Source organism: Strongylocentrotus purpuratus, unplaced genomic scaffold, assembly GCF_000002235.5.
Source record: "Strongylocentrotus purpuratus isolate Spur 01 unplaced genomic scaffold, Spur_5.0 spur5_scaffold_14, whole genome shotgun sequence".
Classification (NCBI taxonomy): domain Eukaryota; kingdom Metazoa; phylum Echinodermata; class Echinoidea; order Camarodonta; family Strongylocentrotidae; genus Strongylocentrotus; species Strongylocentrotus purpuratus.
Genome location: NW_022145599.1, coordinates 24964938 through 25080106, shown reverse-complemented (window position 1 = coordinate 25080106; position 115169 = coordinate 24964938). Strand labels below are relative to the sequence as shown.

At 36.3% G+C, this 115169-nt stretch overlaps 4 protein-coding genes and 1 long non-coding RNA gene across 5 annotated transcripts; 4 read left to right on the top strand and 1 right to left on the bottom strand.

Moving 5' to 3' along the window:
* The first annotated feature begins 452 nt into the window (after window positions 1-452).
* Window positions 453-7043, top strand: LOC582814. Its single transcript, XM_782752.5, has 5 exons — window positions 453-650; window positions 1548-1661; window positions 2322-2391; window positions 3077-3318; window positions 4602-7043. The coding sequence occupies exons 1-5, from the start codon at window positions 528-530 to the stop codon at window positions 4695-4697; spliced, it is 645 nt and encodes a 214-aa protein (XP_787845.1). The 5' UTR covers window positions 453-527; the 3' UTR covers window positions 4698-7043.
* Window positions 7044-21181: 14138 nt separating this feature from the next.
* LOC582748 (cilia- and flagella-associated protein 52) lies at window positions 21182-32842 on the top strand. Its single transcript, XM_782690.5, has 13 exons — window positions 21182-21394; window positions 22217-22416; window positions 23278-23543; window positions 24464-24563; window positions 25173-25396; window positions 26223-26286; window positions 27079-27191; window positions 28534-28682; window positions 29278-29423; window positions 29981-30132; window positions 30574-30676; window positions 31303-31437; window positions 31936-32842. The coding sequence occupies exons 1-13, from the start codon at window positions 21298-21300 to the stop codon at window positions 32092-32094; spliced, it is 1908 nt and encodes a 635-aa protein (XP_787783.1). The 5' UTR covers window positions 21182-21297; the 3' UTR covers window positions 32095-32842.
* A 2836-nt stretch (window positions 32843-35678) lies between these two features.
* On the bottom strand, window positions 35679-43769 carry LOC115918595 (autophagy protein 12-like). The gene is made up of 4 exons (XM_030984555.1): window positions 43649-43769; window positions 42632-42768; window positions 37012-37074; window positions 35679-36534 (listed from the first exon to the last, which is right to left on the bottom strand). Exons 1-4 carry the CDS (start codon window positions 43767-43769, stop codon window positions 36475-36477), a joined length of 381 nt encoding a protein of 126 aa, XP_030840415.1. The 3' UTR covers window positions 35679-36474.
* LOC115923579 lies at window positions 37445-39409 on the top strand. The gene is made up of 2 exons (XR_004063971.1): window positions 37445-38339; window positions 39225-39409. It is a non-coding gene; the product is annotated as an uncharacterized LOC115923579 (long non-coding RNA).
* Window positions 43770-43841: 72 nt separating the features above from the next.
* Window positions 43842-111666, top strand: LOC115923578 (cytoplasmic phosphatidylinositol transfer protein 1-like). Its single transcript, XM_030984553.1, has 10 exons — window positions 43842-44009; window positions 64672-64820; window positions 65420-65517; window positions 78921-78928; window positions 86788-86859; window positions 103807-103905; window positions 104193-104252; window positions 105105-105200; window positions 109205-109268; window positions 110135-111666. Exons 1-10 carry the CDS (start codon window positions 43962-43964, stop codon window positions 110308-110310), a joined length of 870 nt encoding a protein of 289 aa, XP_030840413.1. The 5' UTR covers window positions 43842-43961; the 3' UTR covers window positions 110311-111666.
* Window positions 111667-115169: the final 3503 nt, after the last annotated feature.

The window sequence follows — 115169 nt, the reverse complement described above, 5'->3', positions numbered from 1 at the left end:
TATATACGAGTACTCAATCCTCTATAAAAAGCAGCGGAAACAAACTCTCTCCATGCACATCAGTACAAAGTTTACAAACCATTATATACAAAACAATGCCAATTAAAAACAATACAAAAATGGGGGGGGGGGGGGGGGACATAATCCCAGCCATATTCATCTTCCAAGAAGAAAACATCCCTTTCATCTGATTCATGCATTAATGGTGCACGTGACCACATTACAATTCTTCATATATTCCCTCATCTATTTTTCCAACATTTCACTTTTGACCTAGCCCCGTATATATTCAGAACTGCCTTTTAAAATTCCCTTTAATGAGATATCAACGCGCTCAAATAGAATTATAGAATTAACACGCGTTTGAATGGGATATAGTCAAGAAATTAGACTTAATTAGGAACGGGCCCCAGATTTTACTTGTTTGTAAACTTAGTAATAGTGTTTGCGCGCATGCGCAAGTTGTAAAGCGGAATATTGGAAATCGAAGCAGAACCCTGTAAACTTCTATCAAGTTTCTTTTAAAAATGGATGACTTATCAAACAGCAAATCGAACAGAAGTATTAACTCTTGGGCTTCAGATGTACATTCGACATCAGCCGCTTCTAGTATTATTCGTTTTGCAGAGAAAACGGGACATCTCCGAATGGTATGTAGACTATGTGTTCTGTATTGGTCACATTCAGTCCCACATGCTTACTCTTTCGTATGCTAACCATTTTCTATTTTTCAACACTCGGCATTTTTGCAGTTGTCAGAATTTTTACTTTGTTAGTTTGTTTAGACCTTTGGCGAAAGTTTTGTGAATGTCACATTAAAGGTCAACAATGTCGAACTTGTTTTAACTTAATAAAAAAAATGTTGATAGACTATCTATTAAAGGTAAAGACCAGTCTAGATCTAGACTCTAGACTATTGGAAACGCCCCAATTTCAAAAAATGAAATGGAAGCTCTCATTACCAATCATGTGAAAGAATATGTTTTGACTAATACATGATGATAAACAATTTGCCGGGAAACCGCCTACTAATTCATATATCTGGTAAATTTGTTTCTCTCATGGTCTGTGAGAGATATAGGGTAGGGTCTAGTCCCATATACATCTTTCTGTGTATAGTGCTTGTAACTTTACGAAGAATGGGCCAAATTTCTTATCATTTTGATGATTCCAGAACCTTGCAGATGCTAGATGCTAGATGATCAACCTTTTCTGATCGATTCCACAACGTTTCTTTCACAATGCAATCGCATGACCATAACTGGTCTTTACCTTTAATGCGGTATCTGCTTTCATTTGTTTGTTGTTCACTGCCAAAGATTTTCTTGTTTTTAAAAATTAAGATTTTTAATTTTTTTAAATATCATTGTTGAACATTATACTTGTACTTTTCTATTGTAGTTCTTCCATGCCCCAGGAGGAGTCATTAAAGAAATGAAAATCATTGTCATTAAATACGAGTAGGCTATAGACTCTAGACTCTACCTAGCTAGAATAGTAGAGTCTAGATCTAATGACCTTCTTTTCTTTCTTTTTTTTGAATGCAGAGGAGAGATGAAGAGGTGAAAGAAATAGCTGAACAACTTCAAAGGCAGTCTGCATCCCTGAGACTCATTCAGCAGCTAAGGGAGATATCGGAAAAGAAAAGACACCTTGATCAGGTTTGTGCTGTCTAATCTTAGTTATATTTCCAAACAGTGAGTTTGATTGGTCACACAAGTGACCAGTCAATACCGTTTGTGGTTAATTACCTTTATATGGTTATCCTCGTTCATTGTAGGCGTGAGTTAAAGCTAGTTGTCAAAATGCATGACGGGTTTAATTTTTATTGTAGGGTATATATGGAATAAATGGGGGAAATTTTTAAAACATTTAAAATACTTACTCATGTCATGAATTTAACTCTCAAAAAATCACAATCCAACCTTTAGTGGACAAAAGGGAGAACTTCTGATAGATCTATATCCAGTTATAATTTATGGTCAAAATCATGTCCAAAAACGAAGATATTGCACTGATATTTTTCGCTGTTGCATGTTGTTTTTCCAAGCAATAGTCTCAATATCATCCCCGTAACGGGGCCAAAAAAAGCTTGAGTCTACTTAACACACTTATTCTTCGCACACACAAAATAAAGGTGAGACGAAGAGACTTTTTTTAAATGCCTTAATCTCTTGAAACTTACATTTTAAAAATTGTGTATTCTAGCACAGCCAATAATTACGATAAAATGTTTCATTGAAACAGAATAAGTCTATGTGCAGTACATGCACACAATGATTTCTGCAGGTTGTTTACTTTCTTTGTATTTTATTCCCTAGGTGAATGTTGAAATCCAATGTAGACTGATGGATAAAGAGACAAGGGATCTTACTCACCTTGACATACTTGGTAAGTTTCACATCACTCTTGGATGTTACAGCCTCACGATATATAAAATCGGCGTAAAATAAAAACAAGTGGCCAGATATAATAATGATGATAATAATAATGGCTTCTTATATAGCACACATGTCTGCCCCATCATGACGCTCTTGGCACTGCCCGATTATTACCCTGGCTTTAGCATGACAGCCATTATGGCGCTCCAGCATTTCAAGGAATTAATTCCTGATATGTTTTACTTTGGTTTTACTTAACCATTCTTTTCCCCTTTTTTTGGTCACAATTATTGTTACTTGTATACCTTTAACAATAATTTTGTAATTGATTCAAATATTGCAATGCATTTGTGCCTTATTAAATAAATACAATAATAGTATACCATATATATCATTTTGTGATTGATGAATACTGTGCAACTGTTTTCGTAAAGGAACACCAGTTCCTCTAAGGCTTAAAAAATGTATGTAGTTATTCCTGCAGTCACAATCACAATCACTATATTTACTACAAATTTGAAGGACTGATGACAATGCAATATAAAAAATAAGGGGAAAGTAAAAAGAAAGTAATACATCACCAACAATCTTGAAACTGCATATATAGCAGTGCAGTGTTTCAACTTTTTCATGCAAATTGATGAATAGAATTTATTTTGTGGGGTCATATTTGTTTTGGTCTTTTTTTTCTTCAGAGTCAAAGATCTCGAGTCTGAACACCTTGAGCAGCCATCTCCAGCGGATCCTGCAGGGAAAGAAGGAGCTCATCAACCGGCTCCAACAGCCCCTGGTCGGAGACTTCCTGCGGGTAGAGGCGACCTTTCACCCCCAGGTCAAAGATCTCTTTCCGCTGGTCGTGGGCTGCCTGGCCGAGCTCAGTGCAAACCTGGATAATATTCAGTGGGGCAGCGAGTTTGATCTCAGAGATGGGAGAGTGGTGAGTTGATGAAGGGAGATAGTTTTATTGATACTCTGTGAACCCTCCCACCCGTTATCTCTGTCTCTCACCCTCTCTCTCTCCTTCTATCCCTCCCTCCCCGTCCCTCCCCCTCCCTCCTCTCTCTCTCTCTCTCTCTCTCTCTTTCTCTCTCTTGCTCTCCCTCTCCCTCTCTCTCCTTCCATCTTCCCTCTCTCTCTCTCTCTCTCTCTCCCTTCCAAACGACACTCTTTCTATCCTTCCATCCTTCCTTCTCTCTCTCTCTCTCTTTCCATCCCTCCCTCTCTCTAATTTCCATCCCTCCCTCCCTCTCTCTCTCTCTTTCCATCCCTCCCTTCTCTCTCTCTTTCCATTCCTCCTCTCTCTCTCTCTCTCTCTCTCTCTCTCTTGAGAGAACAGTTGAGAAGAGACAGGTGCTATATACATATCACTATTGTGCTTGTTTCTCACTAGATTTGTTCAATCATCTTCTCACTCTCTCTCTCCTCCTTTCACTCTCCATGCAGTTTTACCAGAGAATACAGTTGTATCAGACAGATGCTACATACACTCTCATGCATGCTTCTCAATACATTTGTTTGATCATCCTATCTCTCTCTCTCTCTCTCTCTCTCTCTCTCTCTCTCTCTCCCTCCCTCTACCTCCTCTCTTCCTTCCCTATCTTTCCATGCTTTTTTTCTTGATAGAGCCTCAGTTATAAATAACGAGACATGTGTAGTATATGCATATATTTCCATCCAAATTCTAAACAGATTTGTTAAAGATCATGTGGTTTATTGTCTCTTTTGACCCACAAGTTAAGTGGACCAGTATTTTTTAATTCCATAAATACAATTTGTATTGATTGTGGCTTTTGGAGCTATGGGGTAATGATTGTTTTAAATACTTTTTATGCGCAAAAGGAAATTTATTTCTATGTGATAATTTTTTTTTAATTGGTGTTATTGTCCAAGGTATTTGATGAGTGTGCGTTCCATACACTACCAAGTATTATAAAATTAAGAATGTAATAAACAATTGAACCATATTTTGGAATTGGAATCGGACAACATTCAGTTGTTTAACCAAATAACAGTTGTTGTCAGTTACCAAGAGTGGACTTCACTTTTACGACTGACAGGTCTTGTGTCTTGGGTTCGCTGCCCGAGAGACCTGAGCACACATTAATTGGTAATTCAACCTAATCTGATGTCAGCAAATTGTGATGGAATACACATGGACACTGACTACTATGTGGCTTTAATAAATATATGTACCTTTCATATCTTCCATTCTGCTTGCAGGCATCAGTTCTTGATGACATTGCATCTTCACTGGCTCAACTTCAGACAGGGCTACATACAGTCATGCAAGTCAGGTCATTGGTTACAGAGTTATGATGGGATAACAGTTATAGACTCTTCTACAGCTGTTTCATCAGGGATGCCAGTTTTCAGACAATAGCCTGAATTCAGGCCCTGGCAAGTTATTTTCAGACCATAGTTTAGGCTTTTTTGTGTACAAAATAGCTCATTCTAGGTGATTTTCAGGCCCTCTGATCAATTTAAACTGGCATCCTTGTCTCATGCTTCAGCAACTTTAGAATGAAGTGTTGCTTCTTATCAGGTCATAGGTTAGTACCGAGTTATGTTGGGATGATAGACTTTTCATACAACTGTTTCATGCCTAAAGAACTCTAAAATCAAGCATTGCTTCATTGCTAGTTGCAGGCACTCACTCTGGAGTATTACCACAGGGTTTGAACTACCCCAGTGGATTCATATAAAATCTTCAGTGACTGGTAAAAGTGACTAGGTTGAAGTCTCTGTGTTCAAGTGCCTAGGACCCAGTCTATGCCTACAAACTTTGTTGCATGGCTTTCAATTCGATGCCTGGAGACTGTCCTGTTCATTACCATCTGAAAGATTGACTGAATCCAATCAATCCTGCATATGCGCAGACCAGTGAATCAACCTCAAGACCAACTCACAATGGCCCAAATGGAGATGTGATGGTATTTTAAAGTCCCTGTTGACAGTCAAAAATGAAATAGATGAATTGTATATCAATGGAAAGCTTATAAGCCATGAATTACATTTTGCTATTTTGGTGTCTGTCAGAGGAGTAACAGCTCTCTGAAAACTCAAAATCAATATATTTTCGAAATTAGTAAGTTGTTTACCTAAAAACTAGCTGTCAACTTGATGACATCATCTTATGTGGAGCATGCATATTCACAATGACTTTGCATAAAGCACGGCTCATCGCCTCAGCTACATGTATATAGGCGAGCCAATCGTGTGAACATGTCATGTTGTCACCTTAAGTTGACCCTGTTGACCCATAAGTTGGAGGGGCTGTGTGTAAAATTAGGCTTTAATTTGCTTTTGTGAAATACTGACAGGTAGAATATATTTATTCCTTTATATTAGTATTCCACCTTCATTCAGCTGACCATTGATATAAAGTTGTATTTTCATTGAATAGGGTCTATAAAGTCCCCAAAACATATGATGCACTTTCATAAATCATGACATTGCTTTGTTGCTGAGCTGTTATCAAAAGAAATGATTTACTTATATTGAATAGACCCCTCGTATGATGTTCATGACAGCTGCAGAATCACTGCAGATTCCAACATGCTGTTTGGTAACTATTTTTATTTAAAGGCCGTCTGTACTAGTTCGGCCAGAAGGGAGTAGACCACCCAGCAACGTCACTGACCGGTGGCTATCTCATCAACTCAGGTCTCAATTAACTTAAGTAAAAGAGGATCATGGGGGACCAACAGGCACCGATTGGGGAAGTTTTCTATATAGAGGGAGCAATTTGCTACAAGTAGTACAGTGGGGATTTAAAGGCAGGGTATTTTACCGACATCGCTACCACCGCTGTAATGTATTTTCAACTGCATAGAGCAATTTCCAGTTTCAGTACTTAGCATCATCATGCGCACATCTTCAGTTGTTGACGCGTTGTTGGACAGTCACATGGCTGTCTCTGAGACATTGTGGTCAGCAGATTGTACTAAACATATGTATCTGAAGTAGTGTCAGTATAATACTATGCCTTTATATGTGTCTTGGATATTTTGAGACCAAGTTTGCAAAAATATGGCATTTGCCACAAAGTTATATGATAATCAACTTTTTGAATTTGTTTGTGTACAAAATATTGCTCTTCCTTAAATGCTGTAAAACTCTAACACTGCAGATTGTGTCTTCTATTAAACCTTTTGCTTTATTTTGCATGTCTTGAAGTACTTGAAATATATTTTGCATTTTGAACAGAGACTATATGAGAAAAAACCAATAGAATATATTAGAAAGTAATACAAAATAAAATACAAAAGATATGATTTGAAATTTCATTTTTTTGCTATGCTTCTCAAAAACTGTTTAAAACAGGCCAACTGTCGTTCCCCATTCATTAATGAAATATCAATAAACCTTAAAAATTGCATCTAAATTGACATGAATAACAATAAAATAATAACAGACAACAATAAATTTGTGTTAAAAATATTATTCAGCAGCAATCTCAGTCTCTGCATGCATGTTGTCTGTGGGAGTTCTTGTGTATATATTTGGATCTTACTTGTCTAAAGATAGCGACATACTTCAAGACATTTTCCCCACAAGATTACTTTCAATATATTTAAAGTACCAACCAGTACTCTATAGTTCTCAGTTGTCTCTCCCCTTCTTGTCAAACCTTTGCGTATTTGGCTTGCATATTGCTGCGTATTTATGGCAAGCCGTTTTAACATTTATTCCTATTTCTTGATATCAAGAATTCCCATTGCTTTACAACAGAAAATCTTTTTTTGATATCAAGAAATAGGAATAAATGTTCAAACGGCTTGCCATATATACGCAGCAATACGCAAAGGTGTGACTGAGGCATTAGAGGCCAATTAATCTTGTTTAAAGTACTGTAACCTGTATTTCAGTATAATGTCATCAATGAAATGTAAGCTCTACTTAAAGGTAAAGACCAGTTATGGTCATGCGATTGCATTGTGAAAGAAAAGTTGTGGAATCGATCAGAAAAGGTTGATCATCTAGCATCTAGCATCTGCAAGGTTCTGGAATCATCAAAATGATAAGAAATTTGGCCCATTCTTCGTAAAGTTACAAGCACTATACACAGAAAGATGTATATGGGACTACCCTATATCTCTCACAGACCATGAGAGAAACAAATTTACCAAATATATGAATTAGTAGGCGGTTTCCCGGCAAATTTGTTATCATCATGTATTAGTCAAAACATATTCTTTCACATGATTGGTAATGAGAGCTTCCATTTCATTTTTTGAAATTGGGGCGTTTCCAATACTGGTCTTTACCTTTAAAAAAGAAAGAAAGGATGGCACTTGATTTCTTTTCCATGCAGTTTATAGAAAGTTGGCATTTATTAGAAATGTATAGAAATGTATGAGTGTAGTATCTGTTGTATTAGTGGTTCAACATGCATGTATGATTTATTTAGCATATTTGTAAATAATAAAATTATTATTAAAGATAATTATTGTCACATAATTATATTGTCATGATGATGATAAAGAAATGTATGGAGAGGAGAAGAAGATGGACAGAACAAAAGCAGAAAGCAAATGGAGAGAAAAAGAGAGAAAGATGAGAGAAAGAGCGAGGGGGGAGAGATGAGGGGGAAAGAGAGAGAGAGAGAGAGATGAGAAGAAGAGAGAGGGGAGAGAGCGAAAGAAGAGACGGAGGAGGGATGAAGAGGAAGAGCGAGAGGGAGGAGCACATTAAGGTCAGTTTTTTTTCTATACCACAATTTTTTAATTTTTTAAAATTTTATACTATAACCAAAAAAGGGAGGGGGGTTTCCTCCAAAACACACACATTACAAAATCTAAGGGGGGGGTTTACCCCCCCCCCCCCCCCTCTTACATACGCGCCTGAGTAGGAAGAGCGAGGGGGGGAGATGAGAGATGGAGGTGGATGAAGAGGAAGAGGGAGGCGGTAAGAGAGATATAGTACAGAAGTATTTTTTTGTTTACTTTAAAAAAATTCAGTCTTCCATACAAACCCTCAAGAAGAAATAAACCAAAATCAATGAGACATTAAAGTTGTTAGTCAATATTTGATTTTCTTCTTTATGTTTTTTTTTTTATAATATCATTGAAATGTAGCATATTCTACTTATGGGACTTAACCAGAACATAACAATTCATATGAAGTCTTTTATTACCCATTTTCTTACTAATGACATTTCCTGAATAAGATATTGTGGAAAGACAGGTGTGAATGTGATGTAGAATGATTGATTGATGATGTTCTGAATGAATTACTGCAACATACACTGTTTGTGCCCTTTTAGGCTTGTCGTGTAAAAAATGAAATTTGATTGGTGTTGAATGTCATCTTAAAGACCATATCCGAACTGAAAAATGAAATGGATGAATCATATATCAACGGAAAGCTTATAAACCATAAATTACAATAATATCAATTATATGCCATGTTAGTGTTTGTCAGAGGAGTATCAGCTCTCTGAAAACTCAAAATCTAAAGCTTTGAAAATTAGAAGTTGTCGGAAAACGCTTTTGAGCAAAAATGCAAGGGTAAATACTTATTTCTTTGTATTTGTATTCAACATTCATTCAGTTTTCCATTTATATCAAGTTGTATTTTCATCGGATAAGGTCTATAAGCATCGTAATTCGTGGTGGAAGAAACGTCCATAACCTTCCTCCGGAAACTTGACACTCTTCAACTGCGCAATGTGCAGACTTTTTATCAGTGCGAGATGTAGTCTTTAAATTATAAACCACAATATTCAACAAGATTATCAAATGATTTCAATTTTTGTTCACCAATCAAATGGTACAGGCACTTTGCAGTAATAGAGGGAGAAGAGAAAATGATGACAAATGATACTAAAGTTTAATGTATTTTATGAAATACCTCAATTCAATTCAATTTATTTCTCCACAAATGCCAAACACAGGAAAATACACAAAATAAAATACATACATACATTACAATAATAGAACATGTACATCATATATAAAGCGACTCCATATGGAACAGAGTATGTTTTAAAAAGAAAAAAATCAGCAAATGTAGAAGGGGCAGTCAAAATTCAAAAATGATTTGTCGAGGACTACCCCCAATAATAAAATTAAAAATATACAATTAAAAGTAAATATAAGTTCAAATGATGAGGTGGTACCAATAACGAGAAAGAGAAGGGAGAAAATATCAAAGACAGAGAAAGCAAAAAAGTGCATTTACCTATATGTGAATGATGTAAATGATGGATTACTTATTAGGAATAATCTTAACTTAAATCTATATACCGGTACATTTTATTATGAGACATGTAAACATTTATTTGCATTGATCTAGTGTATGAGATAAATCAACTCCAGTACATACTGTAGTTCTTGTCAAAATGAAATAGAGATACTATAAAAAAAAAAAATTAAAAAATTAAAAAAAAGGAAGCGACACTAGATTCATAACAATATCGAGAACAAAATTATAGAGTGTATTTAGAGGAGATGGTCAATGCATTGACTTGAAATTTGCACAAATCCACAACATTACAGGACACACATGCAGCTTTAATCAATATACTTCTTTAAGAAATAATAAAGCTCCTAAATGCCCTTCACTTCTGATAAACAAATTACATATGCTGTATGCCTCTCCCTCTTCCCATACACAACCTGATGCTCGATGACTTTTTTCATATTTAATGCGTTATCAAACCCACATCAATTATTCATGTATTTGATGGAATCGCGTGCATCTTAGTGCTCTGTAGCAAAGCATTTTGTTATGAGAACGACACGCCAAGGCCTCGCAGATGGTTGCCATGACATCGGGAGACCGTTTCCGCCACTAGAGAATGATTGAAGCAGGGAGGTGAGACTTTAACTCCTGGACAATGGCAAGTGACGTGTACAGCACTTCAGAAATGTCTCTCTTTCTCTCTCTCTCTCTCTCTCTCTCTCTCTCTCTCTCTCTCTCTCTCTCTCCCTCTCCCCCTCTCTCGTTCTCTCTCTCTTCTCTCTCTCTCTCTCTCTCTCTCTCTCTCTCTCTCTCTCTCTCTCTCTCTCCATCAGGCTCTCTTTATGTTTTGTTTTTTTAAGTAGAGAGAAGAGAGAGTTTGATAGAAGGAGGGAGCAGACAGAGAACAGAGAGAAAAGGGAGAGAAGAGAGAGAGAAGAGAGAGAGAGAGAGAGAGAGAGAAGAAAGAGAGAGAGAGAGAGGGGGGGAGGGGAGAAGGAGAGAGAAAGAGAGAGAGAGAGAGAGTTAAAAAGAGAAAATCCATCGGGAAAGAATCTAAAGTATTGTGCCTGAATTTCTTTGCCACGCAATTATTTATAGAAAAAAAGCCTTTGTTGGAAATGTATGAGCTCATTATTTATATCTGTAGAAAGAGGTACAACATTTATACATCAATAACTTGTCATTTTCATCTGATTACATAAATGAATGATTTACAGTCAATTTGCTCAAAAATAGGCGTCGATATTTTATCGCTTCATCTTTCATATGGAATGTTTTTGGGATTGCATTTATATCAGATATTCACAGGGTTGTCGCTAGGCCATTTTGAATGGGGGGGGGGGGTAGTCGTTGTTACAATTTCCTGACAAGTAACCTACGTTGGTTTTTTTTTTTTCAAATCAAGAAAGAAAAAAATTAGTCTTCAATTGCCAGCTCCGTACAAAAAAAAAAAGATAATCTCAAGGGGGGCCTAACCCCTTAGTGACACCCCTGACTACGAAGCCAGTACAGGGGGGGGGGGGGGGGACATATGAAACGTTGGCCTTAGGAAAGTAATTAGTAGCCTATATACTACAATTGCTTTAAAACCATACAAATTGATCAATTAGTTGATTACTATCCATGCTATGAATTAGTTGGGCCTTGCTTTTCTGACTTCTGCTTGTCAATTAAGATATGGTCATAGTGTATTGTCAACCCGTCCAATTTTCGATATGCATTGAAACATGGTTTCATATCGAATTTGTTTACAGGGGTCCAATATTATGGTTAAACTTCGTTTTTTTTGACGGTTCATCAATCCCAAAGGTTTGTATTTTGAAGGATCATAACTCCGAAGTGTTGCTATAACAAAGGTTTATTCGTTTAATCAAATGATGGAAATGTAAGCATTACTTTAAACAAAACAGAACTTTGTTATTCCTGGCTCATTTTTCCTGATTGAGGTGTCATTTATGAAAGGGCAGAAAATGAAATTTCTGAAAATCTGATTTTATCTTTGAAATTCAGATATACCGCCCTAAAAATGACTTTTTGGTACCCTCTCTTCAAATTGTTTTTAATTACTCATGCATGAAATATGCATCATATGAGTTGCATCAAATGAAAGACGAGGATCTAAGCTTTACAAATATGTGTCATTTATCAATTATAGTTGTGATTAACTTAATTATGAAAGAAACATCGACATTTCTCGGTTTCGTTTTTTCGGGGACGCACTGTATTATTAGAATTTAATTACATTTTAGGTGAATGGAAATCGTCACAAAGCAATAAAATGGCTCTACATTCCATTCCAGACATTTAAGTGTTGACAGATATTTCATAGCCTGTTTTATGTCTTTATTTCATGGAAAGACGGTTGGGAAAATTCCAAAATGATTGGGAGAATTTACTGTTAAGCACTGTTAGAGGGTGTCATACAATGACTCCTTCAAAGAAAACCATAGATATCTTCTTGGTTTGAGAATTTTGTTCAGGATTTTTTGTATGTCAGAGGGTTAGTACAGTAGAAGGAATATAGTAAGTAACATTTTGTACAACTTAAAATTAAGCAATTTTTTCATTAACCTTCAACAATGTTTGCAATAGACCGGTTAGTTCATGTTAATCTGGACTAAACGGGGCATTTTACCAATGTTTTTTTTATAAAAAAAGATCTTGCTATATAGCAGCAATTACACAAGTTTGTTTCCTTATATCATGCCCTTTCCACGTCTCTAATGCGGCAGAGGTCAGTCTCTATTCCGAGTTATATCGCCACCAATACATGTATACAACATGTCAGCGTCTTTTCACCGGTAACGGGTGACCTTTTCATCATAACAAAAATAATGAGCGATGACGATATTTAGAGATGAATTTGGGGCATTTTGCATTAATCTAGCCAAACATTAAAAATACACCAATACCGACCAATGAACAGTTAAAAAATAATTTCGTTTTTCAATATTCTGTATATAATATGTATCATCTTTATTCAGCGTAATAAACAAAGAAGTAAAAACATTTAAACCCAGGTCCATGACACAACGTTAGATACAAACACAATTGTGTCACTGGCAGGGTATACGACATGTACAATATAGGAAAAATATAAAGCATATACAGCATATAAAGCATATATAGAAAACATACAAACATTTAGGGAAAATATCAAGCATATACAGCATAAAGCATGAATCATAAAGCATATACAGAAAGTAGCTAACGAAATAATAGAAAGAAAACACGAAATTGAGATTCCTCAACGATAATAAGCAATCCGATTCTAATATGTATCTTTGGCGAACTTAAATACCAATATAAATAATAGAAATGTAACCAGGAATAAGTGCATTATACTAAATTTTGCGTTATTTTAATAGTTTCTCTGGCATATATTTTATAGCATGATTGTGATACTAATAGTTTGTTTTAAGTATGTGGGTTATGATTATTACATCACAATTTTGTGGCTAAATTGTCTTTCTACTCTGATAAATATTACTTACAACAAACGTAGAATGATAATTATACTTGTAATAGTAGGTTCTAGGACACCTACCCCCTGGACATCCACCCCCGGACAACCACCCCCAGTCAACTACCCCCTAGGACAACTACCCCCTAAGATAACTACCCCCTAGGACAACTACCCCCGGTACAACTAACCCCAGACAACTACCCCCGGACAACTACCCCCAGACAAATACACCCGGACAACTACCCCGGACAACTACCCCCAGACAATTACACCCGGACAACTACCCCCGGACAACTTCCCCCGGACAACTACCCCCAAAACAACTACCCCTACGACAACCATCCTCTATAGGACACCTACCCCCGGACAACTATCCTAGGGGGTAGATGTCTGGAGGGTGGTTGCCCTAGGGGGTAGTTGTCCAAGGGGTACGTAGTTGACTTGGGGTGGTTATCCGGGGGTGGATGTCCAGGGGTAGGTGTCCGGATGCGGTAGTAGTTAAATACTAAATGTGTTTTTTAATATACACATTTTAGATTGTTCATAATGATATTGCATAATAAATAAGTTCATAACAGGTATTGCATCATTGTATACATCATTCGAGCATTGTCATAGTAAAATTTGGCTCTCGAAAATTTGAAAATCACACACCCCCCCCCCCCCCCCCCCCCCCCCCCCCCCCCCCCCCCCCCTCGCAAACACACAGAACAAAACCAAAAAAAGAGGAAAAGAACAGAAAGGATAGCAGCCTGTAGCGGCTGGAAAAAATAAGGTCAAACATGGATAAATTATCAGTCTTTGCCGTCTTTGATCCCATGATGGTGTATTCTTACATTGTCTCAATTTAAGAATTTTCCAATTTGTTATAATGAAGTTTCAATGTATTTCGTTAAATAGCTATTTTTCTTTCCTCTAGTCTTGTTTGCTGTTAAAGGCATCGTTAAAAAATGTTTTTAAACAAATGTTAAAATGCACGGTCCTACGTGTTATCAGTGTCTGTGATATGGTGTAATACAAAAATTGCGCTTCAACATGATCAAGAAGTGCCTCAAAAAAGTAAAAAAATCTTTGAGTGACCGATTCTACCATACTCGTTTTCCCCAAAAGACTGTAGTGTTATGAAAACCCTTCAGGAAAACGCAAAATTTGATTTCGATTTCCAATCATAAATATCTTGATAATCAGACAGGCGATCGGTTGTAGGTTCCTGCATGACTGACATAAAGGTTTATGATTATCATAGCAGCAAGGGCTAAATCCAGGATTTTGTTTCAGAATCTAAGACAAAGTTACCCAATCCCTTTAAGTAATTTCTCCCTTATTTCTTCAATACTTAGGGGCTGCTTTTGTTTCCCTACTCAGAAATAACATATTGAATTAATAAGAAAACCTGATTAATTATCTGCCACTATCCAGTTATTTCATCTTGTGCACAATCTCTTTAAGAATAGAAGATCCAAGATGTTGCCACACTGTTCCCATAAATCCTTTGCCATTGAAACCACACTAAAAAAATATGTTTCGTTATCTTTTCCAGAAAAGAAGCATTTATCACATGATATGAATTGAAACCATTGACGGTTAACACAAGCGATATTATAGAGCAGTTCGAATTGAAATTATCTTATCTATCTTATGAAAAGTACCAGGAGTATCTGCCATATTTTGTATACAGGCTCTTTTTAGATCAAAATACGTAATCTGCTTCACGCTATATAGTTGCATACCCAGAAATCGATATTCATAGAAGGGCCGGGTTCTCGGGCTTTAGCTCATGTTGGATGCGCCACTATCTGTATAGTTCTCCATCCCCTTTCTCTTGGGCCCTACTGTTGCCAATTTTGTTTTTCTATACAAAATAAATATGTATCAAATGAATTCTGCATTGGAATAAACAATAATAATCACTTTTACTTCGTTAAAAAAATCCCTTTGGTGCACAACATATTTGTTTATACCATCATTTTTAGTCGGGTGATTCCGGGCATTGCGTCAGCACAACTCATCATTTTCTGGCTTCCTTACTATATCAAACATATTGATTAAAATTGTGTTTTTGTGCTTCATCATTATAAGTGATGCTTGGAAGAAAGAGTAGGCAATGGTCACATTGATTCCAATAAATGGGCAATCGCTTATGTCGTTCGCAAAATCGCTTAGGCAATGAGAAACACATTTCACTTTCTTCATAATATCAAAATATAAAACAGACACAATCCTATCTGATGTTTGGTTAAATTATGGAACGAAACTGCACAATAAATGTCATATACCAGGTCTTGACGTTAGTAAACTGTTGCAATTTTAGCATTAATTTAAACGAAACAGAAATGGTTTGGGAATGCTAAGAATCACACAATGACGAAACGTTAGCAACGTAAGCGTTCATTAACAAGCCCTTCTGCGCCGATATGACCATTTTCAGATACACTCTCTCGAGCCGAGTCCACTGCATTTTCGAGTGCATATTCGAGTGCGTTTTCAATATCAAAACGATCTTCGTGATCATTATGGCAATGGGCATGGTCTTCATCAACGTTTTCATTGAGCTCATCGTCTCCATCGGGCCGGTCATCGCAATGGTCATCAGTTCTCGCAGCTCCTTCGTTGTTGACGCTCCCATCGTCGTCGTCGCGGAAGCCATCATTTTGATACTGAATGTGGATGTCATCTGTGCCTCGTGGTGCAGCTTCGGATGATCCCTGCCCCGAATCATTGTCGTCTCCGTCCTCCGTTCTTTTTCCTGGGCTATCACCATCAACGTCGTCCGGCTTGACATGATACGATACAGTCACAACGGTGTCCTGATTTCGACGTTCGTCGATGGGATGAAGGCCGATTTCGACGTTGTATGTTGTGCGATCTCGCGTCGCTAGTCTATTGGGCATGCTAGACTCTCGAACTTGACATCCATTCCGCCATTCGTCAATGCACCCCATGAAAACAAGAAGACTTATCGAAGACGGGATGTATATCAAAGTCGTGATTGCGAGCTCTGGTGCGCTTGAACCACCAGGAATAGGAGTTCCTAGTATGACCTCGTACATCGGGCGACCCGTCGTTCGCAAGAAGTGCCATATCCAGAACGGAAACCAACAGAGGGAGTGCGTGACACACAGTATGACGATGGCGCGGTGTTTCCGCATATCGCGTCGCCGGCTGAAGAATTGGTGAACGCCCGAATTCTTCTTGGCAAACCTCCAGGCGTGATACCACATATAGACCAAGGTACCGAACACGAATAAGAATTGGAGAAAGAACTGGACGCTGAAGAACATCTGGTAAAAGTTCTGGTTACTCTGAGGCCAGATATAACCGCAGAAGACGCGGCCATCGAGCCCGGTGTACGACGTTGATACTGCAATTACAGGAGACGCTAAGATGACACAGTAAACCCAGATAGCGGCGACGTGGAGGTATGATCTCCGCAGTCGCTTCAGACGATGCGAAACCGACATCGACGCTCGGACGACCGACGTATACCTCTCGATCCCCAGCGAGAAGAGCGCGTTCCCTGAAAGCAAGATGGCTAACATGTCAACAGACGCAATAAAGCGACATCCCACGGGGCCAAACAACCAACCCTTGGGATGAAACAAGGCAGCGATGTGGAAGGGACAACTAAGGAGGAACATGAAGTCGGCGATTGACTTGTGAACGACGTAGACGCTGAGTGCTCGCTGTCCAAACAAACCCTGGCATCGCGGCGAACATGCCCGTATCCATATCACGACGTTCGACGTCATGCCGATTATCCATATCATCAAGATAATCGTTGACACGACGATTTTCGAAGACTCTGACACTTCGTTGCTAGTGGCATTACTGGCTCCTAATAGCTCCAGTATTTCCAAATGTTTTCTTGCTGCCGTGTGAACAACAGTACGCAAATTGGACCCACTAGCCATTATGGATGAGGGGAGATGTATCAGTCACAAAAAAAAATGTCGACTCGAATTTAGTGTTTGTGACATTTCATTCCTTTCTTTTTATATCGGGTTCCCATCTTGGTGAGACTTCCAAACTCGAGGATACGAAAGTCAACTAACAGTGATATTGATTTTGTAGACATCACCATCTAAACATTATATCCAATCCTGTTTTCTGGCACACCAATTACAAGTCATGTCTCCACATCGCACTCACTCGCTGGAGATAAATTTATAGCACGATAGCACTGGCGTACAGATTTCACACCAAATCTTTACAAATTACGAACCTTCTCCTCATTATTATTTCCAATGTATTCTGTTAGGGAATTACACCGTGGCACGTTTGAATGACAGTTCAAATCATTACGCTATTTAATTTATGAAGATCTATGTTGAAGTCGTCATGGTAGTGAGTAGCTCAATATCCTTGTGCATGCACCGATGAAAAACACCTTGAAAAAATAATTGGCTGCCTTTTGGTATACTACTATACTTTCTTATAAACCTCGATGATATAAATTTGCTCGTACCACGCTGATACGGCCTCGAGTTTAATTACGAGCGAGTATATTACATTAATAAAACAGTCAGCGGCGAGCGTAAAAAGCCTTTTGGATTTTTACGATAAGAAAGAATTACTCATTACGAAATGTCGTTAGTATAAACTTGAAATATCCTCAGTAGTCAAGCACAGAAATGTTTCACTTCAGTGTAAGGACGAAAATCAGCTCAGGAAAGATGAGTTGTCTGTGTATTTAACTGCAATCCTGTCGTCTTCTAATAGCGATTTATAAATGGCACCGTTATGCGTCGCCGTGTATCTAAGCAAAAAATATAAGCAAAAACAAAATCCATGGTGGAATCATTCAAGAAATCAGATGGAAAATAAACTTTGTTCCAGCCTTGAATGAATCAATATCAACATTCAAAGTATCCTTTGACGAATGAAGATAGAATCGTTGTTTAACATCTAGACGGTATGATTACAATCCCCGATAAAGCCAGAACTGAAGTAAAAGTCAAACATGAAACCATGCACGAGCTGATCAAGGAAACCTTTGCGTGCGGTGTGGATTATATGCCTCGTTAGGTCGCACTGCTATATTGCCCCCGCATGTCGAGTACGCAACTCTATCTCTACTGACGATAACCATGGTTTATTACCATGCCATTATGTGGCGCCTCTAATAGAAATGCAGTGCTTATTAAAAAAAAAAATTCTTATTATAGCAACGTAACTGAATATTGCTCATTCAAAGTCACAACGTGGCCTCGATCTTTTATACGATATAGTATCTAATTTCCCCCCGATAGTGCCAATTGTCAATGATCCGAACAGAGAGAGAGAGAGAGGGTGTACATGTGCGTGTGTGTGTGTGTGTGTGTGTGTGTGAGAGAGAGACTGAGAGAGAGAGAGAGAGAGAGAGAGAAAGATGAGAGAAAGAGAGAAAGATAGGGGAGAGTTGGATTGTGTACGTGTGTGTGTGTGTGTGTGTGTGTGAGAGAGAGAGAGAGAGAGAGAGAGGGACAGACAGAAAGAGAGAGCGGAAGAGAGAGAGAGAGAGGGGCCTTTTATCTAGGCCTATACTTGAATACCAGTTTTCTTTTAATTATGTTTTTTTACTTCCGGATTCCGGAAAAAAAGAGAGGAAGAAGGAAGACAAGAAGAAGAAAAAAAATAAGAAGAAGAAATAGAAGAAGAAGAGGAAGAAAAGAAAAAAGAAGGGGAAGAAGAAGAAGATAGAGAAGAAGGAGGAGGAGAAGAAGAAGGATTTGAAGAATAATAAGAAGAAAATGGTGAAGAAGAAGCAAGAGTAAGGGAAGGAGACAAAAAAAGAAGAGGATGAAAAAGAAATGCATTACGGGAAACAATTTTGTTCGATTTATTGGTTGCAATCGACTCGTTGGTCCCCGGACCACACCCCTAGGTCCAGAGACTGATTAACCCCGTATGGGTCAGCTTCTGTCGTTCCTTTCAAACCAACCTTGGTTAACTCCATGGATATAAGCAAAATTGGATAATAATATAGATAACAAAGAAGAGAAAACAAAATGAATAAATAGTATTAGAATTTGTAAGTTGGGCGAAATAATCTTATAACATAGACTTATGCAAATACATTACTTCTTCAAATGAAATTAAGAACAGACAAATATGAAGCACAATAGTAATTCCCAAAAGAACATAACTGACAGGAGCGTACGTAGGATTTTTTTCGAGGGGGGGGTTAAAATTTGAACTCACGTCGAAAATTTCACAACGACTCGGCCAGCCGCTGAATAAGCGGGGGGGGGGGGGGGGGGGTTTCACCCGAAAATTTGGCCGACCGACATTTCGTTCAGTCGGGGGGGGGGGGGTAAGGTCACCTTTTTTGGTCACCCTTTATTTTATTTTTTTATTTTTATTTTTTTTTAATTGAGGGGGGGGGGTTCCTCCAAAACACACACATAAACAAAAATTAGGGATGGGGGGGGGGGTTTAGACCCACCCCCCCCCCCCCCCCCCCCCCCCCCCCCCCCCCTTGCGTACGCGCCTGATAACTGATAAACACCTATATGGGGAACATAAATTATTTTTGTAAGGCATTGAATTATCACTACTTGTAGCAACCGAGTGAAAATTGTATTTTAAAACAACTTGACATTTTAATAATTAGCAATCGAGAATTTCTTCATTCTTCATCTTCTCAGAAATTCACTGATTAATAATTTGTATGACTCTTCAGATCGAGCAGTAATTCATTGAAGTATCTCTACTTGTAGCAACCGAGTGATAATTGCATTTTAAAACTTGACATTTTAATAATTAGCAATCGAGAATTTCTTCATTCTTCTTGTTCTCAGAAATTTACTGATTAATAATTCATGTGACTCTACAGATCGATCAGTGCCAATGGGAGCGTAGTGACCGAGCGAGCGAGGAGAGTTTCCATTTTAAATTAGTGATGGCACTTGAGAGCTGAAATAATAGTATAGGCCTAGTGTGTTTTCGTTTTCCCATATAATTATGTTATTGTTTGTTTGTTTCTGTGTGTTTTTTCTTCTAATAATCCTTTGGATTTCCGCCCATGCTGGCAGTCAAGTATTGTACGTGTCTAACTCAGTTTTGAAAATACTTTTTCTTTCATGATATTGCTTAAGCTTAATTATGGTTGGCTTATGAGACGAAGGTCTACTGGAGGGGAGAAACTCAGCCATTTAGATTTTTTAAAGACGTTAGATCTCCTGTAAACATAGATATGAAACTGAAGTTTTCTGTAACACATGTAGTTTTATTTGGGCTGCCTTGTTGCTCGTTATTTTTCTTTATTTCTCTTTTTTCCCCCCTTTATCTCCCTCTTTAATTGTTCTTCGTCCATCCTATATCGCTATGCCTTTTCTCGAGTTTTTTTTTCTTCTTCCTTTTTCGATATCGTTCTAATTCTTTCCTTTATCTTTTATCTTTCTTTTTTTATATGCCTTTTTCTATTTCCATTCCATTTTCTTTCCTCTTCCTCTCTTTTCTTTTTCTTTCTTTGCTTCTTTTATGTCCTTTCCTTACTTTATTTTCCCCTTCATTTACTTTTCAGTTTAGTTCCCCTCTTTCTCTTTTTCTCTCCTATTCAATTCGTTTCTGACATTTCTTTATTTACTTTCTTTTCTCTTTCATTCATTTTCATCCCTTTCCTTCCATTTTTTTTTTCTTTCCTTTTCCATTACTTTTCATTTCTCTTTTCTTCCTTTGCTCTCCAAAGGTCCCAAATCAACTGACATTATTATAGGCTTTTTTGTTATCACTTTGTGATATTTCAGTAACAATACAAGCTATGGTCTTGGCCCAGTTGCATAACTAAGCATTGATGGTAATTAACTTCAATGGAAACTGTGGTTTGATTGGCTGTTGAGTGATGTTGCCATGGTAGAGTTACCATCATATCAATGTTTTACCACCCTAAATTAAGGAAGAGGGGTAATCGAGACGTAGTTCCATTTTGTCTTGTGTAAAGTGAGTGACAGGTAGTCAATGTACAAGTATATGCATAATAATCACTAAAGGATCTATATTATTTCTAGACAAAGGTGCATCAACTTTTATGTTGCTAAATTTTGTGGGGAGAAAGTGTGATGAATAATATTTTTTTCACGTAAAGTTCAGCGCTGGAAGAATGCAGAACATGATGCAGAAGACGAGAGCCCCTGCTGCAAATTAAAGAGCGCCATCTGCGCCAAATATGCGGAAGAGGCTGTCATAGCAACTGCCGTCAATCAGTTCGACTTGATTTGAATGACCAGACGAAAAACAGTGAAAAACGTTTAATTTTGAATTATTGAGGGGAAATAACCATAAACCATGGGTGACCAACAGCGGAAAGCAGTGAATGGTGGAGAGGAGAATAATTCAGATGATATTGATCGCCTTGAATTGATGTCCACAATCGGTTTCAATGGTAAGTCGTTGCCCGTGGTTTCAGCACCCCGACGTGACCCGGCCCTCGCCGCATAACAGCAGGGCAATGTCAGGGCTCGGGTGTTGGTGCGCAGCGTTCATGCGCTGCCTGGTATGGCGTGGCATGGCCTAGGACATTTGGCAATGTAAATGAAAGAAAATGAAAATGTAGAACCGTTATCTGATTATGAGAAGTAATAGTCGGCCACCTTGTAGTTGTATGATTGAATTTGAAATAATGGCGTCTGTGAATGTGTGTGGCATGCATGACTGAGAAGTGAGATTGAGAGCAGTCGGTGAGTCACTGAGTGGGCGCTGGTCGAGTCTGACTGAGAGAGAATAATAATAATAATAATGGTGGCTTTTTATATAGGGCACATGTCCATCACGTTGTTTATCCGCATAAACAAGGATATCCCTGTTAACGCAGACGAAATGCCTCCCAAAAAATAAAGATCTTCTCAAACGTTTTTTTTCTTTGTTCAGTACACTCCGAAAACCCCCATGGTAGTTTGGTACATTGCTGGTAATTTGTAGTGATTTACGTGTACCTTTACTTTACTTAACTTTACTTTAATACACGATGTTGTAGGTCTAAGCCTGTTCATCGATCCAGGATTCTTCCAGGGAACTGCGATTTGTGTCTGCAACATATGTGAATATTTTAAGCCTTAACTAAGCCTAAAGCCAAAGGTAGAATTCAGAAAATAAGCATGTTATTGTTACACATCACTGTTATAAAAGCTTAGAAATTCATTATGGATGTGATTAAATGGTTTCTTTGATTACAAGCCATCTTCTCCCTTTGTTTTTCCATCTTCAGGATCAAGCCAGGGCAGCTTATCAGTGCACCCTGATAGGAATCATATTGTCTATCCCCTTGGCAACACCGTCATCGTTGAGAATTTAAACTCTAAGAAGCAAGACTTCCTACAGGGTCACACAAACACTGTGACCTGTGTCACCATCTCACGCAGTGGACGCTTCATAGCATCCGGCCAGCAGACTCACATGGGTTTCAAGGTATGGCAAGGGATTTGTTCATCATCAGATTTTACAATAAATGATCTGGGGGATATGTTTCACAAAGATTTTAAGTTGAACTTATCTCTTAGTTGGACTTAAAAATTATGGAAAGCCATTAGCATCTATGAAAATCTATGAAAATATTTTGTAAAAGTTATTTTTAAAGGCAAGAAATGTTGATTCAAATCATTCATATTTTCTATTATCAAGGAGATTTAATTTTCTTGATGTGGAATTTATAAAAAGTCTAAAATACTTGAATTTTCGCCTTTGAATATATTTCATTTTAAGGCTAACAATGGCTTTTCATAAAGTTAAGTTCGACTTGGGGTCTTTGTGAAACACCCCCCTGGTGACGATTGGTTGGACCCAACACTACTCCTAAGACTCCATCAAACATGTAAACATTACATTCACATAAATTTTGATTCACAACGTAGGCCCAATCATTTATCTTTGACGAAATGCAACCTGAAGCAAATCAACAGCAACAAAATACCTCAGAGTTGTACTTGTAGGGCAGATTTAATGGCTGACAACTGAAATATGCCTGCAAATGGCCCCCGAATGTTCTTCCAGAAGACAAATCTGACAAAGAGTCATATCGTCTATCCCCTGTCAATCGCTGTCAATCCTGTCCTCATTGAGGAAATCAACTCTAAGATACAAGACTTCCTACAGGGTCACTCAAACACTGTGACTTAATTGTATCTCCATCTCATGCAGAAGACTTCCAGAAGACGAATTTGACAAGGAGTTTTGGGATATTTAGTACCTAAAGTACACCCATACTTTTAAGGGACGTTGAAATTAAAAATTAAAAATACTTCAGCATTTTTTGTCTTCAATCGTTTGCAGGCCATGATCATTGTCTGGGACTACGAGAAACGTTCCGTCCACTGCAAGCTGGACCTGCATAAGGTCAAAGTTCAAGACCTGGCCTTCTCACCAAATGACCTCTACCTTGTGTCTCTGGGAGGTCAAGACGATGGCGCTATCGTGATCTGGGATGTGATGAAGAAGGAAGCAGTGTGCGGATCAGAGGCCGCTGTCAAGAGTGCAGGGACTACGTACTGCGTTGCTGCAGCCAACCAGAGCGATTTCTTATTCTTCTCAGGCGGAGAGTGAGTATTTGTACATGCATGGTTGTTCACCACCAATCAGGGCCCCGTTGCATGAAACTTACCATTAATGGCAACTTCCATGGTAACAGGGCTCATACAGCCAATCAAAATCAAGGTTTCCATGGTAGTTACCAATGATTACAAAGTTACTATCAATGGTAAGTTTTGTGCAACGGGGGCCCAGAGTACTAATTTTAAACGTGGGACGTACTCACTGAGTGAAGCTATTTGAGTGTCATATTGATCTAAGCCACAAATTTGCATAGCTTTTTACTTTCAGAGACATGATAATAGCACTAAACATCACCAAACATGGATAAAAAATAACTTCATATGAGATACCCCGATATTAAACAAGGTATGCTTGTATATTTAAATGTATTTGGCTGCTCTAAATTGTCAAATTTAAGCATGTTTATAGGAACATTTAGATCTAAAAATAATAGTAGATCTAGCAGATGTTTTCTGTTGTATCAATTGTGGGTACCAGGGTACCCTCCTGAAATGTTGGCGGTTACCTGAATACACCATTTTACGGTTAAGGCCGCAATTTTAATATGCGCTTTAACATTGCGTCATCCATGTTTTCAGATGCGCATGTATTGTAGCGTCACTGCCTGCCCTTTTTATTTGGTACCTAATATCTAGCATGCTAATTAGATAGTTGAGCATCGGTATCACAGATATCTAATGTTATTACACATTCCATTTGACATTGTAATTTAGTTTTAGATGCCTGTCTGGAATCTAGCCATTGGGAATTGCAAGATCAACCCTTCCAATCTATCTAAAAAAAAGAAGAATACAGCTCTTGTTTAACTGTTTATTCTGTATCTAGCCTTGCAAATGAGACAAATGAGGGTCAGATTTACAGATCTATATCTGATGCTCATTCCATCTCTTTGAACATGATATTTCAGGCGAACATTGCGTGTTTGGGATCTAGACGTGGAGAATCGAAAGATCAGGCCTACTGATGTATCATTGGGACAGCTCAAACGAATTGTCAAGAGCATTGTGGTAAGTTTGAAATTCATACGAAGGCAGTTATATGAAAAATATTAAGCAGAAATGAATAGGCCTTGGACTGACATATCAGTGTTATCGATATAATGTAAGATATTCTTTCATATGACTTGGCTGATTTTTAAGTGTTGTAATATTTTGCAGCAATGAAACAAAATATTTTAAGAATTCATTTGGTCACATATGAGCTGATCTGTAAAATTTATGCAAGATTCCTAAAGCATAACTTTTTTTTTTGATGAATGCATGAATGAATGTGAATATAAAATGAATAGTTATTTGGAATAGCTGAAAGAAGAAAAGGCTGATAACTGGAACTTTTTTTTTTTGGGGGGGGGGGGGGGGTTGCTAGATGCACTGTTTATATCTAAAACAAATTTCTGCCAGGTCACACCTTGGTCAAGAGTGGCAAATTGATAAAATGCATTGTTTATTAAAGAGCATATGCAATGGGCAGAGATACAATCCCTCTACCGTTGATCGAGAGTCTCTTGAAAGAACTACTGTACCATGACTTGGTACTCCACTCAATTTGAAATGCAAAAAATTATCATTATTGAAATACTGATTTATAATGATCATCCTAATTGATGGCTTGTGTAGGTTGCACCCGAGGACGACTACTTCTACTGCGCCACCACCACAGGCGACATCCTGAGGATCATTGCCAGCACTAAGATGCTCAGCTGCTACGGTCCCAAGAAGGACCTCTTTGGGATGGGCGTGACTTCGCTGGTCCTCGTCAAAGACGGTACCTTCCTCCTTGGCACTGGGGACGGCACTGTGGCCCACGCAAAGTTCATCGATGACAAATTCAAGGTCATCAAGTGAGTAGCGTTGCCAATTTGAAGAATCCGCCTTCAAGATACAATTTTGACCTGGGCCCCGTCTTACAATGAGTTACGATTGATCCAAATCAATGGCAAGTTTGCAGTCGCCTATCTCTTATGTACATAGTTGCGATTGATCAACTCTTTGTAAGATGGGGCCCTGTTGACTACTGAATTTTTTCATTTCCGTTGGTTCGTTAATGACCACTAACAAAATCAAAAAGTACTTCATACTCGATGGAGTAATCCCCTTAGCAGAGCTCAGAAAGCTATTAAGGGATGGTATAGGTGGGGCGAGTAGTTGCATGGAATATTCCATGAAGTGCAGATATGGTGTGTGGACAAAGCACTTATCAATCAATGTACAGTAAATGAATTGTATTTACTTTGATAAAGCATATATACGATTGGATAGTAGAATAGTTCTTTCATTTTTATGTTCCAAACCCATTGGCCCGAATTCACAAAGCAAGGTTTGAGCTCAAACCTCATTTTGTTTCGCCAAACCTCCCTTTGTTCTTTACAAACCAGGTTTGTAAAAAACGCGTAAAACGCGTCATATGATTTACGAAAACCAAGGTTTGTCGACAAACCTCCTTTGCGAATTCGGGCCATTGTGTATAGGAGCATGTGGTCAGTAGGTTTCAGTGGATTAAATAATATACAGTATGTAGATAAATTATATCTTATAACATTTGCGGATTAAAAGGATTATTTATCTAGATATGGTTGCCAGCATGCACTTCATAAATGCTAATCCTTGGTTTAAGAATTGAATTATTCCTTTTAACCAAGTCTCTTTTTGTCTTCATTATCATTGTAGGAAGAAGAAGATTGACAAGGCTGGGCACATTACTTCCCTTACACTAAGAGGACAAGGTCATCAGGTAAGATGTCCTTTTTATTAACCAACAGCACTACAGTGTCTCATTTTAGTGACATTATTGCATTATCTTTTGATTCATAATGCTAGGAATACACATATAAATGAGCAGAAAGAGCAAAAGTGACAGAAAATTTGATTGTATTTCCATTGTAGTACGTTATGCTATTCTCAAATTGGAGCAATTCAATTGTAATTAGTGATTAAAGTCTCTAAATTGGCAATGTGTGCTGAAAAAACGTTTAATTTATTAAAATTAACTAGCCAAGTTTTTGAGTTCATTTTGTAATTTTCTTTCAAACTGGTCAGATCAGATTAATTGTTGCCAATTTCAGGAGGGAAACTGATTAATGTAGACATAAGTAAACTTTGTATCACTTTGGGGTAATCCTTGAATGGAATGTCCACTCTGAAAATGAGTCGCTTTCATTAAAAGTAGAAATATGAGACAAAGAGATTAGTGAAAGTTTCAGAAAAATCAGATAATTTCAAGCACCTCTCCCGTTTGCTGGCACTGAAAATATCATAAATTACAATTATATTGGTTGTTGATGAAGAAGTAGATCTCTTTTTTTGTACAGCTGGTGCAATAAGTGGTTGCATATTAAATTACATTTTTTTAGAGAGAATAATTGACACAGTTCATTATGGAATAGTTTTTTTTCTAGGATCAGTGAAGAGAATCGACATGCAAAAAACACTTTAAAGGTGGTTGAATAGATATGTTTCTGAGAGTCAGCTCCTTGTGTTGCACTTTAAACTAATATGCCTGTTTTGTATTTCCTTTTCTTCACAGTTCTTTGTCGGGACGTCCAATTCACATATCTATCGATTCAACTTCTCAGAATTCACCTATGAAATGATCAGAACATGTCATTATGAAGAGGTCAATGATATCGCATTCCCAAAGTAAGTGTACTATCACCCTCAAAACAGAAACTCAAGATTTCTGGAGAAGTCCTGGGGGGGGGGGGTGTTTCACAAAGACTAAGATCGACTTTAAGTTAAACTTGCCATTCATGCCATGTCTCTCAAGGGACGTACAAATCATGGTCACAAATCTACAGATTTAACATTTTTTTGATAGTTCATTATTGAAGGAAAAACAAAATAAATCTAAAGATCAAAATTGAGAGACCAATGGTGAGAGCGACCAGTAGCATGAATGGCCTGCCATTGTTAAGTCCAACTTAAAGTTGATCTTAGTCTTTGTGAAGTACCTCTCTGGGCCGGTATTCAATTCAATACTTACGTTTGAAATATGAGTGTTTTGCTTAGTCTTCTGCTTAGATAAAATACTTAGCCAATTTTGGTATTCAATTCAAACTTTTGGCTAAGTATTTTACCCTAAATTTAAGATGCAGCTCTCTACCAGACTTAGGCCAATTATTTGGAGGCCTTGCTTGGCAGGCATATGGTTTTCTAACGCAATATCATAACCTGCGCACAATTACATAAGCGCGCATTTGTTGCGACGTATTAATTGCGCATTACTTTTGATTGACCGTGTGATGTCACAATGTTTATCGGTAAGTATTTTAGTTAGACTTTGTCTTACCTATGTAAAAGTCTAAAAATGCGTTTTGAATAGGAGATAAGTAAAGTACCTAGCTTAGTAATTTACTTAGTAAATTTCTTACTTATTCTAAGCATTGAATTGAATACCGACCCAGGGTCTCATCTAATATCTGAGTTGCAATTGATTCAAATCGATTTGCCATCTTCCGATCAGCTGCAAACAAAACCCTATCTCCGTAGTACAGAGTTGTGATAAGTTGCAACAATATGAATCAATCGTAACTCTTTTTAAATGGGACCGAGATTTGCTATGATTCCTCTGCTGTGGGATGAGAGAATTACTCACTACTGCTAGAATGAAAACACGATTCTTGTCACTGAATAAAAACATTGTTGTTAATAATAAGCATGGGGCACTTCAGGGAAGAAAAAAATGGCGAGTATTACAAGAATGATAAAATGTGTAGATACGTATTTTTGACCTCCACAATTTCTTTGGTCCTCATATCCGAAACCGGAGCGTGAGGAGAACTTCAGTCTGTTTCGCGAATGCTGACCATGTAGAGATTGAGTCGCTGACTACCGTTAATCAAGTCCATTCGTTTACAATGCAGTTGTCCAAAAGAAAACGTAGATGGCCAATCTACACTCCCTTTAATGTAAATTGGTTATTATTATTGTCATTATTATAATTATAACCTAATTGCATTGTTTCATTCTGTGTACCTACCAGAGGTTGCTCTGAGCTCTTTGTGACAAGTTCAAAGAATGACATCAGGGTTTGGGAGACAGCTTCCTGTAAAGAGCTCATGCGTATCAACGTTCCTAACATGGAGTGCCATGCTGTCTGCATCATGCCTGATGGCAAGAGCATCGTTTCTGGTAAGACGCCTGCACCATTTTGAAAATCAAAAGGCTTTGGTAAAAAAAAAAAAAATTGCTATCAAAAGCCCACTGTACTACTTGTAGCTACTTGCTCCCTCTATATAGAAAACAATGCATAATTGGTGGCCATTGGTCCCCCATGATCCTCTTTTTCTTACGTTAATTGAGAACTGAGTTGCTAAGATAGCCACCTGTCAGTGACCTTCCTGGGTGGTCTAATACCTCCTAGCCAAACTAGTACAGCCTTACATGTAGTCATCAATTTCAATCATATACTTTCATTAAAACAAATTCACATTCACTCAGGTAGTGAATCAGAATTTTATGACCTCGCTGTTGATCCTAATAATAATAGTAGTGATGATGGTCATAGTATTTATGATGATTATTATGATGAAGATGATGATTATGGCATTATTGATTGGGATGACGTTACTGGTGGTAGTCATAGTGATGTCACTGGAGGTAGTGATGTTGATGATGATCGATGATGCCGATGATGATTGAGAATGATAAACCTGATTAAGATGCTAATCTAGAAAATATCTCTCTTCAAGTCATCTTCATCCCTCCTTTCTTCTCTCTACCCTAGCATGGAACGATAACAAGATTCGTAGTTTCCTGCCCCAGTCTGGGAAGCTGTTGTATGAGATTGCCGACGCCCATAATAAAGCAGTGACGGCACTGGCAGTCACCAGTAATAACAAGCGCATCATCAGTGGAGGAGGAGAGGGTCAAGTAAGAAGACTGGGTTTTTATCACAATATATTTTTGATACTTCAATCTATATTTGCTTTCTCAAATGGGTTAGGTATGCTATTCTAATAATCATATCAAGGCCCGTCCATAAAGCCTTTTTTCAATGACAAATGACAAAAATCAGTGACAAATCTGCTGATAGCCAATCAGAAGCAAGGATTTCAGTAGCTTATAACAAATCTGTCATTTGTCACTTATGACAAGTTTTGTGAAAGACCCCCTGATGGTTATTCTTTTTTTCGCAGAATATCAAAGGTAATCTGAAAATCATGTGAGAATTCATACCATCATTGCTTTCTACGATACAATCAGGGCTGGTTTTCTGAAAATTTGAGGTAGAAAAATTTATAACTGACTAATGTTGTTTTATTTAAGTTGTTTTATCGTAAAGATCCAGGTTGTATTCTTCTGTTCTTGTTCCCTTTCCTCTCATTTTCTCTCTCTCTCTCTCTATCTCCCCCCCCCCCCAACCTTGTGGGGATGCTGTCCAAGCTTCGCGACTGCTTTACAGATTCCCAATTCTTTTCTCTTGATAGGTGCGTGTTTGGGATATCTTCCCTAGAGAGCAGAAGCTCCGGCAGACCTTGAAAGAGCACAAGGGTGTGGTAGCCTTTGTCCGAGTCAACCATTCCGACACGGAGTGTGTCAGCGCCAGCACCGATGGAACCTGCATCATCTGGGATCTCCAGTAAGTCCAAAGACAACTGCGCACCGCACAACTTGATCATGACTAGATTTTGGAAGGAATACCATGATAATACTATTCCATATAATGCATATTACTTGATATTGGAATTGGAATTTATCATCCCAATGGGCATCGATTCACAGATCTTTGGAATTTTTTATTGCAGCTTTAGCTCCGGCAAAAATTTTATGCACATACCATATTTCAATTCTAAGGAATAATCCTAGCATACTTTACCAAGTATTATTGATTTTCATTATGGAGTTATGAACATGAATTGACCTAAAAATATCATTTTAGTTGAAATTTTGTCTAATCTAAGCTCTAGTAGATCTATCTGCTTGATACAGTCATCAGATATAAGGTTGATAATGTATGGAACAAAAAAAGATTGCACTTTAATACCCAAATAACTTTTCTGCTTCTTTTTCCCCCCTGCAGTAAATTTGTACGGAGCCAGGTTGTGTTTGCCAACACCCTGTTCAGGTGTGTGTGCTACAGTGCTGAGCAGAGCCAGATCATTACATGCGGAACAGACAGGAAGGTAAGAATGAGGAGTTTACCAACCTGGGTAGAGAGAAGAAAAGACGATTAAAATGCCATGCAAAGTCTAACATACAAACACTGTATATTTCATTTGCTGATCCCTAAATTATCAATTCAAGACAGTTGCCCTTGTTTTGTGTTGCCAGTTTGAAGTAGTGCTGATTAGTTTCAACCTTTAACAATGCCTGTCCTAAATGGTACAATTAAACCTTAAAGGCATCGTTTAACAACTTAAATCTGAGATGCACGGCCCTATGTGATATCAGTGTCTGTGATGGTGTATTTTTGAAGCCCTAAAAAAATTCAAAATGATCACGAAGTGCCTCAAAAAAGTAAAAATCTTTGAGTGACCGGTTTTACTATACCGGTACAATAGCCTGTAGTGTTATAAAAACTGTTAAACAAATTTTGAAAATTTGATTTCCAATCATAAATATCTTGATAGTTAGACAGGCGATCAAGTTGACTGGCCTCAAGATTTATAATTATCATCGCAGCATGAGGTAAATCCAGGATTTTGTATCAGAATCTGAGATACCCAAGATACCCAATCCCTGTAAACAATGCCTGTTCTGAATGCGATAAATCATTCACCCATCTTCCTTTACCTTGTCTTGATTTCAGATTGCATACTGGCAGGCCGGGGATTCCAGCCAGATCCGTGAGGTGGAAGGGTCTAAGGGAGGCGCCATCAATGCCATGGACATGTCCAGTGATGGCAGTAACTTTGTGACCGGTGGTGATGATGCTCTTATCAAGGTACAGTCGCGTCAAAACATTTTGATCATCTTTAGGATTAAGTTCTATCTGTGGAATGATTCTCTTGTTTTTCTTTTGTATTTGTTTTACCCCTCTAAAACAATTTACCTGATATGATAAGGTATTTTTCAAGGTCTCGATGTGCTTGGAATAACACCTTTCTACTGTACCTATCACAGTATTAATGTCAGATACCTTTGCAAGACATCTGGAGGGTGTTTAAAAAAAATGTTTTCATCAAATATAAAATGTGAGACTTGCTCATCTCCCTTCTGAGCTCAAGTTCCCCATCACAATGGGCAATTTCTCAACTATTCATTATAATTTGTTCTGTTTCACCAAGAAGTGTCTGATCTTCGTTCAATTAATGTTCCTATACAAAAAAAAATATAAATATTGCAATTTTTCAGGGAAACATGTTTCTTTTTAGTGATTTAAACAGTGGGAATCACTGTGATACACAATAATACATGCTTATTTTCTTCTCTGTTTCTGCAGGTATGGGATTATGTAAATGGTGTTGTAACCAGCATTGGTGTTGGACACTGCAGTGAAATCAAGCGCCTGCGCATCTGCCCTCATCAAAAGTACATCATCAGTGTCAGCAAAGATGGTGCTATCTTTCGCTGGAAGTACCCCTCCAACTGCAGTCTTTGAAGATTGAAGATAGCAGCACAAATTTGATCCTTTTGTAGGTAGTGCTGAAGATATGCTACTGTGAAAAGGGATTCAGGTATAATAGATCTATAAGGGAGAAAGTAAAGAGTTTAAGAGACATCTTTTCCCCGTTTGTGACAATTTACCCCTGCCAGCTTTTTGAGAGTTGTGTTTATATATTTTTCTGTCATTGCCAGACAAAAAATTACATACAAATTATATAGATAAACGGTTTCAGAAACATTAAAATCGGATCAATTTGTTGGAAACTGTCAAAGGGCAATGATTATGAAATACTGAAAGTTTTGAGATAAAAGACTCTAGGAAAGGAAGCTGTTATCACCTCTTGTTATGTAAACTTCTGTGTAAAAATATAAAAAATAGACTGTATTCCTAATTTGATTTCTGATATTCAAACTTTTTGTTGGAAAAGGTTGGCAGATATGATATCATAATGGGAAAAATATTTTGGTTTGAATAAAAAGAAAAAAGGTAGCATTTGACGTTAATTTATTCTGTATTTTCATGTGCAGATTTGTCTGTGTTGTTGATTGTATATGGCTTTAAGTCAAATAAGACTTTGGCTTTTTTGTGTAACTCAATGGATAAGACATGCATATTATTATTGTGTAGTGAAACCTAGAGGAAGAAATTGAGAAAAATGACTACAGACTATGCTACGAAGACTGGAAGTCAATTCAATGGCCCAATATTTTGTAATAATAAACTTTAAAAGTCTCGACGAAAATCAAATCTTTCTCTGTCAACATTTTTCGTCCGTTTCCTTTTTCCATTTATCTATGCTTTGGATAGGATCATTTGCATGTGCTCCCCCCCCCCTCGACTCACAAACTAGTATAATAATTAATTGCATACTGAGCCCCCCCCCCCCCCAAGAGATTTTAATGAAATGTTTCTTTTGGATATTTAAATAATACGTTTTGTCCTGACTCACAAATCTTGAAACCTTGATCAAAATGAAATTATATAACTGATTTGTACCGAACCTTGGAAAGAGATATATTTGACGGGGCAATATGAATGATCCGTCCAGCCATAAATTTATTTATGTCGCCCTCATGATATTTCTGCTTGATTTGCACCTTGATTTGGTCCCGTCGTGTTGACCAAGTGACACATAGTTGTTTCTTTGATTTAGATATAGAAGTGGACATGATTTGTATTTCATTCCAGACTTGAATTTGGTGTTAAGAATACGAACCATGTAATTTTCTTTTTAATAAAGATATGCTGAAAGAGAGATAATATTGAAAATTATATCTTATGTTTTATTCATTAAAGAAATTTTGAAATTTTGAGGTTTGTCACCAAAAAGCAAAATGTGGCGTTTTCCTATTGTTAATGACATTTTATTTACATATTTCGGAATATTGGTATATAAGTACTCTAGTACGTATAACACATTGTAAACTTATGGACTTCAATGGAGGTGTGAATAGTTTATTTATCTGAAGCAAAATCAAGAAAATAACTAGGTGGTTATTCTTCTATGTAACCCAATATAAACCATAAAAACATTCCTAGCTGTATAATTTGAAGTTACTGTTGTATATATTTCTAAGGCATTCTAAATGTATCAGTCATAGATTAGAATATTTGTATGAATTCAATTGTCTATTTACATGAACGCATTCTACAAATTGTATGAACACATGCTATATATACATTACACTGACATTTACTGAACTCTTAAGTTTTGTGTGAACTTCTGTAAGAAAGTATACCTATGAAATGTTTGTAAGATACATGAATTGCACATATTATGACAGATTTAATAAATAAAAACTTTTGTTTCATGGACCTGAATGCATTTGTTAGTTGTCTTTATATCAATTTTGCTGTTGAAATCTATGGAAAGGTACTGTCTATAGCATTTTTGGGCTATCATTGAAACTTGTCCCAATTTGTTTTCTAACAAGGAAATGAAAGAGACATCAAACAAACAAAAGGAAGGGAACTATTCTTTCTCTCTCTCTCTGTGTGAAAAAGCGTAATATTTGATTTATTTTTTCATGTTTCTCATAGGTGATAATCCTTTTGTTTTAATACGCAATACAGTTTTAATCCATGCGTAAGCCAAGAACAATGATTAGAAAATTAATGAAACTGTATATGAACACATGCTCTGGTGACAATCTTGCAACATCCCTTTATCCTGTTGTAACCCTGTATCCAAATTTAACCTGCACATTACACCCAACCCCAACAACAACGGCAACAACAACAACAACAACAATGACCCAAGCTGCAACTCGATCCCTAATCCTACATCATTCACAATATCAAGCCAGGAGAAATGTCAACCCTACTGTTGGACCACTGCTACATGTTTACACTAAACTATTTATAACTAACAGTGACACACAAATATTTACAATAAGTGCTTTATTATCATTTCAAATATACATAAATGCTTCCACAAAACGAAGCAAAGAAATATGACAAAAAAGGTATCCATGATCAAATGATAAATCATTATCTAATCAAATTTGAATTATCACTTAAATTTTGCTCATTTTAAAAGTGAGTTGCAATGGTACAAGTGCACATGGCTGTAAAATATTACATGATTTAACAATAAGGGAAATATGAAAATAAACATACTACATGTATCATTTTTAGACACCTAAACATCCATAAAAAAAGGTGTCCAAAAAATCAGTAGCAGATAGATTTACGAATCATGAATTTCATATCTTCTGTCAAGAGCAAGAAGGACATTGACTTATAGCACTTTACAAAGAGACAACACCCTTCTGGCTCTCATCAAATCCAGACTTGTCTTATAAAGAGTTGCGATTGATCCAAATCAATCGCAAGTTTGCAGTCCCCTATCCCTTATGTATATACATGTAGTTGTGATTCATATCAATCGCAAACAGCTCTTATAAGACGAGGCCCAAGTGTACAATTATACATTCAAGGAAAAGAGGGATAAAATATACTGAAGTTTGAAATAAGAGACATGAATCATTCAGCATCTAGTGGGTGAAAAATTCAATCATGAATTATACAATACTGTTCTCGATGTCTTTAATCTGCCAAGTGTCAAAATATTTATTCTGAACAAGTCACTGCAAGGCCTAAAAAAAAAGATGTTGTATTGCCCTTTTTTTTAACCGTTTTTATAGAAGAAAAAAACCTGAGAAATATCAGCCAAAAGAGGGAGTGAAAAAAAAGAAGGATTTTAAACCGAATTTTTGGCATCTAAAGGGCAATACAACATCTTTTTTAAGGCTTAATTCTGTAACAAAATATATTGACAAAATAAATCCAGTCATGGAATGAGAATGAGAAGTTGTTTGCATCATTTCCATGAAACGATTTGAGCTTGTCCATTTAGTTACAGAACTATGGTAGCTTTTACAGGAATAAGGAACTTTACATTGGAGGACTAAATCTACCCGCTTGAACCTAGACTCAAGTTGGTACACGTTTATAAAAAACGGCCAATATCTTTATAGCTTATCTCATTTGCAATCTGCAAACGTGTTTACATCCCATGTCTGCATTATAATATCAGCACGCATGAAGCATAATCAAACAAGCAGTTGACAAAAATAAAGGTCTATGTTGTGTTCCATAACCAGGATTTACCTTTAATGTTCAAGATGATGTTCTGATATCCCTTAGTTCAACACTGTATAAAAGCTCAATATATGAGGCATTTTATATGGACCGCTTTGTAACACAGTTTAGCCTGTTGTTGCCCATGTTACAACAAAAGGATGTCAGAACATAGTGATGGCATTGCAATACCAATGAGAAATGATCCATTAAATACAAATTATTTGGTCCAATCGAATGTCAATATAACAGGAGAACTTCTCCTCTTGTACAAACCTTAAAAACAGAGAAGAGACAAAGAGACAGAGAAAGATCAGCACAAGTTAAAAGTCTACTTTTCTGGACGTAACATGTGTCTAGTGAATACCAGCAATGTTGCTGTCAACATTACATACCATTTTATCTTGATGCTAGAATACCACATATGGCACTCACCTGTCCACCAAGACGTAGGCCCAAATTCAAACAATACATATTCTCAAATAGTTGAAATGATAACAAATTCATCCATTTACTGTAAAGTCAGAAACTTGTGCAACATGCTATTTTTCAAGATTCTTTAACAATGGCCATTTTCAAAGCAAAAAAATTAATCGCACAATAAAACAATACAGTGATGTATCAGTGGGATTTAATGGTTATGTGGCATGAGATTTCACAAGTCTGAATCATTCGCAAAATTTGCGAACATTTCATGCAAGTGAAAGCTTCCGAGTTGACAGTAAATGCAGTATTGAATAGTTATTTTATGTATCATTGCAATATCTCAGTCTGCGTTGTGTGTGGAGAGTATCAACCCCATGCCTCACTGGTGCAGTAGTGGAGTATAAGCCTGCCATCGCTACCATAACACTGCAAGAAATAAAGAAATAACTTTGTAAGATCAAAAGAGAAAAATGGATGGAGTGAAATTCAGAAGGAGAGAGTCGTGTTGATCAATTTGGGGTCAGAATCTACAGATAAATGAAACCTGGAAATTTGTTTTACATTATGAACCCAAGCAGAGTCTAAATCCTTAGCAACTTGAATTTGACTCAAGTCTGCAGCTGACTTTTGAAAAGGAACATGCAGACTTTCAGCCTTTCTTCATGCTCTACGTTCCAAGACTCACAAGATCTCAGACTCAGCACATATCCACATACAAAATCTACTCTATCAATTCAACTTTAAATATTTCATAAATTTTTACTTCTGTTGGACGATATCATAAAGAACAAATATTCATGATGGTTAGTGCTTTTTGCCGAATATTTTCATTAAATCCACAGGCAAAAGAGAAGGCATTTATGATCGTTTAATGTGTGGACACCCGACCCCCATCATACTTACCTCAAAGAGATTTCTTATTTCTTGGTCTGGTGCTGGTGCAAAAGCTTGATTCACATACAAGAACTAAAAGATAGGGAAAGAAGAGATGAATGATATCTTTAAATAAACATTATAACAGAAAAGATATTCATTCATAGTGTGATCCTACTCCAATTGTTTTTCTTCCAAATATTAAAACGCATACACAAAAACATTAGATTTAAAGAAATATGCAATGGCAATGCCTTCCTTTGTAAGTTGAATTCAAGTGAAAGACACGCCTTAATTGCTTTGTCCAAAACTACAATATGCACTTTCAGGCAGTTTTAATTGCTTATTAAGGGTTGATGAAGATGTAAGTACATATAGTAAGCCGCTTTACCATACAAATATTTTTCTGTGATTTAATGCAAAACCAACATTAAGGTCTTGGAACTTTAGAAGCACATGACTTAGGGAAGGCAACTTTATTATCACTCGCGTTCGTCCGGGTTCAGGACGATCGCGTCCCCTCCTTTGTTAGCAGAACGCGACTGTCCTTAACGCGTAAGGTATGGGGGATTAAAACCTTCTCCATTCATCGCGTACCCTCCTTTGTTTAGAGAACGCGAGCGTCCCAAACGGGTCCCCAATGAAAGGGGCAAGAATGGGGGGATTATCTTACATAATATTACATAATTCTTGAGAGGAATAGGGTTTCTATTTGTCGCGCTAAGAGGGGCAAGAACTCGTTTAATCACCTTGCCAGTAAAATTCCTTCCTTCCAGCGATCGGAAGGCTTTCCCCATTTTAAATGAAATGTAAATGAAATGAAAACTGTGTGAATCGCAATCAATGCAGAGGTCCGTAGTTTGAGGTTGAGAGAGAGAGAGGGAGAGAGAGGTAGAGGGACGTAGACATGCATGTTTTGTTCTTTGAAATATTTACTCTACGAGACTGTTATGTATTTTTTTATATGTCATCTATTTTGGAGGTTTGGTCTTATGAAAACTGATTTTGAATGAGTGATACGTAGGCCGTGGCCGCCTTGTAGTTGTAGCGACCAGCAGCGCTAGAACAATTTATAATTTGCATACCCTGTGCCGCCCATTGAACCCTGGGAAGGGTAATAGACATTCTGACATTTCTATCGATCTTTTCGTGGGTACAATGAATAGGCACAAATGAAGTACTAGAAAGTTGGATTGATAACCGTATCTTGGAAATGTTGTAATCAACACCCAAGTTCAGACAGACCGCGATATTTACGATTGTCAGCCTACGCCTTTGTTCTGAGAGCGCCGACTTGTGGCGGGAATGTCATAATAAATCTGTCATTATTTGTATGTCGTTGTTGCGACTGGACAATGGTGAGGAGAATTTTTGTTATGATAACAAAAACAGATCCAACAATACTCCTTTTTAATTCGGGTAATACATCTGTATCTCAAATCAACACAATTTCCTTTCTTATCTGTTATCTTTCTCTCCAGGCCCTCTCTACGCCCCCCCCTTTTTTTGTTAGCCCTCTCTCTCTCTTCCAGTCACCTTTCTAATCTCTCTCTACCACTATCTCTCTACCACGTACTATCTCTCTTTCTTTAATCAACACTTTCTTTAGCTAGTGCGTCCCATGAGAAAACGAAACGGAGAATTATCAATGTTTTATGATAACTTGATCAAAATTATAATGAATAAATGACACATATTTGTACAGGAATAACAAAGTTCCGTTTGTTTAAATAAATGCTTGCATTTCCATTATTTCCATAACTCTGTTTGTTGCTACGGCAGGCAGCCAGTGAAAACGAATTCGTTTAATCAAATTATGGAAGTGCTAGCATTACTTTAAACAAACAGAAATTTGTTATTCCTGGCTCATTTTTTCTGATTGAGCCGAGGTTTAATTTATGAAAGGGCAGAAAGTGAATTTTCTAGAAATTCAGATACCGTTCGCCAAATGACTTTTTGATACCCTGTGGTGGTGGTTATTTTACCTGACTGCTAAGAAAGCAACCAGACGGCCGACGGCTTTAGGTTCTCTCCGAGGGACCTGGTAATGAGGATTAATGCCTTACCATAGGACCCTGCATGTCTTCAAATTGTTTTTTAATCGCTCATTCGTGAAATATGCATAAGAGTTGCATCACTGAAGAGGATCTAAGCTTTACCAATATGTGTCATTTATTAATTATAACTATGATTGAGTTATGATAAAACATCGACAATTCTCGGCTTCGTGTTTTCTGAGCTAGGCGCACTGTATAGGTCGATTGCTTATCTGAAATGAGGCGAGTCATGTCAATCAACACCAAAGTTCCAAAACATCGCGTATATTAAACATCGTTACGCGCCTTCGTAATGCACACCCTCCCCAATTTAAATGCAATTCCGAGAAAAAAATATATGATAAAATTAAGTTTGTATTTTAATAATTGAAGAAAAAAAAAAGAAAAAAAAAATATTTTAAAGAGGTGGAATTACAAAATTAGAGGGGGCAGATAAAGTAGGTGAAGAAAAAAAAAATTAAGTTTCAAGATAAAGAAATTGGGAGATGTATTGAAGAATGAATTCGCAGTTTTGAACACAATTCAAATTTCTAATTTCAATGAAAGTCTGAAAAAACGATATAATAACGTTATCATATTAATCATTGAAAAAAAAATCTAAGAGATGGAATTGCAAAATTAGATGAAGTAAGTGATGAACAGGGTCGTACGCAGGATTTTTTTCGCAGGGGGGGGGGGGTAAATTGCGCCGAAAAGTTAGCAATGACAGGCGGGGGGGGGGGGGGGGGGGTAAGAGCACATTTTTTTTTGTGTGTCCAGGATTTGATGTTTTTTTGGTCACCCATAAGCACACACAAAAAACAAATGAGGGGGGGGGGGTTCCCCCTCCCCTCACTGCGTACGCGCCTGGTGATGAAGATATAAATAAAGAAATATTAGAGTTCAAGAAGAAAGAAAGGATCGGGAGACGGAAAGATGGCAGCCGCAGGTAAAAAGGGCGACTAAATAAATACGAAAATGCATTGAAAAGGGAAAAGTAAAACCAACGTGAAGGCAAAGATAGATCCACAACTTCACTTCACTCATTCTGGACATTTCATTACTATCTGTTATTTATTTGAGAAACCAACTACAACTACCAACTACGAGTGAGCCATCACTCATCACGTGGCCTTGGTCGATGATACATAATGCGGACATAATCCAATCTTATCAAAATGCTAATTTCTCCCCCTTGTTCAGCTCCGATCCCTTCTTGGCGGCCAAGCCCTTTCATGTTTGCGCGCTCTCCATCAGACATTCCCCTCTCTTTCTCTCTCTCTCTATTGCGCTGTCTGTTTCGTGAAGTTATCCCCCACCCCCCCCCTGAAAAGATAAGCGTGGGAAAACCTCTCTCTCGCTCTCTTCTCTGTCACATTCACTTGAGGTCATTCACTCGGCCCATAAATGGCTTTGTTTTTGTTTACATTAGCTCAGAGGCGGCTTCATAAGTCATGAATGAACTGACTAGTATGTCTGGTTACTAAGCAACTATGCAGTCAATCAAAATTTTCAAATTCATTTGTGGCTGCATTTTCATATCGGGCAATAAAAAAAACTCAAAATTATGATATTTAACAATCATTTTTAACATAAGTATGAAATAGTGAGATCCTACTCAAACTCGTGAATTTCTCATTTTTAAAGAACAATTTCCAGCAAATTACAAATATGAACTGGCCATGTTAATGACGCGGGCGTACAAACACGTCGACAGCTCTTCAGACTTTCTATCAATTGCTTTGGTGTCTCGAAGTCGACGGGTGTATATGTCATTTTGAGACAGAGAATTTATTTTACTCCAATATAAAGTAAAAGACGAAGAAATTTGAGTACTGCAATTTTTGTAAAAATAAGAAAATGCAATATTGTTTTTAATATAAGGAAAATAATTACAGCTTTAAATACATGACTTGGTCTAGCTCGATAAAAATCCAAACAACTATGATCATATACATTTTTTTTTCCTTCGTAACATTGGATAACAAATTTCACAAATTCCAACATACTATAAATATTGATTATTTAGTGCAAGGGTAAATATGACAATGACTCGGAACATAATACAGGGATAACAGTTAATCAAATTACTCTTAATACTTGTAAACGTTTTTTTAATTATTTTTTATAAATTTTTTTTCTTCAGGGGGGTGGGGTTAAATTTTCCCTCGTGTCGCGCCACGCCTTTTTAATTTCTTGGCGAGAGGCCTGATTATGCATAGAATAAAAAAAAATCAGCAAAAGGGAAAAGTAAAACAGGGGGGCAAAGTTACATATCTACATCTTCACTTGTAAGGTAGACTACATGCATGCAATGTAAATCCTTATTTTTATTTCTATATTTATTTTGTAAAAACACTGAATTTTCTGCTGTGACTTTAGATAAAACTCAGACTTCACAGAGCTGCCAAGCAGAACGTTTTTAACGTATTTATACGTGTTTTTTTAAGGGAAAATACGTATTTGTTTTGCTGTGCTAAAATTGTAAGTTCTGAGTATGGCTATGCGAACGCGGCTACAGGTTGGCTGTGAGAACGAGCGTATGCATAGTATGCATACACACAACACAGGGGATGTACACCACTCAAAGACGTGCGCATTACCCCAGGCCATGCATACACACATGCATCCGATCGTGATATCAAACCAGCATCCACAACACACGCAAATTACATATCAGTGCACTGCACTACACACAGCGTCACTCACTAGTACAAGGAAATCCCGATGTCACTTCCAAAAATCCACCCCAAAAGCCAAATTTTGCTGTCACAAGTGCGGAATCGGAGCCATATTTCCAAAGCACGCGGTGGCTTAGCCAAGTTTTAAAAAACGGCTTCGCCAAAAAAAGCGCTTAAAATAAAAAAAATCAGAGATTTTGTAACGAGTTTTTTCGCTTATCGCAAGCGCCCTTCGAGTGTGGTGGTATCTTTACCAGCGCTGTAGGGTTTAGATCACGTGACCGCATTTTAGGTCACGTGACCGCTATCCACATGTTTTGATTTGCGCGAATTGCTGATACACGCAATGCAGTACTGATTAATAGGTTGGGGGAATACAGACACTACTAAATATGATTTATATATTTGCAGTGTCGCACAAGAAGCTTTTATTCATATGCGGCTGTATGTAGAAAGACTTGAGGCGTTGCTGGTTAGGTTTATTATTTTAGCGCGCGACACATTTTTTAGACAAATTATTATCAATCAACACGGGAGGATTGCAGCTCTAGCTCTGCTTTCAAGACTGAAAATTCATCTATGAAAATTTACTATCTTGTATTTTAAACACGAGCTAGACGGGTGCAACTTTATTGTCAGGGAACACCAGATTAACGCGTTCTAGACGGGTCAGCTATTGTCAGGGGACGCCAGATTAGTAAGGATTAGAGAGGGGCTGGATAGCAGTGAGGTTCATTGACAGCGGTCCTAGCGGACGGGATGGCTTCTTTTCTGGCTGCCTGCTCTATTGTCCAACAGACAACAATAGACGCGAGCAAGGGACGCCAAGGGACCGCCAGCGTACAATACGCGTCCGGGAACGGGGGATTAAGAGATAAGTAGGCGTCCCGAACCCGGACGAACGCGAGTGATAATAAAGTTGCCTTCCCTTACTAATGACTGTGAAGGATCACATTTCAGGTATTTATGGATAAAGTCAATGACCCATGCGACCTTCTTGTTGGCGTCAACAGCCCATTTCTTCTTCTTCATGATCGGTGCACTGCCTGTCGCCTTAAGTAGAATATCAACTGTAAGGATGAAGAAGTAGATTTAAGACAATTAAACTTTTGAGCACAACTTAAGTGCATGAAAAAAAATGATGAAACTTTCATTATTATATATGTGTGTTGACACACTTTTGTGATGTGATAAAATTGACGCTAGACCCCTAGGTCTATTGAGAATGAATAAAAATTAAAAAGATTACCACCTTCTATCATCATCATAACCATCATCATCATCATTTATCGAGTCAGCATTTTCCTCTTACTTTAAGTCTCTAGTAGTCTATTGAGAATGAATAAGAATTAAAAAGATTACCACCTTCTATCATCATCATAACCATCATCATCATCATTTATCAGAGTCAGCATTTTCCTCTTACTTTAAGTCTCTAGTAGGCCTAGTCCGACAACTTTTTACGAGGGCTTACAGTACGCGTACAGTGGTGTTTGAGAATTAATGTTTTTCCAACACACAAAGTATGCTTATGATGACTCTATGAATGAGTGCCCTCTTGTCTTTAGAGTCTTTAGACACTTAGTTTAGGTCATAAATTTGAAGAAAAATCAAGTTTGAACGCAATAAAATATAATGAAAAAATAGTTAAAAACAAAACTCAGTCATGTTCATGACTCACTGGCTTGATAGAGTCACGATTGCTATTGTTTTTGGTCCCTGCAAAATGCTTTCTGTGTTCGTCTTCAGAGATAAGCATAAAGTTTGTGTAATACATAATAAAATGAATAAAAAACGCGACGAAATAGGTTTATTAACGCAGAATTGCAGTTAAACCTTCATAGGCTTCATTGCAGATTGTCTGGACTAGCCTGGACTATTTCTAACTAACATGAACGAAAACACACGGGACTACAATATCCGGAAGAGAGTGAGAGTATGATTATTTACCCTTATCTGATTTCTTTTTGACCACATCCCCTTCCTTCGTTTGTTTACTAATCTGGTCATTCTGTGTTCCAGGATCAGCTGTTTCATCTCCAGCTCCAGTTGTACTCTGTGCTTCTGCCATTTCTAGTATTTTATAGTATTTTAGCCCAAAGACAAGTGTTGACTTCGAAGCTAGCTAGATTCGTCGATATCGATAACAAAACAAATCGTTTAATCGGTTGTTGAAACGTCGTCGGTTTTGAGCAGAAAACTTTAACTTCCGTTCAGGAAAACACAATTCTTGGACTTCTTGGCTTCATGTGGAGTAACAAATATGCTTATCAAGGAATACCGTATATGCATGCCTCTGAGTGTGGAAGAGGTGAGTATTATAATTTCATACATCAGTTAAATTAGTTTTTGAAATAGTTTTTGAAAATGTTATTCTCGTCGTTATCAAGAAGAACGACACGGTCTGCTGACCAAGGCCCGCAGTTCGGGCGCAGGTGAATGCGAAGTTTCGCAGCTCTCGCGTCTCCTAGTTATTGGACAATTAGCGCGTTTTAGGGAGTACGAGTGTCAATTAAAAACGACCTTGATGACTGTTTGATCGGGGCTTCAGCTCAGGTTTGATATAGTTTAGCAGGAGACTAGTAAATAAGTTCTACATTTGTACAACTACTCTTTAATATGTGTATGGACTAAGATCATGTTGATTGCTGCGAAAGTGCATTATTCCAGACTCAGCTGCAAGAGCAGAGGTCCACATAACAACATATTTACATGAAGATATAAACAATGAATAAACAATAAACAAAAATAAGAGGGGAAGACATACTAGACCTAGACTTTCTACAGATATAAAGAGAAACAAAACTAAAACTTCAATCAACCTCTGCCTTACTGCAACTTATCATGGTCAAGGCCAAGGGCAGGGCAAGGCTAGCCTGAGTAGAGGGGTGCACTTTTTTTTGCCATCTATTCCAGAGCAGAGAGTGAGAGGCAGAGTCCTGAAACCAACAGCGAGACAGTAATAACTTTATCCCCTAACTACGGAGGTGTCTCTGGTTTTCCAAAACCATTTCATGAAAAAGCTTTTAATCTTGACTGTCTAGACATTTCATTACAACAATACTAATATTTCTAACAATTACTACTACATGTAGGACTAGGAACTGAGACAAATTAAGGCTTACATGTAGTTGAATTTCAGGTTCTAGGACAATTACCCCCTGGAAAATTAACCCACCGAGGACAATTACCTCCTCATCAAAACCAAATTTCCCCCTAGGACAATTACCCCCCCCCCCCCCGAAAATTACCCCACCCCCCAAAAAAATTACCTTTTTATCAGGGTAGACAAGCTTCTCCTTTAATGAATAGGTGGAGGGGTAATTGTCTTCAGGATTGTTGTCCTTAGTTGTCCTGGGGGGGGGGGGGGGGGTTAATATCCTCAGAGGGTGGTTGTTGTCCTTGAGGGGTAGTTTTCGGGGGGGGGGGGCGGTTAAAATTTTGCCTCATTTAAAAAAGGGGAATTTTAGGAAAACTGCAATTATTTAATAATCTAAGAAATGAACAGATCGAAAATAGTAGCAGGGGACAAGAGATACAAAATAATTCAGTAAGTATGTACATGTACAAAAGAATTGCTTATAAAATACAATCGCGATTATTTCATTAAAGTCATTTTATGACAGTTTTGTGTTTGTGACCCCCTGATAAATTCATTTGATAGTTGATAAAATACACCTTCATTATATTTGTATAGTAAAATACGATGGTAGTAATAACTGTGTCTAATGTTTTAGGCTTCAACAAAATATCAAAATGACAAAATCTACCGGTATGCCTGCAATACCTTACAACACATGTTTTAAACTACTGGAGTATTCAGTTTACACATTTGGGGATAGAGTTTATCTTGAAATTGATATTGGTCGTTAACTAGAGAATATATAACTGGCTATGGCTTGCCCACTGTGGTAGATTTAGTACCCATAGTTTGTATGCCTCCGCTACAAAGCTGCCGGAGGCATGATGTTTTCAGGTTGTCCGTCTGTCCATCCACTGACCGAAGTACCAATTTGAGATTCACATAGACTAGTGATCTCATATTTCAAACAGTCATAAAATTACTATTAGTCCGATTCATTTCAAACTTTTGCCATTCTGTTTCTGTTATTTTTTCTGCTTTCATACAAATCAACTTGTTACAAGGGTTGGATTGCCCTTTAATTAATGAACCAGAATTCTATACTAGCAGTCTCTATATTAGCATTTGGGGGAGGGGGCACTTTAGTTTTTATGTAGGACTTTCAAAAGATGAACAAGGGTCACAAGGGTGCCTCATATTCCTGGCTAAATATTGTTTGTGTCTGATCACTTTGATATAGCAGTTTGTGTATTTAAGAGTTTATAGACATAAATACATGTATTAAATTGTAATTGTACAGTGTATGGTACATGTATATAATTTTAGTATAGTAGATACTGTACAAACATGTAGACATAATTTTTAGAGTTAGTAGATCAAATGGAAACAGTTAATACTCCACATACTGTAGAAACCAACTTAATCAAAATAGTAATCTCAAACACTAGTAGATACAGGACATGCGTACATTCTACATTGTACATTAAAATGTACATGTACAGTGTACATGTATTTTGCAAAACTTGTCAAATCTTGAAGAAAGTGCATGTACATGTCATACATTGTAGACCTTATTTGTCTGTGAGCTTTCAAGAAACAGGACCTCGTTTTTGGAAGTAACATTTAACAATTTAAGCATTTCACCTGCATGCCCGACTATGTACTTGTATACAAATTTGCTGTCAACATGAACCCCCTTTCCTGGCTTTCCACTCTCTGGCCATTTCACTGTCAATTATTTCCCTCCTTGTCTGGGAGTAGGTTCCTATCTTAGAATTAGTCATTTCCCACTCAGCCACAAGGCCAGAATCCTTCAATTATCTGACAACTTGAGACTTCCGCATACAAGCTAGACCCTTTGAAAGCATTATGTCAAATTTCCCTGGGTGAAACGGGTTTCATTTTCATTGTAAATTGTAATTCCACAGTATCATTTATGACTTTATATGTGCCCATTTTATTAATGTATGATATACATGTATATGACAGTGTTTGGGAAACAGGAAGTGTTAATTGGTATACTGTACATACATGTACATGTATGTAAAAAAGGGATACCTAGTACTAGATCGTTAATCAAATCTAACCATTTCCTTTGTCATGCGACAGAGTTTCGATCGATGTTTAATAGTTCATGTACTGTATGTAGAGGTGTTATGGTCTGGCAAACATGTCATCAGACTGTGGATCACATGTGCAGGTGTTCTGTATGTACATTTAATGTACTTTGTGGTGCGTCCTTTTGCAATAAATTTACATACTGTACATGTGCTCTATACCGAGGTGTAGTAAATGGGTGCCTGGTCAGAATTTATTCCTTGAATGCTTTGAGTGTCTTATTATTAGGGCAGGTGGGCTAAATGTACACTGTACTTTGTAGCTACATTTATGTTTATTATTGTTGATAGTGATATGAATTATGAAATATTTCTTTTCTTTATTGGGGCATCTACATTTACTTGTATGCATTTACAATGTATGTTTGTAGATCTATACTCGCCTGTTACTCGCCTGTTAGTAAAAAATTACTTTAATTAGAGCGTTGTGGCCAAAATTTTGATTGTTTAATTACCCTTATTAACCTTTCAAAAGTAAAAATTATCACACAAAAGTGTTAATGTCCTACACATAACATGTAACATTTACATGTCATCACAATCATGTTTCTAACCTACAAGATATACAAAATTAAGATTTTCATGTTTTTTATTGATTTCAATGGTTCGTTCCGCTTCAGTGACTTCTTTAATTTACTCCTTGAAAAATGTCCTTCCGTTACCTAAAAAGGGTCTTTTTTCAATATTGTACTGAAAAGAGTAGTCGAAGAACACTAAAAATTACAATGCAAAGCAAGTTTAGGTAGGCCTACAATTTAGTGTTCATGTAGTCTTAAAACCCTCCTTTGTTAATTAATTAAAATGAATTAAAAGTTGTCCTTCCGTTACCAAAGCTGGTAACGGAAGGACAAATAGTGGTAATGGAAGGACAGGTAGTCATAGGCTGCTTTGAGCATAAAATAGGAAGAAGAAATGAATGTTTCTGTAGAGCTCTGCACTCATCCTTGGGACAAATCCACATAAATCTGTGGTATGTTCATGAGGTGATTTCTGTAATAAATCAAAAACCAACTATTGGATCCAGAAAGCAAGTGAGCTGTACACTGTACATAATGTCAACTTTTTAGTGAAAATCAGTTGTCTTCAATTATGAATGATACCAGAGCAGAGTCTGGTTGTAACTTGTTCCACCATACTTCTTAAAAGTGTATCATTTACATGTACTGGTCAATTCATGTAGGCTGTAAAACTACTGTATCTGCCATGCCATTGACTTTGTGCACACACTGAACTTGTGAACTCCATTAATTTGTTTGATAACTATTAAAGGGATAGTTGAGTTCTGTTTTCAGACCACAAATGCCTTCAAAGTGCATGATTATTGCTCTTATTCTCATCTATGACATTTCTAGTGCCCTTTTAGAACCTAAAATTGCTATGAAGATAATTTTAGACCCCAAAATGTGTGAAATTTAGCCAATACGATCATACCAATTCAGCTCCACTTTCAAAAAAACATGGTGACCATTAATTAATTATTAAATTAAAAATAACAATACATGAGCCGGCTAATTGTGAGTAATATAAGCAACAGGAAAATGCCAACAAAAAAGCCAACATTGGCATTGGCTGAAATACGACGTAAAAGGCGTTATTTCGTTTTTTCAAAACGTTTTTTTCAAATTTTTCAAAATATCTAATATTTGTGGTGGTACACAAGTATTAGAAATCGTTATATTTCAGCCGTCTCTGAACCGATTTTGATCAAACAAAGATGATTTTGTCATTTAAATATTATGTTCTTTCAAATTTGACACTCAGTTTTTCATTATCTCACAAAAAATTATTTTGTGTAGCGCCCTCTGCAACAGAACTCAAGTATCCCTTTAATGAACAATAATCAAACATTAGAGTTTGCACTTTAATAGCAAGTGCACACAAATGATCTATACACTGCATAGCAGGAAAGGGATTAGGATGTAGGACTCTGGGGTTGCCGACAACACTAATTTTTAAAAAGTTTTTTTTAGCAATGAATGTTAAAAATAACAAAATTATGACTTTAAAAGGTCGTTTTCCTTGCTATTTGGTCTTATCCAAGCTGCAGAATAGTATTGATGTGGACTAATAATAATAACATCAAAGATATATGTGCAGATATACATGTATGTACAGGTATAATAAAAAATCTTTTACACTTTATGACTCTGTTATGAAACAAAACATGGACTTGTCTATTTTACTATATCATCCAGATTTTAGAAACATGACGACTTGCTTCAAAGTTCCAGTGGTTTACATGTGTTGTAAATGACTTTAGAGTGTAAACCCACTCATGGCGCCTGTAATTTGATCAGGCAAAGAACGGCCAGAGAAGGTGCTAATGTTATTTTCCCAAGATACGCTAAAGCAATAAACACTCATCATTAACTCCAAGTATTGCTCCCACGCAAATCTTGAGGGCTTTCAAAGGACTTGTTAAAACATGAATTGGGGTAAGAGGAAAGCTTGAGCTCGTTTATGTTTCAAGGCAAAATAAGTTGAATATGAGGGTGTTATCCTTATCTCTCTAGTCTCTACAGAGAATGAGAATGACATTTACAATGTAATATTAATTTTGATGTTGTCCGAATCAAGAAGACAATTTCCCCAATCAAGAAGTATTTGAAAAACAGTAAAAATTTAAAAGTACATAATGTCCAAATGCCATTTTTAATGATATCTCACACTGTGACAAGTTATCTACCGGTATGAGGCCCGATCAGGTCTTTAAAGACAAACTATAATTGTGATTTTACCTGAAATTCTGTATGCATTAACAATTAACAGGGGCAAACTTTTTATCCAAAACTCAATGACCCTTTTAGGCAGTTTATCAAAATTCTTACCTTGCACCCAAGTAAAATATTGCTCCCAATTCAAGGCTCTACTGCCCTATTTCAAATTCTATTGATATATATTAGAAATTGTATACAAAGGTCATAGTACAGCAATTGTTGAATTGCAAAGGGGCTACATACCCTTGTTTTTCATCACTAGTCGATCGGGTTTCACTAGTTCTGCACACATGGCATATTTTAACATGAGGCCCATTTACAATGCTAAAAAATAATTTGATATAAAACCATCATTTCATTAAACTTCCATGTACACTATTGAAAAAACCCATAAGAAAGGTTTGTGTTTGCTAATACTACACATACCATAGTTGTTGTTGTTGTTGTTGTTGTTGTTGTTTTTTTTTTGGGGGGGGGGGAGTAATGAATAGGCGTGTCTTGTTGCTGCTCTGCGTATGATAATATGGAAGTTAATAGGAGAGTCATATTATGAGCAAAAACTAGATTAATTCACCAGCGTTTTGAGTATGAGCATTGACACTGAAAGTACCTTGGAAGTTTTGGCTGGAGGTGGGCTTCTTTATTCTACGTTTTCATTATGTTTATTACTGTTTATGGGTACATTGTAGTTACATGTACATGTACCTATGAACTTCTGACAAAACTCTTGAACGCAAGAAAAACCCATGGTTTTTGCTGTTGCGTGTAAATGGGCCTTTGAAGAGGAGCAACCTGAGCTATTACTAGAGTGGGTCAAGTTTTTAAGTGCACTCGCTGAAAAACTTGTCCTCGTTAGGTTGCGCAAGACACTGTTTCAATTAGAGATACTTTCAGGTGTCCATTTGCATGCAAGAAAGCGGGTGAAAGCTATCTTATTTCTGTGCTTAGTGGCCAAATGATCTAATTTTCATGTTAATTGGGAGAGTTTGATGATTCAGTTATGATGTAATGCTGGACAGGTGTTGGGCATCTGACAAATGCTCCATCAACAATCGCTCTAGAGTCTGGAAAGGTTTTATTTCATCGATGGTAGAGGTTTACATGTACATGTACAGTAGCTATTGGGTTTTTATTACTTATAGCAAATGTAAGTTAGGTTTGGGGGTAAGGATTAGGGCTAGGTATAGTAATGGGTCAAGGGTCGAAGTTAGGAATTTGGTAATTAGTAAATTTACCATGGAGCAATTATGTGACTTATAACCTTGTAATGATGATACATGCCACTAAATATAATTAACAAGCACATGTACAGTATTAAATGAAACTGTGAAAATTACATTTCAGAAAGAATTGGCTTCTTTGAAGAAAAGAAAAGCATGATTCTTACATGGTGTTTTAACTTTTAGTCTCTCCTGATATTAATCTGGTTTTTTAACATTACCAAAATATAACCTGAAACCAAAACCTTTGTGAATTGTTTACCATGCACATTTTGGGGCAAGAACTGCAGCATTGTGATTTATTTTGCATCGTAATCTTTTTTCTTCAAATCTGGACCTCATTTGGAAAAAAGGGAACATAGAAATGTATGTGAACGTATTTGGTTCACAGATTTTAAAGAGGGGTGAATAGTATGAAAGATGGAAAAGATTTGTTGGCTTTAAAAATATTCATTGTGGATGAAAACACGAACAGTTTCTGCATTGTTCCTTTCAAATGAAATTCCATTATATGCTTTTTTTCTGATTTTTGTTTCTGGTTCTCAAAGTTCAAAGCACCTAACATAAAATGTAGAGAATAGAACAGTGTAAACAAAACAAAACTCTTCCGTTTGCAGGTGCTCGTGTAGGATTTGATGTAAGTGTGATTTTCTCCCAGTGATATTTAATTATTTTCTTGTTATTACCAGAGCTCTTATGGGGCTTTCCAGGGCTAAATCGCTCTCTGCTCCCTTGTATTTCCCCGCTAGACTAAGAGCAGGATTGACAGGATTGTGGACTACTATACGTGTAGTCATTACATGTACCAGACGCAGAGTGCATCGCATTTGATTTGAACTTGAATCTGTCATTACAGCACTCCTTGATCAAACTGACAATCAATTAGTAGACTTTACACAGCACCCCTAAATGAACAGGGGATGAGAGACACTAGTCTTGGCAGAGAACGTCCTCTAGTGAGGAGTAAAGCTGGTCTTAACCCGTCCAGGAAAAAGAATTTCGAGTATTCAAATCAGCGTTTCATCTTCAAATTGGCAACAAATGATATTTGTTATTTTGTTGTGACATTCTTTCATTCTAAAATGAGAAGCTTTCTTCTTTTGTATGATGTCTGCAGCTAGCGAAATGAGAAGTGAAAGTGATCTTTTAAGTGATGCACAAAAGATAAGAATAAAAAAGCAGAATCACCAACATTAAGATCAGAAACCCCCCAAAAAGAATACTTTAGAGAAATCAAATGTGCTTTCACTCTTGCGTGGATTTGATTTATCATATCAGATTTTAAACTTTCCGCGATTAATATAATTGTCACTGGTGCATAACATGTACAGGTTTTTTGAAAGTGTACTCTGATCTTCAGGCACACAAATACACCCCAGGAAATTTTACTATTGGCCCATTATTATATAAATGTTAAAAAGGTTACCAGAAATACTTTCTTGGGGTAGAGGAAGAGAGAGAGAGAGAGAGAGAGAGAGAGGGAGAGAGCGAGCGAGAGAGAGCGAGAGAGAGAGGGAGAGAGAGGGAGAGAGAGAGAGAGAGAGAGAAAAATTGTGCTTGTGTGTGTTGGGTTGAATAAGAGTTCATGAATTAAACATCCAATACTCAACATGTGACTTTTATTACAAGAATTCATACATATTCTAGTATTATTTTCAACATTTTGTATGCAGAGGCACGATCAGAGTCTTTAGAAGTCAGAACGACAGCCAGAGGCGCCTGCTCAACTTGGCAAAGCCAAATCAAAGAATATGTCAGAAAAATTTCAGTGTGACCAGAATTAATCATTTTGGGGGGTAAATTTTTTTTTTAACAACTAACAAAAGATTTTCTTTTTCTTTTCTAATCTCAAGTGTGATTATTCACATTTTATAGGTAATAAAAGAGATACAAATAACATGCTTTTGTTTGGCCAAAGTACATTGTCTATTAATAGAGGTGTGTAGATACTGTACTGCAATACTGCATTTCAATTTCTAGTAAATGCATGTAACAATGTCCTGAAAAGATCCTCTATTGTATGCAAATTATCAGAAGGCTATAATTCTGGTCATCCAGTTGATATCACGATAGACAGTCAACCTGACCAATATGAAGATCATCCAAGCTCATTTGGTACAGTTCCTCAAGAAAAAGAAAAGAAAACTTCTTCAGATATACATGTAAAGATCCTGAACAAGGTCAATTAAATGAGAGTCAGTCGGCCTGTCGTCATCAGCTCGAGATTGCCAAATATCCTGCTATTTGAACTATCCCGATCGCAAATTATCCAGTTAATTTCCGTCTTCATCAGCCCGAAGTTGCAATTAGCGGGATATTTGGTCAAGATAATCATCCCAAGATATCTTGGGCTAGATTGCAAAATATCTCGCTATTTGGCAAAATATCCGCTACTTGTCCGGTTCGTCTTCGCAAGCCCGAAGACTCGCACTATGCGCAAACGCTGAGCAAAATATCTCAACCTAATTTCTCAAGCTCGAGTTTCAAGATTCAAGGTCAAATCTTGAGCTGATGAAGACGTGATTTGTAACTTCGGGATTATTTCCCAAATCAGAAATAGCGGGCTATTTGGCAATCTTGAGCTGATGAGGACAGGCCTATTCTGGTTGATAACTTGCTATCTCTAAGTCTGTCATCGCCAAGCCTCGGAGGCGGGGCATCACCCCTCCTGGAGCAGCCAAAATCCAAAGTCGGTCAAGTGACGTAAACGGAATGAAACACTTTTCCACCCTAGAGCTGTACGTACATGTAGAGATATACAGTCTTGTTATGCATACAGTGTCATGAAGATGATGGCCCAAACAGCATGCAGCATAAAAGCTGCTTGCATTATTAAATAGAAGGGGGGGGGGGGACAAGAAAAACAAAATATTCTTTATTTACATTTTATTGAACAATCATAATATGATCATCCAATTTCTTTACTGATAAACACAAGGTCAAATTGTAATGTAATCTGTAAACTGATGATGATGCTTATGGGATGGATGATAATAACATTAATGCTGGTAGTGGCATCAAACATACATTATGGTATGAAAAAGTGTAGAAAAGCATTCCCCAGACTCTTCTTTCCAAGATTATACAACTTAACACAGTTATCAGTATCTGCTATAAATGATTTGAATTGCACATGTATAGTAGGCCTTGCTTTAGTTGTTCTTTTGAAGGCTCTTGAAAACTAAAACTTTCTTAATATACATGTACTTGTAGTATTGATCTGTCCATTTAGGACAGTGATTGCATGTCTGGGTAGGGAAGACTGGTCGTGATGCAGTGACTGTTAAGTATACGCATGTAGAATCAAGGAGGAGATACCGGTCCAATTTGATTAAGAATGTATTTTTAGACCTCCATCTCACGCCTATCTCTCGTATCATTGATACCCCATACGCACACTTGCAGAAATATGTGAGCCGCGTGTGGATCCCTAGAAGTCTGGGGATCAGTGACGGTCAGAAGAAGAAAAAATTAACGTTTAAATGAAGAACTTGTGAGGATTGGAAGATATTTTGGGAATGAAATAGATATCTTCGAGATACCCATTTGGTATTGATAATGGAAGATGTGGTGTTTATATTTAGACCAAGCTTCAGGCCTGAGCTGAAAGATAGGGATTTGGTATGGGAAAACATGGTATGAAAGAAAAAAAGTCTGGAAGACCAGGGTACAGATTTGTGGTATCTCTTTGATTTGGCTAGAGAGGAGGAGTTCAGAATGCCTTTGGTTGTAAAATTTTGAAAACAGGATTTTATGTGTACATGTAGTTTTTAAAGGGTACCTGAGATTTAAAGAGAGACCATGTGCGATGCAAGTGTGGGTGTATGGTTTGTGTGCTGAGGAAGGTAGAAGAAAGATGGAGAGAAAAAAAAAAATATGATAAAGGAAATGGAAGAGAGGGAAAGGAGGAAGAGAGAGAAAAAAGTTGAGAGAGAGAGAGAGAGAGAGAGACAGAGAGAGAGACAGACAGAGACAGAGACAGACAGACAAAAAAGGGAGAGAGGGGGATTTTTGAGCATACAATGTACATGAGCTATAATCTTTCTCATGCACAATGTATACAATTTAATCTCCTTTTGAATTAGAAGCACTACAAGTGTACATTTACATTTGGTCATCAACTACGAAACAATTTAGCTTCCGTAGTACAGGGCACTATGATTAAATCTTTGTAATTTGCTTGTGGATTTGATTTATGTTATTAGTACCACTATTCAACTGGAATTCTTTTTGGAATCAATTGATACTTCATTGTATTGTTTAAAGTTCGATAATGTTCATTTTTACTTCAATGTTACTTGAATAAATTGTCTATAAGTTTCAGGCATATAATGAATGTGTCAAATACATCAAGTTATACCTTTAAAAGTATTGACAACAAAGGCTTCTAACAAGATTACATTTTAAAGAATGTGCAGTTACTTAACCGTTGAATTGATACCTTACAGTGACATACAATGTACATGAGCTATAATCTTTCTCATGCACAATGTATACAATTTAATCTCCTTTTGAATTAAAAGCACTACATGCATTAGGGATTTATTTGGGGGTCTGATAAGATTTTTTATTTTTTATTTCTCTTGCAGCATATTACGTTTTCATTTAGAAAGAGTTTGAAGTATATGTTTATTGTTGAGGGGTTGCTCATTTGAGTTAGAGTCAAAATAAATTAAAAGCTCACTTTTCTTCCAAACTTTATGGCAACTGTTTATATATATTATAGATTTAACCATTTCAAAGATCTATTATAGAGATTTTGTAGATGAGATTTCAAACCTGTATGTAGGTATATTGTATATTCTCTTGAATACTGTGCATATTTAAAAAAAAAAATTACTAAAAAATATCACTCTTCATCATATCTGCTTCCCCTCAATATTCTCTCTCACACTCTCCCAATGGCTCCTTCGCCCATGTCAAAGGTCACGCACAGTGTATCTCTATATCTACTGAAGATTCTAAGACAGTTCAGCAAATTGATGAAAGGCTGTAGTAGTATTTTGTGCCACCATTTTGAATTACACTGTAGCTTTGGAGTTGAAATCAGTGATAACTTCAGGCAGCCATGTCATTTAAAGCAACTCTATGCCAAGGTCAAAGGTCAATCACAGTGTATCTCTATATCTACTGAAGATGCTAAGACAGTTCAGGAGATTGATGAAAAGCTGTATTAATAATTATTTTGTGCCACCATTTTTAATTAGCTCTGGTGTTGTAATCAGTGAGAACTTCAGGCAGCCATGTCATTTAAAGCAAATCTATGCCAATGTCAAAGGTCACTTACAGTGTACATGTAACTCATATCTACTGAAGATGCTAAGACAGTTCAGCAGATTGATGAAAAGCTGGAGTAATAAGTATTTTGTGCCACCATTTTGAATTAGCTCTGGTGTTGTAATCAGTGAGAACTTCAGGCAGCCATGTTATTTAAAGCAACTCTTTGCCATGGTCAAGGTCACCCACGGTGCATATCTAGATCTACTGAAGATGCTAAGGAAGTTCAGCAGATTGATGAAAAGCCACATACTAATAACTACATGTATTTTGTGCCACCATTTTGAATTAGCTCTGGAGTTGAAATCAGTGAGAACTTCAGGCAGCCATGTTATTAAAGCAACTCTGACCAATGTCAAAGGTCACTCACAGTGTTACCATCTACTGAAGATGTTAAGACAGTTAATTCAATGGCAAGGTGCAATACATGTACATTCATTAACCCTCATTTCAGTGGGCCCTGATGCTGCTATCAAAGAGCTATTGACGCAACCAAGTTCTAATGTCAAAGGTTGCATACCTTTAGACAATCATATATCCAACCGTGTGTAGATCTCCTGAAGATATTTCAATTTCACAAGGCTAATTTTGGGTGTGAAAGATGCCCACACAATACATGATACCCAAGCATAATAAATAAACGAATATGAGGCTACGCATGGTTACCAATTGCCAGTGTGGTTCCACTATGAATCTGATATGAATATGAACGCTTTGTATTACATGATTGTTGGGTCCCTTCCACGAACAACCCATGTCAACAGGATGCGCTGACGGCAAATATTTGTTGAAATAGATATTGAGCCGCAGGAAATGAAAGCAGATTGGTGTATGAGTTCTGCAACAATAACAACGCATCGCACATCCTGAGTTTAGTGGCAAAAGGAAGCTACATACATGTAAACCCTGTGTGCTTTGTATGGCATCTGTCCTTCTAGTTCTCATGTGTGACCCATTAATATCATGATATCAAGCAAGTTGCCAGAAAAAAAAGAGATTGTCTGAATTACTTGGAATATCAAAATTTCCATGGATATTGAGAATCTAAATTCAAGGTTTTTATTACATTGCATGGATAGCTTCTACAGATGCAATTATTTGATGAATTTTTGATCAAGGTTTGGTAATCAAATTTAGAACCAAGAACCCATGATTACAGTGTGACTCCTGTAACTGCTGGTCATGTGACTGCAGGTCGATGATCTAGAGCAGAGGTTCTCAAACTTTTTCTTTCATCGTCCAGATGTGATTTCCATGAGAAACAAGGGCAAATTTAGTTTACTTAATCAATCATTTCTATACATACATTTCAAGTTTGTGATATTAATTATTATACTAAGTGTCTCTACATGCACTTTGTCCAGCAAGAGATTAATTGTACTGAGCGAGGCGGGAAGATTCGCCGGCAATTCGCTCGAAGATGTCGTTGACGAAGCTGTTCATGATGACCATGGCCCGACTGGAGATGCCGGTATCTGGATGAACCTGCTTGAGAACTTTGTAAAGCCTTCTATTCCCTTTTCAACTGATACTCCTTTCCTTACAAGCAATATTTTCTTTATCACTTTCAGCTTGTGCATGCTCTCAAGCATCAGCTGCTACTTATTTGGAATATTGAAAGTGATTAAAAACTCTCTCCACTGGCCTGTAGGTGTATTGTGGGTGTTGAAAAGATGTACAAGTTCTATTCAATGAGATATTATTAGCCTCCAGCTATTCTACAAGAAAGTGTCAAGGGTATTCATTATATCAGAGAAAATCTGACATGATGCTTGACAAGGGAGGAAATTAAAAAATTATTCTATCATCACCGAATACATGAAGAGTGTAAGAATAGAAAATATGATACTAGAAGGCTTTTTGAACATGCATGGCATAAATATTTATTGGATATCCCTTGCATAATTGTGTTTGTGGATGTGGTATAAAAGTGATAAAACATACTGTTGCGATACAGCCTAAAATCAGTTCAAAATGTTATGAAAGAGATGATAAAAAAGAAAGCTACCGTAAATACCAAGTTCAGTTTTTTGTAAAAATAATTTGCAAAATTAACTACACCTCCATTTTGTATCATTGAATTTTTAAACACACTTTGGAGAAGAAAAAATAGATAAAGAAGCTGTTTCTCTTTTATCACATGCGTTAACTGAAAAATGAGTTTGGTTGACATACACTGTATTGTCTCTTTTACTCTTTTAATGTAACTCTTGGAGCATTTTGTGAAAGAACTTGCATATTTTATGTGTTTTATATTTTGCAGTTAGATCCTGATTCTTGAAGAAAAAAAATAATGTATACATGTATCTACATTCAGGTGAATGAATACAATCTCCTTTAAAAAAAAATGTGTTTCATGTAAGCAATTTGATCAGTGTATGTACTGTATAACTGTTCCACAGTCCTGCTCCACTGAATGCAGTAATGCACCCTAAGAAATGTTATGATCTTAACACAAAGCATATACAGTACATGTATATCATTCTTTAAACATATGTTTTGGGGAAGACATACACAAATCCTACCCCGATCTTGATTTGAGAGCCCATTGCAAATAATACGAAGAGAAGATGAGATAAGGAGTGGAAGGATAGGATAACTTTCAGCTTTCTTTCAGCTTTGCGTCGTCTTGAATGTCCTCTTGGATTTATAAATCATCCCACTCTTCGATCCAAGAGTGATCCTTATCGGCCTTACGGCGTCATGGCGGAGAGGTGAAGGCTGGAAGATTTCAAGCTTGATATGGAGAGAAACCGGGTAGCATTTGTCCAGAAACTGTATGACTTCAGCTATCTTTCTTTCTTACTTGGAGAGGTTTGATACTGTTTACTTTACAGAATATTGATGAAAGTAATATTTGGAGATTGTGTATTGAGAGTTATTCCGATAGTTTTTCAGAGAAATAAAGTCTTTGAACATCTAAAAACCTAACTGAATGTCGAGGAAAAAGATGATTGTACCCTGGGGAAAAGATTTCACTTATTCAACTGAATACATTCACTTCTTACTTTAATACTCAGAGTCATTTCCATGCAGTGGCTATATTCCTAAAAGTATTTACATGTATGTGTATGTATGTACATGTATGGAGAAACTTTCTGCATGAGGAAGATCCATTGAAAATACATCTATTTTACTGAAAGTCAGAATCTACTCTTTGCTTGAAACAAAATACATTTATTCAATCTTGCGTAAATGAAGGACTGTGGAACCTTGTTATAAAGGACAAGTATTAATTATATAACACTATGATTTTGCTGGTCTCACTTTTTTGCATTGTATTGTTTTTTGCCCCTATATAACAGCTAGGTTTACATGGAAGAAAGTGATTTCCTCTGTTCCAAAAAGTTTTTATGCCTCCGCCACCGAAGGTGGTGCCGGAGGCATCATGTTTTCGGGTTGTCCGTCCGTACGTCCGTCCGTCCGTACGTCCGTCCGTCCGTCCGTACGTCCGTCCGTACGTCCGTCCCGTTTGACCGTTATCACAATATCTCAAGAACCATTTAAGATTTAAACTTAAGACTCGGGAATAGTATTTATCACCATAGGAAGACGATCTGATTAGATTTTGGAGTACGTAGGTCAAAGGTCACAGGTCACAGAGGTCAACTTATGAAATTCCTTGTATTGAGTTTGTTAGCGCGATATCTCAAGAACCATTTGAGATTTAAACTTCAAACTTAAGGATAGTATGTATCACCATAGGAAGACGATCTGATTAGATTTTGGAGCACGTATGTCAAAGGTCAAGGGTCACAGAGGTCAACTTATGAAATTCCATACATTGAGATTGTTATCATGATATCTCAAGAACCACTGGAGATTTAAACTTCAAACTTGGTGATAGTGTGTATCACTATAGGAAAACAATCTGATTACATTTTGGAGCACATAGGTCAAAGGTCAAGGGTCATAGAGGTCAACTTATGAAATTCCATACATTGAGATTGTTATCATATCTCAAGAACCACTGGAGATGTAAAAACTTCAAACTTAAGGATAGTATGTATCACCATAGGAAGACGATCTGATTAGATTTTAGAGCACGTAGGTCAAAGGTCAAGGGTCACAGAGGTCAACTTATGAAATTCCATACATTGAGATTGTTATCATAATATCTCAAGAACCACTGGAGATTTAAACTTCAAACTTAATGATAGTGTGTATCACCATAAGAAGACAATCTGATTAGATTTTGGAGCACGTAGGTCAAAGGTCAAAGGCCACAGCGCACATTATGAATGCAAAAACAGCTTGTGATCGCGTTATCTCAAGAACCGATTGATGGATTCATGCCAAAATTAGGTCATGTTTGTTACTTGCAGAGCCATGAACTGAGTAGATTCTTGGTTCATAAGGTCAAAGGTCAAAGGTCATGGGCCCATTATGTATGCAAAAATAGCTTGTGAACGCATTCTCATTAGAACTGACAGATGGATTACTATTTAACTCAGAACATCTTGCAGAGCCAATGAACTGAGTAGATTTTATGGTCATGAGGTCAAAGATCAAAGGGTCATATATGTATATGAGAAATTGCTTGTAATCACAATATTCTGAGAACCTGTCAATGGATTACCATTGAATGTGAATTCAATTTTTTTTTCTGTTTTGGTTTGTAAAATTGCTCTATAACGGAGGCATCATTTTCGACTGCGCGCAGTCGAATTCCATCTAGTTTTCTCATATCAAGGTTCTTCTGTAAGTGCAACTTACAGGACTTGTACTTTACATGCATGCAAGCAAGATGATTTAACAAGACAAGAAATCTTCTCCCCTCACAGTGCAGTAGTAGATAATATAGTGGCGCCTGTATAAACAGGGTGAAATGAACTATGAAATGTACCCTCATTGCTATGACCAGCATGTGATAGTAGGTATCTATTGACTGGTCATTGGTATGTCTCCCACTATCCATTGACATGCTGCCCCTGATGACTTGCCCAGCTGGCAGTCTGGATAGCCTTACTACCAGCAGCTACATGGTGTGATGAAGAAGTTTGCATGACTCACGTATTTAAACCTGCAAAACTTTATCTTGGGTAGAAGTAAGATGTACATGTACATGTACGTTGGTGGATTAATTCTGCACACAAAGTCAGGGTTTCACCTTGACCTCAAGTTAGAAATATGGCCATAGTGTTTTATTAATTTTTACCTGTAGGCTAAGTGTCAAAGTTTCCCTTTAAACAATCTACTATGTTTTAAAGCCTCACTGCACTAGTTTAGCCAGGAGGGATTAGACCTCCCTGCAAGGTCACTGACAGGTGGTTATTTTATCAAATCGGCTCTCAACGTAAGAAAAAGGGGATCATGAGGGACCAATGGTCACCGATTAGGCATTGTTTGCTATAGTGGGCACAAATAGCTAGAAGTAGTGCAGTGGGGCTTTAAATGATACAGGATTCCATGTTTGAAGAAAAAAATGTCTAACTTGCTGCTGTTTTACTTCAAATCAATATTACTACCTCAAGAGAGAGTTAAAAGCAGGTGTCTTGTTGATATTTTAATAAAACATATTGGCAGTGGCATGGATATGCTCAGCCCATCTGTATATCGGTGTATAATTTGACATTTGTCAGATCTACATGTATGCGCCAATGGGCGTGTTCTACCAAGGGGAAACGTATCGTGACATCAGCTTTATGCTAGAGAATTACCTTTAGTAAATGATTGAAAGTGAGAGGAAGGATTTGTGAAGTGTAAAGGAATATCTGATAAAGGGTACATAAGTTACAGTATGAAGTTTAAAGTTTTGAATGACCAAACACAAATTGACAACTCTGTGATTCATCTTGCAAGCAGCTTCTTATTACCTTTATATGAAGAATATTGCAAATATCCCACTTTCCTTTCTTGTACATGTATGTAGTTTTCAGAAATACTTTTATGTAATGGGAAATGTTAAAAACTTAAACTTGTGTCAGATTATACAGTATACCTTTATATGTACATGTTTGATGACAATTTTCTTTGGATAAGAAAAATAAATTAACTTTTACCTTTTTTGGGGCTTTGTCATTCATTTTACATGAAAATGTATATGTTACAAAATACGCTTTAGTGTAGTAGTGTACATATCTAGGCAAAATACTTTCTTTAAGTGACCATGCCAAAACTTCTTGGATATTAGAATTAGAGAATTTATTTCCTGGTGGAGCCGTACAGTGGATGGTCTTTCGACAGCTTTTATTACATTGGAAAGGTTTTGATAAAAGCCCTAGATTTGAAGATGGCTAACTTGCCTTCAACTTTGTACCTGCTTTACTTTAGCACGGTAGAAATGTATAAATGTATAAATTGGGGTCTTGACTCTTGGTCGTCTCTGCTTGATCTGTGAGATTGGCTTCTAAATCAGCAGGATTCTCAACCAGGTGATTTGGTCTGATTGGCATTGATGAGTAGGTAGACGTGGGGGGGGGGGGGGGGGCACATGAGAGAGGGACAGTGTCAGACAAAGACAGCTTGAAAGATAGAAAGAGGTTACGTTTATCGACCAGATTTTTGGCTAGAATCAGGTTTCTCAAACGTCTTTTAGGCAAATTTAGAAGGTGATAAACGCAAAGCCTTTTTTAAAGGGCTTTAGATATGGGCATATCTAAAGACGCAAAAAGGTGTGTTTTGTATGTGACATACAGCCAGAATCACGTTTCTGAGAGATCGATAAACGCAAAGCTGTTTTGAACCTCACATACAAATAGGACCACCCAGGTGTTGTGTACAAGCATGTGTGTGAAGTTGACCTCCGAGAAACTGTCTGCTTCCCGGGTCAAAATAGCCGGGCAGACATAAGGCCTTTATTTTGAATCGTGAAGGGACGATAAACTCGACATCCCGCAAATCACGATCGTATAGTGGGGTTCGATAGTGGGGTTCAATAGTGGGGTACGATATGTACATATCTAGTGGCAAGCCCCGATAAATGCACCCAGAGAGAAAAAGAGAGAGAGGGAGAGAGAGGAAGTGGGAGGGGGAGTGGGAGGACAGAGACAGATAGACACAGCTTGAGAGATATTGATAAGAAGAGAGAGAGAGAGAGAGAGGGGGGGGGGGGGGGGGGAGACATAAACCAACATATATCAATTCAGTGAATTAAAGTTATGTGTACTTTGGTATTCATTTTATTAAATGTGTAGTTACCCTGAAGAATTTGAGGTACATCTAGAGCCTTTGCTTGCTCATACATGTACATGCACACACACAATCTTTGAAGAAATATGTTTTTCCTACAATCCTTTATTATACCCTTGTTTTTGTTATGTACATGTACTCCACTACACACATGTCCGTGTAATCGTGTAAATATATCTTTGGTGATAAATGAAATGGAAATTAATCTACTTCGATTTCATGCTGGTGTTGTTCTTCTGACGTCAATGGAAATTGTTTGCAGTGAGGTAGAATGTATTTAAGTGAAAACACTTTGTGTTAACTTTAATGTGATATCCATATGGTTGGATAGAGACAGAAGAGAGAGTAGGGAGGGAAATGGACTCAAGATAGAGAAGAGAATGGAAAAGGAACAACGAGAACAAAATAAAGGAGATAGAGAGGAGAGAGAGAGAGAGAGAGTGAGAGAGAGAGAGATAGAGAGAGAGAGAGGGAGAAGGGGAGGGGGGGGGGGGAGTTATAGAATAAGATTATAAATAGAGACTGTTCCAAAAGAGAAAGAGAGGAGAAAACCAAATACATGCCTATTGTGTGAAATACTAGTAGAGAGATAAAGAGAGGGAGAGCGAGAGGAGAAAGGCATAGAGAGAGTGAAGCACCAGAGCTGAGTACAAAATCAGATATTCATTGTAGGAAATCAAATCGAAGAAAAGTACAGTAACTACTCATCTCAGAGGGGTTATAAACTGCTCGTTTCTGTTTCTCTTTGTTTCTCATTGTTTCTCATTGTTTTTCCTGTCTCTTGTATCTTTCAATACCACATAGGACAGCTGTACATGATAGCAAAACACAGCGATGAACAGTGTCTGATTGTCTCATTGTTTCTCACTGTCTTCTCCTGTCTGTTGTTCTTTCATTACCACATAGGACAGCTGTACATGATAGCAAAACACAGCTATGCTTAATGTCTGATTGTCTGATTGTCTTCTCTTGTATCTTTCAGTACCACATAGGATAGCAAAACACAGCAATGAACAGTGTCTGATTGTCCATTGTTTCTCCTGTATCTTGTATCTTTCAGTACCACATAGGACAGCTGTACATGATAGCGAAACACAGCTATGCTCATTGTCTGATTGTCTTCTCTTGTATCTTTCAGTACCACATAGGACAGCTGTACATGATAGCAAAACACAGCAATGAACAGTGTCTGATTGTCTGATTGTTCTCATTGTCTGATTGTTCTCATTGTCTTCTTCTGTCTCTTGTATCTTTCAGTACCACATAGGGCAGCTGTACATGATAGCGAAACACAGCTATGCTCATTGTCTGATTGTCTTCTCTTGTATCTTTCAGTACCACATAGGACAGCTGTACATGATAGCAAAACACAGCGATTAACAGTGTCTGATTGTTTCTCATTGTTTCTCCTGTATCTTGTATCTTTCAGTACCACATAGGACAGCTGTACATGATAGCAAAACACAGTGATGAACAGTCTCAGAAGGGAGAAGGCGTAGAAGTTATCCAGAATGTAGAGTGCGATGACCCTGTCCATGGCAAGGGCAGGTTCACAGAGAAACGGGTCTATCTATCAAAGTAAGTCAGTCAAACCATGGACCTACTGAGTGGTCAAACAAAATGGTCCTTAATCAAACCTACCTACAGTATAAATACCTTTGTTTGTTTTATCTGGATTATGTCAGATTTATTCAAGAGATTATATAAAATGTTATCTTAAAGGCACTCCATAGATTTTTTAAAAACTTTTAGAAGGCTTGTTGAAAAATTAGAACAAGTGGTGTTTTGAAGGAAGAATTATGTGGTGACAAAGTTTAGTAGAAATAACTTCTTTATTAAGATATATGATTGAAGGACCATTTGAAATGCAATGTGAATAAGACTTTATAATGCTTTTCAAATGAACATAATATATATATTTCTCTTACATAATATTTGTCATTTAAATGTGAGTTTTAGCATGTATGCTGTAATGTAAGTTTGTTCTACTGTGGTATTGAAGAAAACAAGGTTTTGTGGCTAAATTCCCTGATTGATTTGAAGAATGAGAAACTTATATTTCCTCACCACATTTATTCATGTTATATCATTCATTTAAACCGGGTCTTGGAATTAGTGTCTTGATGTAGTACCCGTAATGCTCATTTAACGAAAACCTTTTCTTGTCTTTGTTACAGTCGATTACCAGTCTGGATACAGAAGTTAGTTTCCAGGTTGTGCAGCTACTTCTATATAACAGAGAAGGCATGGAATCACTATCCTCATACAATGACAGGTTAGCCATCAACTTCAACTAAAAATTTCTCTAATTATTTCTATTTAATAAAAATATGTGATTTGTTACCCAGTATACTGTTCTCTTTAGCCTAAACATACTTATGCACGTACCAAACTTTAATCTTTCCTTATTATCTGAAATGTTAAAACCTGTGATTTTCATTTAGTTTATACACCTAATGGCCCAACATATTCAATAGGAATTAGGTGCTTTGCTCATCTAAGAGAGAAATGCCCCTCTCAATCGTAGGGAACCCCACAAATTTGATGGCAGAATTTCACTTAAATTGTATCATAATGTGAAAGAGGATGTCATTTAAGACACATTTCTGCAAGGATTTTTTTTTTTTTTAATGAGTTTGAAGCCAAATATTGATGAAAGAATACAAAATTTAGGTTTTCTTAAGGTAAGGGGGGATCTTTGCATCAAATTTTGGGCAAATTTGGAGTTCTCAGCACTTTAGAGGGGCTTTTACATAGCGAAAGAGAGGCAATTGCTTGAACCAGTAGAAAGAAAAGGAGGGTAAGGGAAAGAAAGAGAAAGAGAGAAAGAAAGCAAAAGAGAGAGAGATAGAGAGGAAAATAGAGAGAGAGAAAGAAGATTTATACACATTAAGTGAAGGAGAGGGAGAGAGGGTGGGAGAAGCAGACAGACAGACAGAGAGATAGAGACAGAGACAGACGTACATGAATATGAATAATAGGAAAGCATAGCATATCAATCACATTGAGCCCCAAGCATTAATTTCTCATCATGGATAGTGCACTTGACTCCATTGCCATGCAACCACATGGATGATGAGGTACATTGTAAGGCAGGGAAATAGACAGGGACAGTGACAGAGACAGAAAAAGAAGAGAGAGAGAGAGAGAGAGACAGAGAGAGAGAGAGAGAGAGAGAGAAAGAGAAGAGAGAGAAGAATGAAGGGAGCAAGAAAGGGAAAAAAAGATAATAGAGAGAGATATAGAGATAGAGAGAATGAGAGAGAGAGAGAGAGAGAAAGATAAAGAGAGAAAAATGAAGGGAGCAAGAAAGGGTAGGAAGATAATAGAGAGAGATTCAGAAGAAAAGGGGAAAGGAGAAAAAAGTAAAACATAGAAAAGAAAGGGAGAATAGAGAAAGAGTGGATAGAGAGTTTGAGAGAGATGACGAGACAGAATACAGACAAGAAACAAAGGGAGAGAAAGAGAGAGAGAGATGGGCAGACAGACAGACAGAGGGAGAGAGAGACAGAGAAAGCGTTTGAAAGCGAGAGAGGTATATACACGTGGAATGGTGGTCTATAAAACAGTCACAAACATACATGCTGCCAGATCCCCTAGACTCTATCGGTTCTTCACCGCATATCCATGCAGTCCCTCACCACTGCCCATGTACTGTCAGCTGTTCCATGTCAATTGAGTTTAGCCGAGGGATTGGTCTGGGATCAACTTGCAGATCATTTTGATTTTCATACTTAATCCTCTTTAAGCCAACGATGGTTTCACACCATTGTTCTTACTGTCATGGGAAAACGGCAACAGAAACTTGAGAAACACAGTTTCTAAAACTGTCAGTTTAGTTATCGTTTAATTTAATTGGATTTTTATTAAAACTTTGACCAGTCTACTTGATTTTTTTGCTTCATCTAGAGTAGTTTGCTATCAAGGTTGGGTTTCCCTAAATGTGAGATAAACTCAGAAGAATTAAGATTATCCGCTGAATGGTATTGTAAGTTTTGTTGTCAGGAAAATGTGCAGAAACCTCAAAGTGTTCCTAATACCTAAAGAATGTATAAATCAATCAACCCTCAAAGAAATTGTATCCAGCATCCTTTGTGCTAAAAGAAAATTAGTATTAAGAAATTAAAGAATAACATGAAACCCAGCGCAAATGTATTCTATGCAAGCGCATATACATGTATATGTACATGTGCATCTAGAAGTTTACGCACAAGTCACATTTATGTAATAATTGAGAGTGTCTTTAAACTTGCTGATTCTCTTTATAGCTTGAATGTGGTATAGCAACATGGAACCCTTAAAATATAAAACATACCGGGGTAGTATTTTTGGTAATTGGTACACTTTAATTCATGTTGCCCAGGTCTAGGATACCAGTATTTTTATTAATCAATTTGGCAATTAAAGGTTTATGACTATGGCATTGTCATGGTATTATTAGAAAGGCTACATTTCAATAAGGAATTAAATGTGATTACTTTTGATTTTGACTACAAATATCTTCATCTCCTAATTGAAAATTGAAAGATGACAGACGTGTCAAAACCTTATGGGGCCTAGGGATGGGGGATCTTATTGGAAGTCACCATAATATTCAAGGATACATGATTACCAAAGATCCATCAGTGGTCTGAGTTTGGCTGATTAATCTGCGAAGAGGAATGTGTCTTGGTCGACTCAAAAAGCTAATAAGCTTCTATGTTGAATATAATGAGTTACTGCTCCCAGTGGAATACAGTGCACTTACAAGTGAAATCTTAATGAAAAAGCTACATATTGTAAATCCACACTCACACTCCTCCTCCCCCCCCCCCCCCCCATTTCCCCCAAGAAGAGAACACTTTCTTTCCTTTTCCCAGATGTTACTCGTCCATCAGGATCATTGAGAAGATTTTCTGATAAGTCCAATTTGATACCAAATCTGCTTAATGCTACATGATTTACTATAGCATAAACTGTCAGGGGGCTGCCTTTGTAGGAAATACTGATGGACGTAAAGTATTCTCTCATTTGCTGTGGTTGCCTTTGCTATAGGATTGTTTCATCAAAGATGTGGGATTAAAGTTGTATTTCTGTATTCTTGTTTAAATAGGTTTAGTGTTAGGATTAGGGTAATGTTTAGTGTAGGGGCTAGTGTTAAAGGTAATACAAAGTTTTGGGAAATATTGAAAATGGCCGGATAGCGATTCTTTACAATTTTGATACATTTGGATGCCCCTTAGGATGTATTATAAACACTAGAAAAATTAACCCCTAAAACACTTCTGATTTCGAGAAAAATTGAATATAAAAATTTACCGGTGCTCCCGGTAAATTTTTGATAAATTTCAAATAGCTTATACGGCCATCCAATGGTAGCTGCGACCATGAAAATCTCAGAATATGCAGTTGCGATATGTGATTTCCAAACGGGAATAGCAAATTTGTCGATTTTAGTCAAGAAACGTCGTTTTAAAGCTATTTAATATCTTGACCTTGAGAGGGAGCTATACAACATAAAGACTTAATTATTTACAATTTCATCACTTTAGACTCGATTTCAATCGCGACAACAATCACTGAATATTATAGGATCGCATTTGCTTCCAATATGTTCATTTAAACCAAATTCATGACCCCATACCAAAACTTTGTGTTACCTTTAAAGTTGATCATTTGATTAGTTTACGGTATCAACTGCTCCACAGTTTTTAACAGAGGAAGTATTGTAGATCCGTACATATTTACCACCTTTCCCTTAGGCCTGTATGAAGTCAACCCTTACTGACTTTAGTCATTAAGTTGGGTCTTAATTTGAAATTCAATTTTATTCATAGAAATTGATTAAAGGCATTGTTTAACAATGTTAATCTGAGATGCACGGCCCTACATGTACGTGTTATCGGTGTATTTGATATGGGGTAATATTGAAGCCCTAAAAAAATTGCGCTTCAAAATGACCAAGAAGTGCCTCAAAAAAGTAAAAATCTTTGAGTGACCAGTTTTACCATACTTGTTTTCCCCAGTAGACTTATGAAAACCATTAATCAGACAGGCGATCGGCTTGTAAAAGTCATGGGGTTCGTGACTGATCTAAAGGTTTATAAGTATCATTGCAGCGTGAGCTAAATCCAGGATTTTGTTTCAGAATCTGAGACAAAGTTACCCAACCCCTTTAAGGTTTTAAGTGCGTAGTCAAATCCAAGTGCTCCATATCTAAAGCAACATCATACATGTATGTGCATGTTTGATGGCTCAGTTGTAGAGCAGGTGTCTTGTCACTGTGAGGTACTGAGTTTAAAACCAATTGTATCTGCTTGTGCTCTGTGCAAAAGACCTACACATACAGCTTCAAGTCCTTTGGATAGGAGTTTCAGCTGTTTGTCCTCCTGGATCCTTAACATCCTGGTGAAATAAACCACCATTTAACAAAATCACATTGATTTTAATACTTTCATATCTTCTTCAGATAATCATGGTTTTTTGCTTTCTGGTAATACGCCCCAAATACATTCCTAGATAAGATTTTAGCAAAATTCCTGTCAGGACTCTTATCAGCTGCTGAATTACTTCAGCACTATTAACCTGATGAGGATTACTTTCCCTCCTAAACTGTACCCAGAGGAATTATTGACAGTTTCATATCTACTTTAGATATCACAGAATACAATTAGAAAACATAGTATTTAGACTTCAATAGCGATGGTGATTATTTTACCTGACGGGTAAGAAATCATAAATGCTTGAAAGTAAGCAGCCAGACGGCCGGCGGCTTTAGGTCATCTCCGAGGGACCTGGTAATGAGGATTAATGCCTTACCAAAGGGCACTAGCGCATCGACTTGGTTTCGAAACCCGGGTCACCGGATTACGAGACCACTGCTCTACCGACTGAGCTATCGTGCCTCCTCTTGAATACTTGAATCCATACATACATTCTTTTCATCCATTTGCCTTTGATGATTCACACATGAGTTCTAGGACCAGTGCCTCTATGTCTACTACCCCCTGAACAACAACACCCAGACGACCACTCCCGGACAAAATTACCCCTAGGGCCTATCCCATTTCCCTGACAACTACCCCCATAGCAATTATTCACTGTTTAATACTTCCATTTCGTCTTCAGATAAAGCAGAACACAACTTACTAGAACTAAATATCCAATATTACTATCAATTTTAATTTGCCTTTGATTTTTTAAGATAACATTTTAGGTCAAATATGTTAGACAGACATCTACAGTACTCCAGTGTAGCTACGTTTTTTCTGTAAAGTTTGTGGGTACAAAGATTAATGTAGTCATGATGTCTCAATTACAGAGTATATACTATCATCCTGTATGTCAGAGGCAACATTGAGTACCTTACTTCACTCCTAAACCCTAAAGGATACTAAACTCAATAGAAATCATTAATTTTATCCCTCGAGGGTATGACGTACATGTACGGGAATGGATAGGACCCGGTACCCTTCTTCGGTTGGAACCCTTAGTGGTAAGAGGGCAACGCACCCCGCGAAATCATCCACTTCAGTCTGCCCCGGCAGATCTATGATTTATGAGCGTGTCAAGCATACATGTATTATTGATATCACCCCCAAGCCCGGAGCCCGTCAATATTCACGCTCGCAGGTAAGTGCTCACTCTGGAGTGAAGCCCGAAATGGCCCCCCAGTCCCATGTGTGGGTTCCCATGTCATGCAGCGGGTCGTGTACCCATTCCCTGCCTGAGCAGTCCCATGGCAATGGGCGATGCTTCATAAGGAAATGAGGTCGCAATTCAATTACTATAAACATGTTTAGAGGCAAAACCAGTGGCTGCAGTGGTTTTTCATAAACTTATTCTTTTTCTTTTTTTTCCTCATGGAGTTTTTCTTTTTTGCTCTCTTTCTTTTAGTTTCCATTATTAGCAAACACACACATGTCGTATAGCAAATTAGAACACCAAAGAATATACGTGTTAAACTCTAAAGAAGCTTAGTTTCAAAGTTTCAAAAGGCATGAAATTAGTTGATTGCTAATACTGGTTTAACAAGGAATGCTGTGAGAACTCAAGAAAGAGCAAAGTGTAGACTTTCATGTAGGGCAATATAGCTTTTAGTATCATAGTATTCATTAATAAATAGATTATAATGGAAGACCTTGGTGGAAGTCTGGATGATGAATATATCTCTTGGTGTTATATACTGAGTATTTTAAGCCAAGAAGTCCCTCTCTTCATATTACTTTTCATGTTTTATGCATATGATGCCAAGGGCTTTGTTTAGGAACTCTGCAGACTGCGCATTCCCTTCTGGCCTCCTTGTTCAGCTCATGAAAATGCAATTAATGTTCCTAATCTTTCATGCCTCATCTTTACATGTATAGAGAGATCGAGAGAGAGAGAATGTGGCAAAGATACAAAGAAAGTTGTAAGAGAGAGAGAGAGAGAGAAAGAGGGAGAAAGTGGGAAAGGAGAGAAAGGGAGAAAGAGAGAGAAAAGAAAGGGGAGAAGAGAGAGAGAGAGAGAGAGAGAGAGAAAGAGAGAGAGAGAGGGAGAATAAGAGAGGGAGATATTTACCTTTCAGGAGTCACCATGAAATGAAGAGAGGACGGAGTAAAAGGGAGAGAGAGAGAGAGAGAGAGAGAGAATAATGAAGGATTGATAGTGAGAAAGAGAGTAAGTAAGAGTGACACAAAACATACCCATGAAAAACCAAATCCCCCCTGACCAAACTGGAAAATTAGTTTCACACTCGCCCCGTTTAAAAGGTTTGGATATTTGATGATGTCCTCTCCGCCATCGCTCGCTAGTAGAGCAGAGCTGCCATCGGTCCCTAAGGATTGCTCATAGTAATCAGATATATGCCGGGACCTCTTTGAAGATAGACGAGTTGACAGGATCTGTATTTGTCATTTATTTGGGCCATTAGTTGTGCTCATTTAGGCTAGACAGAAGGCTCTGACTCTCAATGAATGTTATTGCCGTTTAAAGACACAATCAATCACATCGTTATGCCATGTACCCATCAAGTGTTATCTACATGTATGATTTTTTCGTAGGGTTTTGAAATATAGGAAATTGAAGCCGAGGCATTGGAGCAATCTTGATGAAATACTGTATGTACCAGTATTATTATAGACATCATATGTAATATATATGTAAGAAAAGTAAAATAGAAAGTAGAAACAAATTAATGTATGGTGTAAATTTAATTCAAAAGTTATATTTGTAAAGTGCTTAGAGACATTTGTATTAAGCGCTATATAAAAATTAAATATTATTATTATTATTATTAAAGAATAGTATAGATATATAATACACAAAGGAAGAAAGAAAGAAAAAGTTGAGTGGAGACAAATGAAAGAGGTATAGAGGTAGAGAGAAAGAGAGGGAGAAAGAGAGAGAGAGAGAGAGAGATGAGAGAGAAAGAGAGAGATGGGAGAAAAAGTGAGAGATGAGAGAGAAACAGAGAGATGGGAGAAAAAGTGAGAGGTGAGAGAGAGAAAGAGATAGTAAGAGAAAATGATGCGAACATGACTAAATGTTTTGAGGAAAAGTGGAGAACCAAAGCAAAGAGATCCATCCTCCTTGACCAAAGTACCAGCAAAACATGCATGTGGACCGTTTTTCTTAGTCTCTTAACAAGCCAGTGGAATGATAGTACAAGCACATGTCTAATACATGAAAAACAGTGTATTTTACAAATGATGACTTGATAACTGAGAAGTCGCTTTGTATAATTGATCACACAGAATATCCAGATGGGCTGTCTGTTACTCCTAATCTGATTATAGCTACTCAGCCTTACAAGACTTTTAAGACACCAATGGCAATGTCATCACAGATTTTGAGATGTTAACAAAATAACACCTCTTTTCATTTTAGTACAATGAAACTGACATACACAACATTCAGCAGAGAAGAAAAAAAAAAATTTCCTTTTCTTTTGCTAAGACCATTACTCTAACATGTTAACAAATGTAGGCCTTGTGTGAATGTACAATTAAAAGTAAAGACCAGTATTGGAAACGCCCTGATTTCAAAAATGAAATGGAAGCTCTTGTCAATGTACCAATCATGTGAAAGAATATGTTTTGACTAATTATATGATGATAACAATTTTGCGGGAAAATTTAACAGCCTACTAATTGATATATTTGGTAAATTAGTTTATCTATTGGTGTGTGAGAGACAAACGCACGTGTCGCGCACGTGTGCATAGTCCCATATACATCTTTCTGTGTACAGTGCTTGTAACTTTACGAAGACTGGGCCAATTTTGTTATCATTTTGATGATTCCAGAACCTTGCAGTACACACCAATACTTATATGCTAGATGATCAACCTTGTCTTATCCATTCCACAACGTTTCTTTCACAATGCAATCGCATAACCATAACTGGTCTTATCTTTAAAATTGGTTCAGGGATTTTATAATTCTGGCAAAATTTGGCATAAGAAATTTATTTAAGAAATATTTTAATTATCACCTTAGAAACATGATACACTGTTTCTCTATTATATCATATAAAAACTGTTTTAATTTATAGATTTGATACTTGTGACATAGAAATATAAAGTAGGATCCAGTCACATGCAAAATGGGTAGTAATGCAAGCAAAATATGAAAATAGTATCAAGATAAATGAACTTTTGTAAGCTCAGTAGACAAATGGAAATGTACACATCGATCAGTGCTTTTCCATCCAAAATAGGATGATTTTAGTTCAAGTTCAATTCTGTTTATGCATTAGCATGTGCACGCCCGTAAAAGAGTGACTGTCTGGAATGCTTCCTAAGGAAGTAGAGAATGTGTACTGTAGTGTTCAGAATCGTAGTAGAATCCAGTGACCTGGGTTATAATACTATAAGCGGTCCAGTCTGGTACGTTGTAAGTGGCAAATGGTAATAATAAGAAAGTTATTATCATTATTATTATTATCTGCATAAGAAAAAATAAAACATAATACAGGACAGTATAGTCAGTGAAACAAATAATCATTAAAATTGTTTGGAAATGTAAAATCTGTAATTTTTGTCCGACAAATCGTCGCTGTTTTCACGAAGTGACGGTAGTGAAAAAAAATTGCATTCACTTTGCGTGACGATTTTCCTCACTACCATCACTTCGTGAAAACAAGGACGAAATGTATAAACTGAGTGTGTGCCATATATGTATGCTACATGATGTACTGCACTCTTTAAACAACGCTCCTTTGCATCGTGTTTCCATTTTTATGTATGCTTGTCTGCTTGAATTTCTCATTTTTAGCTCAAGTTACTGTCACTCCCAAATTGTTCATGTTTGTTCATGGTGTTGTTGAAACCAGGTGTTTGTAGTCAGCAGTTATATGCCTCCTGAGTCTGTAATTTAATACAAGCATTTTACTTTAACCTTTACTCATACATGAATGGTATAATGCAGCTAGTCTCAATTGTATGTTTGGAGCCAAAAGGCATTAACTCTTATACTTAAATATGCAGTTAATGCTCTTCTAGCTCTAAACAGACAAAAAGTTCTGAGAAGGAAAAGAAATGAGTAAGAATGGATGAGAAGTGCCAAGATTATTCATTCCTCTTATCAAGAATTTGTTTAAGTTATACTCTGACACAATTTGAATGTGACTTTCAAAATATGACCTTACTATTAATACAAAGGAAAGTAACTACAAGGTAAATTTAAAGAATGCATGTACACAATTGCATGAATTTTAATTGTAAATGTAATACATGTACATTGTGAATAATACAATACAAGAGGTGATGTATTTGGATAATATCACACATTTCATTACATACATGTATAACAAACCAAGATACACAACCCAGACCAGGGTCTTGGGAAGATATACATTAAAGGAAAAGTCCACCCCCAAAATAAGTTTGTTTCGATAGAGGCAGAATAATAAGAAAATCAGGTGAGTGAAAGTTTGAGCAAATTCTGAATGAAAATAAGAAAGTTATGAATTATTGAAGTTGTGATCAATCAAATACAAATTGGCAACTCTGTGACTTATTATACGAGCTCTCCTTCATTTGCTTTGTGCATAATATTCCATAAAATCATGTTTTCTTCATTATTGATGACGGAATATATATTTGTTCCTTGCAGGGGGAGTATAGAAACAAATTTGCAATTATTATATTTAGGGTGCATGTATGGTTGAAATTTTTCTTGAGGGAAAATGAAAATTTTAGATTTTTTTATTACTGAGCAAATGGAAGTTGAGCTCCCATGATACGTCATAGAGTTGCCAATTTGTGTTTGATTGATCACAACTTAAAAAATCCTAACTTCCTTATTTTTAATCGGAATTTGCTCAAACTTTCACTGACTTGTTTCTCTCATTTTTCTACTCCTATTAAAACTAACTTAATTTCAGGGTGGACTTCCCCTTTAAGAAACCATATAGCATTTTCAACAGGTTGAGTGTTTAAATATAATTATCGGCATAATATGAAATATATTATCAAAAACTAAGAATGCAAATATATCTGAGAAAAGTTGAATTCATATATAACAAACTGGTTTAGGAGGACTGTATGGAGAAAGCTTGGTGAACTGCAAATATGAAGTACAATAGTACATGTAGAGCGATATTTTCACTGCGCTAGAATTATCCAAATATATCTTGGATGGTTTCTGACTGATTAAACATGCCTCTGGATTTTATTGAGTGAGTAAACTAAAAAGGGAACAGCACACACATGCTCATATCTCTAAGTAACTCAATTAGTTTGATTTATGAGGCCTTGCTACCGATATCTTGCCCTGGTTCATATTTGATGAATTGGTACTCTTGAGATTTGTTTACATATGGAATTGACTCTGACACAAGCTGTACATGGCAGGGTGTCAACTGCTTGAAGGCTTCGAAGGATTAAAATGATCAGTTGGCACAAATCAGGGTTACATGATATTCTCTCTTAGTGAGAGCCAAAAGGGCATTGATTCAATATTACAGATGTACATCTCTTCTCCATTTGTTGCCCAGTAATAAACACATTATTCTACCCTTTAATATTTCATAATAGATAGGCACAATGAAAAATGGCGCTTAATTTAAAAAATAATAATAATCCAATATAAGTAGTTTAGCAGATGATAGAACGTTGACTGAAATCCTTTTTTCTTTGAGGGGGGGGGGGGGGAGGGGGTATTTTGACGATCGCTGATGTTTTTTATTCTAAATACTATAGCTCCATTAAATTTCCTCTTTGATTTATTGTTGTTACATGGATATAAATGTCTGTATATTTGTATTATGTTTTTGTTGAATGTAAAAATGTTATTGGATCAATACAAACTTATCAAATATTTAAAGAAAATATTTTATTGTGTCCATGGCTCTGCTCCACAGTATAGTGTTAATACTTTGATAAATCATAACATTTCATCTACCGGTAGATCTTTACGTTCTCAAAATTCTGGATTCTTGTTCTTCCTAAGCTCAATACCAAGTAGGAAGAGAGATCGTTTCCTCATGCAGGGCCTTCGCTGTGGAAAACTCTCCCTCAAGAGATTTGTTATTGCAAATCAAATGAAGTAAAAACCTATCTGTTTGATTTGGCAAATGATTAATCATTCTCTTTCATTTGTTATACTCTATCTTATTCCTGTTCTTTTGTTTATAATGCAGATGTTTTAATCTGTGATTTCATTTTGTCCACAAGTGCACCTTGGGCATTTGATTTTCAAGTGGCTTTGGCACCTTACAAATCTCACCATCTTTGCTCATTTTCCCCCTTTCTCACTAATACTTTTTTGTCTCTTCATGTACTATGTATGCCTTTGTATTTTATAATGTACATTATTTTGTACTTGCATTTTGTTTGTTTTAAACTGGAATGTGGAAAATAAATGAAATGAAATGAAATGAAATGAAAGATATCTTCTGCTGAGAACAAGAATAGCATTAACTGTAATTCAAAGTGAATGTCTTTGTGGCTGCCAGCTAAATGAAACTTCACATTTGAACAGTTGGCACACATGTTTTGAAGATAATTGTGATTGAGTAAACGAAAAATGATTAGGGAACTTTACGTAAAAGCTATCACAGTATGTCACACTTGATAGGCTGAAATGTTTGTGAATGCGATGTATGGCCTTTGTGGCATTTGACAGATGTCAAGCTAATTGGTCAAATAAAAAATGCATTTATCCTGATGCATGTATAAAATTATGAGGGTGCATTCCTTCAGTGATGAGAGTAAAGAATGAGTTTAGGCTTGTTCAGATATGATGTAGTATAAACCGTGTTAAGGCCCGGTCCCACTGCACTTACGGATGCAAAGAGGATGTAAAACGTAAACAAAATCTTGCCATCCGTTGGAAAACGCTATGCATCCGTTGTGTACTCATTGCATACGTGTTTCATACGCTCTATCCGTCGAGCATCCGTCCACTGTGATTTCATCCGCGCAAAAAGTTTTGAGCTGCACAAAACTTTTAGAACGGATGAACTTCCGCCGTGTACGATGTAAATCCGCGAGAAATACGAGCAACACACGTTCTATGTCCGTTATCATCCGTTAAACGTCCGCTATATCCTCTCTGCATCCTCTGGGCATCCTCGCAACTCACATCCGCTGCAGCTGAAAACGGAAAGAGGGAGGAAAGATAAGGTACGTGGAACGTCTATACATCGTTAGTAGCACGGAAAAAGAAAGGATGTAAGCGTATGCATCTCGTATATAAAGTATTCGAAGCTGTCATCCACTTCCATCCGCTTTCATCCGCTAGGCTTCCGATGAACATCCGTTTAACATCCCCGCTACATACTACCTACGTCCGTTATTTTCCGTTCTGTTTTCGCAAATTTTCGCAAATTTTGTCCATTTCTGGAGCGGATGAAAACGGATGGAGCCACCCCCGAAATTTTGCTCGTCCGCTGTGTCCTTTATGCATACGTTTTGTGTCCGTCGGCCAGTGGGACCGGGCCATTAGGTGTTGTGACAACTGCATGCAACAAAGGACTAAATTATTCGTACCCCTTGTAAATTTAATGTGTTTTTTTGTAACTTAGGAATGAAGAGTGAACTGCATGGTTGAATTAGTGCCTTTGTTGGATACCTTTAGTCGAAAGCTTAAATATGTTACATTCTCAAGAAACATTAATCAGGAAAAATCTTCTTTTTTTTTTAAATACATAATAAATCTACTAACTTGGTAAGGTTATGAATTATTTAGTTGTTAACTGTATATTCGCTTGATAGCTCTGTATTATAAGATACAGAAATGTGAAGCGCAATTCCTTTTAATGTCATCATTAAAGAAAAACAGCATTTAACCACCTTATTTCTGAATGGGGCTTAAATTGTATACTCTCATCCCAAAAAAAAACATTTAAGCAAAACTTTCTTTAATTTCTTGTTTCTTTTCTTTCCCTTCACATTTTGTCTCCCTTCACATTTGTCTCCCATATACATGTATTCCTGTTTACCTTGTCTATTTCTATGTTTCCCTCTCTGTTTTGTGCTATTCCTTCTGTCAATCTGTCCTGCTCCTATATTTTTACAATTCTTCATTATCTTCCATTCTTCTTCCCATCATTCTCTTGCCTTTTTTTATAACCTTCATCGATGCTTTGTCCCATGATGAAAATTCTTCTTTGCTTCTACTTTCATTCTCTTGATTAATCTATTTCTTTGTTTTTGTTTTTTCTCTTTCATATTGCTGATCATTTTATGGGATGTCACCTTCACACACTCAACAGAATACACAGTGAGTATATTCCTTGTTTTTATAGTGATGATTATTTTTAAATGAAAGTGATTACATTTCTCAAAGTAAATATTGTCCAATTAGAGCAAACATTTACTTTATGGCTCCTAGCAAATAATAAGATCCTTGTGCAGTAACTCATTTTTTACTCCTCAGGGTGAATTTCATTTCTGTGCATATTAAATATTTGAATAAACAATGCAAAAATGGGAATGATAATCAATAAAAATGAAACTGCTCTGGAGTTATGATTACTTAAAGGGATCCGGTAACTTTGTCTTAGATCCTTTAGAAATAATCCTTGATTTAGCTCATACTGCAATGATAATTATAAACCTTAAGTTCAGTCAGGAACTCCATGACTTTTACACGCTGATCGCTGTCTGATTATCAAGATATTAATGATTGGAATTACAAATTTTGACAACTGCTCGCCGAACGGTTTTCATAACACTACAGTCTATTGGGGGAAAACGAGTATAGTAAAACCGGTCACTTAAAGATTTTTACTTTTTTGAGGCACTTTGATTGGAATTACAAATTTTGACAACCGCTCGCCGAACGGTTTTCATAACACTACAGTCTATTAGGGGAAAACGAGTATGGTAAAACCGGTCACTTAAAGATTTTTACTTTTTTGAGGCACTTCTTGATCATTTTGAAGCGCGATTTTTTTTAGGGCTTCAATATTACACCATATCACAGACACTGGTAACATGTAGGACCGTGTATCTCAGATTTAACATTGTTAAACGATCCCTTTAAGCTTTTTAATGTCATAATGTCTTTAATGCCTCAGCTGTTAAGATGTATAATGGGAGAGTGTTAGAGCCATGGCCGGTGAATCAATCTAAATGTCACTCTCTTCGTAGCTGTCAAACGTGATGTGTCTGTCTATAGATTATCTGTTCAAGATGGGTTTGTTTTCATCATCAGTCTCAGACTGCTGTCTGGTATTCTACTCAATACCTGTTGGTACAAAATACAACCATTATAGTATAGGCTGTCTGTTGAGGCGGCAAATATTTCCTCAGATATAAGCTATAGTATGGCGATCAACCTCTTACAATCGTCAGAAATACTAAAATACTTGATGCAGTCTGTAGTATATGGGACAACGCACCTTGGACTTGCCCATTTAATGGATGACTTATCATCCTTCTGGCTCTTGGCGGACTAATTGTTCTGCTGAAATAAAGATGTTTAGTAGCTGTCACTTCTCAATAAATTTGGAAGAATGTTAAATGGGTAGCCTGTTTGGGATCCAAGAATAGTTGAATTGGGAGGCATTCATTTTTTCATAGGTTTGTAATTCCAAAACCCAAGTTTCACATACCAGGGGGTTCATTATAACTTTGAAAATGAAATGTGGGTCTTAATTCCGAAAATGAAACAAGGCTCATTATTCTGACGGTTTGTAATTCTATTTTAAAAAAATGACATTTGCAGAATTATGACAACTATTTAATTTACGGAATTACAAACCATATTTTATTTTTGGAACCTTCAGGATTTATGTTGAATTGTATTATGTGGCAACTGGAAAGGGCCTTGACAGGGGATGCAAATCTTGTTTTGGAAATGATATATCTTTCAGGAATCTATAAATAATGTACAAAATCAGAATCTATCTCAAGGGCACTTTATGTGTACTATGGGAAAATGCATAAAAAGCAGGTCTAGGGGTTTGTTGTTTCTCAGTAGAAAGACATTCTGTTCTTTGTATTATGTTTAAACTTAAAGTGTTCCAATCAACAACAAAACATTATTCCATATGTTAGGAACTTAATGTCCCTATACTATAAGTTGCATACTTTATTACGTCTAGAAAGAGATATTGCAAGTTTAAATTCACTCTCAATTACATGTACATGTAGGTAGAGCGTTCGGTAGGGTTGAAGTTAGGAATTTGGTTAGTGTAGGAACTTGACCACAGAATGATCCCTTGTAACTTGTGTCGTAGACTATATTGAATGCAGTACATGTTAATATTTCAGTATGAATAGTTTTTGGTTTTTTTGTAATACTACACTGTACCTGTAAGTATTTTGAATTAGTTATATTATAGAATTTCCAGCATACTTTTTGAATAAAAATGACGAGATACTACTTCCTTGATTAGAAAGTCAGTGATTGACAGTATCATAGATTATCAGTCAATTTGCAGGATGGCAGGTGTTCTAAGATAGCTTTTATCTTATTCTTATCATGTTACCGTCATGCTAGCCTCCCTTCTGGCAGATGAAACTCCAAAATGCCAATTACTCTGTTGCTTTATATATCAAATCGCTTAGTCAAAAAAAAAATGAATAAGATTAAAGAGCACTGACCAATAGTTCAATATCCAACCGTATAAGAGCTGTTCCGAATTCTAATTAGAGTTAAGCCAATTGGAAGTAGGAAAGGAGGGAGGGGAAACAAGATTAAAGTATAGAGAAAAATAAAAAGTATACTTCAAGGAACAAATTGATTGTCACCGTAGTCCATATATTCTGGACTTCTTGTAAATTGAGAAGGTATTTCTTTTTAAGCATTTGTAGAAGATTGACAGTGTAACTGTAAGTGTTTTCATTTCCAAAACACAGGAGACACATTTCCAGATGTTTTTAGGCAGTGGGTTTAGTATCCTACATGAAAAATTATTAACTTTTCAATGGCCTCCAATATACCCATGGCAAGGATGTCTTTCATTTCATGAAAATAAAAGGGCTCTGTTTTAAATATATGAACAGAAAGCCTGTCAGATTGGTTTTTTTTGTGTGTGTGTTGTGTCTTCCTCAGCCTATGATCTGAATTAGACTTGGCTTTGCAGCTTTATAAGGATGAAAAGGTATTGTATTAATCATCTTGGATGACGGGTTATTTTCTGATTACTCTTGGAAGATCTTTTTAGATTTTCAATATTTACAGACTTAAAGGTACAAATTTTAAAAGAATTACATCCAAAATACTAATCCAGTAGTACCCGTACATGATCAAAATCTAAATGGTATGTGAAATGCTGCCGTCATCTTTAAAGATTAATTTTGAATTTTCATCTGAAATGTATTTTTAAAACACCTTCCGGAAACAACAAAATGTCTGTCCAAGGAAAGCACACAAACTCTCTTCACCCATATAAATATTACTTCAAATTTAAAACTTTAAATTTCTAATATGCCTTTTTGCAGTTTAAGGTAATATTTATGCCTAGCTACATGTACTTGCTGGTAGTTTTTGCTCGAAAACTTTGAATATCATTTGTGAAGGTGGTGCATCTGTTTTGCATCTTTTCACAGACACAATAAAATCAGCACAGATGTTTTAGCAAAAATAATTCCACATGACCTTGTATGAATTTTGTTATAACGTCCTTTGCTTATGAATAAAATTGAATACTGGACAACCAATGATAAAACAATGAAAAACCTCTCAACCAGTATCAAGCAGTTAAAAGTTGATTTTTAGTTCCTTTAATAGTGGATTTTGTGTTGAAAATATGGTATATTGCTATATAAACACACCGGCCCGAATTCACAAAGGAGGTTTGTCGACAAACCTACATGTAGGTTAATGTGCGTCATATGACACGTTTTGACGCGTTTCAAACCAAGGTTTGTACATGTACTTCTGCAATTGCAGAACTGATTATTATAAAATGGCAAAAAGGATTCATCACATCACCTTTAACATCCAAAGTGCATTAAGCGATGATGGAAGATTCAGTGGGGCAAAGTTTGCCCGAGAGTGTTATGAAATATGTTACCATGGCAACGGATGCCTTGCAAACACTGCGGAGGATGATTGATAATGTCCATCATCCATCTCGATGCTGGCTTAGTTGATCGATCTCACCAAAACGGAGAAGTTTTCCACTTTACTTTACTGAGTTCACGATGGAATTTAATTAGATATATATCACATTTTAAAAGCAAGGATGGATGATAGGTGCCATGGATCTGTCATTTCTATCATGTATAATTCATATCAAATTCAGTATCGCCTGACAGGAGCGACCAATGTAATAATAATGATACATCAATCATTTAGAGTCGCTAAAAACAAGAAGTACCATAACACTTTAATAGGTATAGAATATGAAGGGAAACATGAAATACATAGACTCGTAAAAACAGGAAAATCATACTAATTTACTGAGACAAGAAGAATGTTTTTTTTTTAATGAGGCAGAACATGTTAATTCTCTGATAGAAAGTACAGAATGATGGAATGTAGTGAAAATCAAAGAAAACAGACAGGAATGTCAAGTGGCTTAGTTCTAAAAAGCTCCAAAAGATCTATGGAAAAGTAAAAAGAAGAGCACTAGTATAGGGGGAACAAATAAAATACATAGGAAGATTTGTGAAGTTTAACATCAACTAAAGCAAAAGGAATAAAACCATCACATGAACAAACAAGTATTTTTCACACTATGGTGCCAATGCCAGCCGATGTGGGAAGTATGAGTGGCCTGATTGTGTTTAACTGAAATACATGCTTCCTTCACAAGTTTCAAATTAAAGCTTGTGGCTCTGCCCTGAAAGGGTTGATCTTAAAAAGCACTTAAGGCATTGTTTTGTTTGATTAAGCTAGACTTTCACCTTTGTACTTCAGAAAGATACACTCGTTATCTCTTATACTTGTCCACATTAATTGTAAACAGCTTAAAAATTTAAGCAGCAGGATTAATATCAATATCATCTTTTGCCATGGAAAAAGGGAAAAATTGTGATACACCTTATGCAGGCCTGTACAAAGCCTTTTGGAAAGGGGGTGCATTTTCATTCACTGAAAATATTATATTGGTGAAAATCTCTTTTCAAACATCAGGGGGACACTACACATCCCAAATTTCTCTTAAAAGTTAAGAAAAAAGTCATTTGCAATGCACCCATTGCCATTGTTTTTATGCCCCCCCCCCCCTCCCCCAAAACCTTCCAACTGCACTGCTATGTGCCTGTAGAGATCATTGTTGTGTGACCACTACTAATTGAATGGTAATATACAGTTAACAAAGTAGTTCATGCCCTTACCATTGATCTACATTTGCCACTCTCCACCCAGGTGTTAAATGGGTACCCGGTAGGATGCGAAAGCTAATGTGCTTAGATTAGCAAGTGTGCGCTTGTAAAAATGATGCCTGGCTGGAATGCTTACCAGGGAGTGGAGAATGTGCATACATTGTGTGCGGGTAAGCCTGAATCTGATGATTGGGGGTAATAATATATATATCTGTAAAGCGCTTTGATAGGGCCCTTCTGAAAAGCGCCATATAAGAAATAGTTATTATTATTATTATTATTACCAGGTTTTGTAATTGTTTAAGTATGACATATTAAAGAAATATTAAAGCTTACATCTAAAAGTATTAACGAAGGGCTCTAATTCAACCAGTTCGCCTGTCATTCTTGAGTTATGAAAACACAAACAATATATAATTTGCAAGGGGTATGAATATTTTAGTTGTTAACTGTACATGTTACAGTATCAAATGGTGTTATGAGAACCCTGTGCATGCACAAGTAGAACTTAATCTGAAACCTAAGATCAACCTGATCTCCTGTGTTCTGATTGCCTTTCCTCTTCAGGGATTTAACTCCATCCTAGCATCAAGTTTTTTTTTTTTTTGGTAATAGAAATTATTGAACAGGACAGATGTTGTCATTTATGAAACATAAATCAGCAACCCTCTGTAATTAGTTAGCTGTGCATGTTGCTCTATTTTTTTCTCCAGAAAAACACCCATATTGTTTCTTATTTGTTGATAAATGAATAGGTCTGTTTCATGTCAGAACAGTGTAAAAAAAAAAACACATCAAGTGATTTATGCAGAGCTAAGGTGTAAAATAATAAGATTTGTTCATTGAAGATAAATAGGAAATTTTATTGCATTTTAGCACAAAAGTAAAAGGTGTTACTTCATGGACAATCACAGAATTGACAATATCTGCTTGGTGTACTGTTGGAAAAGCTGTCTACAGCACTAGACAATAGACTTGATATGAAGGTTTTTGAAATGAACTAAAAATTTGTCATTAATCATGGACAATATATTAGGCACTTAAAATTCATGATTTTTTAATATTTTTAATACTTTACCGGGTAGTCATTTTTTAAGGGAAGATTTTTTTTTTTTTTTTTAGATGCCAGTAATGTTCTATACAGCTTGAGATAAGAATTATATTACATATTTCTTTTAAAATGACGTACACTTGGAGGTCAACCTTGCAATTCACATGGACCATCAACTGACCCAGATTTTAAGCAGGTATCCCTTTAGAGCTAAGAGTTGTCCTGCTAGGAAGCTTGTTTACTGGAATGGAGAGGTTATGGTTCATTTTTTCCATCAATATTGAGTACTCCTCATTTGACACTAATGGCAGTTTAATTTGAGATGAAAGCAGATTGATATAGATTCTGTGCTTGCTTGTCAGAATATAGTTTGAAATGGTGTCAAGTTCACCATTTAGGGCTAATGTTAAATAAAAATAAAACTTTCAAAAAACGATTTCAATCTTTAAATTAAAGAACTCAGTACATAATCTAAATGACATGATTAAACTTCCTATAATTATTTGTACGATTCTGTGTGATAGGGACAACATGTTTTCTTTTTTCTTTTAATGTTTTAACCTTACTTGTGCAAAAATATGTATCTTAAAGATTTCTTTATGATATCAAGAGTATGATAGAAAATACCACAAATATATCCCATCAAAGAGTATAACAAAAATAATTATGTAAATCATCTCCATATACAGCTAAATCTTCAATAGTCTAATCTGTTGGGACCACAAAAATTGTTTTGCATAGTCTGGTATATACATGTATAAACAAATAATTGACTTAGTGAAAATTTCTTTTATGAGTTATGCAGAGTTAATTGTATAGACATTAGATATGAATTGGTGACATTATGATTGGATGGTGTTAGAGAGCTTTTATATCTCTTACAATTTTGTACTTTCTATGAGAAAATTATTTGTCCATGCACTTGCATATATCTGATGAACAAAATAACACACGATGTATGTTTTTATTCAATGACTTCTTACAGTATTGATTCGCTTCCATATTTATCACATTGATTTCTGGGTTGCTGTACGTGACCTGAAATTCAATCTTGACATTGAATCAGATGTTTCTCCCTTTTCTGACAATATGTACAGAAAATTACCTCCTGTTTGCAGTATATCATTATTGTTGGAACATATGGACATTTATACTCTTTTCCATATAGTGCTATAATATATTCCCAGATAGAGTGCACAATAAAATGAATACAATTAAAGAAAGATATGTCCTTGATTAATTTTTAATATATTTGTGAAGTGCTTAGAGACTTTCCAGTATTATGCACTATGACACTATACTTTTTATCTATCTGTATCCATCTTCTATCTTTTTCTCTTTCTCTTTCTCTCTCTCACTTTCATTCTCTCTCTCTCTCTCTCTCTCTCTCTTTCTCTGTCTCTCTCTGTCTCTGTCTCTCTCTGTCTCTGTCTCTGTCTCTCTCTGTGTCTCTTTCTCTCTCTCTGTGTTTCTCTTTTCAAATACTTCTTTCTTGCATACTATCCCTCACCCTAAGCCATTATATTTTTGCTTCTGTTTATTTCAAACCTCTATGCTTATATCCTTGAAATTGTTAGTGGCAATATTTCTACCATGATGTCCCTAGACAACGCATTTTATTTACAATTGTCTCTCTTCACCCAAGTGAAGTGTATGGGTAAATGTTTTGGCTTCTGTGAACACCTTATTGGTACTAGGCAAATGTGACCATCCTACAGGGATATATCTGAGCACTGTAAGAACAATACAAACCATTTTTTTTATCATTACTATAAATGTTTTCATTTGTCTGTTTCATTTCTTGACAGTGTTCCTTTGTTCCGAAGTTTTCCATACATATCGATACAAGATACGAGAATAACTCAGGGACCACAGAAAATGTGAGTATATCTTTTATCAAAATTCTAATTTCGGAGTCAAGTTTTGATATGCACTGATTTTGTACCTATCATTCTTTATTATTTTAAAGAGTATTGTGTGATAAATAATATTTCAGTACTCACATTTGATACTATATACGTATAACACAAGAAGAACAAACACAAAATCATATTTAAAACACCTTTTATATGACAGTGCTGTATTTCTTGTAGCAGTACACCGGAGTGTTGGCTCAGTCAGTAGAGCGTCCGCCTCACAACCGGGAGGTCGTGGGTTCGAACCCCGGCCGTGTCATACCAAAAGACGTTAAAAGATGGGAGTTGTTGCTACCTTGTTTGGCGTTCAACAATAAGGGATAGAGCAACGTCGATCTGGCGCTGCTCAGTGGCTGCCGGGCTCACGATCAATTGGGCAAAAAGAATTTCCGTTTCGGTTTAATAAAATTTGGAGTGGACTATTAGGATTATTATAATTTATGTTTGTGAGTGCATTAATGAATATGCACTGCACAAGGTTAAGTTACAATGGGATAATGAACAAGACTTTTCGAGTTCATTGCCCAGCTCATCGTGACTTAACCAAGTGCAATACATATCACTAATACACCAACCTTAGAATGTGAATTATTTCTGTGATAAAATTGGTCTACAATATGGATATAAAGTCAAGAAATAAGCGAAAAAACATGATAACAATTCCAAGAATCATCATGGGGGCCGCCATTTGCTGTGAATGACATCACATTAGCAGAATAATGCACAGAAATAGTACTCATCCCCTTTCATTATACTCATAAGAATGGTATAAACAGCCGTTTCAAGCGGATAATTGGACAAACATGAATGTAATGAGGTTTACTCAGGGAAGACGAGCCATGTGTGGGATAACACGTATTATCAGACCATGCATATTGGCACCAAAGCCTGTTTGCACAATGTGCAGTATTCTTTTATCAAGCATGATGCATATGCAGTAAGCTCATCAATTTATATTAATTGGTGTAAATTTATGATGATTTATAATAAATTGAGCTATATTGAACATCAAATTATAGTAATGGGTTCAAATTTTGTGATGATGTTCAATAATATATTGAGCTTTGTAATCTAATACTTCTTTGTAGGCAGGAGCTAAGTATTGATGGATGGGTGGGTACAGTATGTTTATGATGTCAAGACCCTGTATGGTATACATTAGTGTATCTCTTCATGACATATGAAAGAAATGAAACAGAAAAGTATAAAGGGGTAAAATAAATGAAAGACATGGTGACCATATTTAGTGAAAATATTGCATTTCATATTTTGCCTGTGTGTATATGTCCAACTACACTGTTTAAAGATTTCACTTTGTTTGAAGTGGCTTGATTTCACACTTTCCATACATGAAAATGAAGCGTTTGGTAAACTACTTTTCTTCCTCCCTTGCCCTTCCTCTTTCTCTCTCTCTCTCTCTCTCTCTCTCTCTCTTTCTCTATTCCTCTTTCTCTCTCTATCTATCTCTCTTTCTCTCCCTCTCTATTCCTTTTTCTCTCTCTCTCTCTATCTCCCTTTCTTTCTCTATCTATCTCCCTTTCTCTCTCTATCAATCTCCCTTTCTCTCTCTCTCTCTCTCTCTCTCTCTCTTTCTCTATTCCTCTTTCTCTCTCTATCTCTCTTTCTCTCCCGCTCTATTCCTCTTTCTCTCTCTCTCTCTCTATCTCCCTTTCTTTCTCTATCTATCTCCCTTTCTCTATCTATCAATCTCCCTTTCTCTTTCTCTCTCTCTCTCTCTCTCTCTCTCCCCCCCTTCATTTTCTATTCCTCTATCTCTCTTTAAATTACACATAATGCGAAACAGATAACTGATGGACTTTGAAGGTTAAAATATTGACCAGATTTATAGAACTTTCCAACATGACGTCATCGGGTCTAAGAATTTGTCTTATCTGTCATCTTAGCTAAGACAAACTGCTTTACGTGTTTAGAATACGGCTGAGGCAACTTTCTTAACCTAGACAAATTCTTAGACATTTTCTTAGACTTAAGAAAAATGTCTTAGAAGTTTATTGAATACGGGCCCAGAGTTCTTATATTGGAAGAGCCAAAAGGGCATTAACTCATATCCTTGAACATAAAGTTTATACCCTTCTGGCTATCAACAAATGAAACATTCTCTTGCAGATATATCACTTCGATAAAATTATCAGATATTTCCAGAGGCATACACATGTTCTTTTATTGTATCCCCTGGCAGTATGCCGGTGGGGTACTTTGGATTCAGCAGCATTACGCCGCCGCGTCAGGCGCGTCATATTCTTGTGTGCGCTCTAACTGCCACATTCCTTGACAGATTTCTTTCAAATTTAGTATGATGGTGTATCTCAGTATAATCTACAAGCCTCTAGATTTTCGTGATGCTGCCTCCAGTGTTCCGTCTTTTATAGTGTAAAAGTCCATATTATGGTGGTTGTCTTTTGTGTGCTCTGACTGCCACATTTCTTGACAGATTTCTTTCAATTTTTACAGAGATGCATTATACTCTAATCTACACACATATTGTTTAGGTAATGTTGCTTCTAGTCTAGACAATAGTTCGAGCCTCTAACGGTGACCTCTCTACGTCATCCTTTTGTTTCAGGGAGGGGAGAGGGGAACTTTGTCCCTCCTTGGAACATAAGGATGACACAAAATTGCTGCCACTGCCTGGGGATACATTCGCATTGCGCGGCAATACAGATTGCGATATTTCTAGTTCTAATGTACTCAAGTAGGACAAGAACACCATATCAATTTACATATCTCATAAATCGATCTATAGCAAATGTTTTCACTATAAAAAGACTTGTCTATATGCACAGGGTAAGAGCACGGACAAATAATATTTACTTGAGTTTCGTATCCCAGTTTTTTATAGGTTTTTTTAACATGCCTGCATGTACCTTGTTATCTTGACATTGTTTGTAGATACATAGACACTGGAAAACACTCAGTTGGAACTCACAGAGGTTTATTTTTATATAAATAGTACATGCTCTTGCAAACAGCCTGCATTTATACAGTGTGGTAGTTCATGCATAAAAGGCTTTATAAGACTCTGCTTATATTCACTTGTATGCTCTAGCAAAGGACTGTAAAGTACATCTCACCTCCTAAGAGCCAATGTCAACATCCTTTAATACACTTTTATAGACAAAATACTGTAGTTTAGTAAAGTGTCCAATACTCTAGATTCCACAAAACTGTTTTAAATGACAGTGGGATGTGTTTTAGGCTTGCATTGACTTTACAGCTGTGAAAAGGGAGTGCGATGGCTTACTGGTAGAGTAGTGGTCTTGTAACTGGTAGGTCTCGGGTTCAAAACTAAGTCAATACCCTTGTGCCCTTTGTAAGGCATTAATCCTCATTACCAAGTTCCTTGGACAGGATTTAAAGCTGTCGGTCCCCTGGTCTTCTTTACTTACAAGCATACATATACTTTCTTAGCAGTCGGGTAAAACAATCATCGATCATCATGATTTTAGGGAATCACACATTTAGTACATTCTTTTGGTGTGTGGCTTACTGTACATTGTAGAATAAGACAACAGACTTTCCACTTTTTCATTTATTTTACCCCCCCCCCCTTTAAAGGTGTTATTATACACCCTGTGACACTCTGTTAGTGGTATGCTTGGTTAAACAAGCATGACATGAGGTTCATCATACATGTGTTAGCAGCCATTAAATAGAAGCGTCCTATTTCGTTCATCCATGCTTTGATCTTAATACAGCTGAGATGTACATTTTTAGATAAATTATATGTAAATTAGAGATTGTTTAGGGGGTTTAGGGAATATTTTAATACTAATAAGATTTTTAAAAACAAGGGGGGAATGGTAAAGCATCAAGGAATAAAGACCTGAAGATTGTTCTGATGGGTTGCGACCTTAATTATCATGCATACTCACGTCCTCAGTGAGACTGAGAGTATACAATAATGTAAAAAGACCTCTTTTTCCCCCACATCTTTGCACTTTTTGTAGTGGTTTTACTTTCCCTCAACCATGCAACTTTATTCACGAACTACATATGCAGTTTAATTACATTGCAAGTACCTACTGCTTGGTACTAATTTAGACCCTATTACGATTCTGTCCTTTCAAAGCTCTAGACCTATCATTAACAGGTCATTTTCTTAATGTAATCAAATATGCGGAAACATCTGTTAAGTGCCTTGTTACAAATTATTTAATCACCTTTTACAACTAATTGTATTTCAATAGTCAGAATGGCCCTACTTAGCAACGATTAATGAATTCAATTTGTATTCTGAATATTAAAATACAATTATGTGTAACAAATGGATGAACTTATTTGTAATGAGGCACTTAAGAGAGATTTGTTCATTCGATTTGATTATATATGAAAATTGTCTATTTCAGAAAAAATTCTTACCAGTAGTCCTATGTTCCATTGGCCCAGATGTTCCATCATAAGTCTACATCCTTTTGGTAGTATCTCATTAGACTGATGAAAAGCCCTATTAATATTTGGAACAAGAAACAGAGCATTGTGGAACTATTGATGGAATATTTTGTATTAGAAGAGTAACTTCACATCTTATGCAGATGGCTTTGTACGATATGCATTTAAGTGAAGTATATATACTTTTCACCATACTGAAGGTTTAGAATAGATTCTTTGTAATCAACAAGTCATATTTTACTCATCAGCCTCTCCCATGTCTTTGTTAAATAGTCAACAAACATTAATTGTTTAATGTGAGCAAACTTGATGTTCAAATGGAATAACATACAATAAATTTGAAGAAGCAAGATCTCAAAGACTTAAAAAAAAAAAGGAAAATAAGCCTAGGCAGTTATAAGAAAAAAACATGATAGTGACAATTTACATAATATGAACATGATTATATAGGTAGTACAATAGGCTGTTGAAATTACCCTAAGTTTCTTTTTATTTGAGTATTTGCTTTTGTGTTAACATTTTTAAAAAATATATAAGAAATGTAGATTCAATTCACTCATAAATATATTGATCCATTAGAGTAGTGACAACTGAAAAGAAAGGAGCTACAGGGAATAAATGAGAAAATGAGCTTCAAGCTGAGAAAGAACCTGATAGGATTCATGTAGAGTGGTGAGAAGTTTAACTCTTATCCTGCCACAGGGCTAATCCCCATTGTGCCAAGCCACAAATCCCCCCAGTGCCAAATTTATAACGAGATAATCGGATTAACGCGATGGTACTAACAATAGCGCGTGCAAAACACTAGGCACAGTCCAATGGGCATGAACAATAACTGCTATTACGAATGCGTGCAATCATGGAAGAAGCAGAGAAACAGTAGCTTGCTCGCGTGTACAAAGCACTATAACAATAGCGTGCATGCAGCCTTATGGCAGGCTATGAGTTAACAGTGTGTGGGAAGTGAAGATTAATGAGAGAAGGAGCAGAGGGAGATCATGATGTACATGTAGGATATTAGTCAAAGGGCAAGAAAACCTTTGGTATAACTAAATTATTCATACCCCTTGTATATTTGATGTTTTTGTGTGTTTTTCATAACTCAAGAGTGAAAGGTGGACTGGGCCTTTGAATATCGATTCATGTAATCTTTAATGTGTCACATTCTCAAGAAACATAAATCTGGACATTTTGTTCACATAGTTAAAAGTTCACACAACTTGGTAAGGGCACAAAAGATTAAGTTGTTTACTGTACATGTATGGCAATGAGATGTGAAATACATGGTGACTCCTTAATAAGCACTTTTTTGTTTACAATGGAACAATTTAAATTTTACAATTAAAAAAGAAAGAGGATGGGTCAAATACTTCATGACTGGAAATGCAAAGGTCATGAGTTCAGGTCCCAAGCATGGAACTAATAAGTCCTTTGTCAGGGTGTTCATTTACATTTGCCATTCTCAACTCAGGTCTAGTAATTGGTAAGACGTTATTCTTTCAGTACTGTGGGCACCAAACCTAGCTACAGTCTGGGTAATGTTGGAACATCGTGTAGAACATGATTTTTGTTATAGGTTAAAGGATATATGCATGCGATATTTCTTAGACATTATAAATATTTTTGGTAAGCACTCCTTACTAGAGGCTTTTAATGGCTGATTAGTCTGGTCTAATGGATCTTATTGTGTGGAACTGCCTGAGTTAGAATACCGAAGACAACATTACTAAGATTGAGCCTTTTGACTGCATGCATTTCAAGGCTTAGTATCATGTATCAACCAAACGTTCCACAGGATGTTTGTTTTTTTGTGTAATTTTAGTTTTGAGCTCATCCGGCCTGAAAGACCCGATGAGCTTATGCCATGGCGTGGCGTCCGTCGTCCGTCTGTCCGTCCGTCCACAGTTTTCAAAATGCTTCTTCGTTATTTTTCAACCGATTTTGATTCTGATTGTTTCATATGATAGGGCTAGGAGGGGGATTTAAAACTTCTACACAGAATCGTGAAATTCATTATCTATGCTAATTTATGCAAATTTATTCGAAATCACAAAAAATGCTTCTTCTCCTTCATATTTCGACCGATTTTGATTTGGTTTGCTTTATATCGTAGAGCTAACTTTGGTACACTAAACTTCTACACAGAATTTCGAAATTGTTCTCCATTAATTAATTATGGTAATTTATGCAAATTTATTCCGGAAAAAACCAAAATTGCTTCTTCTCCCTCATTTCTTGACCGATTTTGATTTGGTTTGCTTTATCTGTTAAAGCTAAATTTGGTTTACTAAACGTCTACACAGAATTTTGAGATTTTGCTCCTTTGATTAATTATAGTAATATATTCAAATTTATTCCAAAAATAATAGAAAATGCTTCTTCTCCTTCATTTCATTTTTAAAGTTTATTTTTTGACCAGTTCAAAAGTGTACCACATAAAATTTACGATATTTGTTGTTGCGAGATGCGGATGAGCGCTACGTCATTGACGTTTTGGTTATTAACTTACATTATTTTGCTCCATGGAAAGATATTGATGTATATGAACAAGCATTATAAATATTAATTTTCTTTTTGTCTCAAAATTTTGATGAACAAAAGTTGATGGTGATTAATGAATTAGATTCACTTCAATTAAAAGAAACACATTTATATAGGGAGAGGGGCTGATTTCCCTGAGACCACACTACTTACAGATCACTTTAACAAATCTCACCATTGTCTGATTACATGTAGAGTGAACATGCAGAGTATAAATTGTTCTAGAAAGAAATTCCTGGTGGACCTATGGCGGTATAAAAGCTGAGATGTGTTTGGTTGCCCTTCTAAGGAAGCTGCGACCTTTCCAATTAATACATCTCCAACCGAGATCTTCTGGCATTAATGTCATCATTTGCCGGCCAATTAAAGTGTACTTTAGGAGTAAAAGAAGATATGTAGGCCCAGGTCAAGCATGTGTTGTGGAGGCGGTATATGATATACTTAATACTCCATGGAGCAAGTTTTAATTTAATTGATGTATCATTACTATCATCACTAGGAGGCCCATTGGCTTGGTGGTAGAGCAGTGACCTCGTAAATGGGAGGTCCTGGGTTTCAAAAACAAGTCGATGCGCTAAGGCATTATAATCCTCATTACCAAGTCCCTTGGACAGGACTGTAAGAGATAGAAAATGTGTGAATGAAATTTTAGAGGAAGAAAAATGCTTAAATGAAATATGAGAGGATATTAAAAAAATGAAATTGTGATATGAAGAAAAAATTGTAGGGGTATAAATGTGAGGGGAAGGCCAGTCTTTTATTCAAATGTGATGGGCATAAAGCTGTTTTAAAAATAAAATGTGTGGGGGAGGCAGAGGTACACAAAAGTTTGAAGGAAATTTGATAGATAAGAACTTATTATTATCTTGAAATTGTTGAAGGATATCCAGTGATGTTATTCAGTGTCATCTCACTCCTAGTCAAGCAAGATAATTCTGTAAATACAATTATCAACGTAGAGCCCCACCGATATCTTCTTGAGTAGGGACGTGGTGTCTGGGGAGCTCCTCTATGAGTGTTATTAGTTAATATCGCTTGGCTCACCCCCTTACACGGACGGACGCCTGAAGTAATAAACACAAGTAAAATTTGTCGACAGATTGGTGCGAGGAGACCGAGGCGTGTGGGATGATATCTCTGACGTTGTCTCTCGGGTTGTGTTCATCAGGAACGAGGACTTGATTTTAAAGGTAGTCGCTAGTTCTGATGCAGATGAACGAAAAAGTTCCAATTCAGAACCCATCAAAATCGATTGTGTAAAAAAAGAGATCCACAAATCAAAATGATGTCTCCCACACGAATTGGATAGAAAATGTACAATATGCCTCTTTAGAGGAAGAAAGGCATTAACTTTGTGTTACAGTACATGAAATAACACCCTTCTGGCTTCAACTTGGCAAATAACTGACTTGTACATGTACATGTATTATGTCAATCATATGCAAAAACAACAGAAGGGCATGAGTCCCACATGTGCATATCTGTGTTTATGCTCAAGTTCACCAATATTGATTTTCAGATTCTTCTTTTTTTAGTTCTCTTTACACTACACAGGTCCTGCATAACCTAAAATACATATGCTGCTTGATAAATACTTGAAAAGAGTCTTACTGTCTTAGATAAATCTGGATATCTGTCTGAATTCTGGATATCTTTTGGAGAGTTCATTTGGGAAAAGAAATGTCATTAACAAAAGTCATGATAACCATTAACAACTATAAATTGTCAGAGTGCCGAATGTCTAGTCTCTGTAGAGATTAGATCTAATTATAACATATGATTGCTTGCTTTGCTGGAACATCAATGTGGTCTATTATCAACTGGGTGAATATCAAAATGTTTCAGCACTTTGGCATTTGGGTTGAGGTATTTAATCCCAAGATGAAGCCTTTAAATATAAACTTTAAGTAATACCTATACAAAAATAAGTTTTAGAAGATAATTGAAAACATAACTTGAATTGATTTTGTATTGTAAATGTTTGTTTTTGTGATTTTTTATATCAGAATGTGAAAATAAAATAAATTGAATTGAAATTTTTAAAAATGACTGATAAATAGAATTCAAATTCAAAGAGAGATTATTCATCTTGAGTTAATGCTCAAGTTAACCAGTATATCATCAGTTCAGAGCCATAAGGGTATTAACGCTGTGTAAAAGCATATGAGCCTTTGCCCTTCTGGCTCCAAACAGACAATTCATAGTTTTCAGCAATTTCTTGTAGTTATCTTGAAATCATTATGTTACTTGAAATACTGCTTGATAAACAATTCAGAATGACTCCAAGATAATTCTGGGTCCCATCTTATAAAGATTTAATAGTAATCCCAACTTATTTGCGATTGATATCAATTGCAACTGTGTACATATAATAGACTGCAAACTTGCGATTGCCCTGGATCAATTGCAACTCTTTACAAGATGGGGCCCTGGATATCTTTTGAAGAGTTTACATGTATTTCAAGAAGCAGTTTCATTACCAAAACTCAAAATAAAAAAATCATGAAAAAAAAAAAAAAAATCATGAAAAACAATAAATCCCCCGGACAGGATGGTTTTACTGTAGAATTTTATCGTTACTTTTGGGAAGATATTAAATACTTGCTGGTAAGATCATTGAATTATGCGTATTTCACAGGGAAATTGTCAAACTCACAAAAAGTGGGAATAATAACTTTGATTCCAAAAGGAAACAAACCTAGACATTTGTTAAAAAATTGGCGACCGATCTCCTTATTGAATGTAGTTTATAAATTAGCATCCAGTTGCATCGCAAACAGACTCAAGGGCGTTTTGTCATTTTTGATACATGAAAATCAAACAGGATTTTTGAGTGGTCGTTTTATTGGCGAAAACATACGTTTATTATATGATACGCTACTTTATACTGAATTACACGATATAGCTGGCATGCTCCTTGTTGTTGATTTTGAAAAAGCTTTTGATTCCGTATCGCATGATTTTCTGTTCAATGTCCTGGATTTTTTTCGCTTCGGTCCATCTGTAAAGAAATGGATCAACTTGTTTTATGCAAATGCATCATCTTGTGTATTAGTTAACGGACACTGTACAGATAGATTTGAAATAGGACGAGGGTGTCGCCAGGGAGATCCTTTGTCTTCCTACCTCTTTTTGTTAGTCAGTGAGATACTTGGGATCCTAATACGACACTCACATTCTTTGGGCGGATTGCATATGAATGGAAAAACGCTTAAATTGTTGCAATATGCAGACGATACCCTTTTGACACTCAACGGTTCAATGCAGGATTTACAATGTGCCCTTACAATACTTAATGACTTTGCAAATATGTCCAATCTCAAAGTCAACACGACTAAAACTCAAGTGATATGGATTGGGAAGAACAGAACTTTCAAAAAAGAGATTTTACACGAGTACAAACTTAATTGGATATCTGAGGGATATTTTAGGTACTTGGGCATAGACTTTTCAGTTAAATTATCAGAAATGGTTAATCACAACTATCAAGAAAAGGTTCAAGAGATAAACCGTCAGATGACGATATGGTTGAAAAGAACATTGACTCCCTTAGGAAGAGTTACCATAGTAAAATCTTTATTTATACCCAAATTGAACTACCTATTTTTATCTCTTCCTGAACCAAAATTAGAAATTATGAAGGATATCGATCGACGTTTTTTTGAATTTATATGGCATGGCAAACGTGATAAAATAAGTAGGAAACAAATGGGTCAATTGTACAATGAAGGCGGAGTTAAAGTGACTGACCTTTGTATGCATTGTAAATCACTTAAGATATCATGGATAAGAAGATTTATTTGTTCTGAAAGTTTCTCTCTTCATATGTTCCAATCATTCTTACCTCCACCGTATACATCTCTTCAGTTATTCATGGGGGCTGAATATTACAAAGAATTAGCCACTACAATACGAAACCCATTTTGGGAAGAAGTATTATCAGCCTTTTCAGACCTTACTCAATTCACTGTAAATGATATTGCATGTCAACCCCTTTGGAATAACCCTAAAATAAAAGTTAATGATAACGTAATTTATTATAAGTCTTGGTGCGCTAAGGGGGTACGTTTTGTTAACGATGTTTTAAAAACAGATGGATCATTTCTCTCATACTTTGATTTTCAACATAAATACAATGTACATGTAAACTTTCTTCAATATTATGGCTTTTGTAATGCTATTCGATTTGGTTTTAATAAAAATGTCATACCAAAGGTCATTGAACCTACATGTATCATCCCGGAAGCATTGTTATTAATAATAAAAGTGGAAAAAGGTTGTGCACATATATACCGTTCTTTATTGAAACATAATATAAAGGAATGTAAAAGTCTTACTAAGTGGAAACAGGAGTTTGACCTTGACAATATTGTATGGAGTTCGTATTATTTTCTTCCCTTTAATTCAACTGTCGATGTTAACATGAGGTGGTTTCAGTTCAAGTTACTGAATAGAATTCTTTATATGAAAGATGCTTTGTTAAGATTTAAATTAGTTACAGATAACTTATGTACATTCTGTAATAACAGTGTAGAAACGATTATACATATATTTTGTTACTGTATTCATACAACCGAAATATGGTCTAAACTCGAGTATTGGTTGTCTCGTAATAATGTACTTATTAAGTTTAGAAATCAAAATAAGTTGTTTGGGTTTCACGGTAATAATAACAGTGCCCTCAACTGTATTATGATTATAGTCAGGAAAGAAATTTTTGCAGCCAAATGTAAACAGTGTTTGCCAGTTTTTGAAAACATAATATCAGCGATAAAGTGTTATTATAACATGGAAAAGTATATATGTAAAACAAATCTGAAAGAACAGAAATTTGTGAAAAAGTGGTTACTTTTTGCAAAGTGTTTCTGAATGTTTATTTCTTCTAAAATCATTTTGCCAACTAAATCTGGGATATTTATGTTAAATAGTGAACTTCAATTTGTAACTGATACCGGTATCTATAAATGTATTTTCTTATCATATTTTGAATGGCCAGGAATATTATTTTGAATTTCTGCATGTAAAAACCAATTCTTGTATACATAATAATGTGAACGATATTATTTAATAAAGGATCCCTGTGGAAGGGAAAAAGAAAAAAAAAAAAAAAAATGAAAAAAAAAAAAAAAAAAAAAAAAAAAAAAAACTCAAAATAAAATTGAACAACGTGAATAGTTGGAATGCGGACGGTGTCAACCCCCGGTCCCAGTAGAGATTTGATCTAATAACATGTGATTGTTTGGTTTGCTTGAACATGATTGTGATATGTGAGGGAATATCAAAACGTTTCAGCACTTTAGCATTTGGGTTGAGGTATTTGACCCCAATATGATGCTCTTAAAGGCCCACTGCACTACTTGTAGCTACGTGCGCCCTCTATATAACAAACAATGCCTAATCAGTGACCATTGGTCCCCCATGATCCTCTTTTTCTTATGTTAACTGAGAGCTGAGTTGATGAGATAACCACCTGTCCAGTGACCTTGCAGGGCAGTCTAATCCCTCCTGTAAACTACGGCAGATAAGCTTTAAAGACAGATTTTTAAATGATGCCACTAAAAATAAGTGTTAAAGGGATGATTTTCAAAAATGTATCATTTAAAGTTAGAATGTAAAAACAGAATGTAAAGAGAGGGTTCAAATGACACTCGGTTTAAAATATAAATGTAAAAAGACAATTGTGATTTGTACTGTAATTCAACTGCCTTGTTTGGGTTCACTTTGGTATGGCAAAGTTCTTTTTTTTTGTGGCTGAAATATGATTCAGTTCGCGACAGATAATTTTGCAAATGCATAAATAAATAAACAAGTATCGGGCACTTGAAATTCAAATGGCACTCAGTTTAAAACATGAAAATGCAAAACGACAATTGTGATTTGTACTGTAACTCAACTGCCATGCTTGGGTTCACTTTGGATATGGCAAGGTTTAGTTTTTTCGGCTGAATTATGATTCAGTTCACGACGGATAATTTCGCAAATGCATAAATAAATGAACAAGTATCGGGCACTTGAATACTTATGTCAACAGCGGAGTTAAGAGTTCTGTTTATGCACATCAGTTTATTACGTGTGTGTGTGAGAGTGAGAAAGAGAGAGAAAGAGAGAGAGAAAGAGAGAGGAGATATGGAGACAGTGACAATTGAGACAGCCATAAAGAGATAGTATCCAACCAAAGTGTCGAATTCCAGAAGCCAGTCCAATTATGACCACATAATTTGAAAAATAAATAATGGAGATATACAATTATAGTTCTTTTATGCTTGTTTGTAAGATTTGGGGGGGAGGTGTCACCGTGGTATTAAATTTTCATGTCTGAGACACAATTTTGTCACTCCTGACGTAAGAGCTAAACACCCAGGTTCATCAATAATGAGGTGCATGTGGGGTACTCTATCAGGTATTTAAAACTTCAAAAGGTTTCATCAACCTCTAAATAGCAAAGAAGTAACAGAGTTTTTTCTTCGAAACGATGTATCCTAATACAGATGTACCTTTGTCTTGCTAGATCCAGTGCTATGAAATAACACATTAAGAAGTAAGAAGTGTTACAAATTGATCAATTTGAAAATGTTGTCTTTGACATTGTTGTTTCTGCTTTGCTCTATTTAATGTTAGTTTAGCTTTTCATGTTAGTAGCATGTAGTTGTCTCATCCCCCAACCAAGAAATCTGGTATGAAATTACAGGTCCCTTGTTTTCATGTACAGGTATGCCTCTGTGTTCTGATTATTCCTCTACCCCTCCTCTCCACTCCTGTAATATAAGACTCTACCTTAGAGGCTTAGCATAAACAGTGGACTTGTTTTGAAGTACGATGTCAAGGGATCAAAAGAGAACTACTCTCCTTGACCATGTCCACGTCAATCACGATGATGACCATTAGCCGCTTAGTGTACCTCTCACCATCGGCCAGTCTGCAAGGATAAAAACACTCATCTGAAGGGCGGGAGAAACCGAGTGGCGGATTGTTTCATCGCCTGCAGCGGCGCTCATCCCAATAAACGAGATCCATCTCATTCTCGTTTCCCTAATTCAATTTGTCCCCTCTTAGAGTTCTCCATGCTGCCACCCTGTTGTGGGTGTTTCTCTGTGGTTTAGTCTTCCAGACAGACTCCACCCATCCATCAAGACTTATTCACATGTATGTGGTGTACGTGATAAACTGACTTAAAAACAGAAATCGACCATTATGTGGCAATATAAAATGGCAGTAGTGTGTTGCACTTCATCCAGATCTCCTTCTCTCTCTCTCTCTCTCTCCTCCTCTCTCTCTCTCTCTCTCCCCTTCTCTCTCTCTCTCTCTCTCTCTCTCCTTCTCCTTCTCTCTCTCTCTCTTTTATACCGGTTCTTCAAAAAAATTGGAAGAATTACTCCTATTTTTTGCCTTTAACTAATGTTCTGAACCTTTGTTTCCTCTATTTAATAAAAACAAAACTGTTTAAAACACATAGAAATTACACTCTATTCCATATTGTGTCTCAAACAATTTATTTTTTAAGCTTGGAAAGGTTGTTGTTCATGTAAAATACACACAATTATAAGCCAATGGTGCACATAGCACCCTTTCCTTTTTGTTCTGAGTAAAAGAGGATAGGTTTATTTTCTAGGCAGTTTACTGCATTGTATTTATGGAACAGGGCTTTACAGAGCATATTAGCTTATGATTTTGAGTACCATGCTAGTTATTAACAACATTTTCAAGACTGGTGAGTGTGTCGGGAGACTTGCCAAACTATTATGTACATGTATCCATGGGCTTTTAATTTCATTGTGTGACTATCAATCGCAAGAATTGGGCCAACTGCGGGGTAATGATCTTGCATGAAGATAGAGGTTGATTACCAATTACTTCTCTCCAGTTTCTTATCCTTGCTGGGATCTTTCAGCGATATCCAAATAAAAGAGATTGGGAGAGAAACACAAGACGTGCCAGATCTAGGTAAACCGATGTCCTACCTCCTTGTTAATCATAGAGTTGAAGGCGTAAATCTTAAACGTATCAAATCACCTGTAAGGCAATCAGTGGTCGTGCTGGCCGTGCTTCGCTTCCCAGAATTTATTGATTGGTATATCTGTTTCCAGAAAAGGGACACTGGCTGCGTGGATATTGTTACTTGTTAACAGGAGCAGAACTATCAGACGGCAAATTAGATATTACTCAATACTCATAATATGACATGTACAAGTAGAGTTGAAATTGAAACACTATGATCTACAGTAGATGATAACTTCAAGATGAAGTTGTATACTGGGACCCATTTCAAGAAGCCTTTTTTCAATGACAAATGACAAAAACCAGTAACAAATCTGCTAACAACCATCAGAAGCAAGGATTTCACTAGCTTGTTACAAAATTGTCATTTGTCACTGCATGATGAAAAGTTTTGTGAAATGTGCCCCTGATCATTCTATAATAATTGTGGAAGAGTCTATCTCCAAGCAATGGGAATGGTTTATTAAATGTAGTAAATAAAAATAGGTATCGATCTACTGTGAGGTTTTGTAATGATCAAATTGATAACAAATTGATTCATTGTCGCTGAAAAGCTCATGCACTAGACACAGGAATATGTATATGGGGCTACCTACACATGAATGTTTGGGCCTAACACTTATACTATTTTTCATCATCTGTTGAATACAGAGCATTTAAAGAGCAATCCTTTTTAGGAGATATGTCTTTTATGATATTCTTTGAAATTGACATAAAAGAAGGAGAAAAGACACCAATTATTTTTCATCTTTATTAGAAGAAGTCAAGCTTCTCTTTAATGAGGTATGTCACCAACAAATGGATGAGTGCCAATTTGAGGATGAAAGATTTGATGATTTATTTCAACTTTAAAAATACCGTGAACTGCTATGGGTCATCATAAAGCTTTTCTGGCTCTCCGCAAATTGATTTGCTTGATTATTCCATGTTAGTAAGAAAAAGACAAAAGTTGTGAAGTTGTTACTATGTCATCTGTTAACTTAAAAACTTTAACATAGAAGTCATGCCCTTCTGGCTCTGAACAAATGTTAAATCGATCTGCTAGAAGAAGAAGAATTTATTTTGTATCACCCAAACTTGAGGCTTGTAACCATGCATCCTCCATCTATTTTTTGTGGGTGTGAGTTGCGTGTTGGCGTGGTGATGTAGCCACTTTGCTCCCTCGGTCATAGATAAAATAGTTTCCTGGAAATGCCATGCCTCAGGATCTAGGCAAGAAGATTACTCCTTGATATATTGATTATTCAACGCCTCCAACCCTGTGAACCTCATACACAGATGACATAGTAATCCGCCCTAAAGAAACAAAAATGCAGAAAACCAAATTAGCATAAGCATAGTAGGCATCAAATTTCTGTATCTTATGATAGGGACCTGTGCTGTATACAGCTACTTTTTTTTTCTTCTTCACCCTCACTTGGCATTTAAAATGTAAAATACTTTTAATTTTCCTGCGGCAGTTTTTTTTTTTCAAAAGTAGTTTATGAATTCATGGATGAACAAGGCTTTAGGCAGGTCTAAATGAATTATATTAGATTCATACTTGAATTGGACAAAATGATAATAATACCGGTAGTTAAATTGACATGAAATAAGCTAGCTACAAGTTTAGCACAGAATAATTGAAAACTGTATTGTTATCTTCAGATGTTTATGAATTGTATATAAAGGAAGTATTTTGAAGAAGATAGAGATGATGGCAATGACTGTATGAAAGTCAATATCCATGTTGTAGGGCATACAATGTTTGTCTGTTTGTTTATTGTTGTTGTTGTTTTATTGTTTTTACCTGATACCTAAAAAAAAAAAGTACTATTTTTAGCACATCCAAACCAGATACTGAAGAGAAAAAAAACCCCACCTACCTCAGTCTACACATGCGAAATTTTAATTTTAAAACATTTTTGCAATAAGGTTTACTGTATGTTTCCTTTTGTTCTCCTTAATTATTTTTCCTTTTTGCAGTGCCTCAGTCTTTCAGAAGCAGAATTGAGTGAAAGGGAAGTTGTTCCGGTTGATATAGCATACAACAATGTTCCAGAAAAGTATTACAAAGAAAATGAGGTAAGAAATACACAGGATTTTTATTCTTAACATTTCAGAAAAGAACTCTTTTTATTCCATGTTAGTTTAAGTGTTGACAGTGTTTTACATATTATACTAGACCTAGCCTGTCAAGTTTTCATTACCATTCACTCATTAAATATTTTACTAGGATATGAATTAATTTTGATGCAATTTGACTAAATTAATGTGAAATAAAATACAAAAAAGTTCTTTTAAGTCTTGTTTGTGACTGCGCTTGTATTTTACATGTAAGAATTCATTTATTTGTTTTTTCTTTCTTTCAGGATCCAACAAAGTTTAAGTCGAAAAAGACAGGAAGGGGGCACCTACAAAAGGACTGGAGGGTGAGTTATCATAAATATATGTTTTTTTCTTTATTATCTAGATTAAAAATCAGCCTTAACTATCTTTGATGTCATCATTCTTCAACTGCATCTCTTTCCATGCCTGTTTATACATGTATGTCTAGTCTTAATGTCTACTGCTAGTTTTCTCTCTTTTGTAGCATTTCTAAGTACTTGTAATGATTTTGCCCTTTTCTCTGTACATTTTTGTAGAAAATAAGTTGTTCATTGAAAATGGCGCAATTCACTGCATTGGAAATGGACTCAAAATTGTTTATTATTTTGTGTTCTTTCTGCTCATGTGTCATTCCTAGCCTTCTGGATAAAAGATAATCCAGAAACATCACTTTACTGCTATGTGTTAAAATTGACCTGTCTGTCTCCTTTGCTCCCTTTCTACTTTGTGCAACAACAAATGATTCTTTTACATAAACTTGATACATAGATATATGATATACTTTTAAAAATTTGCATATTCACTTTCTCTCCTGTGGATTAAGGGCCAGAAGGGCATGAACTCTTTGTGAAATTCTATTCATGATCCATTGTGAATTTGCTGTTTTTTTGTGTGTGTCTCTCGCAACTCAATAATGAAAACTGAACTGGTTGAATTACGGCCCCTGTTGAACACTTATAGATTTAAGCTTTGATATGTCACATTCTCAAGGAACATAAATCGGGACAAATACATTTTTCTCATACTTAATTTTTTTATACAAAACTTGGTAAGTGTATGAATAATTTAGTTGTTCAGTGTATATATTATGTTAATCAGTTCTTAAGCCATACAATACGGAATTCACCTAGTAATATCGTTTTAATGTCATTTTGTTGCCAATTTGAAACCCTTAGGAAACGAGTAATCCTATAATGTGTTCCTACAAGCTGGTACGGGTCAAGTTTGAGCTTTGGGGTCTACAAACAAGAGTCGAAAGCTTCGTGCACAAGGTAATGCACTTTTTATCCTTCAATTTCGATGCAAATATCAGGTCGTGTATTGTTTTCATATGTGGGTAATGCAAAATAAAATGAAACCAATTAATATTGAAAGAGAATCCACAGTTTTTGGATTATCATCATTATGCAAAGTAATTACAAAAGATAATTGGAAAAAGATTACTGACAAATGAACAGTTGACCGTTCATCTAGTATACTCACAATACAATTACAAAAGGAAAATCAGATCCCCAATTTGGGATTGCATGTCATCCACTGATGCACTGGAAGCTATTATGTGCTGCATCGTTGGAGATCTACTGGCCTACAACAAGATTATTGGCTTTTAAACTTAATACCATTTGTTCTGAACAATTAAACAGCTATTTTGCAATAATGCTTGCATGTTGATGTAGTCATTTTGCTCCTGATTTTGTATCAAGGTAATGTCAACATTGACATTGTTTAAGTAGTTCCATTTATTTGTGTGTCTTTAAAATGAACTATGAATGAAGCAGTTTATTGTTTAGGCAGTAAGATCATCATGTCAGCAACCCCCAAGTAGACTATTTCTTTCAATACAAAAATGAAATCTTGATTAATATGTTGCCTTGTCTAACTGGACATCTTTTGAAGACAGTTGCAAGATGTTTAAGACAAAGATTTTCAGTAATTCTACACACACACAAAAAAAAAATTCTCTCTTTGAAATTACAAAAATTTATAAAAAATAAATGCTTGTATATTTCCTGCTCCATGCCAAGAATAGGTTGAATCTTTTTGCATACTTTTTGTCCATGCTATTCACCCTTTAATAGTTTGCAAGCTATAAATGTCTGTGAAAATCTCAGAGAATTCCTTGTAAGCTGCAACCGATCTCATAGGATTGCAACTAGCTGCTATAGTCTAATGATCATCTAGCTAATGAAAAGTAACATTTCGTTATAGCCTCAGGGAGTCATTACAGCTAAGCATGGTCGGAGCTTAGATCTGTTCATTATGGAGATGATTTGCAGAGGTGTTTTGGCAGATCCTAGAAACCTAGATCTCTTTTTTTCCTGTTTACCTCCGTCATCATGCTTGCTCTTCTGCCCACCACTTGCTTTACCATCTGACTAAGATCCAATAACAATGTTACTACAAACTGATTTTGCAAAAAATTGGATGGTATACTAATATTGCATGTTCCGGCATTCGATACAACATATAAACCGACAAATTCAGAATTTCCCTAGTGATTTTATATTTCACCAAGGCAGCAGGATGAGGTTTCAATTGACATTTCTTTTCCATATTTTTCTTTCATTTCGTTTATTTCCACAATAACAGCAAACAAAATTTATAAAGTCATTCCAATTAAATATACATAATATGGTACGTCCAACTGAGACTAAGAAGATAATTGCTTGCTATTTTGCGGAGGAAAACTAGGAAAGCAAAGCTCGTAATTTAGGTTTCCTAACATAAAATATCATGGTATCATAAAGTATAAACTTATAAAGTATGTGAAATTATATTTTATATGCTTTATAAGTATATACTTTATGATGAAATTCTGAATTGGAGGTGAATATATATTATTGAACAACAAAAATTGTTTATTATTTGGTATGTAAAATTGAGGGGGGGGGGTATTCAGAAGCTTAATAAAAATAAAGCTTTCATGCCACAATTGTTCACTCTAATAGCTGCCTAATAATGGGAAGGTGGAGGAGGTCTTAGTTTGGATTCAATGCCCCTAGCACAGAAGTAGTTGAAGTAGCAAGCAGTTAACCCCTCAGTAGTTCACAAGATATATTTAAGGTCTAATAAATCACTATTTCCCCTCAAATTGGAACCATTTGTTTTTATGTTCCTCTCCTACGTAGCTAGAAAATTATACTAATGTGTTTGAAATCAAGTTTTATTGGAAAATACTAAATTCAACAAAATAATGCCAATTTATATACAAAAATAGTGATTATAGAATTCACACCACATTAATAATTTAATTTAATAATAAATGTTCATAAACCCCTGCTCTTGCCCCTATCCTTGATTATTTTACCACTATACCCACAACTGCAATATTGTAACATGACGAACTGTTGTATAAATTACCTTAGTCCATATTATGTTGGCATGTAATTATGTTTATACCTTTTGTCTTTTTTTTTGGTAGAAATTAAGTGTTTTTTAATTGTTTATGGTATTTAGGCAGAAGTAACGTGACACGTTTAAACAATTTTTAACTAAATGTTATGTAAGTTTTTTACAATGTATATATTCAATTCGTGTAATTCATGTGCAATTCAGTTGTGAAACTGCCATTCATGAAAGATGCAATAAAATACCATTTATCTATCTATCTATCTATCTATCGACTGTAATGATTAGGTAATATGTCTATATTCATGAATTTCACTATACTGCATTAGAAATGGATGCAACACTGCTCGTGTACAACATGTTATTCCTAGAAATCTGGAACAAAAGATGTTTTAAATTTTTTTAAACTAAAATTAGACAGGCGGAGCTGCTATGGGTGACAGAGTACTAGATGCTTAAATGATGCATTACCGGTACTGAAATGATCTGGGGAGGTGTTATTACCTCAAATTATCTTCCTCATCTTTCATTTGACCTACCTTTCTCTTCAACCCGTCATAGTTTTATGAACTCGACTGCAAGCTAGGAGCCCGATCTTGCTGGCAGCCGCCCATGTTTTAACCCTTTTAATAGCAACTAGAGATTTTGTTAAAGTGGCCTATTACTCACTGGAAGATGTTGCAATATTGCTCTCATTTGGACACTGCTCTAAACAATATGAAATATGCACTATTTTCTATGCAAAAACCTACTGTAGACATTGTAAGGATTATGCTCATATCGTCCCTATTTTCACGAAGTGACGGTAGTGAGGAATATCGTAACGCAAAGTGAATGCAATTTTTTTTCACTACCGTCACTTAGTGAAAACAGCGACGATATATTATCACGGTAGGCCTCATAGAATGGATATAACAGCGCGTTGAAAACGGACAGGCTGTTTTGGGCGGTTTAGTTGCTAAAGGATTAAGTTTCCCATGCTTTGCTTCAAGTCTCATAGTTCATACTGAAAAGTAGTGAAAAGCAGACTTTCAACAGACAATTGAATTTGATAATTTCACAACTCCCTATACATATGCTTATACACCAGAACAGAAATGTAGAATGACAGGTTCTTTTCAATTTAAATGCAAATGCGAAATAAGTTGTATTGAATTGTATATATTTTGAAGTTAAGGAACATTTTGAAATCAAAATAAATATATAGAAAAGAAGCTTGCCTTCAAATAAGCAATAAGTGGCATTGAATTGTGTAAATGTTGAACTTCAAAGAACATTTTTAATCTACATTTTCACATATTATTATCAACCAAAAGGCCCCCAAAAATGAATGCATGTCATTCGCTATCAGGATATATTCATCCTATTCCTATCTACTCTCAAATCTAATTAAATCAAAAGTAAAATAAGTTGTATTGAAGTTAAAGGAACATTTGAAGTCAAATGATATTTGCCATTTTGCATCTTAACTTTTCACATTTGTATCATCAAAAAGAGCAATAATACTGCGTACTACACTCTATCAAGACTGAACAACTTCATCCTATCTTCTCTATTTTAAACCTTTTTATATGATCAATATTCAGAATATGTGGGAGTATAAATGTCATCTTCATGGAGATTTATTAGATACCACAAGCTAGTCAAGAGTGATTTGATGTAAATCTAGGAAATACCTTAAGCTGTCTAGCTGGCGACATAAGCTAAGGCATGATCGTTAACCTTATTCTATAGTGATAGTATTCCTACCACTCAAAGTGTTCATGCGCCATTTTGTAAAGTGAACTTAAGAGATATGACCCACAAATGTAACAGAATTGTGAATTGTGACGATGTTTTTGCCATGTTTTTATTGTAAGAAAGTTGAACACTTTGGTTTCTTTCTTAAATTCTGTTATTCTTTCTGATTGATTTGTTTCTATTTTAGGCAATACAAGATATCCTTTTACTGGGTCATAGGCAAGCATTTTCATGGATCGATGAGTGGTATGGTAAGTTCATTTCAATTAATATAATACAATTTTTGTCAAATCTCTTAATATCACAATTTTAAAATTCATGTGAGTAGCCTGCTTAAAGACCAATGAATTTTGATATTCCTCCACAGTATTTAGTTTTTCTCACATTTCTGAAATATTCTGGTAAAATCCTGACATTTTCAATTTTTTTTGCAGTCTTTCAAAATATTTGTAGAAAGGAACATGCAGTAAAATTTTCTCTTGTTAGGGGTGTAATAGCAGCAGTGTAGAGGTAGTAGTAGCAGAAGCAGAAGTTGTAAGGCAGTAATAGTAGTACATGTAGCAGCCTCAGCAGCGACTGATATGTATTCTTGCATATGAACATTTGGCATTCAAATAATACTGTAGAAATTAAGATACAACAAATTTCATTATTTGAAGCATTCATCACATTTTCATGACCAAGCTGACCCCAATATATTCATGCAGCTCACTTGTGTTATTGACTTTTCTTCCATTACTCCTGTAGAGGGCAGTATACATATCACAGTTTGTAGGCACATTGCAGCTCTAACTCTTTATGCCACACATGTTATATCCCTGTGCTATATTGTATTTATCATGGCTTAATAATACCAAAGGCCTCAAGATTAAACCATTCCTAGCAAAGGATTAATTTTCACTAGTTTTGAAAGGATTGTCAAGGACCTAATCAAGACCAAAAATTAATGTTTTTGCAAAGGTACTGTGTTGCATAAAGCAATCCTTCTGTTAATTGGTGCCTATTGTTTTGTGCAAAACTTTATGTGTGGCAAATGGATTGACTGTGCAGAGAGGTAATAAAGTAAACGAAGTGTTAAATAACTGTTTGCTGCTCTTATGAATTATTTCAACTTCAGACATGACTGAAGAAGATGTCAGGAAGTACGAACAGCGCCTCCAAGCGGAGACAAACCGAAAGGTTCACCAGGGTCTAGAGAGAACCTCAAGTAGAGATTCCACCGATGCCGGAGACGACGACGAATTTGCCGATGCCGTGGAGGATCAAAGCGATCTCGCCCAAGGAGGATCATGATGAAAGCAAATCTTGTTCGCTTAGAGAGGCAGGATACAGCTTCCATTTAAAGAACATTACTAATGAGAGATTGGAGAGAGTATTAGAATATATATGGTGAAGGTTACCTCTTGGAGGACAGACTTGTTTTCCAGAGAAATATATACATGTGAAAGATCTGTAACAAAATAAATGCAATGTCTTGTGAAGTATTTTATGAATGAAAAGTTGTCAAGGTTATTGTCAAGGTGAGATAAGAGAGGAATCACAATACAATGAAGGTCTTCTTCCCTTTTTTTTTCTCCCTCTCTTTTTGAAGGACATGTAGAAGGATAACTTAATATTTAAGGTGAAGTAGACCCATATCTCATCACTATGCAGCGAATATCTTTGCCTGTTAACTTTCAAAGGGTATACAAAGAAAATGTCAGGCGGTGCTAGAAAAATATTTCCCAACTAATAGATGAGAATTCTGTTTTCATGTTCAGTATTTTTTCCTCTCCATCGACCCCTCCCCCAATCCACCTCTGATAGCAATACGTTTTACCATTCTCAGCTAAGAGTGATTTAATTGAAACTAATCATTGAAGTCTCTAAATAGCCAATGCAGTGTACGATATGAGATCATTATTTTTGTGTACAATTTGGATATATTTCAATTAATTTTTTTTTGTTTTACATTGGTTTATTCAATTTTTTCTTCCAATTATGATCGAATAGAAAATAGATTTATTGTTGCCAACTTGAGGAATGAAAAAAGATTAATTTAGAAAATTTGGTTAATGAAACAAAGTCTTTGGCATGTGAACTCTGCAAGACAGCAGTAGCATTGGCTGATGTAATTTACCCTCAAATACAGGAAATCATGGATAGAATGTGGAAATATTGAACAATACGACCCCTGAAATTGAACTTATTTCATTTGGATATCCTTTTCACTACAGAGATGTAATATTACCTTGAAGTTCCTCTACGAGGATGATATTAGTAATGGGATTAAACCCAGGGGAACAATAGTATTGGACACACTGGCTCTGTCTTACTTCCTTTCACATAAAGACATAAAGCCAGAATGGCATTAACTCTTTATAAGTATAAAGTATATGAGTTAATGCCCTTCTGGCTCCAAACTGTTATATATATGTATATACTTACATATATCCTACCTCTTGTGTTTCCTTGTCAATGTTGAGAGCAAGAAGGGCATTGACCCTATATTAAGTGATATGGGTTAAGGCCTTTCTTTTTCTCAGGGTTACGACTTTAGTTGTGATTGAATGTTAGACCCCGTTCTCACTCACTTCGTTGGAGCGCTCTGGAGCGCTCTAACTAAGACCCGTTCCTCAGGAGCGGTTCTTAGGTGAGTGAGAACGGTCAAAGTGGTCCAGGAAGTGGACTTCTGGACCGCTCCAGAAGACCACCTTCCGAGGTGGTCTTGAGGAGCGGGTCTTATTAAGAGCGGTTTGGAGCGCTCTAACGTGCAATGTGAACGGAAAGCGTACTTTGAACGGAAGTGAGCTGACCTTCGGTGCGAAACATGTAGTACGGTACATACGGTTTGTATTCCGCGCGCGAAAAAATTGATCTGCTGACCTGAGCTGCCATAGCAACAAGACCACTTTGACTCGTGGAGCGGTTTGAGCCATTAAAAACTGCTCGGAATGTGTACGCTCACAAACCGTTCCTCAAGACCCGTTCCTCTGGAGCGGTCTAACTAAGACCACTTGCAAAGTGAGTGAGAACGGGGTCTTAGGTTACGTTTAGGGTTAGGGTAGCATTAGGACCGTCCAGGGATATCAATACATATGGTGCAGTGTTTGATTTGTACCTTAAATGTTGTACAGCATCCTTTAAATTTCAAATACTTTGCACTAACTGCATATATCACGCTATTACCTCATTTAGTTTGGTATGTTTTTTTTACAAAATTACAGTCATTATTTAGGCTCCACAATGAATCTCTCATGTAGGTTTTAGGGTGATATTTTAAACGTGATGATGCACAAAATACTGAATTAATGATTGGTCCTCTTTGAGATGTACATCAGTAACAAAAAGAGCATACAAAAAGCCGTACATGGATCGCTGTTTAATCTTACATCTTATTATCATGTGCGATGTGTATGCTATGTATAAATTATGTCAGGGTAATTTGTTCTCGATTTGGCCGTGTATATTGCAATATTTGTTTGCTATATTTGCACTTATCACAATCAAATTATGTTGGGCAATGTAATTTTGTTTCAATTTCTTGTTAAAGATTGTAATTAGGAGGGTGTTTATAATCTGTTTTGGTTAGAGGTGTTTGGATGTAATCTTTCAGCGGCTTTCAGTATTTCAACTTTATTGCTTGTTTATCATTTGTAGGGCAAGATGCTCGTGAATTTATCTTGCCATATGACAAGGTTTCAATAAGCTCCAATGGCAAAAGTGATGTAAATTGTGCAATTCTTTGCTTTCTTTCTTTCAAATTCTTTCTGAATTATTCTTTCTAAATTATAGTCCTACAAATATCATAGGGTGGTGTATGTAAAGAATAATCTTATATTGATCAGTTATGTGATCATTTAAATATATAAAATCATGATCTAAGTAAGGGAGTAATACAGAAAAACCTTGTTGAAACAAACTGAGAGGACCAAGGAAAATGAAAAATCACCTTTTCTTTTTTACCCTTCAAATTGACATCTTGTAATATCAGGGCGATAAAAGCAGTAGAATACAAAGAAATAGGACCAGCAAAATTACTTTGTTATAACGGATGTCTGTTTAATACACCGGTGTTCTTTAGGAAGTGGTTCTGCTGTACGGGCAAATCCTGTTACAAGGAAATGTAATAATAGATGGATCTCAGAAACATGGAATATTGTTTTAATAGTATGCAGGAAAACAACCCAGGATACTTGAACTTTGTAGTGCATATCTCTGTATGTAAAGCTCATGTACATGTGTAGATGCAATCAAATGCATATGTAAAATGAGAAATTCTCCATATCACATATAGCTCTCCAAATCTCAATTCGTGTAGCACGCTGTTTTTTTTTTGGCGTTCAAATTGCTTGGAAGGGTACCTCCAATGATCCTCATTACCAGGTCCCTCGGAGAGGACCTAAAGCCATCAGCCGTCTGGTTGCTTACTTACAAGCATTTATGCTTTCTTAGCAGTCAGGTAAAATAACCACCAATAGAGTGGTGAAGTGTGACGTCATCAAAAATATATTTTTAGAATTTGTTAATTTTGTCTTCATATTCCAAAAGAACACCCAAAATAATGTCCACATGTCGAAAACCAATTGAATATGTTAAGTATTGGCTGAGTTATGACCATCTGAATGAATATATGTCCTATGGGAACTCAGTGTTATATGCTCTGGCTCCTAACCATTAGGAGCCAGAGCATATAACACCGAGTTCCTATGGGGAGTATATTTATTCAGATGGTCATATCTCAGCCAATATTTAACATTTTCAATTGGTTTTCGACATGTGGACATTATTTTGGGTGTTCTTTCGGAATATGAAGACAAAATTGAGAAATTCTAAAAGTAAATTTTTATGACGTCACAGCTTTGGTACTCTATAACCAATGATATTGTACAACTCCAGGGACCCATTTCACAAAGCCTTTGTTCAATGCCAAATGACAAAAATCAGTGACAAATCAGCTGATAACCAATCAAAAGCAAGGATTTCACTAGCTTATAACAAAAACTGTCATCTGTCACTGATGACTAGTTTTGTGAAATGGGGCCCAGAACTAGATGTATTAGCATTACAAATGCAAAAGATTCTTGTATGCAGTTACTATTTAGCTATTTTAATATACCAAGAATAGAAATGGTCTTTAAGGTAGGCTCATTCTGAAAACAAAACTTTCAATATTGTTATGTGCGATTATTTAATTTAGTATACGATTCATTTGATAATAGTTAAATGATGGTAGACATTTGTAGATGCTTTACTAGGCCTTCACTATACACTTCTTACCCATTTAGATGACAACTTCTGCTCATTGTTGTAATTCTATAGTTATCTGTTTAGGAACCACCTTTTGTCATGAGGTATGCTAAGGGAAGTTGCAATGAAGTGGAAAATACATGTATATAAAAACTATTCATAGTGCCCACTCCCATGAAATATTTCAATTTGATGCCCATTGTTAAGATGGGTTATCAAAGGTTTAATACTATGTCATTGAATAATTGAGCTTAATATATCGTCCTTGTTTTCATGAAGTGACGGTAGTGAGGAAAATCGTAACGCAAAGTGAATGCAATTTTTTTTCACTACCGTCACTTCGTAAAAACAGCGACGATATGGTACAATGCTCTCCAAAAGAGATATTGACTTGAAAAACGGAATGTTGTACTTTTAGATACATGTTGAAAATACTTGTAATACTTGACTACATGTAAATCAAAACCCAACATTGAGTTTAATCTTGGTCTGAAGTTAAGCTTAGCCTTTTCACTCACCTTTGCTCAACGTAGAGCTCGTCTCACTGGTCATTGCTACAGAGCTAAAGATTCAAGTTGTGGAGTCTGCCCTGCCCCCAAAAAGGCCAGCGCCCCACAACTTCATGGATATGATGACCCATGATATCAATCTGAACTTGGAAGCCATTCTTAAGGTTGTGACTTAAAAGAGGGAGGGGTGATAAATATTGAATGCCATCTCGGCTGTGGCGTTCACATGATGAGAATGGTGAAGGTTAAGTTTGATAAAGAAAATTTAGACCAAGATCCAAGTGTTTCCTATGTGAAACATGATATCGAGCCAGCATTGTCTCAATGAATTTTCAGAATATAGACCTATATTTAAGATGGGTGTTTCTTTTTTTTTTTTGGGGGGGGGGGGGTGGGGATGTTGGTCTTATACCA

Excerpts from the sequence above, each read along its gene's own strand:
- LOC582814 (XM_782752.5), top strand. The coding sequence starts at position 528 with ATGGATGACTTATCAAACAGCAAATCGAACAGAAGTATTAACTCTTGG. Across the intron at positions 651-1,547 it reads AAACGGGACATCTCCGAATG|AGGAGAGATGAAGAGGTGAA; the intron begins GTATGTAGACTA and ends TTTTGAATGCAG. Across the intron at positions 1,662-2,321 it reads AGAAAAGACACCTTGATCAG|GTGAATGTTGAAATCCAATG; the intron begins GTTTGTGCTGTC and ends TTTATTCCCTAG.
- LOC115918595 (XM_030984555.1), bottom strand. The coding sequence starts at position 43,769 with ATGGCAGAAGCACAGAGTACAACTGGAGCTGGAGATGAAACAGCTGAT. Across the intron at positions 37,075-42,631 it reads GTGATCCTTCACAGTCATTA|TTCTTGTATGTGAATCAAGC; the intron begins GTAAGGGAAGGC and ends CCTATCTTTTAG. Across the intron at positions 36,535-37,011 it reads AAATAAGAAATCTCTTTGAG|TGTTATGGTAGCGATGGCAG; the intron begins GTAAGTATGATG and ends TATTTCTTGCAG.
- LOC582748 (XM_782690.5), top strand. The coding sequence starts at position 21,298 with ATGGGTGACCAACAGCGGAAAGCAGTGAATGGTGGAGAGGAGAATAAT. Across the intron at positions 24,564-25,172 it reads GAATTGTCAAGAGCATTGTG|GTTGCACCCGAGGACGACTA; the intron begins GTAAGTTTGAAA and ends TGGCTTGTGTAG. Across the intron at positions 30,677-31,302 it reads CATGCGGAACAGACAGGAAG|ATTGCATACTGGCAGGCCGG; the intron begins GTAAGAATGAGG and ends TCTTGATTTCAG.
- LOC115923578 (XM_030984553.1), top strand. The coding sequence starts at position 43,962 with ATGCTTATCAAGGAATACCGTATATGCATGCCTCTGAGTGTGGAAGAG. Across the intron at positions 64,821-65,419 it reads AAACGGGTCTATCTATCAAA|TCGATTACCAGTCTGGATAC; the intron begins GTAAGTCAGTCA and ends TCTTTGTTACAG. Across the intron at positions 86,860-103,806 it reads ACTCAGGGACCACAGAAAAT|TGCCTCAGTCTTTCAGAAGC; the intron begins GTGAGTATATCT and ends TCCTTTTTGCAG.